This window comes from Ornithodoros turicata, chromosome 1 (genome assembly GCF_037126465.1).
Source record: "Ornithodoros turicata isolate Travis chromosome 1, ASM3712646v1, whole genome shotgun sequence".
Taxonomy (NCBI): domain Eukaryota; kingdom Metazoa; phylum Arthropoda; class Arachnida; order Ixodida; family Argasidae; genus Ornithodoros; species Ornithodoros turicata.
In genome coordinates, this window is record NC_088201.1 from 11,193,749 (window position 1) to 11,312,485 (window position 118,737).

A 118,737-nucleotide genomic window follows, 5' to 3' on the forward strand; every position below is an offset into this window, starting at 1 on the left:
CAGCGTGCCTCTTGCGGAGTACTTGGACCTATACAGGAGGACTAGCTAAACACAATGGCAGGTCCCGGACATAATGCTCGGCATGATAGCACGAAGCGCTCGCCTAGCTTTTCTTGTTTGCTTTTTCTCGTATAATTCAGCCGATTCATTAGCTTAACTGCAATTCTGTTTCGTGAAGCACCTGCAGCCTTAAGGTTGAAGGGCCTTGCGTGTGTCCTTATAGTGTCATTGTTGTTTGCTATGACGGTCGCCTGGGCAATCTCTGCCGTGTTTAATTAGTTGAATTTTCTTCACTATCAGTTCTTCGTTCCGTAGTGTTAAGCTAGCAGCAAGCGCTACGAACTACCCCAATTGAAAGCAGAAGCAACAGCTCTGTGTAATTGCACAGAGACAATGTACAATTTCATGAAGGCTTTTATTAAAAATGAGAACGTTGTTAATGTGTATCCTTGCCCAGTGTTCCTTGAGCCAAATAAGTATCACTGACGTCCTTTACGAGACATAACGCATCCTGTTACACGTTACCTAAGTTCAAGACCCAACGAACGTACAGTGGTAATCTTTCACAGTGGAGATCTTCAAAGATAGCAGCCTGACCCGTGAGTTGATACTGAAGTCATGAGTCACAGAGAAAACGTGGGAGAAAGTCGTGGCGTAACGTGCATCGGAGCTATGACATGTAGCCGGCAGTGGCGTCACTATAAGGCTACGCGTCACCCGGTGCGGGAGCTCTTTGCGACATTCCCCTCATTTCCGTACCAGACGGTATACGCGATGCATAACAACCATCATACCACAGGGAGAAAAAAAAATCTTCTGGTGCGACTAAAAAGACCTACTGGTCCGGCGCGTCATCCGATGCTGACCGAAGCCCCCTAGTGACGCCACTCATGTAACGGAATACCACAGGTCGCTCTTCCATTCACAGTAGAAGAGTTCAGAAAATCCCAGAGTGCTTAGCGTCGCTTTGAACTGTGGGAGTTTACTAATACGAAAGGAACGGACGGCCTCCAAACTGTTCCGATTTATTTCCTAACGATCCATTGTCCACGACGTGTCAAGGTCAGCGAAAGCGAAATGTGAAGCATTATTCTTAGTTCCCCGGCTCAGCAAGTGCCCATAGGGTGCAATGCGTGCGCAAACAGCACTGGGATTTTCTGAACTCATCTATTCACTACGTTCAGAACGACGATCTGCAGCAAACATCTCAATACCTAATGCTGAATGACAGTTCCGTTGCTTTTGCTTCATTTCTTCCTGTAATATAGTAAACACTTTTGCGTTGCATTGCTATTGCATTGACACTGCATTGATTCTACGTTGTAGCCATGACTACTCCCGAACGGGCCATATGCCTGGTCCAGATGAGCCACACCTTTCCCGGTCGACCTTTCTAAGGAAAAAATTTAATACTTTTTATTTGCTTTTTTTTTTTCACAGAAATGGAGATTCATGATGTCCCTCAATTGTTGAGAGGTCCCCGTAAGTAAATACAGGAAACAAAAAGACTACTTGAAGAGGGCAATTGATGGTATCACGTTTTTACTATAGTAACCGAAGACCAACCTTCAGACTATAGCATGAGAAGACCGGCGTTGTGACTATACTCCTCCGGCAGGTATTCAGAAGCCTCGTTGTAAATACTTCGCGAACCGCGTGCCAGACAGGAGCAAGCTTTTATTTTTACGCAGACACTTCCATCAGTTACTTTTATCAACTTTTCAACGTTTTAGTCCAGTTAAAGAGCAACATGTCGACATGTCGACCGTCACCTTCTGCTCCAAAGATCGGGGACCATGCCCGCTTGTACTCGTACGCGATGTTCCATGTGGGCGAATCAACCTGTTCAGCTTTAAAAAAAACAAAACCTATAGTCGCTTTTATCACTGCGCGATCGGATGTATGCCAAAAGCGGCAGACCACTCCTACGAAGTGCTCACACCCACATCCAGGTCATAACTCATCCCAATCGAACGTAGCTCGCGCTGTATACCTTGCACGACCGTTATCGTAGCCTTAAAATCTCTCGTTTACAACGCTTAAGCGTCCGATGTACCAACTGCGAAACATGTTATTGCTGATGCTCCTTCGATAATCGACGTTGGAAGTGACGGTGCGCAATATCATATACTCTTTGAATGCCATTCCAAGGTAGACATGAGAAGCGGGTCGCCTATTGGGTCACAGAGTCGCACGATGCACCAGATACGGCGCGACAAGGCTGCGGACGGGAGTGTCGCCCTCCTTGCGAGGGAAAAGGGCGTCGAAACGCGTCACTAATTAATTCTGTAAACACACCCAAATAATCGAGCTAGTACATCGGGGAGCAACTTCATTAGAAATGGGGCTTCCGAGAAACCTGCGTAGACTTTACTGAACGTTTAGCAGACAGAGAACATCCCGAGGATGAATCGTCGAGGATCTGTAACCTGAATTCCTGAAAATTACGAGAAGCTGAAGAGCGTGCTAGTTGAAATTTCACATGGTAAAAGAACACAGAGAGACAAGACACGCTGTCCATGTGTTTGTGCTCCTTGGTCCCTGTGCTTTCTTTTACGATGTGGAATTACGAGATGGTCTTGAACCGCCCCTGCCAGTGGGACGGTCTTACGTTCATCTTGAGGCATGCAGTGAAGCCTCAGCGAATTTGTTAAGGCGCCTTTGAACATCATCTCGGTGCCACGCACTGCCAAGTAGAGTTCACATATGTGATTATGAGAGAGACACATCTCGGAACGCATCGTGGGAACTGTTTCAACATGGGAGCTCCCTTTGAAACTCGTGGGACGAGTCGTTTCTTTTGTAAAACTTTCTAAATATCCCGCGAAGTACGCATGAACAAATAGCTCAGTCTTCGACATTTTCCTGCTCCTTTCCTTGAAGCTCCAAGTACATAGAGGCACGTACAGTCATGTACAATCCCATATTCCTTACGATGCCGCCATGGATGGACAAACAGTGTGGTACGACTTGGACGCACCCTCGCCTTACATATGTCGACATCAATGAACGAGGCCTGGTCGAACGTTACAGTCACGATAATTCACGAAGCTCACGAGGTTACTGCATCCTTATTTACAACACATGTTACAAGCCCATAGAGCCACAGCTCAAGGGAAGAAAACTTTTACGACGAACTCTTTGCGATGCTGTGAACGCACAGACAGTGTCTGGCTCGCGCCTTTGGCATCAAGGCGGAGCTGGTGGACGTCAATTAAAGCAAATTCCACCGCTTCCATTATGAGCTCCATCATCCACGACATCCATCTCGGATGGTGCTTGTCATACTACGCAAGCAAAGTCCGCCGCGCGTCACATCCCACCCGATCAGATTTTAATGCCCTCGCCTTTGATTTTTCTCTTCGATTGCTTTTTTGAAGGCGTATGTGGCCAGTAACTCAGAGCAGGCAGTTCATTTAAGGGTAGCCCGCGGTAGCGGCATTTTTTTTTTCCTTAATTTTTTTGCTTATCTTTGTCAATCTCCTTTCCCCCCCAACACCTATGTCCTTTCCCCAATCTCATTCCACAGGCTGAGTAATTAGTTTTGTGGGGCCTGCGGGGGATGGCCGGTCGGTAGGTGGCACTTTCAGGGCTTGGAAAGCGAAATAGAGGTAGCCATGCCCGCGCAAGTCCTTTCGATGATATATTGGACAAGCTTGGCTGTAAAGTAGCGTTCAGTGGGAGGCGAACGTGGCGGCTACCTGCGTTGCCGAAGGGGTTGGGCCAGCCCGGTCGTGGGTTAATGAAGCCGTGGCCAAGATGGCTACCGTTTGCAGAAGGACAGAGCTACCAGTATGGCGTAGGCAGACTGTAATTCACCTATAGGTTGCTCGAAGGGTTACATTGTGTATAAGCGGCGATGCACCGATGCGGCGATGTGACCTGAGCCATCCTACGAGGTTCAATCTTATCAACACTGATAAGAAAGCACAGACATGCAGTTGAAGCTATAACATTCCGTTCGTCCCGGCCTCGGTAGCTCAGTCGGTAACGTGTTGCCTTACTGAGCTCAAGATCGCGGGTTCAAACCCGGCCGAGGATGGTAGCAATGTGGAGGAGGTAAACATTGCTTCCAGCATCCTGAGATCTGAGATTTGAGATTTCCGGCGCACGTCAAAAGATCCCCAGGTAGTCGAAATTATCCGCAGTCCTACCCTGCGGCACGTGCAACATGTGGTCATACTATAGGCAGACAAACATCACGGGACCATCATTTTTCCCTGCGTCAAGGTTGGCCTGGCTTCGTTGCTATAGAGTGTGTTCGTCAATTCATTGCAAGCAAATATAAGTCATACGTCATAAAGCGCGCCCGTAGCACGGTTCTTGAATGACTGAGCACGATTACCGGAAAAATAGCTACTGAGGAATTTAGGCCCGCAATGCTCTTACCACGTGAAATGCCCAACCTTCCGATGGATCAAAATTATCCCGCGACATAAAGCATCGAATCGTCAACAGCATGTAAGCGCTCGGAGGCTAATAACGGGTTGTAAGCTTTCGTCCAATTGATGCCCCGTGATGTCCGTTTCAGTGTTGATCCGGTTAAAGGACGCGTTGGCTCAAGTAGTTCAATACGTTGACTGTCGTCGGTGATTGTCAAGGAATACTCCCCAATCGTAATCACCCAATAAGGTTGTTGTCATGGGACGACAATGAGAAGCGGGCTAGTGCCATCATCAAAAGCAGGACAGCTTCTATCAAAAACAGTAGATATGCCAGGACGCAATGCCTGACCAGATTCGCACTCACTCGCAGCCAGCAAAACTTTCATTCAAAGCAGTAGTAGGCACACATTTCAGCAGGACAGCTGGCTTCCCGAGACAATAAGCAGCAGCCAGAGTGCACGAAAACATGGAAATCGAATCCTCTATCACCTCATTACCATCACCGTTAAGATAATGCGTGTAGTCTTCCTACGTTAATCTATTAATTGTTTGCTGCTTTCTTCTAGCTATACACGTAATGTGGTTGCAGAAGCAAAAGCAATTGTCCCCGTGCTTTAATCTCTGCTCCCGATGCCCGTTTCCACACAGAATAGAACAACTAAATCTTAAATTCAGCTAGCGATAAAGGTAACTGAAGCCATAGTTGACTTCTGCGTAACTTGTCTGGCACTGTAAATGTTATTTCCAGCACAATTTGAGTCAGACTCATCAACCAGACGCAGAGAAACGAACTGCTTGCAAAACATACCTAGGCCAGGAATGGAGTTGCCTCAGGACAGAAACCGCCGATATTTCGAACAGAGACCGTTCTTCTTCTGGGCCCAGAAGAAGAACAGTCTCTGTTCGAAATATCGGCGGCTTCTGTCCTGAGGCAACTCCCTTCCTACATTCTACCGGTTCGCTGGATTTCTACCCATCTACATACCTAGGCCAGGGCGGTCACGTTGATCGACGTTGTCTTCGTCGTGGTCTTGTGATGTCTAGATCCCAGCGCAGACGTGACCACTGTCATAACACGCCGTCAACGACGCTTCGACTCTTTTTAGGGGAACACGCGCCCTGTAAGTCCACCCGGCAAGCTCAGTGCTCTATACCACAAAACCACAAAATATGAGACGCATGTAGTGCTATTTGCTCGCACTAACCGCAGTCAGTATAACCATGTAGTTCGAGAACAAGACGGGGACACGAAGCGGGGCGAGAATGTTTTTTTTTTACGAAATTTCCAAACTGTTATCTCACAAACAGCGCCTCGTGCGAGAGGAAGGGAACGCATCTATTGATAACACTTTGCAGCGTCACAGAACTCGAGCTCCAGGTTATGTTATCAGCAGAGCACATCTCACGCACGTATTCATACTTCGCGACCGGCGTCGGTAGCACAGTAGTTGGTGCACCAGGGCGTACAAAGCACGTTAGCAATTTAGCGGCACACATTGAACACGTGTGCTTCAGTGCACCATAAGCTAGTTTCGCCAACTCATGACCTTCATGTTAGCTTCCCTGATTGTAAGTTACAGGAGGACTGCATTTTCATAGTGTGTGTCACAAAGATATTAGAGACTTTTAGTAGATCGTACGCTATCGCCTTATAGCGTACGTAAGGGATAGTGGTGGTGGTTCTGCGCACGCGCAAGACATAAACAGAGCTCTGCGCAATGCGCAAAGCCCTGTTTACGTATTGCGCATGCGGAGAAGCACCCACGCTATCTCTTACGTACGCTATCGCCTTTGCGTACGTAAGGAATAGCGTTGGTGGTTATGCGCACGCGCAAAACATAAAGAGAGCTTTGCGCACTGCGCAGAACCACTACGCTATCCCCTGCTACGCAAAGGCGATAGCGTACGATACACTAAAACTCTCTATTCTTGTATCAGCTCCTCTTCCTGATCAATTACCCGATATTTATTATCTTAACTTCGCTTCGCTTCATCAGTACGTTTATTTGCTGACGACTGCGTCGTTTATCGTGAAATTAGAGATAGTTCTGACATGACTAATCTCCAGCTTGACCTATCGCAAGTCTTCTTCTGGAGTGGGCTATGGAGCTGAAACTTAACAAATGTAGGCGCATGCGAGTATCTCGGCGTCGGCACTGAGTGCTCCAATTTTATAGTTTATAAATAAAAATGAATATAAATAAATATAAAATGATAGTTTGTAAATTTGTATAAACAACATTCAACTTGGGACTGTAACCACGTACAAGTATATAGGCCTACTACTAACTTCAGATATTTTCTGGGATAGCCTACGTTTATTACGTCACTAACAATGTCAATCGTTCACTTGCAAACTTTTAATGAAACTAAAATCGCCTGTCAGTACTTCGCCGTTCCGTATTACCGCTGTTGCGCTTGGAAGTGTTGCGCCAGTATTGTATCTGAAGATGGACCATGTGCTGCACGTGTATATTACTCGAAAGGAATAGTTTTGCAACACCTGGGGATTGGAGATGAGATCAACCACGGAGTGCTGATTTTAGACAACCGCGTCCCCTACAGTACGTGTACCGGGCACATGAATACCGGGCCTGCTGCAAACACGCTAATATTACATCTACACTTCATTCGATATTCTCAAGCGGGCACAGAACGGCAGGTAGCTATGATTTCTAAATGAAAACTTACAAACAAAATTGCTATTATTAGACGGGTACTTTAATGTACGAGGGTGGCTCAATAAATAACCTTAAAACTTTAATGAAAATTCCGAACTTTGCCTCATATTTAATATTCCTGCTGCAGGTGGTGATGCAGATCTTCTACCATACTTCTACACTGTATGTTGTGTTTCGCGACTCCGCGTGGCGCGTGCAAGCACGCGACAACTGATTAAAAATGGCTGCCCCGCTTCAGGTTTGCACCAGGGCGGAGCAACGGCCAGTTATCCGCTTCCTTATGAGCGAAAAAGTGTGAAACCCATTGACATCCACCGTCGCACGAAGGCACAGTACATGGTAATGGCTGCATATACACGGGAAACAACGAAACGTACTATGATCTCCTGGCGGCATTATTTGAAGCCCGCCATCAGAACAAAGCGTCGTGAACTGGTCGCAAAGAGCGTGCTACTCCAACATGGCGACGCCCGGTCACATACGTCACGTACGACTACTTCAACCATCCGTGATCTTCGATTTGGTGTCTTCCACGTCAGCCATATTCGCCTGAACTCGCGTCGTCGGTCTATCACGTATTCGGTGGTCTCAAGAAGGATCTTCGCTGCTGGAAGATTGGTTTCGACGAAGGCGACAAGCAAGCGGTGCATGAATGCCTACACGACCGACCCAAAGACCTGTCTGCGGGCAATACAACGAGAACGGCGAGCTCTTTCTGCAATACCATCATCACCACCACCCACCGCCTCCCGAACGACGGCGCACCTGCATTGAAAAGCAGGGATACTACGTAGAAAAATGATACGTACATTGTTTCCCAGAATATTCAATTTCATTATTGTTCGCCAATAAAATATTTAAGGTGAATTCAACCACCCTCTAGTTGTTCGGCTGTCGTGTGCCTGCAGAATTATGTAATTCGTAATACACAGGTATCGAAGGACGTTACGTAAAGTCGTACTATATGGGGTGCTTTGCACTCTTAGGTCGACACGATCATGTATCCTTAAGGGTTGCATCCCTGCTTACACGCGTGTTCTGCGGAGAAACACCCTTACGAAAGCATCCGGGGGCTAGGCATACTGCCAACTAACAGCGCGTCCTAACCCAAGCAGCACAATATCTTGGCCCAATACTGGAACGCTATTGGCAATATTGGCCCAATATTGGGCCAAGATGTTGTGCTGCTTGGGAAGGCGGTTTATAGCTGAACTTGCAGAATGGACATGCCGTTGTAACCTGGTATCCCGGAGAGAAGTCAGATCATGGTTCAGTTTATTTAAAGGCCCGCACATTGCATTGGTGATCAATAAATGTGTGCGCGCGTGTGTGTAGTGAGTGATTTGAAGTATGTGTTTGGCGAGGACCAGTCGCAGGAAGTAACTTTGTTACTGTAACTACGTACTTGTTCTCATAAAGCGGCACGTTCAGTGTATGGCTCGGTATACGTGTCATCATCGGAACAGGTGATGCTGCAGAAATACCAATTGGAAGCAGGCTACTTCTACCATCAAGAAAACGAGGCGAGGGATGCGGGATCGCCCGTAAAACCTGGTAGTTTTCGACAACGTAATGCACGAGCGTCGTAATCTTTATTGGTATAGGGTACCATCTTGATATTGACCGTTATTACTCGAATCACAGACGTGCGCGAGGAGCATCTTATCAGGACACTTCGAACACGTCTCTCATTGGTGCTCCCCTAGTAGTGGTCCGACGCTGACGACGTTTGGTAACATCGGAACGGGAAAACAAAACAAAACGGCACACAAATTTACCTTCATTTTGAAGCACTGTTCTCTCAAGTAACGAACGAGTGTCGTAAAACTACATGTATTTAAAATATTACTCATTAAAAATATACAACCGTATGTACAAGGTAATGCAAAACATTTGGTCTCTCAGAAGCACTGTTCGAAAATTTTTGCGTCAGAGCATATCGACGATGCCATGGCGTAAGTACTGCGGGTTCTTGGACCGCCGAGAACCACTCACTCTGTCTTCGCACTTGACTAATTGTACTTGCTCAGCTTACACGTGTGGCTCGCTGGACATAAATAGGTGAACACCACCGTTTCACATTTTGGTGTCTTTTTCGTAGGCGTTGTTCTCGTAGCCTTGCGCAGGTTTATCCGGTTGCTTATCCGGTTGCTTCTCCGGGGCTTCTTCAGGAGCTCGACTTCTGGGTGTGATGTACTTGTAGAAATACGCCATGACGGCGAAGAGAGCCATGTCGATTGTCATGAGGCCGGCGTACATGAAAGACTCAGATGACTGAAAGCAAAGGTAGACACAGATGAGGAAGAGTCTTTCTGAGTCGCGTTCATTAGATATTGTTGAATTCACGCTAGTATTCGTATAAATGGCGACAATTCATTTTCGATTCTGCTTTGAGGAGGGAGCAACACACGCACAGAGGAATGAACAAGGCGAGACTCAGGGTCTATCCCATCTATCTGTCTGGGTCTCGTCCACTTCTCTGTGTCCCTGTTTTACTCCTTCCTCAAATACAAGGAAATGTCGCCGTTCATTCGGTTACACCAGCTTACTTCCGTTTTACTGCGGACGGGACAAGCGCAATACTCGCCCACTGCTATGGACTGTCCGTATGTTGAAAAGTCTACTTTCGACGAGCAATGATCATCATCTGTACATGAGGCACGGTAGATCACGTTCGAACTATATGCACGCGAGTATATGCGTTGTCGCTTTCTATTACCTGCCCTCAAACTTGTCTTATGGACGAAACCCACGCTGTACAGCGTCTTCCTGGCCTACTCTTTTAGTTAACAATCCGCACACATCTCGTTCTAGTCGAAACTGGCACCAACTGAAGATGTTTTCTAGCAAATTCACCCGACGTCTAGCCTATAGCCTTCACCGCCTAACATCTTCTGCATCAGGAAAAGCTAACTTTCACGCGACGTTTAATTTACTCCGTATTTAAGTTCTAAAAGAAATTAGTTCATTAAGAGCGGAACCCACAAAAAGTGTCCTACCTGGTATTCGAATATCCGAGATTCAGCAACAATCACGACGATGATGTTACCAAACGCTACGGTCAGTAACCATGCCGCTTGAAGCACCGACTTCATCGATGGTGGTGCCTAGCATAAAAAAATACCAACGTAAAGGACACATTAGTGTCCTACTGCTCACATCACAACAAGTACATACAAAGACAGCACACTTTAATCGTTTCCTGCCCCAAAGATGCATACATCATTCTCATAACGATTCTGACTGTATATTTTAAACTATAGAGATGTCTATACACACGTTTCAAACAACATTTCTTACAAAGCCATAGGGGCAAGTGCAGAACACATTTAGAAACTTTTCAACACGCTCTTCCAACACCGTTAGCAATACGGGCATAGCCTGAGAACAAGCCTCAGAACTCTGTGAACGCTACGAGTGACGCGTCGTTGTGGAGGTCAAACGGATGGCTTGGCTTTCCCTTCTAGTTGCTTCTTGTTTTCAGAGCAAACCAATTGTTCATTTCACAAGCAAAGTATTGTACAAGAGTGTATGTATTCCAGAGTGCTAACAAAAAACGTGACACTGTAGCTCACCTGCGAGTATGAGAATTCGAGTCCAGTCACGGAGAACATCACTTCTCCGGCAGTAATGACAAAGTATTGGGGTATTTGATAGAAGAGTGACAAGCTGTTTGGAGCAACGACTGACAAAACAGAACAGTTGATCTGCAAACAGAGAAGAGCAATAATTTGTATCAGAAGTACTTTTTCCCCCTGGATCTGCTTGTTGAGCTATTTAGGACAAACTCATCCGTATCATTTGTGCCATTTGTTGTGTTATTTCGTCTGGTTGATTGTATTCTCTGGTCTTGGTGGTTATTGGCATTCCTATTCCATACCATTTGTAGCTTTTACTTGGTTGTTAACCTTGTCTACTATACAAGTGATGAGCTTTTTCCAATTTATTTTAATTTTCTCTGTGTGTTCTCTAATGGCTCTGTGCATAGCAGATCTGCTTGTACGTACTGTGGGAGCCTAGGGCCTTTGCCAATCTAGAATTTAGCTGTTTGCCCTATAGGCTCAAACCGCTTGTGTAGAAATAAATACAAATACAAAAGATACAAACTACCTAATGCTATTTTGAGCATGTTCTTTTTTTTTATATATTCCGTGTTAGCGCTGCGAAGCAACTGTGGCTATAGGTGGGGTGCGATGGGGTGCGCCGGTTCTCCAGATAGAGGGGAAAACACGGGTAAAGCTATGGTGTTGATTGATTGATTGATTGATTATGTGTTTAATGGCACAAAGGCAACAAAGGCCATACAGCGCCAAAACTATGGTGAGTGTGTCGGAGATGATTATGGGAAAGATGATGGGACGTGTGAAAGCTATGGTGTGACGTCACATACACGCCACCTATAAGCAGCGTACAGATGTGTACAGGTGGAGAGAGAACAGCAGGTATAAGGAGTGGGGGCCATTACTATTCTCGTCCTACACGTACCAAGCCGTGAACCAGCTAAAATGTGTTTGTAATGTTCTACACGAAGGACCCCAGTGCGCCACATCAAACATATTTGTTTGATTTCTTTCCTGGATCCATATACTAGGGCTTCCTTACTGAAGAGCAAAAACATGGAGCTACTCACTGATCCAGTGGGTGTTTCCATAAGTGTGATGAAGTAATGCCCTCCGTTTCTCAGTGTCGCACTGCAGGGACTCGTTTCTTTGCCATCACTAACAAGCTGGACATCATACCTATTCAAAGACAAGGAAAGACATGGGAGCGTTCTGCACAAAAGGAATTATGCCGAGCACAGTTTTTAATTAAATGAACTCTGTAAAGACATGTCGCAGCCACTAGGAGCTGCACCAAATGAAGGCAATGTTTCTCAATATACCAAGTGTGAAAATGCCATTCCTATATTTTTACGGTTGGCACCACAGCGGAAGTTAGAAGAACAAAGAAAAGATGAAGCTCGAAAGCGCTACCAGCGCCATCTCTATAGCTACGATTCCGGGTTTTGTTAGTTATTTTTGGACACATTCGAAGAACAGTGACAGAGCCCCTGATCGTTACCTCTGACCAAAAAGTTTTGTTCTTTTACATTATAGACGTCCCCTAGTTCCAATAAATCCCTTCGCTTTTCGACATTACTGCCTTGTACGCTCAAAAAACCGCAATAGTTTACCTAGTCACACTTTCTACCGCGCCCAACCAACATGGAAACAGATGAGAATTATACCGACCGCAGGGGTGACACAAACCCGCCATTGTTGTAACTGCCCTCAAGCGGGTGCTTTTTGCAAAACTGCCATCTTGTCCTGGTCGCACGTCATAGAAAACGTCATTTTGAGGTCATGTGACTTTGTTTACAAGTCGTTTTGCCGGTTACCGACACATTTCCGTCGTCATAAAGCCAAGAGATGAGTGTATCTTGCCAGCGTAAACTATGCGGTGCTTCTTCCACAATATGGTAGCCCATTTTTCCTTAGTTCAAGTACACCGCATCGGCTCAGTGGGTCCTAACGCGCGGTCGTCATCACATCTTTGGAAGTCGCCAACAGCATGAGACCTTATGTGCGAAACTGCGCGTTCTACTGCGAGATTATCGGATAAAAATAATTACTGTGATCGAAAGACATCCAAAACGTGGCGCAGAAACAACAACCGCATTGTTTACAAACGGTTTGGCCGCCGATCAGGGGTGCCGTCATCTTTAAGGTCACGTGTACCTTGATGTTTCCTGTGACGTGCGTCCAGGACCTGTCCAGGATGCATTGCGTTCGCCCAGCACGCTGTCGTCTACGGAGCTATACATTGGATGCCACCCCTGTGATACGTGATACCGAACATACGGCAAGCTAGAGGCAATGTTTGCACATATTTCCCGCAAGCGGGCGCTGAATTCCAGGAGCGGAAGCGCCGCCTATATAGCGCGTCGTCCCCATCGTCCCATCTTACTGTCTGCGTTGCAACAACTAGCTGCGCTGTCAAAAAACCATATGTAAATTCATCTGTGCTCCCTTGTCCACTTTGAGGAAGAAGGGGAACGTGGTTCACAGAAAAAAAGGAAACGAATACCCTAAACTCTGGACGTTTTCCCAAGTATCCTGCAAATGCCCTCAAATCATGTAGACTCATTAAATAAGGTACCGAACTCGGTGACTCCAATGCCGAGGTGCCTTTATAGGCAAGGGTGGAGTCCAGCGGCATTAGACAGATGCCTCGCGCATTGTTCATACTGCTGCACAGTGCATTTGGGTCAAGAGAGCTTGCATCCCTTGTACCCTTCCCCTATGCTTCCTTGACGCCAGGCAATCTCGACACAAAAGGAAACAAGCCTTGTCAACAGGTCGTCGGGGCATGGCTATTCTTGCTGAGCTCTCGATTACTGGAACATCCCAAAGCGGAGTTTTTCGGATAAATTCGAAAAACCGGTGCCCCACGTATAGCAAAGACCCCCTCGTGACCGCTCGGCATGAGGACGTGTGTTAGAAACGTAGACACTGGAGGAAGCGATTGGATAAGTTTATGACGTCCCGAGCAACTCCACCATCATATAGGCACACCGGGCAGACACCTTTAATACCCTCACGCAATGGCCCACTTGGGCCTTTGAAGTAATGCCATACATAAATATACTTACGTCCCAGGAACGACACTCGCGTAATTCGTGTGTCCCGATGTCGACGTATTATCATTCGGAATGAATTCCACGGGTGCTTCCTTTGCACTTGAGAGTACGACCCGCGTAACTGGACTTTTTAAGGCGTAAGCAATTCCAACACCAGATGTCAAGTTTGCAAACTTTTCGTGAAGGACTGGCACCTGTTAAGGGAGAAAGTATCAATTAGAAGACAAACAATGGCGTAGAGAGATGTACAGCATTGTGCAGTGTTTTAGTATACCTCATGATTTTTTACTATGGAGTTCATCCACCAGTATGCCTACGTCTATGCCATTTCATCTGTACTATTGTGTACTTCCTTCGTTACGTATTCGCAAAATGGACGTACAGAGCAAGCTATAAGTGAAGTTAGGGTATCCACCTAAAGTCAAACCAGAGTTCGCGGAGGGAAGGTACTAGTTCATGTGAATTATAATGACGGTCGTTTCTACCTACTGTCGTTTTTCTACCAACGTTGTGTGACTTACGGTTGGGTTCCTCATCAATTAGCTTATGTCCATGCTATCAACTACTTCATTGAAACTTTATAACTTCCTTGACGACTCTTTTCCTATTATATGTACAGAGTAACTACTTTGGTATTTGGCAAAATGACACCTCGCGTGCAAAGAGTTCGCTAAAATGTTGCGGAGAACCTTGTTCCTTGTAATCCGGATCCGCGTTCCTTGCAAGGTATGACACTCAGGAAACGGTTCGGTGGAACCTCATAGGGCGTGTGTGAGATCGATACATATGTTGCATGTCATATACCATGTCAGAGGGCATCATCTGGCCGTCATCTAGGAGTCATCAAGGCATTACCCCAGCGCGCAAGCAAGAGATACGCCCGCCATCTCAACAAGACGTACTCTGTATTCGTTTCCTCCGTTTTGTTCCCCAGGTTAGGCCCTGGCGTCTCAATGGCTAGTGTACAGGCATGCTGATTAGCAAGGATACGAGCTATTCATTGCATTGTCTAAAATAGTGTGCATAATGCAGCATGCATACTAGGATCTTGAATTGGGCCGTGTAGCTGGTATTGGTACACATCCTAGAAAACAGCTAGAAGACACAGACGTGAGAGAGAAATCGCGCAAAGAGATGCCGAGATGATGTCGAGAGAGAAAGATGCGGCGCAAGAGAAGGGTTCGTACAAAGCTGACGAGGTGCGGTCTATGCCATGCTCTTCCTCTGTGACAGAAGCCAGACAGGTATGTGCCTTAAAAGGAGACTCCGCACGAAAAACGTGTTGAAGTAACAGTGCGACATCAATCCATACCGTATCATGTTTCAGTGGACCCAATTTCTCATCCCCAGGTGGCACAGATAATTAGAAAACGAATATTTTCCTTTGGGTGATTCGGCGCTCCTCATCGAAAGAGCGGTCCAGCAACATTGGGCTTCACCTCAAAGGTAGTCTTCGCGTGTGCATTTCTCTAGGTTCTGTTCCACACGGTGGTGAGTACTTTTACAACGAAATCGAGGAAGCAGATGACTCGTCATCCATGTCGCCCAAGACTATCTGTGACGTCACGCAGGCCCCAGGTGGCTGGAGAGAGGGGCCTTCAGGAGTTTCGGTTTCGATATAAGCTTCCCAGAAACTCACGCGTCCCCGACCGCCAAAGCAACCTTATTTCTCATTTCTGAAGGATGTACCGAACTTACTCGCACAGTCACCATAAGAATTTCGAATTGTCCCGTAGTCTCACTTTAATGTGACGATTAGGGAGCGTGTACTTTCCATAAAAGGCGTTACCCCTTCAGGAGTTCTTCTATTACACATCAGAAGTTGTGTTTGCTTCTCTGGCAAGCGTGTTGATCTGGGCACGTTTGTATAATGCATCCATGGGTATACAACGTGCAAAAAAAAGTTTCTCCCTAGCTCTTTGGGCCAGCGCTTGTGTCCTGTGCTTCTCTCCTTGTGCAGTGTTTTTTTTTTTTTTTTTTTTGTGCGCTGTATACCCATGAATGCTTATTTGGGTTCGAAAAAAAAAAACTTACATTAAGGGCTGCCTAGATAAGCTTACTAGGTAAATACATGAGGCCTTCCTCATGACAGAATATGGGCCGGAAACATGCACAAGAAGGCCATCACTGGATATGTTATCTTCTGTGATACAATAAACCCGACAGGGTAAGGCAGCTATGTCGGAACTTCTGCAGGACGGGCGCACAAAGTGTTCAACTATTCCACATTCCGTCTATATAGGGTATGAGCAATGTATTCATCCAATAAATTGTGTTAGTTGCGAGTTAGCAGTATGTCTGTCCGTGCCTCTCACGTCCTAGTATGTTGAATTCACCTCGCTGTAAAACAACAGACGCTCCATTCACTAACGAACTTGGGGGCTTAATCGCTTCATCGTCGTTACGGTCGTTACAAGCTAACGAGTGGCGGGAAATTCAAAAAGGTGGGCACGTGACACATTGCGCGTGACGTGTACCACGGGCTTTGCGTATCGCGTGAAGAGCGCCGTGCACGTGTTTTATCACGTGCCCAACTTTTTAAATTACCCGCCCGCCTTTTTGAATTTCCCGCCACTCGTTAGCTTGTAACGACCGTAACGACGATGAAGCGATTAAGCCCCCTGGGCTCACGCGCTTACGCACGACAGGTTCCGCAAAATAAGCATTTTTGATAGTGGAGCGCCTATGGTATTTGGGTGTCACTCGCTTGTATCGAGCAACTTCAGAAATTATTGGCTGCAGTTGAAGTTATTGCTGCAGTTGACGTTCGTTAACATACCAAGAGCTCGTTCGTGCTTATAGGCGCTGATGAATCCTATATAAATGTTGTCTTAGTCCGAATTGTCATTTCAGCCTATGCAATTTACGTATTCACGTTACTAAACTATCTGCGGCGTGGATCGTAGTGCTTCCTTACGCGATATTCCGTTGTTACCGTTATACGTTGAGCAAGCTTTACCTCGTGAAGAGATCGTAGCCGCAGTTACCGAACCCTCAGGAGTGGGGAACTTAAGTGAATCACGGACAGTGCTCACCTATCCAAGAACAGTATACGGGAAATTCATGACTAATTCCAAATTGGCGGTTAGGAACTTCTAGACTGTTCCCTTTGACAGCATCATCACTTCCGTATTAAGTCAGAAGCGCTTATGTAAGTACAGCAGCAGCACGCACCGGAGACAAAAAATGGGAGAAAATAAACGGAAAAACACGTGAAAGGGAAAACAAAAATCGCGTGCTGACTGAAGTCATAAAGCGCTCGAGCCTCTCGTAACCCCGACAACGTATGGACATGTTGTTCATCACCTACAACAAATTGCCACGATGAAGCGCAACAAAATACCAAGACAGAAGGACAACACGCACTAGCGCTACTCACAACTCAGATTTACTCTGGAAATGACTATTCTATCGGAATTCCATAGGGAATATAACATAATATACTATAATGTAAGGGCTATAACCATTTTATAACGAATTTCTTTTTTGACTCTAGCTATTTTCTCTCTCTCTGTTTCATATCGGAAACAGAAACACTAACATACAATTTTCTTACCGTTTTCGCAGATATACTCGGCTGAGAACCGTTGCCCACCGTGAAAATAACTGCGTAAGCATTTGTGGCATTAAAATCAAACTCGAAATCGGCATCAGGTAGGGAGAGGCCACAAGACGACGTCTTGCTCACTTTGTACTTTAATCCACTTCCAGCGGGAGCATTGTTGATGTGAACCTGCCACATTTGGAAAGATAACGTTACAAATAGATCTGCAACGTGGCGGTTCGTACCATTCCGGATGCTATATCCTGATTAAGATCGTCGGGACCTTGTAGCATGAGATCACAAGGAACAGTATTCAAAAAGTTGACCCTGGCCTGTCCGGTTGGAATAATCGTATCAGCACCTTGCTGAAAAGAGACCAAAGCAGCTATACTTGACATAAACAAACAAAATCATAACACACTGTATCCCAGGGCACAAGCATTGCTGTATTGAATCATCTTTGGGGACTTCACATACAGCAATACAATAAGGTGCAGTGCGCATCAAGCGACGCACCCACTTACTAATGTACCCGTTTTATAGCCGCATTAGCTCCAGTGATAAACGTTACATTGTGTGCACATGTAACAATCGCAAGGCGGTTTGATTCGTCGGTTTGACATCATACCTGGGTAAACTACTTCTAAAATGTAATTAAATTACATTACTCATTATTGCAATTGAAACGTAATGAAATTAGATGACAATTACTACGAAAAAGTAGTGACATTACTGCGAGTTTAATCGTTCCGACATTGAGGATGTGGAAATTCACTGTCAGGCAACACTACGTTGTAAAAACAAGACATATTTTATTCTGTGCCGATTTCGTTCGTCACCGTTCATAGTGGGTGTTGGAATTCTTTTAACTCGCCAGTCGGCAACTCTCTTTCTGCCAAGCGCCAACACAGAACACACACTCGAGGCTTATGCAAAAAGTAATGAGTAATGTCATTAAAATTACTGCCCAAATGTAATTAAATTACATTACAAATTACATAACCTAAAGAGTAATGCACTTCATTACAAATTACCAGAAAAAGTAATTCAGTACTGTAATTTCATTACAGTATATAATGACATTACTACCCAGGTATGTTTGACATGCTCGCGGTGGGGGGGGGGGGTCATTAAGTGCGCCTTAAAGCAGGCTTCACTTTGTACTTCACGGTCGTGTGGAGAAGCCAACTTTATGAGAAAGCCACCGGCCTTTCTGTGATATGCTTGATCAACAAATCTTCTCTATTGTTTTAACTAGTACAGACATTACGTGCCACATTAAATCGCTGCATTCACAAGCACGTTTGTTCAACATTTTAGACGCGCGTATCATAAACACAGTTGCCTTACCTCCAGCGCCAGTTGCAGAAACCCAGCAATCACAAAGGCTCCAGCAGCTGCTAGCCCACCGATTGTGATTCTCTGTAGAGGCCTGCGACAGGAAAGGTGGAAATTAATACTTAGACTCCGGTATATGAAAAATCTTCGGTATATTGAGAATTTCCTTTAGGAAGAGCGCATTCACTTGTATGTGTCGAACAAAAATACGTGCAGTGCTATGAAAGCCACCTACTTCTTCAACAAGCTGCATTTTGCGAGGAGTGGATAAATGCCGTAACTGAAGACAGGCACAAGAATAAGAATTAGAAGAGGATTCGCCAGTTGCATTTGATCTGGAAGTACCCTGTAGCCCATCTGCACGGAGGAAAAAAAAACGGGAGAAGTCATACGGACAGATCTATCCCAGTTAACAGCGTAACAATATATCTGCTTAAGCCACACATTCTGTCTGTAAACACGCCAGTTAAAGCTAGGGCGAAGTGTGGAAAAACGCTTATGTAGTGACGTATATTTTAATTGGTATAATTAAATGAGTTCAACGTTATTGTGAGCATCTTAGTTTCACAGAGTTGTCTCCCGGTTAGTCATCTTGAGACTATCGCGAAATTTTGTTCATGAGGGGACAGTGATTTGGACAGCGTAATCAGCAGAAGGCTGGATGTGCACTTTCATCCAGTCATTGGTGAAGCACGAGGATAACCTCCAGGCGGCTGGTACATAGCACGCCAAAAAAGAACGATGTAACACACACCGTGTCACCGGTTGTTTATTTCTCTCTCTCTCTCTCCCTCTCTCTCCCTTGCCTGTGCGACTAGTGTAGCACTTCTATTGTGCACTAAACCTACAAAATAGCCTATATGCCCATGCAAGTTTCGCCCACGACCTTTGCAGACGTGCATTGACGCAGTACTGACGCATATAGAAATTTTATTGGTATTTCTCATCAGACTCACTCGTGCGCTAGCGACTTTATGAGCCGTACGGTGTTGCAAACACTGCACTCTCAAGTATACTCACAATTTCTCCATCCATCTGCCTCGCTTGAAGTGTCCATTGAGAACCCTGGAAGATTTTGAAAAAAGACCACTTTTTTCTTTTTCTTTTTATTTTGTTATGGCTAGCAGGACGTCTACTGAACAAATAAGGAGTGATATGACGTTGCAGCAAATAAGTAATATAAAACCACGAGATGATACGTGAAAGGAAGGTACCCACCTGTTGATCGAACAATGCCCAAAATACTGGAAGAGGCACGTAGAGGACTAACACGTGGAGTACATCCTTGATATCTGTGATAAAATCTTTCTGGAAGAGCGAATGAAAAAAAGGGGGACTTTTTCTTAGAAGCATATTATGAAAATTTAACTTTCATTTTCTCTCTTTTTTACTTTTTTTGCGTGGCAGGAGGTAGAACACGAGTTGGTCACACACTGAGTGTTTAGAGCGTATTTTTATGCTGCTGGTCGATATTTTCGTAGAGTGTCGCCACAGGCAGTCAGAAACATGGCACAAAGAGGCAGATACAGTGCTACATTCAAGCGACAGCAGCGATATTTACTCGTTAGAAACATCTCACATCGGAAGGACAGTGTGTGCATATTTGGATCACAAGTAATCGAAGCATATGAGTCATAGGCCAGCAGGTATGTCGACTGACTTATACCCCTGTCACACGGCACTCTTCAATGATCGTTGAAACCAACGGCCATTGAACATGCGTGTGGCGCCATCAAACGAGTTACGTGTCAATCTGTCAGGGAGCATTCGATTCAATGCTCTTTGAGAAGTTGACGCGTCATACGCCTGGTGGCACTACGCGACTGTCAGTATGACCGAGGTATTACTCACTCTTTGTCTTGCCTATATTCGGTACGCCTCATGCAAAACCGTTAAACACTATTCGGAGAAGTTAAGCAACTTTTATCTGACCTCACTTTATGGCTAGCAGAGTAGACACCAATAAGAAACCACTCAACCGATGTATTTGGGGAGAAGGTGACATTGCTCAACAGATCTCCTCACAGACTGAAACTTCCAAACTGGTGAAATGGAATTTACCGCTTACCCCGTAATGCGGCTCTGCATGGTCAAGCCAATGGTCCTTCTTTTCCTTGGATGTCAGCTTCTTTTTCAGGGCGTGCTACAGGAAATAAGTGTTGCATAGCCCATAGAGCCCACAGCTCAGATGCGTTCAGGAAGGCAAAAAATGCTCAAGACGAAATACATTTCATGTGCATTTCATTACGGAGAAGTTGTTGTGTCACATAACAGATACATTCCCGCTACCGAATGGGGTGAAACGAAAATTATTTTTTTTACATAAATTGTTTTCGGGGATCCTATATTCAACATTTTCTGGATGATCCAGACACAACAGCAATGGACAACACACTATATTTGCAAGAAGAGGTCGGACGGGGATAAAAGCGTGAAGGCTGAACTTTATCACCCACTTGAGGTGTCTGCCTCGTTCACTCTTATATCTTTTATTAGAACGCTGTTGTTTGGGGTAGCTCGTGTATGGCACCGCAACAACTATCGCTAAGATACACACGTAAACGACGTCGACAATAGCACATATATCTCAAATGGCACAGACGCCAAAGCTGAATTCCTATCTCGCACATTCCACCACATATTCTTCCAAATAATATTTTACTTTCAACCCTTTCCGCGTCATTAGCACGTCTTGGGCATCAGCTCCTCATTTTTACAAGCTGCCAATCGCGGAACAAATCCTGCCTTTCAAGGATGCCTTTCCTGACTCCTATAGTCCTCCTTCGTCGCCCGTACGGACCGCACGCACGCGGCCTACAATTATTTTTTTGCGTACGCTGACGTTGCCTGACAGAGCCACTATTAGGGTGCCTTTGATTAGATTAATAATGCGAAGGTGAAGTACAAGGCCATTTGCGCACCCATGGTTAAAGCTTTACGCAATTCCGTCAAAACCTACAGAATCGAAATGTGCCGTGGAATCATCGCATTTCAGGCGAAAATTTCTGACGGAAAGTTAACGGAGCATAAGTGTGATCTGTGATGTCTCTGATCTGGTTGGACTCTGTGGTTGCAGTGCGCTCAATTCACGCGTGTGCCTGGCACGCTTTATTGCATGGTGGCATTGCAATACAGTATACGTCAGATAGTCCATATTTATGCATAAAGCTTCTGCGCGCACAGATCAGATTCTTTCACAGATCATGTGTTTCGACTCAACGGGCACGTACCTGCTGTAGCACGATATCAGCGAAGTCGAGTTGCACGCGCTCGCAGAAGCAGATTGCAGCAACTATTCGAGCAGATCAAAATCTCACGTAAACGCCTAACAAAAGTTTCCCCTCACTGTATTTTTAAAGCCGCGTTCCCGTAGGAGGTGCTCTGTGAAATTTTCCTAACAGTAGCAAATGCTCGTGGACTTCGTACACTAGACTGAGTTCCTGTACCAGATGTCACTAGCTACATGCTTCACTCGTGTGCCAATTAGCGTCGATCTAACTGTAACGTGACCTGCGATAAACGCGTTACTCTGATCAAGTGCCCGTGCTGCTTGTGTCAGTAGTATTGTTTTATAAATGCGGAAACAAAGCAGGAGTAACAAGAACGAGGAAGATATGGGAAGTGGAGAGTGCGGCAAAAAACTTGGTGATGCCCGCTTTCCTTTATTTATTTCTTTTTTTTTTTAGCATTGCGGATAAGAATTTGGTCTACGCAGTCAGACAGTTCATGCAGACTTCTACTGTCATGTTTCAGCGTGACTGAAAGAGGACGGACGTCGCCAAGTACAGCAACTGTGACACAACCACCTCAACCCTGCTCACAATGAGCAAAACAGATTCTGGCAGCCAACAACATGCCGGGTGTCAAGTAGCCCCTTTATTCGAACAAACGGCTAGTGAAGGGACTAGCAAATTCCTTAATTAGACGTAGTTCTCTGTTCCAGGTGCTGCTGCGATAGTGATGAAGTCCAGGACATGTCTTATGTGTTGTCTGACATGTTCTAGACTTCATTACTTTCGAAGCAGCACCTGTAACTGCGATCTGCCTCTTATTCGTCAGGTTTACATCCTTGTAACTTAATTTGCTTTTTCCAAGGATGAAGTTGAAGTTCAATAGGCGACGTTTTACCGTGGTTGAGGTGACCGATATCGGATCTCAGGGGTGACCAGAAACGCTGCGACTAAAACATTAACTGGAGGACGTTTCAACCATGGCACAAGCTGCGGCAACTGCGCTTAGCCATCACATAAACAAAGAACCGCATCACAAAACTCACTTCCCTAATAAACTTTCTTTATTTTCTTAACAGGCTTCTTTAATATTCGGTATATGCTGCTGCTTACAACGTGGGCCTTTTCCAGGCTCTCTGATATAGAAGGAGGGAACTGTAGTACGCGGGGAGGCACCAAGTATTTTAGGAGAATCACTAAACCAGATATTCAGACTTTGGCAACATAGCCATGAGCTGAGCGAAAAGCTCAGGGATATACATATACCAGCTCGCTTGCGTATTGCCTTTATGATCAGATATTCAGACTTCTGTGCATAGAGAAAAGGTTAACTCCGAAGATACAGATCATCCCAATACGATACCTACAACCTATACCACAAAACCAAACTACTTCTCATGAAAGACAGACAAAATACTACTCACGAAAATACACTGAAGGACACGTAGCACGACATTTCCTGATGGCGGAATAATCCTGTACAGCGGCTTTCCAATGAGAAACAGAACTGGAAGAGAGGAAAAACGGTATAGCACAGTGTTGGCTGTTAAACTAAACAGAATGTAAAGTCGTACAGCTTACTTAATGCTACAACCATGAGAGCTGCTGGTACGCCGAAAGCCAGTGGGAAGCAAAACATCATACCCATACATTTTTGAACTGGTGAGACAAGGTAGAATAATTAGACATTCTGTCCGTGTGCAGTATATAGCTACCACATGTTACACACATACATCCCACGCAGTAATTCGAAGAAATACAAACCTCTTAATATAGGAGTGATAAATGTAGAGAGAAGACTGCCAGCGTTGATTGAAAGGTAAAAGAGTGAAAAGAACTGCTCCAGTTGAGTTTCCTGAAATGAGCCAAGCGTTCAAATAAAATTTAGGTACTTCCACTACACAGTTAATACCCCTGCTACACGCGCACTCTCAACTACCGCTGAAGTCAATGACAGTTGGAACCGTCCAAGGGCCCTCTAACTAAAGGGCAGCTCGCTGTGCTTACACGCCTCTTATACCGTGCGTCGTTGGGTTAAACTTGCGTAGTCCTGGCACGTGATAGATGTAGTGGTGATAAAATTCAGCGGTAAGTGGCACACTTTTCGGGCTGCCGTGTAACTCCACCCAGGTGTAGTTGGGGTCCAATGTCATTGGCTCAACGGCAGCTGATAGCGGCCGCGTAACACGGGTATTACTCCAGCGACAACCCCCCCCATATGTATCAATGCCGCTCTAACGAACACTTTGAACCCGGGTGCCCTATACAGAGTTCCGAGATGAAGATTTACGCCTAATTTTCTCGCAGTGTGGACCACAGTGTAGTTACCTGCCCTTCGACAAACTGATCGCCACCAAAAGCAGAGACACACGGTTTAATCCCGCCAGTCCCGATGGCAATAAGTGCCAGGCCAACCATCGGAATCCACCTGTTAGAGAAAGCATTGGAAGAGGTCAATTGCCTGCGCGCAACGGCACGGTTGTTCCACTTACACATAGTTGACAAACGAGGGAGTCGCAGCCACCGCAAGAGTTACATTACCAATGGCGTAGATGATGGAGATGTAGAAGATAGTTCTGAAATACAAAAAGTGCACGATAGTGCACGCGAGCAATATACTGAGCCGTGACGGTTAACGCAGTCTATTACCTATTATGAAGGCACAACAAGTCTACCGCTCCACATGAACCTTAATCTCTGCACAGATGCTAATAGAAGCTCGTAGTAGCAGTTAAAGGCAAAACATTAAGTCTCACAAAAATGTACACGAAAAAAATATTTTAATATAAATATATTGCAGCTACCTCACCTAGCGGTGCAGAGACATATTTGTCTGCTGCCGTACTAAAAAAAATGACTCTCACAGGCGGCGCTGTGGATATGACAATGATCGCACTATATGTAGCACAGGTTGTGCAATCTTTCAGAGGCGCCACAGCACTTTTCTAAAACAGCACTACACGAAAGAGTTTGTGCAGGGCCAGATGGAAGCACTCGCCATGTTCACAATTAAGTAAAACAATATACACCACATACACTGCTGACTTTTGTTTACAAGTGTGCAGAGTACCACACACATGCCAGGAGCGCAGAATTCTCATGCCTTCAGAATGTCTACACTACTACTAGAAGGGTCACACCATGAAGGTGTCGCTACAATGTACGAGGGACGTCCCCCAAGTTCTCAGCCGGACACAGAAGGAGTGCGTGCCCAAGCACGTTTTGTTATTTATCATAGGACGGTTTATCGTATCACGTCATATCACGGTTTACCATAGGACATAGGCACCATTCAAGATTTGCGCCGCCAGAAACGGCACAAACGCGCTACATGGCTTTCCTGTGATGCATGCCGGCAGGTGGCGATCCGCGCAGTTGAGCTGAAATGGAGAAAGCGAAGGCACGCGTGGTAACCAAATATTCTTCTGGAAAGGGCCTGACTATGACAGGCATCCACCATGGTGGACGTGGTGACGATGTTGGGGAAGGATGCCCTTCCGACAGCGCGGTGAAGAAATTGGTCGCGGAACTCAAGCGACGACTGGACAGCCTCGAATACGCCTGAGCCCCTGAGCACCCCTGATTCCCCGTCCTAGCAATCCTGCGGAAGTGACCGCACAAGGAAACATCCACAGTGTCCACGATGAGGTCACGGCAGACATGCACGCTATCGTTCAGATCACAGGCATATCCAAAAGCACTCTTTAGCGCATCTTGACCTGATGTATCTTGACATGCACAAGGTCTCTGTCAGATGGACCCCGAAAATTGCTTCCGTTTGGTCTGAAACATACGCGCTACAACACATCCAGGAACAATCTCCAGCTGTTCAGGGCAGATGCAGCGGACTTCAGATCCGTTTGTGACTGTGGACAAAAACTAGGTCCACCACTTCCATGAAGAAAACAGCCTGAGCCAGTTTGCCTGCCACCCAGTGTGCCTTCGTCTATGCCAACTTATCTGTCCACCACTTCCTACCCAAGAACAAAGACCGGTCCAAAGAGTCGAAACACCCCTCCTTCCCATCGCCGAAGAAGGCTCGGTCTGCCCCATCAGCGGGCAAAGGCGTTGACCACGGTCTCCTGCGATTCGGAGGGTGCGCGCTACTTATCGATTACCTAAGAGAGGGGGTAGACCATCACAAGGGACTACTACGCAACCCTGATTCATCGCTAGCTGGACGCTATCAAGACCAAACGGCGTAGTATTGTAGTCGTTTTTAGTTTCTTCCCAACCGCGAAAGGGATCAGCGCCTAGATGGCATCGGATACGCTAGAGCGCCAGCGAAGTTGTTTGGGTTTGAAGGGTTGTTAAACGTTGGACATTGAACGGAAGAGGTGTGGAGTTGCCGTGTGCATCGGCGGGACGCGATATTGCGAGGTGTCCGCGTTTTAGGACCTGAACGTTGAAGTGGAACGTCAAACGCAAGTATTAAAGAGTGTTTAACTAAGTAAGTGCGTGTGTGTGTAAGAATTTTACAGTATACTCCAGAAAGGGGCACTGTTCCATCAGGACCATATATACTTCCACACACCATGTTGCTTTGGCAATGTCTGCCATCCACTCCTACGGCTTTTCAAACATCCCCAATGCTGGCCACATCGTACTTCCATCTGCTCCCCAAGATGTAAAAGGAACTCACTGGTGTCCGCACTAACGTGGAAAGTTGAGGTATTCGGTATATTATTCTGACATGGTGGTGTAACAGCAGCAGGGGCAAGCATTATCGAAAAGTACGGTTCGCACCTTTGTGTTAGCAGTGCACCCAGTCCCTCTGTTCACTTGATAGAGAAATAAAGTATCTTCGGTATGCGCAGTGAAGTATTGTGTTATCTATTGTCGTGGTTTTATCCGTAACAGCTAGGTTATTATCCTCTTCTTCTTGTCTGTTTGTGTTTAAGCTTCTGTGTCGTAAAAAAACAGCAGTCGTGCTGTGTGCTATTCTTCCTGTCCTTGTTTTGTGTTGCTGCTGTTATACACCGCCATGTCAATGGTGGCCCCTTTCCCGGTGACGACGATGACGTCATTGATCGTCACGGCGACTATGGTGCGGCGGCCAAGCACTGGAGCATCGTTGTGCGAAGACGTTGACGGGGACAACGTTGAAGGAGTAACATTAGTTCACTCATTTGGGCCACCTCCTTGTGGGTCAGGGCGAGAACTCATACCCCCTCCCCCTCGTACAGTAAAGAACTCAACTTACCGAAACTTCCCGAGATAAGAGTCTGCAAGCATCGCTCCAAAGACGGGTGTGAAATAGCAAGCCATAGAAAATATGTGATACGTGGATTTTGCAGTGTGTTCCTCGAACATTAATACGTTGATCAGGTACAGGGTTAAAATGGCTGCAAAAAAAAAATGAACATGCGTCAGTTCTTCTAGTCTCTGGGTCAAAAGGGAAAGGCACACCTAGCCCAAGTGTCTAAGCAAAGAAGGAAAAAAAGAGAACATTCTTCACCCGCGTGTTTTCATGGTGCGAGCCGGTGCTAGCAGTCACCAAATGAGCTTTGCTTCAGACGAGCGCGAAACACAACACAGTTGTCGAAAAACTACGACAAAACGCTTTTGTGGGGTTTGTGCGACAAAACTATGTGTGTCTCACAAACGTCAGGTGACCATATGGATTCCCGTTACACAAGTACTGTAAGAGGAGTATTTCCTTACGTATACTTCACTAAATCGCGTATGGAAACGCAGGAAACACACGTACGTGTTTCTTTGAACGCACATGGTTTAGACGCACTAGGACAGAAGCTCTGGAAATTATCCTGTGCTCTTCCCAATGTGCAATATGAGTTCATCTGGTGTCCAAGTAACATGCCAGCGCGAAAGCGGTAAAGCACTCCTTTGCGTGCATTGTTGCAGCTCTTCACTTCATTTCGCTGAACATACCTCTCATACACGCGTGGAAAGCTGCGCGAAGTGTGTGGCGAAATTATACTTCGGATGACGTTGGTTCTTGACAAACCATGAAACTGTCCTGCTGGGCAAAAACAGTCGCTGTCCCAAATGCTGAAGCCGGACATTTGCTCACCTTATTATAAAATACCCTCAAGCTCACTCCGAGATTTCTTTTCCTCGCAAGGGCTCCCTTGCGGTTTCTGCTTCTTTGGAACTTACACTGCCATCGAATCCAGCCAATTTTAGCGACCTGTTGGAATAGTGCGTTATGGCCATAGGCTTCCGAATTCACGAAGAAACCTTTAATGACCTTTGGATGCAAACGGCCTCAACCTGTGGCAAAAGTGTGTATTCCAAGTACTTTCATAATTTTCTGAAGTAAAACCTATTTTTAGGAATTTGATGACATCCTCTCGTGGAACACCCTTATGCCACGAAAGATGACCAATAAAGTGCCAGATGGGCGATACGGTTCGTGAGCATTTATCTTCCTTGAGCCTTTGGGGGAGGATGAGCAAATGCCTGGTGAGCAATTGTCCGGGATCCGTTCCAAATATCGGCGGTTACAGACCCGAGGCTTGTACTTCAGTTTCACCGGGACGCTGCACTTTCCACCTTGCACGCAAATTGTAAGGAACACCAAATCTTGAAAAAGCTCTCAGTCACTTTAATTTCTCGTCGGGTAAATGAAATCACCTGTCCTGTGGTGCCGTAATCTGCTACATGTATGTAGAAACGTAGAAAATCCAGCGAACCAGTAAGAGTTCTGTCGATATTTCAAACAGGGAGTGTTCTTCTTCTGGGCACCATCCTCATCATTTGCATGGCATGTAAAGGGGTCATGAATATTATAGGTCAACAGCGTGCGTGGATGGAAAAAATCCAACTGGACTTTTACGCCAGTTGGATTTCTCCCAGAAGAAGAACAAACAGTCCCATTCCAAAACAGTCCAAAGCAGTGGTGATGACCCAGTACCTTTCATCCCATAGTAGGAGAACCTCTCGCAGAACTCGTTCCCGATTATGAAGAAGACCGCCCTGGGGTAGGGCTTGGGCGCCTGCTCCACCGCTTTTTCCGCTTCATTTTCCTGCAACACATCATCATTCATCAAACGTATGAAATACGGCAATGTAACGTAAGGTAATGTCTGTAGATGATAAAGTAAGAAAAATCGAGCACCAGTGTTCAAACTTCGGCGCTTGAGAACACCTATACCTCGAAAGATACTTCTCTATCTCTCTCTGTGGAAGATACAACGTCTTTCTTACGATTTTTTGTGTAAGAAACGCTCGCACATGTTTACGCTGCGCTTGCGGCTTCAACGCACAACTTTCGTTTGCCAAGTGGAACGGCATCTCTTTTTTTATTATTTCTTTTTTTTTTTTTTTTCACCGGAGAAGTAAATAATGAAGATAGGCCAAACGCGACGAGACATGTCCTTATATTAATAAAATACACCAGCTTCACATGACATAACGTGACGAAAAAAATTGACGTTCCGATGCCTATACGGGCATAATCATCAGCACGTGAACAAAACGCCGTCCAGACCCTGCCTCCTCCGGGAGGTCATTGACTTCCCTCTACACAGGAGCAGGGACATTCCCAGCAATAGTAGAGAAGATAAAATAATAATTTGGAGTATATTTACATGCAATATGAAAAAGATTAAATTGGAAGACTAGGAATACGCGGCACATGAAGTACCGTTCAATGATGAGGTGATGTCCCTCCTGACCCCCACTCCTTCCTGCTGTCCTCTCTCCATCTGTCCACGTCTGTATGCCGCTCATAGCCACAGTTGCTTCGCGGCGCTGACACGCAATTTTTTTTTTTTATGTGAAGTGCTGTAACCAGGCGAGCGCGCGAACACCTGAGAGTAGGCGATGTATACATCACCTACTCTCAGGTGTTCGCGCGCTCGTACGTCGGTTTCGCAGATTAGTGACGTAAGCGCTCCGTCGTTCGCTACTTCCGGGGCAAATTGACGCTGGCTGTCGCAATAGCGTGTGGGTAGGGAGGGTGTTATCATGTTCCTGTTCCTAGGAAACAAAACAGATGCTAGGAAACAAAATGATGATGAAAAAGATGATCGTTGTATATTTACGCGCACAAACACCATGGCAAATGGTCATCGCTTGTCCCTAGGGTTGCCACCAGGCCGGTATTATACTGGCAGGGCCGGTTATTTGTTCGCTCTGCCGGTTGCCGGTAGGAAGGTGATACCGGCAGCCTTTTGCCGGTATTTGTGGCTCAAGACCTCTCATAGGGGCTTTTGCGGGATTTTCCCTTCAACATTCCACTACAGGTTGAATAAATCTGGAGCACAGACCCAACTCCGCGCAGTCACCAGTTGTTTCCTTAGTTATTCATTATTATTATTACACACAGGAACACGTTTCCTCGTATTGGCTTGAGCTCTCTCTCTCGTTTTCTGTGTGTGCTCTTCCACCCCTCACCCACTTCCCTTTCCCGCGAGCCTTTCCCCTTTCCCTCTATTCCACCTCCTCTCCCTCAGCCGGTATTTTTCACTACGAAAGGTGGCAACCCTACTTGTCCCACGTTCGGTAGAGCCCAGAAAAAAAATACGAAACGAACTTGGCGCTGACGACGGACTCTGAACGTGATTCGTGTACGGCAATTTTTGCGAGGAAAATTTCGTGAGCGGTGATTTAGAAATCTCTGAAACTACATAAAATGATGAACAATGTGACTACTTGGACATATGATGTGTAATATTTGTAAAAGTGAGCATGTTGCGTCAATTTTACACGACCAAGCAATGACGACTCAACAGAACCATACATGTGCCGAGGATTTTCCGCTATAACTGGAGTCTCCACAGCCGATTTCAAATTTTCCGTGTATATAGGTCCGGTTTCACGAACGCTGGTTAACTTCGAACCGACATCGAGGGTCGCTAAAACTTGACGTTAACACTAAATTATTTGTTAGCAGCGTTACTTAGTGACATGAAGAATGTTCCAGTGACAATAACTACCCTTGGTGAAGCAGAATTAAGGGTGAAATTCAAGTTGAGGGACCGCTGATCTCGGTTCAAATGTTAATAGGGGTTGGTGAAACCGGGCCCAAGACAACATTCATTAGATTATTCGTGAAGCATGGTACCGGTTATTGCTCCCTTACAATTTTTGCTAGGAGCCGGTGCAGATTTTCAGCGGAAATTATTCTCTAAGTTATGCGCATTTAATTGCCTTATTCTGTCACTTCCGTCATTGCAGTTTTTCCTTTAATAAACCTTCAGAGCCCCCTTATCATCAATTGAAAATATTTTCGCGTGAGAAGATGAATGAATTAGTCAGCATCCCGCTTATGTTATCATTCTGTTGCAGAGCTGAAAGATTTTACCGCAAATTAACATGATTGTTGCCGAGGTATTTTCCTGCAACTCACACATTTACCTCAATAAACTCTTTCTGTTTTGCGTGCAAGTAATCCTATTCTTCTACCGCAAGACAAGCAGGAATCAAAAACGCCTGTGATCCAGCTTTTCGTGTGAATGTATGTGTAAATTGATACTAACACTACTTATGATAATGTCGGTTTTGAAATGTGGTATTTTATTTCTTCTGATACCAGTCCTATAGAGACCATCTTTCACTTGTAGTTCAGTAGAATATTGAGTTTTCCCCCATTTTGACATGTAAATCCTGTGGTAACATCATGTTCATCAGCTGTCCACGACACTTTGCAGTGACAGTAATTACATTACCTGAAGTTTTTAACAACAACAGCTTAACATCCACATGCGTAATTCTTCTAAGATATGTGAAAATACGCGACATTCGAGGTACTTTGTTAATAGCTGTGAAATATCACAGTAGACCATTATCTGCCTTTGTTAGACATCACAAAGTTGTTCCGTCCGAATATCATGCGCTCTATGGCCGCCCTGCACAAGTTTGCCCGGGAAGCGCCTCCTCCTCTCACCTTTCCTCCTCGCCCGCGAAACCGAAATCACCTAACACGGCGACAGTACAATGTACATGCGAGCCATTTGCTCTATGCAAACGCTCGTGCAGGGAGTACGCTTTAGGAATTCGAAAAAAGAAAAACGGGCAGCCATCTTGCACTACTTTCTAGTGTGTCACTCGTAGGCGGGCATACGGCAAGTCTGGCAAGGCAACGTTGGTTTTCCTTCGCTTTTGTTCAATTTGTAATCCCGGGGAAATCCAACAAAAACTGCTATGTATTAAGGAAAGACTGTATCGCAATGCTTGGCCTGAGCGTCAGGTCACACTCTGAATGTTCCAAAGAAATAGGCAGTCCAATGCTCCGTTCTGACGTGCACCTGTTCTCTTCTAAGATCCCACGTAACGGCTACAAAACGCACTTCATGACAGCTTCAGTTTCAAGTTTATGAAGTTGTAAGCGGACAGAACAGGTATTCACCTTTCAAGAAAGCGCGACCTGCATGTGTGGTCTACTCGGGAGAAACTGTGCATATATAAGGTCCTTGCCGTTTAACCCTCTGATACCTGCACGCTGAAATAACAGCCAGTGCCGTCTTCAATGACACGTTACACAAAACAGCCCTCCATTTATCCCGACGCGAATTTTGAGAAGAGCATCGAACCCGCCAAATGTCCGATCATAGACGTACGTCATGCCCTCCCACGTAGCAGGACCTTCACTAAGCCACACACACGCGCGCAGCTCGAATTCCATGCGGGGTAAAATATAACCTCGCCAGGTCTTCTCCCGGCACCGAAACGGGGACGTTCCACGTCGTTATACGTGGTTGCAGCAGTGACCTTCGAGAAGGCGGTTGCCGAATGCAGAGAGACACTGCAAAACGGGTCATACGCAAGGGAAAGCACAAAGTGGCGCCCAAGCACCGCGACACGCACTTCCAAGCACGAAAGGAATAACCATTTATCGCGGCCCCTCAAAAAATCTGTTTGAAACGCGCAGCAGTCAACGGTTTCATTGGTACTTCTGCACACGTGTTTTTTTTTCCCCGGAAGGTTATCCGTGAAGGGTTCTCATTTGCATTTGCAACAGCATATGAGTGAAAAGGTTAAGAAATAGGACATTGCTTTTAAAGTTGTCGAGCGGTTTCTTGTAGCGTTTTCATTAACGGCTGGGAGGCTTCAAGATCTGACACCATATTGCAAACATTTTGACGGCAACAACAATGCTCAGTAGCGCTTGAGCAACGAACCTACGCAAGTGTTGATGTTCGAATTACTACTGAGGATCCCGCCAAATCTCATGTACATCGTCCCAACCATAGCATTTATAATTGCCCGTACCAATTCAAGTCTAAATTCATGCAGACATAATTAGTTCTGCGTTGATCTTGTCAGTGACGTTTATGGTCGAATTGAAGTGATACAGCACTGCGTCGCAAACGAAACTACTCTCATGTTCATACTCTTTGCAGTTTGCCCGGAGTTCCCGAAGTGTCCTGTTCTCGCAAGAGAATGCTTGCTGAGCTCAAGGTCGCGGGTTCGATCCCGGCCGCCGAAGGTAGCAATGTGGTGGAGGTAAACATAAAGCCCCTCTCTCTTAGTCTTGTATCTTTATACAGGAGCCGTAGGGAAACACTGCTTCCAGCAGCGTGTATCGGAGATTTCCGGCACAAGTCAAAGGAACCTCAGGTGGTCGAAACTATCCGCAGTCCTACACTGCGGCACATGCAGCATATAGCCACACAAATGTGTATTTCACCTCCTCTCCCTCCGCCTGTATTTTTCACTACGAAAGGTGGCAACCCTAGCAGTAATACTGATATTTTGTATAATACTAATACGTAACACTTTCGTTCTTAGATATTATAATACATGATACTTGCCTGTATTACATTGATTCATAATTTGGTTCGTTGATTTCGTAACTGATTTCGTTCAGTCTGGACGATAAAATATGGGCAGTTCAAAAGTATGTTACTGTCCATAGTGCAACCGCGTACAAGGGTGACTGGACTGGACGCACTCTTTCAGGCGACTTGCAAATGGGATGATTCATCCTTACGGATGTCGAACTAGAAGGAGTGCAGGGAAGCCTCCAGTAACCTCTGGCCCCGAGGTCACTCTCTTCGGGATAATTTGGGGCAGGGGAATAATAGGGGCTTTGTTCGTGTCCAAAGGTTTGTGGGGCGCAGAAAATTACCGATAAAGTGCACCAGTGACACTCTGCGGGTCGGTCGAACTGACGACTTCTGGAAAAGTACTACCCCTTCAGGGGTGATATAATACATGTAATACATAGGTATTGTGTATTATAATACAGACCGGAACACATTCCGAGAATGTGTTCTGGTAGGGTGTGTCGGGAGGGTCCGAGAATGTGTTCGTTGAGTATTATAATACTCAAAATTATTGCAGTAATAGTATTATAATTTATAATACAAAGTACCTATTACTGCCCACTCCTGCTCTCTCTCCTTCAGGAAGAGAGAGAACTCCCAATTGATTTGCGACTCTGCCGGGAGTCCCGCTTACATACTGCGTCCTAGCAGCACTTCTCGTTTATCAGATGAGCTGTATATGATAGCCACGTGATGAGATGGGCTACATAGGTAACGGTTTATCAGACACGCCTCCGTGGCTTTGTGAATATGTGGGAGAAAGATGTAGCGTGTAGCCGAGAACGTAAAGGGCTCACGTACGTATATCGTCTGTCTTTTCGCATTCACGTGTTGTGACTGAGGGGACAAGCAAGATGGCCCTCGTGCTGGTAGCGCGTAGCTCCAACTGAGGTGAGAGAGAATTGGCAATGCGACTGCCACACACGCCTACTCTGCAGCTCACTAGAACTCCTTGCCTCCCAAGACCCGAACTAGGGTACCACAGCGGTAATGCAAGAGATCCAGATTCGACCCCCTAGGGCGGGCGCAAGAGGACCCTCTGGAAGTGGAGGAGCTGCCTCAATACCTGGTAGAAGTGTCACTATGATTTTTCGCGACTTCGTACATCCCTGACGGAGGTTGCGCAACCTTCTTAATTTTTGTGGTGCATTCCGCAGTATCGTACATTAGAAACACACGCACGTGTTGGCATTACCGCATAAAGAAATACGATCCGCAGTTGCCCCACGCAAATAGCAGCTGCTCAAATAATTATTAGCCGCTCATCTTGTTCACGTAATGCAGACAGGCGGTTTTCGACTTGTAGCACTGCCGGCAGACAAAACTCAATATAGTGGCAACAGCGAGCGATGGGAATGAGGACGAGCAGCTGGCGCAGTCATGAGTACGGTCACGCAACTGGTGAAGTCTCCGGTCACACGTGCACTGGCATGTAATCTCGGCAACAGAGACCCCAGTTTGCAAACACGTTATTTGGTCACGAGCACAGCCCCCTTTTTTAATAGTGGGGGACACGCCGCGGGCGGGCCGCAGCTAATTGACATCAAATGAGAGCATGCAGCACCTGAGGTTCGGTGAACGGGTGAACGATGGCGGACTGCCGCACCAGTCCTCCCTAAAGGTCGCGAACGGACCGAGGACTATAGGTCTTACTATGGTCACGATATAAGCTGCTGACGGTAGGTCTTATATTGCACCGGCGTAAACAAAAATCTGAATAGGCTGAAAATAGTTTTTTTTTAAGCTTTCCTGAAACTGCGTTGTTACGTTACTCTCTGTGCAAGTTAAGAGAGGACCAGAAACGCACTGCATTGAGTTTGAACCAGTGGCAGCCGATCCTGAATGAAGGATAAATGTTTCGACAAAACGAAAGGTATAGGTTGTCCAACCCGATCTTTAGACTTGGATCTGCTACTCATGCGTTTATGAATTTAGTAACGTATATGCGTACCTAACAAACAAAAAAAAAAGAAGAAGAAGAAGGCAGACAAGACAAAGCACTGACTTTATCTGTCAGTGCTTTGTCTCGTCCAGTCCTTTTTTCTCTCCTCGGCACGGGGTTTTATCGCTTTTGATAATGAAGAACCACCTCCGACCTTCTTTATGTATCACTGGTCTTCAGTGGCATCTAAGAGTGATTCCAGACGTAAAAGTAGTAACATAAAAGCCCCCGGGATAAAGGAATCGCACCTTCAGTGTCAATGTCAGCTGCAATGCCAAGCTATAAAGACTGGGATTTCATCGGAACACATCCCACCACCAGCTGTGCTGCCTGTGGTTTGAGGCAGTACCCTCCGAAATCGGCCCGGGGCGCGTACTAACCTCATCGTGTGGCCTGCACCCTTGCCCTTCTGCCATTGCTCATCGTGTCTCTCGCTCCTTCTGCTGTAACTCCTGCAGCATCCAAGCCTGTTTTTTTTGTTTTTGTTTTTTCATATCACTGGTTTTTTCGTGAATTACTTTCGTGACATTTATTTTTTACTTCCTTACACCATTCATACGTCAGCCCTCAGTTCGAGCTACCTCAGTGAGCCTTCATGTTGTGCCCTCCGTCAACCACTTCAGTAAAACTCGAAATTTCGAGAGACAAATCATGTTGAGGGGTTAAGATGCATTCCGACTAACATCGAAGACTGCACGAAGCGTAACAGAACAGAGCGAACACGAAAGGCAGCTGGGTGAGTTTCCTTTGCCCCACACCAGGATGCGGGACTCTGGAAAGCTTCCTCGCACCGGGAACATCCCGCGTACCTTTGTAAGTCATTGGCATAGCTGCTACCATCACGGCAACCTTTCTTTCAATGATGTGGTTCTTCCCTATTTCAAAATGCAGCGTACATAGAATTCTCATCGCCCGAGTGATTACGTAAATCCAGAGGCGTTTCGTTATCAACATCATGAAGCAATACTAGCCAAGTAAGGCAAATATAATGTTAGTATCAACACAGTCAGAGTATCATTACTCCTCATCTGCGTACGATGCGTGATAAGTATGTCTCGACGGATCTTCGTGAAGATTAATAAATTAAGGGGCAACGCGATAAAAAGTATTTTTCTTCGTCAACATCAAAAAAAAAAAAAAAGTACCGGAGGAAGTGCTGAAGTACTTCTGTACTGATACGAGCCCGCATTGGCCGGATACTAAGCAGCCACAGAGGAAAATGATATGGAAAGCGTACGAGACATTAAATTGTTCTGTCAGGATTACATGCATGACACTAAATCAATGAATTATTCTCATAGGGACGCCGGATTGCCAAACTGACGAAAGGATAAATGTGAAACGTGTACAGCGAAACCTAAATAAGGAACAATAAAAGTGAAGCGAATTAAATACGCTCCGAATTAATCGTTCAATCAATATAAACATTTCTAATTCATTTACACAGTCATCACGATGCGTTCCCAAATCTTGTGAAATTCATAGCTGTACATGACGATACAGTGAGAGGACGGCAGCCGATGCCCTAGGTCTTAGCCCTGTGTATAACACATACATCCCACTAAGACGTTCCTCCTCTACAGAGAAAGAAATTGACAGTCCTAAGTGTTGTCCCTTTCGAACAGCGGCACATACGTCAATATGTCGAAAAGTCAAGTTCGACAACCCTGCGGCAGCACTGTTCGACGACTAAAAACAAGAGCATCGTTTTAGAAAACTTCAACGTCAGTAATTTTCGACAATGCGATTTCTGAGTGTCACGGGCGACAACATCCGCGAACGGTTCCACATCAAGACACCAACGGGCGACCAGTCCTCCCCACGTCCGGGAAGAGAGACAAAGGTGGGGGAAAAAAACGCGAGCGCGAATATTTAAAACTTCACGAACCTTCCTGCCCATGTCGTCGCCGCAGCCGTATGTGCCAAGCTCACCTGCCAAACAGGAAATAAAGTGGCAGCGTGCGGGATACCCCAACTGGCGCGGCGGAGGTCTCGCCCTCTCCCCCGAAGTGCATGAGGACCTCTTCCCCACTGCGTACAGACTTGTTCCTTTCCCTCCGTTTACATCGGAACCCAAAGCGGGTGCCGATGACACGACTCCGACAGAAAGCCCGATAAAGAAAGTGTGTCGAGCATCTTAACAAACTCTATCAACTCGAACAAGGTCAGCGAGAAAGCCTTTGTTGGATTCGGTCGGAAGAGACAGAGATGGGTTCGAGAACTGACGCATGGGAACAGTAAGCACCAACCCGCTGCTCAAGCGACAAGCGAATGCGCAGAACGTGCGTACTTCGTGAGAATCAGTGGAGTAAGAACATTTCTTGGAAGCTGGACCATGCCCAGGTGTGCACATGGCCAAATATTGCATCCTCGGAAGCAATGACGTAGCAGAAACAAACCTGTTAATTTACATAAATCGAACAGCGCAGTTGCCATCGAAGTGGGGTAAGCTGTGAAGGCGGGAGACATCAGATATGTAGCGAGGTGCGGATTATCTGTAAATATGGCTATATATATCCGTCGTCTCGCCATAGACAGAGGGGAGCCCAAGAGGCGAAAACAACATTCACTTGTGCGCAGTGTTGAACGTTTTACGCCGTTACCGTAATCGATACTTTTCTCGGTATCGAAGTGCGGATCGCGATACCTTTTTAAATCGGTATCGGAAAAGTATTTCCGTTACAAATTTATGGTAACGCGATCTCCGTATCGGTACCGATACCGATACTATTTTAGTGCCCCACCCTTTCTTCACCGGCCATATTTCATACTCTTATTCATTGTCACTGGTCCGCCTATAGCGCTCGACAAGAAGCCTGTGGACACGCATACGTGCTTCATAACGGGAATTATACCAAACGCATGTTCATTTTTTTTTTCGAACCTGGAAGAAAGAAGGACGCTAGGCTCAAGAAAAGAGCTGAGGTCAACGAACACAGGTCGCGTCCTTGACAGTGCGCTCTGGATTTCACCGCTAGAGTCACGCTTACATATACTGTGCTATTGTAAACTTCGGATAGGTTTCCTCGGTCATTGGACTCCACTGGATCCCTCGGTCATTGGACTCATTGGATTGGTGTATATATGACACTTATGTACACTGACACTAACATAATTGTCGTATCAGCCTCTGTCAGCTGCAGAAGAGACCAGGGCCTGCTAGTATGACAGAATAAAGTTTTGAGAACCAGCTACTGATAAAAGTCAAGCCAAGTGTCCGAGCTACATCATAAATATGCTGTCTTTTTGCTGCAAAACTGTCTCCTTCTAATTTGCTATTGTAGAAATACGTAGGCGACATTTGGATGTTGCACCTCCGTATTTCCAACAAAGGTATAGGGCGAAGTATCGCTTTACTTTTTTTTAGTAACGGTAGCGTACGCACGGGAGGGGAATGGACCGCGGACAGACACTTTTTTCTTTCCTGATAAATGACCATTTCATTTCATTCCGTAAACGTTCCATGCGTACTACATACAAAAAAAGGAAAAAAAAAAGAAAAAAAAAGAAATAATGTCAAACCCAATGACCGCTCTGCATCCGTGAACCTGTGAAAACGACTGACGAAAATGTACCATTCGAGTAAGGTTAGGTTGTGAACAGTTTTTTTTTTCTTTAACGAATCTTTTAATGTTTCACGCTTCCCTCGTTGAAATCTGCGCAAAGCCTCGAATCCCTTACGTTTCTCACGTCCCGTCTGTGGATAAGAATGCCACTGTGAGACACAGTGCAAGGATTGCAATGGCACATACGTGAATCGTAGTCATTATCAACCGAAGAACGACCTATCTGGTGTATATTTTTCTCTGTATATTTAACTACAGCAAGACAGCACAGTTGTTGAAACGTTCCACATGTAATTTCCATAGTTATTTATAAATGTATATATTTCATAAAGTTCTCTTACAGCACCTGAGATGCCGTTCTATCTCATCTATATACATGTCGGCACAGTTCCCCCTAGAGTCGGCTCAGGACGCGTACTAAACCCCCTTATCCCCCATTCCTTCCTGCTGTCCTCTCTCCATCTGTCCACATCTGTACGCCGCTCATAGCCACAGTTGCTTCGTGGCGGCGCTAACACGAAAAAACAAAAACAAAAAAATTCATCTATCACCAAAACTGTGCAGCGAGAGTGGGCAGGAGAAAGGAAGGCAGGCTACCGGGATGGGGATAGACAAAGTGCGTGCATGCTCTCCGTGCAGCTTCAGATCACTCAGGCAGCTGAATACCGCAGTGACTTCTGTATATACACTCTTTGCATGTGCATTCCTATCTTTTTTTTCCTTCTTGGTAATCATGACATTTAGACTCGCCTCTTGCTTTCGCTCCTTCCCGTTTCATAAGCTCTCCATAAGCCCTGCTCACGACATTGATTGTATGTAATCAATTTGTTCGAAAAGAGATGTTTGAAAAGTGTACTTTTTTTGTCAGCACACGTGGACTGAAAAAGGAGTTTCAACGTATCAGAAAGACTGTACAGATCACGACCATCTCTATAATACATTATAATTAATACATATACATAATATGATGATATATATATGATATATAACACATTATAAAAGATGTATTATAGAGATGGTTGTGGTACAGATAGGATCAAAAGAGTTGTTTCTTGGAGCCACGTAATATGTATAGTGACGTTGGCTTAACGTTCTTTTTTGTGACCTAATAAATCTACCGCCCACGCTAATCTGAGGAATCTGGTAAACATACGTCTGTTTCGACCACCTGAACAAACGTGGCAGCAGCCAGTTGTAGAGCTGCTGTGGAAGAAAAAAAAAACGCAATGACCGCGAGGGCAATGCCCTGACACGAATGTCTGAGTCCCTTTCATTCTGCTTTATATATTAATTTCTATCCGCGAGACGTCAGGGTCCATGAGAGCAGGCTGGGGACTTATGAGCGGGAAGCTGGTGAAATGAATTCGGCTCCTGAAGGTATAGTAGTGTTAATAGAGTGTTGTGTGCGAGAGATTTTCACTTGAGTGTGCTATTCCATTTCAGTGTTTGTGTGCAGGTGGGTGACACCCCCTGCTCTGTGGATGTCCCTGCTCACGCCTCTCTGTGGGTCTCCCTGCTATTGCAGCGTATATTCGTATAAGAAAATATTGCGGGTGCTGTTAGGGCACTGGGAATTCCCATACTATGATCATGCAGCCTGTCCTCTTTTTTTTTTTTTTTTTTTTTTTTTTGTCGATTGTACAAGAACGAATACTTCAGTACGGATAAAGAAAATTTCTGCAGACGGTATAGTACGGCGTGATACAAGAAAAAACGACAATTCATGAAAAAAAATGTCTAGCGATTTCCAGCGGGATTACTATATACAGCTTCGAGGGGATCTACCAAGCGAGCCCTAAGCGAATCCGACCAACAATGAATGAATGAATGCGATTATGTGGCAAGTAACCGAACATCCGCGTTAACGTTCCTGCACCCCCGGCGTCCTTTATAGCGCGTTACTTTTTATACGATTCATTGCAAGAGCCACTAGTTAGGTCACAAGGACTCTACCGGAAAACGTAGGGAAGAATCAGGAACCAGCCTCAGAGACAGTGGCTCCGCAGGTGGGTGGGCCGCAGGACTGGGACGCTCTGCGCTCTTGGGCAATCCTTTGTTGGGCATGTTGGAAGACAGTCTTCACGACGCTGCCATGTCAATTTGCAATGGGCCTAATCAGCGGCCCGCATTTCACAGCGTGCTCACGTCCACGTGCGTCACAACGTAGCGCGCAGGCCATGGTCATAAGCCAGTAAACGATAAAGTTTATCGTTGACACATATATTTAGCTCGCCACTGCTTACTGTGACCCACAAAGCTCTACTGGTTTCTCAAGGAGCGGATTTATCTGCGCTAAATGCTTTCACCGTGGTCCTCTACGATAGCACACTCCGGGGCGAAAACGCAGCGAACAATGTCCCTGCGATTGGTTATCCGATAGACAGTCTGAAATATGGGCAACTTTTGCGTGGTTCTGTTCCTCCTGAACTGTCACTCGACATACACAAGATATTTATTTCCTAATGGTATTGGGATGAGTTGACTAAATATACAGCCTCTATAAGGGCAACTAAAACAGAACATGGAAGACGCATTAGGTGGTCAGAAACAAGTGGTCGTAATCGTATGGGTTAAGGAGTGTATGCCAACTGATGCTTGAGCTGATGATGACCGCGCCGCAATAACTATTATGCATTTTGATATGCAACCGTACGTTTCTTCAACGCATATTTGCTCTTCAAGACAAAGTTTTTACGCAGACAACATTGTTGAGATCCGGTTTCGGGGACATAGACTTGTTACCTTCCAGCTAAACCAACTGTACTCCCAGCTAAAGTCAGTCTCCAGCACTGAATAGCGTGCATTAAAGAAAGTGTTCAATGGAGAGAGGAAATAGGGAACATAAAAGGTACATCAGATGTAGCCAGTGATTTATCTAGACCCCCCCCCCCCCAAAAAAAAAAAAGAAAAAAAAGTCTAGAGGAGATAGTACAGCGACGTAGCCTATACTGAGTACGGTATTTGAGATAGATACACGTCTGGAACCGATTCAACGATGTCCTACACGGGCCGACCAGTGTACCGCGGTGGGTAACGCAATCACCATTTTATGACACTTTCCTGAATTTTTGTCCTTAGATCTGGTAAACACTGCTAGCCATACCATGGTGCAATACCCCGGCACGAGGCCTTGAGCGACGTAAACAGAAAACGTCGGCAACAACGCGTCATGTCTTCACGTTGCATAACCAGTGCTGCAACAAATAATGTACGCACCCTGTCTTAGCTACCGCTTACAGGCTATTGGCAGGTCGCCCGGACATAAATTGAGCAAAGGGCACAAGAATGCACATAATATTGCCAACGCTTATCGGGTTTAACGCTGGCGAGGAAAAGACGTGGCTACGTATGCAAAAAATGAAATCTTCCTCTGTAGTTGGCAGGTGCCGCTACGGAAGTTAAAAAGGGGCACGGCAGACCGGTAGCTGGGTCAACGACCACATTTCCCATTGGGCTTCACAACGTCTGTGCCATGGCAGTACATGATCGCTTCATCAACTTCATTAGGCTTCAACTAGGGGGCATAAATTTAAAATGTTTTGGCTGATAAGCAATGGCACACTGATTATAGATTCAGACGAGTATGTAACATTTTTGCGGGCCTAGATAAATCACGTACCAAGCATAGTAGAACTATGTATAAGACTACGTAAATGTGGTACAAAAAAGTATAAATATTCGTTCTTCCCTTACATGTGCCAACAATGGAATTTACTAGATGATAATATTGTATGTTCTGAAAATTTTGAGGTATTTCTAGACTAGGTCTCATCCTGGTTTAAGTAGTTCTGCGCTTAAAGATTTTTTTCTTGGGTTTACATGCGTGATATGTTCGTGTGGTGTTGTGCGCTGGAATTACATATCTCGTAGTGCCCATTTTGGCCATATGTTTCTGTATATTTTGTATGTATGTATGCTTATTCTGTAAAATCATGTTTTCATTTTGGTCTCTCCTTAACTCTGGTAACTCCTTAACGGCCCCTTGGGTCAATAAATAAATATAAACCTTGATCTGTCTCTTCTTGCTTGTTTATTTCTTTTTGCTGCTCCCTCCCGCTTCCAGTTTTTGCGCAAATGGACACTTTACAGAGGCACCAGCAGTGAAGGTCTCCCTTCAACTCAGTGTATTAGTTCCGCAAAAGGTGGTACAATTTTTCTGCGTGACCTTTACGACGTATTCCAGTTCTTGTCTTACTGAAATTCCACAAATACTAGAGTTTCACGTTAACATTATACTGTATTCAGTTTCGTAAGGTAACGTTTGTTGGCAACGTGTTACAACACCCTAGCTATAGTCTCTTCCGCATAATATGAAGAGCGTTCAGTTTAGATCACAATACGACGCGTAACTTTCAATTTGGAGATATAGGCAGCTATAAACTTGAGCAGTGGGACACAAACACGACCCGGTATAGACAAACGTTCGCCCCGCAAGAGAGGGACACCTCTGGACGCTACCTGTGCTGTAGGACGGTACGCGTTTAGTACACGATGCAACAATCGCCTACAAGTGCAGAGTAGTGGAAACACTGTACTGTGTACGAGGACCTAATCTTACTTAGGTGAAAAAAGAAACGCTGTTCCGTAAGCATCGAGTAACAAAGGAGGGAACAATATCTCGTTCCTGTAAACGGTGTCGTCCCGCCCGCAAATTAACCCTCTTAGTTGGAGGAAACACGCAAACGTCCCAGTCCTCGACCCATATATCGTATGCGACCACTCTCTAAAAGGCAATGCACTCAGTAATGAACCTTGTGCAAGGGGAACTTCCATCCAGTTATACGCGTAATGACGACAATAACAGTGGCGCCTGCACAAGACTTCCCTAGTCTGCGAAAACTTCAACGTTACTTGAAGGTCACATTCCAAAAGAAATTCGACATCCATCCCCACCCGCTCTATAGTTCATAAAAAGGCTACGACCAGTTCAGCTGAACCACGTCACTCTATAGCACATGTCCGATAAGGATGCTGCAGTTAGTTTGCTGCCACTTGCGGTTACCCTTTCGGACCTTCGCAGTTATCTCGAGTACATAAGAACAATTGTACCGTCTTCCTGTCTCCCTAATAAACAAGTACCCTCCTTGACCTCAGCACAAAACTTGATCGTTGACCGTGACATCGACCTCGTTACACTGTCGCTTTCGGCAAGAATTGTTATATCGCCGGCCTGCTTGCAGAGGACTGATATGGACGATGATGAGAGTCATCCCCTCCGTTTAGAGCCAGCCACACTCGGTCTTGGCTCACTATTACACAACTGATTTCTCACGGTCTATCAAAATGTCTTCCAGCAAACTTGACTTCTTTCCCTCTCGTCCGCCCTTCTCAGCGAGAGCCCCAACTCCGAGCGGAGTATCCGCGAGAAAAAGACAGCACCAGCACATCGCTCATGGATGCCTGCTGAATGCGTCATATCATAATACGCTACGACAGTTTGTCTCAGCGCAAGGGAGAGGGTAAAGTTTGGTGAAACCACGTGACGAAGTGTCTGTCCAATCACAAGGCAGCAATATGAGGGTATTCGTAGACCGTCATGGGTTTTTTGCAGAAGAAACTACGTGTGTATGAACCTTGAAATGTTCCCCTTTCTCCCTTATTTGGGAGAGGGACCAATGAGGTCGCTCCACGGCCAATAGGGGAGAGAGGGAAATCGTGGGGCTGCGCAAACAGCTGATCCGCTTGCATAGCGTTCTGTCAAACCCCGAGACTGGCCACGAAAACAGCCCTCAGAGAAAGTCTGAGGGAAAGTCTCAAACAAGGCTGAACGTTTACCAGACAGACGGACAAATTTAGGGAAAATACCAAGGTCAAGGCGGAAAGACCTTGGTGATTTCTGTAATTCGTCCATCTCTCTGATAATCGTTCAACTGAGTCTCCGATGTTGTCTGTGTGTGTGTGTTTTCGTAATCCCTAATCTCGGGTTTCACTGCTATGAATTCTACTCAACAGCTCGCTTGCATTTTAGCAATTCTTTCGCTGAATAAATCATGTCTCGAATATGGCTGAGTTCAGTTGAGGAGAAGATAGGAAATGATCATGTATCGTCTACGGTTGAAAATGAGTTTCCGCGCTTCACTTACTTGGTGCAGTGCTACAAGGCTATAGACTAAGTCAGCTTGCTATTGTTAAAAACAAAGAGGGGGAAACGAGAAATGTAAATGAAAGAAGAGGAGCACGGTCAAGCTATTAGCGTATGCATAAACAGGTGGAGCCATTGGTCACCGTTCTGTTCACTGCGCATATGACGGTGCAGCTTGCAGAACGTGTCACGTATCACTGAGAAAGTTCAACAGCGCTGCTGTCACGCCACCGTGTTGTGCAGGGCCTAAGAAAGTCAATATAGGGAAAATGTCAGCTTGTCCCAAAGACGCTAGGCGATGCCAGAGTGCGTCAGGGGAGGTTTTGTATCGCTGGCAGTCGCTAATGACGTGTCGGCTTCAACGTTGCAAGTGACACAGTTCGTTTACTGTTATAGGCAAGAATCATTATTCGCAGTGCGAGAATCACTTTTAATTATTGCCAGCTTTCCACTGATCTATCGGCTGCTTTGCCCTCGAACTCCCGTACCTCAGAGCCGTAAGCGATTGCAAAGGAAGTCACTTCACACAGTTGTTTCGGGAACCTCTTCGAGCATATCTGTCCCACATGCCGGGTGAATCGGGATCAAATGCTCGGCAACGTCGATACACCATGTGTACATCAAATCTACTGTCTTCTTTAGCGATTCCTGTCCGCGCCATAATTCGAACCAGGAAAGAAAACGAAGTAAGGAAAGAGAGATCAACACTCGTGTTTGGGAGCAAACAATAACGACAATGGACCTTGCCAACACCAAACAACACCAAAACAACACCCGTCCATTACCGCTCACGCACTGACCTGGCCGAGGCCGCTTTGGAAGGTCAGGCACCGTGCACATCTGCCTTTTGTAGCAACCGATCCAAGAGAATCGTAGAGACTGTTATTTTGAACGTACGTATACTACACCGTTTTCCAGCCAGTTTCACACCCAGTATACAAGCCAGTGAGGAAACACAGGGCCCGTGTGCTTTCCTACCACCTCGCTTGTGCGGTAAACTGTTTTCAACGTTCTCTCCCGGCATCTTTTAAAATAAAACATTAAAAACCCACGCTTAAAATTCCACCCCTCATAACCCATTTGCTTAAATGAACCGCTTAAAAGTACATGCCCTCAAAATAAACGCTGTTAAAATAAACCATGGTTAAGCTTAGCAAGGTGATGTTACGTATTATAGTTTATGAGCGACACGATGTTCTTTTCGGCGGAACACGCTATTATGATGTTTCTTACTCATGTTTGTACTAACTATTTCTGTACTCGTGTCTGTCCCCCACACTGGCCACAGGTCACATACAGAGAGAAAACCTATACTTTCCGGTATAGCGAAATCCTCGTTCACAGTTCTAGCCCTGGCTAGCCCCAAGCGCGATGAGCGCACTATTTTCCGCGGCGCCGCGGCGGAGCCGTCGGTTTTCCACCAATTAGTGACGGTGGATTTTAAAAGATTTATTTCGCAGCGTTTATTCTTCAAACGGTTTATTTTTCGGAGTTTATTTCGACAGCGTGCATTTTCTCATGATTTATATTGAAGAGTTTATTTTGAAAGTTTGATCTTTAAGAGATTTATTTTTGAACTTTTATTTTTACATGATTTATTCCGACGTCATCCCCAGCCGAGTTGCGGTTTGTCCCGGCCCCTCCCTCTTGGCACGTAGATCCTTCGAATGTCCGGAGCTCAAGATGCGGAATTAGAGGAACGCAAGCACAGTATCTGCTTAAAAAATTTAGAAAATATTAGAATATATTGTAGAGTTCGCAATTGCGTTAAGGAAATTGTTTCTGAATTGTTTAACGTCTGAAATGACAGCGAAGCTATAGATAGCCTGTGGAGAACTCCTTCATGAGCGGGCGTGCATTAGCGCAGCGACCTAGTATGGAATAGAGGAATTCAGAGAAAAGCTGTAGGGAAATCTTCGCTTCCTTCTTGATATGACATGTTTGTGCCGGTATATTTCACGCGCTTTCCGGAGACGGTGCGCTTCACTACGCCGAGTCTCTAAGAAGTTTTACGCTCGGTGTATATACGTCATCTACTGCCTGTACTTGCTGAGTTTTCCGTACTCGTAATGCTTTATAGCACGTAATGTTGGCATGGCCTTTGCTGAATATGGCTATCCGCTGTTGCTGTCGTTATGAGAGGCAGATGATACGAAGATGACCGTTGTGTTTTAGTACTCCAGGAACAGTCAAACTGTACAACGCACTATAAGTATACTGAATGTGTGTACGATGCCCGCCGCAGATTTCTTTTTCTTTGAGCTGAGTCTTTGGTGGCGTAGAAGTTGTCATCGACGTGTACATCTGCACATTCCTGCCGTAAAAGCCATGGAAAATGTTCTTAATAGCAGGAATTATGTCTTCCAGGTCATTCACTGTTCTACACTTTTTTAGACTGATATCTGCCCTTCTGATATTCCTGTAAGAAGCTTGTGTTCCAGTGGAGTCTTGAGTCTCCAGTGTTCTCACTGGAGTCTTGAAAAAGGAAACACAGCCTGTGGAAATACGTATACATAACGCGTGAAGCTGGTGCAGCTGCTTCTTTTTTTTTCTTTTTCCTTTCTTTTTTTATGGTCTCCGAATTTCGAATATACAGGGTGTTTTTTTTTTATATTCGATGTTTTTATTTTAAAAAAAACTAGCAGAGCAAAATAGATGCCGTTTTTGCAGTTGAGTTATATAGCCGGGCGAACATTCTCTCGAAGAAAGTATGTAACTACAAGATCAACAATTAATCACCTCTTTAATTAGGGAATTTCACGCAAAAGCGAGATAGCAGAACGGGAGATATTTCTCGCTGAAAGCAATTCCATGTTTAAAAAACCCTTAAACGCGTACATGTGTTGAAATGTCCATCACTGAATTTCGCTATGCAAATGAGCGGAAACAAGGACTACGCACTTTTCGAGCGCAGAAAGAGCGACTCTAAGAGCGACAGGTAATCCACGTGAGAGGACCACTTGCTTTGGAGCGATGGAGCTGATCGGTTTAGGCGCTAATTTGTTGGGCCTGATAGACCGCTCTCCGACCCAGATACGGTGAAGGTCGCGTCATTTCTGCGCTCGAAAAGTGTGTACCGTACTCCTTGTTTCGGCTCATTTGCATATAGTGAAATTCAGCGATGAATATTTCAACAAAAACGTGGAATGGCTTTCAACGAGGAATATCTCCCGTTCTGCTTTTGCGCGAAATCACCTAATTAAAGAATTAATTAATTAATTTTAGGTAATTTGTGTTCTTGTAGTTAGCTACATACTTTCTTCGAGAGAATGTTCGCCTGGCCATATAACTCAACTGCAAAAACGACATCTACTTTGCTCTGCTAGTTTTTTAATAAAAATTCTCTAACAAATATTAAAAAAAACACCTTCTATATGTATACTTGCTTGAACAAGATGAATAAATTCTGTCGTAATAAACTAGCACTGCAACGAGGACTGACAGGGGAGAAGACAAACACTTTGCTCGTGTTATTAAACACCCTAGCTATAACTACTAAACACTCTAGCACAGATCCATACCAACTTGCCCGGTTCACCACCGTCGTGAATACCTTCTGTTTTTCGCTAACGTTATAACATTAGCGTTATTTATGCTGCGTCTCATAGACTTGCCTACGACAGTGTTTTTTTTTTTTTTCGTATCACGTTAAGCTGCATCAAGATAGCGTACAGGTACCACATCGAAGTAGAGCAGCGTCATAGGGATGCTTATTTTTGTACGCTATACTCCCAAAACAAGAACACTGCTTGAAAGTAATAACGAAGCTGCTATTTTTCATACTGAAGGTGCCTGAGCAATGGGCGGAAGACAAGACACAACACGAACACATAAGACACAAGAAGACACAACACTTCGTGGTGCGTTTTCGTGTTGCGTTCTTCTGGCTTCCGCCCATTGCTTACAGGCACCTTCTGTATGGAGTTCATCCACTAGCTCGCTTGCGTCTACGCCATTTTGTCCTGCTATTTCCTGTCCTGGAGATGGCGCTCTTTATTGCCATTGAGCTGATGGATCAAAAACTGTACTGCCATCGCGCCAGTTTCTTTTCTCCACAGACACTTTTCCTTTCCTCTGTACTGAAGCACCGGGAGCCTACAATGGCGATTCTTTTTTTTTCTTTTTTTTTTCGGGAACCGCATTAGACACATATTAAACAATTCATATGGTCTCAAATATAAGTTACACCGATATATTTAAATCCTGCGCAACTGACACATTTGCTATCTCCACTTCTTTCCTTTTTTTTAATTGCGCGTTAGCGCCGCGAAGCAACTGTGGCTATCAGCGATGTACAGACATGGACAGGTGGAGAGAGGACAGCAGGAAGCAGTGGGGGACAGTGGGGTTAGTATGCGTCCTGGGCCGACTTCACCTCCACTATTCCACTAACTAATCCATATGGTATACATACAGCAGACGATTCAAATGGTCTCAACTGCACATTTGTGACACATTTTCTAAGTGGTCCGCCCACGAGGCAGAAACAACACGAATGAACACAGCAGGTATACCATGTACCAATTTGCCAACATTGCACAATACACATGCTGCTATAACGACATAACGGTGTAATTTGGAAAAACAGAAACAGGCTATTGTGCATACCGCATGAATCAAAGGGGAAAAAACACTGCGATTTCTTTAAAATATTTCAAAGGTATATATGCACTCTGTGCAATGCGAATGAAAAACAACTTTTCATATCCAGTCTTTCTCGTTTAAATCTTGGTAATAATATTTTCAGTATGGTAAACGGTATAATATCACTTCACCAGCGTTTCCAAGCACCGGTGAAATACTGTTACAAGAAGTGGTTCACATCGAGTTGTGAATGCAAAAAAAAAGTGCGTTTTTCATTACAGGAAACAGAAATCCGTATAGTCACATTCGTGTCTTTACTTCAATATTTTATAACTATCTCATGAAATATATTTAGGCAGCAATTATTGCATGAGATATATCCGCTGTTCTGACGAAGAAGCTCTTCCCAAAGCGAATTCGTGACTCTATATAACGTCCATTTCAAACCCTGTTACATCCCATTGAAATTACGAAGACTATTTGGCCGCATCCCCGATGGGGCAATCAGCGCCTAGTAAAGCCCACACGCTATTTTTCCCTCATCATCATCATCATCATCATCATATACTGACACCGGCCTGAGAAATTTCGTGTTTGGACGAAGAACTTTATGCACGATCAACAGCAGCAGCAACCAATACATGATGATGATGGCATGAGGTGTTTCACCTAGGGAAAGGTAACAGAAACGGTAACAGAAACGGAAACTGTATTATAACGGTAACGGTAACAGAAAGAGGAACATATATCGCACACTTAGAATACCTGAAACAGAAACGAGAACGACAATAATTTACGGTAACGATTCGGGTACTGCAGGACCTGAATTATTGCAATTCTTTACCGTATCATGCAGATAAATTGATGAAATATACCTCAATGAAGCAAACGAAAATTAACTGAAGAACTAAAACTAAAATGGACTATCAAACTGGAGCATATCAGTAAGTATACAGTAAATAGAAGAAGCATAGTTCTTGTACGCTTATGGTGACGTGTAAGTTGTAAGCGTGAGTAACATTCCTGAAAACCACGTTCATATTAGCTCTTCATAGAAATCACGTATATGTATATTTTGAATAAACGTCGTCTCCTGTGTGCATGTATCCCCGGAGTCCTCAAAATAGACTTCAGAACGTACAGGGATTAAGTTAAGTCACGGTCTCAAACCATCTAAAGAAAGGAAAGAAGAGAAAGAAGAACAAAACGCGGGGGGGGGGGGGGGCGGTACCGAATACCGAAACGGAAACGTAAGCAACAATGGTGGTAACCGAAACTGAAACAGAAACAAATAAGCGCCAGTAACGGAGATGGTAACGGAAACGAAAAAGATTCCGTTACCTTTCCCTGGTTTCACCACAGAAGTCGAGGTACCCCTACCTCATTACATGTGGGTTATTAATATTATGCACGAAAAAAAAAACGGGAACAAAACAAGGTAATCAAAGCTTGTTTTGTCTTCCAGAAGCGTGCTCTACCCTAACTAATGAGCAGCAGGTTATCTGTAAAGCAGCCGCGCATTTTACCTTGCGTTGCTGGTCCATGCTCTTACAGTTGACACTCTTTTGGGACACCATCCGAACAGCGCGACTAACCGGGGAGTTGTGGGCGATGCTTTCGCTGTTCTGGCGGAGAGGCTGCGTGCGAGCCACATGTGTGTAGCGCTATCTGCCAGCGCCCCGCATTACGTGCTTTTGCGGATACGTTCGGAGGACGCACTCTCGCATACATGCGCATCACAAGCTCTTCCGCTCCATATCCCTTACTAGTGTCACGCAGAGCATCACCTCTTAATACCAGACCGTGCAATTTACATGTAACGCGTGTCATGAACGTAAACAGGAAGGAACTGCCGAGATGCAGCATGTTCACCTGTTCCCAGTGCCGGCGTCTACGGGGAGGCAGGGGCGCCAAAAGGACAACTTTTTCGACAGGAAGAAGGCGCTTTAGGACGACAGAAGAGAGAAAACAAATCAAGGATACAGAAGGCAAATTTTCAAAAAAAAAAAAAAAGAAGAAAAAGAAGAGTAGATAACGAGAGGATAGAGAGGTAGCAAGCGAGCTGGTGGTGGTTTTTGAGACCTTGTCTGTGTTTGTCGTTTTTCTGTCCCCTAGTCTCGGTTTTTTAAGTTATGGAAGAGTAGATGTCCGGCCCTGCCTGTTCCTCCTGCTCTTCATACAGATGTTTTTAACACTAAGTTCCACATTCGACATTGAAAATTTGTATCTAATCTGTATTATTTTACGCAACAACTTTCGATGATCACTCTATCTTGGAAAGTCAGCGCAATATCAGTCCCAAAACGCTTCCCTTGTCTACGAATGCTCGGCCGTTCACTTCTTTCAGGAATCCCAGACCAACTCCCGTCACTCTTTTCACCTACACATCGCGAGTTGATTCCTCTCGTAAGATTCACCCTACATATTAATCACCTGCAGCCAATGTATACTATACAGAGTAATTAGCACTTCCACTACACGAGCCCTTCAAAGTATTCCCCGAGCACTATGAGTGCCTGATAATTGCCTGATAATAATAAGTGCCTAATATAAGTCCCTGACAATAATAAGTGCCGTGTAATTTTTCCCCGTGTATAAAATATTGCTCCAACGTAATAATAGAGTTCTTTGTATTGAACCTTTTATTAGCTAAAAAGAGAAGTAAGTATGTAATGATATTAAAAGATGCCCGCAATTGGACCCCACGACGGCAGTGAATCGAGCCAATATTGTTCTCCCATAGAGTTCGGTGTACGGTTACAGCAAATGGGAGGCATTGCAGGCATTCATCCATACAACTTTCTCGGCCTGTGACAGTATTCAAAACGAGACCCCTTTGACAAGTCGAGCTGAAAGCGGATGAAGACTATATGTGTACCGGGGCACGGTTATTATTTAATGCCTCTGGTAACAGCTGGCTCGGCCTTCCGCGGTCGGATTTTTCCGTTACCTTCTTTTCCGTGTCGCACGCGTTCCGTGGTATCATTCAACAGCACTGTTTTAGCTCAGTTGCACAAACCAAACATTATTATGCAGCGGGAGCAAGGATTGCAGGTTTGTGTGCCAATTCACGGGAAGGCGAACTGGGGTCACATATTTTGTACGAATCACGTTTTGTCCTTGCTTAAAAAGGGTGTAAGTGAGCGAGGTTTTAATGGAAACTACGCAGTGATATATGCAACATGGATGTATTAATTTAAACAAAAATTTAAAGCGCATTTCAATGCGTTTCGAAACTGCTAGATTTGTAAATCTTTCTCTGTTGTTCCACACAGTGCGCTCAGTAAACTTTTGAATCTAATGAAAATCGCATGTGTTTGTATTTTTGAATCGTATACAGTCAACCCTCGATTTATAAACCTTCGATTTATGAATTCCCTCGTTTTATGAACACTAGCACGAGGAACCAAACTTTTTACATGCATTTTTCTATCGTTTTATGAACCTCGATATTCGAATAATGAATGGAATTTCTGGGAACCAACTAAGAGTTGCCCAGCGTTTTTGCCCTCAATTTATGAACGGATCATTCCGAGGCCAACAAAAACCTTCAAATGGATTATTCGTGGTCTTATGAATGACGCCTGAACAGACAAAACGTTTTCGAGGTATTGCACCCTCGGTTCTTAACCCCTCGAAATCCGAACAACAAACGGGTTTTTGCAGAAGTGTTCCTGACCTCAATTGACACAGCGGAAGGCATGGTCCAAAGCAAAATTAAACTATTTAGTATTGCGTGAATGCGCTAACATCTGTGTTTTGTGAGACTGATACAGCAGAAGGTATGGTCCAAAGCAAAATTACACAATATATTGCATTATAAACACAATATCAACTCGGAAATACTGTTCCATTTGCTCGATAGTACTCACTTAACGGAATTTTCGATTTATGAATCCCTCGATTTATGAACGATTTTTCGCTGAACCGAGGGTGTTCATAAATCAAGGGTTGACTGTAGTGAAAAATTACGCTGGAGGTCATGCGTTGCTGGGGGTATACATTTCAAGCATACATTAAAGTTATCACTTGGTGTGTCAAAAAATCAACATAATAAAGTATAGCCATTGACAAACGGGGCAACTTATGTTACTTGGCCCATTATTTGGGGTTCTTCACGCAACCGTAACTTCAACACCTCTGATATATGGCTAGGGCATGGCTTGGACATGGCTTGGATATGGCTTGGATATGGCACATTCACGGCTGTTTATGTTGACATTACTATGGTGGGCTAGAAATACGGGTGTGCCAATCGGCAAGTTTTCAGGTACCCAAAAAATGAAGGATGCTCCAGGGACGCTGAAGTCCGCGATAGGGCCGTGCTCTGGCGGATTTTCCTAAGTCACATGATGTTCCACTACAGTTTGCCCAAGAGCGCTGGTGTGCGAATGTCAGTGCTTGGGATGCGATACGGACAAACAAGGACACGAGTCACTCGTTATCAGTTGTTTTGTCGCAGGTATCACCGCGGCTGGCCTTCACTGCTTTTTTATTTGTTTGCTTTTGAACTGAGGGAGCCCGACGAAACAAGAAACTCTATACAGCAATCTATTCTATCAAGCATTAACACAGTACCATATGACGACAGTGGCATGTCTTGCGACTTACGACACGACGGACAGGTTTCATACGAAACGCCGCAAAACTGCGACAAAGATTCTCAGCAGGTGAAGATAGGCGAATCGACGATACTTTCGAGTCGTTCGTATAGTATCACAAGCTGACGAACAAAATCTGTTGTGGCCCTTAGTACATTGCGAAACCACAACAAGAACCATTCTGCTGTCTACTGATCTCACTTTATGTTAGAAATATTTTCACCAGTAGAATATTATTCCACGAGAACCCCTTCATTTTACGTCTGTCGAAGCAAGAAGTAGACGAGATAGCGTTTTTTTTTTCCTTATTTATTTTCTTGTTCACCGAACTTGGGAATCAAAGCATGTACACGCCCACGCGCTTTACTGATAAGGTGACGAACGAACATCCACAGCATGGCATGTGTTATCACATCGAGACGTTCAGGTGTGTGCCGTTAGGCACACCCGTCTGCCATTGTCACGTGACGACTTCGACGTACTGTCCCCTAATTGACAGCCATAAATGCAAGCAGAAGGAACAGTTGCCGCTGAAGAAAGCTTCGACATCAAAAATGTTTTATTGCTAACACGGAGACACAGGCGGAAGGCCCGTTCCGACATACAGCGCTTTGCTCCAGAGCACTGGAAAACAGCGCTGTTTTTCCCTCCTCTCCCGGCTGCGACTCGATGGAAAACAGCGCTTGGCGAAGTTGAGCTTCGGGGTGGTGGTGGTGGTGAAAGGGCTTGCCGTTGTCGGCCTCACGTATGTGGGCAACGTCACGACTAACGCCCTGGGGAAATGTGCGTCCTGGGCCGACTTCTAGGGGAACTGTGCCGACATATGTCTGAAAGCGTCTGAGGAAAACCCAGGAAAAACCCCAGACAGCACAGCCGGCACCGGGATTCGAACCCGGGTACCTCCCAGTCTCGACGTGACATGAGCTTCGGGGAACTTTCCCATCGCTGTCTCCCAGCGATAGGCTCCCTGAACCAATGAGAACGCGGCGCCGCGTTCACGTGACGGTACGATCACGTGAGATCACCAAGTACAGCGCTGGGACAAGCGCTGCAAGTGCGAACTCCACAGTGGAAATACAGCGCTGTTTTGCAGTGCTGTGGTGCAGCGCTGTGGAGCAAAGCGCTGTATGTCGGAACGGGCCTTAAGAGGAATAAAAAGAGTGTTTGGGAGTTATACGACTCGTTGAAGGATGTACCATGTGCTAAAATTTTATATAAATATATTGTCAGATGGTACGTTTTTTTTACCAATCAATAGTGAGAGTTAAAAAAGGCCTTTGCCGCCTTAAACACTTCCAATGGCCAATACCGTGTGCTAAGCCGCGTGTGTGCGCGGATTTGCTTCGTAGCATCAGTAGAAACTTTTGTACGATAATTATACTTCGCTGCTTTTTTCGAACGTTTCGTACGTTTTCGAAACAATTTCGAAGCTTACTGCGCACTTCGGTTGTTTTACTTCTGGGTGTTTTCTACGTAGCGGAAGAAATGACATATTTTGTCTTTAGTATAACGCTGTACACTTAAAAAGAGCACGTCTCTCGTGCTCCGTGCTCCTCCGCGGCAAGGGAATGTCTTATTGACAAAAATCCGAATAAAAATCGCCGAAATTGCACGAGTGCAACGTCACGTTCATGCACTGTAGCAATATAACATCTGATTGTTAACCGCAATTCTAGCATAAAAGCAACGATCTCGAGAGTAATCGGGTCCGTACGATTTGAAATTCGGACCACCACAACGCGTATTACAGAGACTGTAACTGTCGGACTGCAGGGTAACACCTTTGGAGCTGCACGACGAATAATTTTCGGAACATGTACAGAGGCGCCCCTCCCATTTTGCCTCACAGCTGTACAGGCACGTGCAACCGTAACCCACGCATTTAATTGCTCACACATCGTACGGATACTACAAGTATTCTGGTGCTGTATTGCCCCCAAAATGCACCTGCTGAAGTTCATCCTCAGTCACCGTCATTCCGTGTCCACCGCAGTTTTGTACCTCGATTTGAAACGTAAAATTTATTTCGAAGAAAAGTATACTGTATTTTAAACGTAGCACGTGTTCTTGAGCTCGACAACGTAATCTACGTCCATCGAGTAGGACCAAGCGGCTGTGCTATTTTTTAAGTGTCTTCTATATGTTTTTATGCACGAACTAAAAGAGTACCTTCTACGTTGTTAGAGGAAAGTTTTGTCACTCTTAAAAAAAAAGGGTGCACTTTAACTCCTTTTTCTTGCCACATACATCATTCCCTTTTGGAGAGTACAATTACCCTTAAAAAGGAGTCACCTCACTCCCTTACTCCCTGCCGGAGAGTAATATTACTCTCCAGCAGGGAGTCCGTGCGTAACCCCACTCCCTAAAGGGAGTGAGGAGACTCCTTTTTGAGAGTAACTGTACTCTCCAAGAGGGAGTGATATATGTGGCAAGAAAAAGGAGTTAAAGTACACCCTTTTTTTTAGTTCACCTTCAGCTTCATCCGGTTCAACGTTATGCGGATTAGTAAACGAAAATATACACTCTAAAAAAAGAAGAAAAAAAACATTCACGTGCTCACGATACTAGCTTCGGCCAATCAAGAGTGACAGAAAAAGGCAAGTAATTTCTATTTTCGATAAGTGTTAGCGCCGCGATGCAACTGTGGCTATGAGCGGCGTACGTGGAGATATGTGCCAGCAGGAAGAAGGAGTGGGGGACAGGGGAGTTAGTATGCGTCCCTGGATCGAGCCCAGGGGGAACAGTGCCGACATCCGCACGGAATGTCTGCCGGAAAACCCAGGGAAAACCTCAGACGGCAGCCTGTTAGTAGGATTCGAACCCACCACCTCCCAGTCTACAGCTAGGGTTGCCACCTTTCGGAGTGAAAAATACCGGCTGAGGGAGAGGAGGTGGAATAGAGGGAAAGGAGGAAAGACTCGTGGGAAAGGGAAAGTGGGTGAGGAACGTTCTAGCTGGCTCGACACAACCACCAACAGCTTTGCACAACCACTGCTCTTGTACCCTCCGAACACAAGACGTAATGAATAACAATGATAATAATAATAATAACAATGAATAATAATAATAATAATGACTAACTAAGAAAACGACTGCTGACTGCGGAGTTTGGTCCGTGCTCCAGATTTATTCAAGCTGCAGTGGAATGTTGAAGGAAAAACACCGTAAAAGCCCTCATGAAAGGTCTTGAGCCACAAATACCGGCAAAAGGCTGCCGGTACCACCTTCCTACCGGCAACCGGCAGAGGAAGCAAATAACCGGCCTGGTGGCAACCCTATCTACAGCACGTCTTTGGAGTAACCACCAACGAGCGGGTGCTTGTATATCCACTCGGCCATACTACTGCCATACTGCTGGTATGTAAGTATTATGTATACGTCCCTATCTTGGACACCCGCGGTGCAGCCGAAGTGTGTCCTACTTAGGGAGGTGTCCGAGTTATAGAATACGAGGGAAAAAAAAAATGGAAAAGGTCACAGCTGTATTTGCCAGAGATGCCCCCTTTCGATTCATGGCCAATTGGTGGTACCTCTCTACCCACTCTTCACTGATATTTATTGCTGATTTTGGTAGATTCAATTCCGTGCAGATTCCACTCAATGGCATTACCTTTGTTGTTGTTCGAGCTTTTCGAGCAGCGTGCTGCTTGCTTGAGAATTTAAACGCAATTAAGCTCAACGACTTGCTTCTGATGGGTGAGTCCACCTTTCATTGCCCTGGCGCAGCGCGCGTTCAAAGGCTCTAGCCAAACCGAAGACTAGTGCTCACACAAAGAATGTAGTTGTTACAACGTAGACTGACAGCTCATAGGCAGGGGGTGAAAGTCATAGGCACTGGCTCATTTGGGGATGGCGCCGAAATAAATCACGCAAAAATATAACGTTCAAAAATAAAGCTCCTAAAGACCAAACTTGCAAAATAAACTCTTCAATATAAATAAGGAGTGACTTTTTCGGGTTAAATGCCTTTCTCAGATTCGGGGGGTAAAAATCAGGCGCTCCCTGTATCTATGTAATAATAAATAAATTCTGACGAAAATAGCTGACCTGTATTAAAAAAGGCGCTGCTTTTCTAGAACTCGTACCGCCTTTTCGACGCGTGAAACTTCAAATTTTCTAAAATTTCTAATTTACACCTTCTACACACCTCTTCCGGAAAAGAGCATAGCTCTTTTACGGTATATTTCCGGACACAAACACTTCAGACAAAGTAGCATTGCTCTGTTGTTGATAGTATGAGAAAGACTTGAAGGCTCCGTGATAAGAAACTGACTTAGTACGAGCTGGCACCTCTTCGCTAAGCTGCGCCGCTACGGAGTTTGATAAGACATGGTGTTGTCATATGCAATATAGCGCTCGTGGAATGTACTGCTTGCGACACACTTTTCTGATATCTCCAGCCCCCGTAAAAGCGGGTTATAGAACCAAGTTGCTGTGCTACCGTCGCCTTCGCATCACTTCCGTTCCCCTGGTGGCGGCGGGGCTGCGCAGCGCCACCAGACGGAAGAGATGGCGATCCGATAACCGCGCGTCGTCTGCTAGCTCCAAATGCGTCGACGGGCAGCGCTTTCCTCAAATTGCGGAGTGGAATGGGAATTGCAACCTGTTTTCTTTTGTTCCTGCTTACTGACTATCCAAAGGCGTCTCAGAAACGAAAGCTTGAGCAGCGGAGTTGCTGTCAAGAAACCCCTGTTCTCGGACCAGCACAGTTCCCTCCGCGTAAGGTTCGCCGAAGAGCACTTACACTGGGGACAGGAGCAATGGGCCAACGTAATCTTTTCCGACGAGGCTACTTTCTGTACCAGATGGAATCAGACCCGTCGTGTCTGGCGACCATTGCGATCCAGGTAATTTTACCGACCGATTTGGGACTGCGTACCTAAGGCATTTGTATATCTTATCCTGCGACCATTAGTTACTTTAGCATAAATGACAAGTGAGCAAGGCTAATTCCCTCATTCAGAGGAGCGGCGACCCCATGAGGGTATTTTAGCGGGAAGTCGAAGAAAACAGGAACGTTCTCATCGCTGACTGGACGTTCGCTTGAGTGTGGTATGTGTTACTGTATACTCATTCCTTTCGTTTTCATTGATCATACCCCTGTACATTCGCCGCGTCCTATGCAGCGGCAGGCAGTCCGTGTCCGTTTGGGGATGCATGTCTGCTCAAGGCCTGGGACCGCTCGTGAGACTGGAGGGCAGGTTCCGCGCGCACCTGTACGCGGACATTATCCGCGACCGCCTTCTTCCCTACGCCTTGGACGGCCCTTTTCCAGACGGGTGCTTCGTGTTCCAGCACGACAGGAGCCCTGTCCATATGGCCGCTGTGGCCCAGCGACAACGGGAGAAGTGTGGAGTTCACCAGCTCAACTGGCCCCCTCACAGTCCCGATCTCAATATAATTGAGTACATCTGGGGCGTCATGAAGTACCGTATGTCTGCAAGACGGAAAATCATGCGAAGCTCGCAGGAGTTGTGGGAAGCTGTGGAGAGAGAGTAGGAGTCCTTGCGAAGTCCCTGGTGTTGAATCAGTACGCCTCCAGGTAAAATATGTCATACCAACGAGCCCACTCTCCTACGTTGTCCATAGTGCAAGAGGCTGATGACTCTGGGCACGAACGGAAGGACGACACCAACACAATATTCAAGAAAGAACTGATGTTCTGAGGCTGGAACAACATAGAAGGGACAAATACATACAAAGCCTCAATTTGCCTAAGAAATTAACGATGAAAGATGAAAGTCACTGAAAAGGTTAGTTTAGCTCAATTGGAAGAGCCCTGGACCGGCAATCCAGAAGATGTGGGTTCGAGTCCAACAGCTGGCTAACCTTTTCAGTGACTTTCATCTTTCAACAATACTCAAGTTTGAATATGTCTGTTTGTGCCCAGATTCAGGCTTTTGCACTATGCTGGAGTTTGTTCATCATCTAGCCTGCATCCACGCCATACTTCCAGTTTCCGTTGTCGCATATCAGGTATGCCGCTCATTTTTTTGGCAGCTCGGGAAAGTGTGCCGTCATCCCGTCCGGGCCTTCCGCTCCGATACAAATACATATAGCTACATCCAGCAGTCCGCAATTGCCCACGGTTTTGGACTGTTGGTTGACCAACACTTACATCTGACGTTGCGAGTTGTTCAGGTGTTGACATTCAGGTCATTGTGGTCTAGTTCGCTTGTTATGATAAAGGAACTCGGCTGCTGGTCTTCTACTCTGTTGCCAATAGATGCAAGTTCAGCCCAAGCCAGTGCCCCGTTCAACTTGTCGAAAAAGAAGCCCCCACCGGCTCAGACTGTCTGCACCGTCCGGTCTTATAGGGCCAATATGGTAAGTGTCACAGGTGCGCCAATCATGTGGATTATTTCTTTTTTTTTAGATGTTTACGTCTTTCCAACTGTATTTTCTTTGGAACGAATTCCTCCCTAATGGAAACCACCTGTTGGAAACAAGTTGTCTGCAACGAACAAAGCCGTAAGGACACCAGATCCGTTGAAAGATGGAAGTCACTGAAAAGGTTAGCCAGCTGTAGGACTCGAGCCCACATCTTCTGGATTACCGGTCCAGGGCTGTACCAATTCAGCTAAGCTAACACACCTCCCCAGCGACTTCCAAGCAGGGATCGGAACCGAAACTGAACCCGAACCGAAAACCGGAAAAAACCGTTATTTTCTGACGAACCCGAACCGAACCGAACCCGAACGATTTTTTTGCTTGTCCTGAGCCGAACCGGAACTGAACCGAAAAAAATTGATACGGTTACCGGTTCGGAAATCGGTTCAGAGGTGAATTAATTGTACTACTGACCGACCTTTTTTTTGCTCACCTGAACGGTTATCTCACACCTTTCTCTTACAATCGTGTACGGTGAGCGTAAGCTTGCTTGCGTAGCAATATTACTGCCCGTGGGCCGGTTAAACCGAGGCCGAAAAAAGTAACTGTTCCAATCCCTGTAAATGCCCCGACCGCTGACAGATTTTTTTTTTTTTTGTCTGTGTATGTGCGGGGGTGGGGGGTTCTCCCTGAGCCGAACCCGAACCGAACCGATATACCTGAACCGGTTCAAGCTGATAATTTCGGTTCAGCGGAGCTAAACCCGAACCGAACCAATATGCCTGAACCCGAACCCGAACCGGACCGAAAAAAATACCGGTTCCGATCCCTGCTTCCAAGGGCGCGTCCATCGTAAGGGACAAATCAACCACTCTCTCTCACCCCCCCCCCCTTTCACTGTTACATTTTTCTCTTCCATCTTTCATTGTTAGATTTCTTAGGCAATTTGAGGCTTTGTATGTATTTGTCCTTTCTTTGTTGTTCGAACCTCAGAACATCAGTTCTCTCATGACCAGATCCGTGTTTTACCTTGGGTTACCGCGTCGGACCACTTCCTCGATTGCTAACCGTCTAGACACCCCCGAAAGACGCCTGTTTGTTTGTAGATGAACAAAATTGGTGAAAGCTGCTTCAGGGACGAAATTCTGGGGAAAGTGTCCTTCAGGCCGCGCCATGCGGAAGCTTACCAAGCAGGAATGTCGGAAGGCCGAATGGCCAGGTGGTTTCAATGAAGAGGTTGTTGTCTTTGTGTCATTTATTTGTGTCTGGCGAAATGTTATTTAAGGAAGCCGCCATCTTGACGGAAGTGAGACAAAATGTCAGGATTCTAAACGGAGAAGTCGCTCGCAAATCGAGCGGGGCTTAGGCGACATTCTGTCGGGGGAAGTATGGACGAGCGGCCGTACATTGCAATGGGGTGTGAAAAATATGTTCAAAGTGTAACGGGCTTCAAGCGTGATTTGGCTTGTGCTGTGAAGAGGAGTGATGTGCGACGGATGATCAAGGAAACAAGGACTCTGAAGGAAGAAGAAGCGAGGACCCGGCGAGCCCAACTCGGAAGTCTTCCTACCCCGTAGACAAGACTTTTACTTGTTGTATTTATGTTTAGAGCCTGAGTGGCATTTCGAGTATAGTTTTTGGAAGCGCCTGTGTGGCAAGGGTTGGTGGATGAGCCTGTGTGGCAACGTGTTTGTAATTGTGCTAATCGGAAGCGCCTGTGTGGCAGAGATTTGCAGGTTTGGTCGTTTTTGTGATTCAAGTAAACGTTTGTTGTGTCTGTTGGCAACATGGCTCCTCACTCGTGTCCCTTACACGCCTAACCGCCAGTAACCACCGTGTAGACAGGTCAACAAAAACCTGGTCCGGGAATCGCTCCCGTGACAGTAAGTAAGTAAGTATTGTCTGGAAAAAAAAAAGGAAAACAGTCTTGGAACAGGGTGGCTGCAGCTCCATGTTGTTTGTTTACACGCGGCGAAGGTGTTAAAACCGGCAGTGTATGCTTTGAGGGTGCCGTGCAATCCCGCTCTGATGAACGAGGTGGCGTGGGACAAACGGTATCCTTTTGCGACGCCGTCTTCTACAATGAATGCGCTGGATGCTCTACCTGTTGTAAAACTGTGTGCCGCCAAAAACGGGTCTGCAACTGGACGGCTGCGACACGGAGTGACAAGTGGCTGTCATGACACACCCAGGTGAAAGTGGGCACGGAACTCCAGATTCCCTAGAAGAAGAGGGGAAACTGTCTCCCTTTTTCCTGCGTCTCAACTGCTTTTCTTGTTTTTTACTTGTTCGAACTTGGAGGTCTCTGGACCCCAGGAAAAGCCATTAGTTTTTAGTCGCAAAATAAACCTCGCTGAGCGAAGACGTCTTTGTGCTACGTGTCTTCTTATCGGTCCTTTGAACCGGGCCAACGACAGCTTCACGGTGTCATCCATATATTGTGTAACGAGTGGGATATCGCAAGATATTCTTCCACTACACTACCATCAGCAGAGGAGCCGTCCGTGTAAACGTGAGTTGTGTCAGGGTGATTTTCTTCGAGGTGGGAGATGACCATGCAGTGTTTTGAGGGCCAGACTTAGTGCTTCTTCTTTTTTTTTTTCCAATCTTTGGGATATCTATGAAGGTCGGTAGGGCTGTGAGAATCCATGGTGCAGTGCCCTTGTGATGACTGTGAACCCTGCGCTTTGGCAGACTTCGTTCGATGCGCCGCAAAGCTTTGTAGAGGAAGCATTTGTGTCGGTTCTTGACCCTTTCAACCAGCGGATGTGCAGTGTGTCAAGTGAGGAGACGTAGCAGGCGTCGTCCTGTCTCCTGTTTTCCTAGTGCTTGAACAGGGGATTCCCGCGCCTCTGCAAAGAGGAGTCCTGTCCTTACGGTCCTGGGCAGTCCGAGACGTATTCGCGGGCTCCGTGTGAGGACACGCTGCAAGTTTGCCTCTTGGGTTTTGAAGAGGTGGTGTAGGTGCGGAATGCTGTAAGCTATGGTTCGTCTGATTAATCCAGAGTGTATAGAGCGATGTGCTTTTCCGTTGCCTTTGTGGTGACCACCGAGCATCTTCATGGCGTTCCATTGGACGTGCTCCATTATATGGTGTTCTATTGGACGTGGAACGTAGAGATGGTGTCTGCTTCGTCGTGCCGTGTTCTCTTCGCGCTGTTTCATTCACGATGATAGCGTAATTTGAATAGGGTTAAAATTTGGGCGGCTTGGTACATACTGGATAAAAGCCCCGTGATAGGGCACACAAAGAGGGATGACGCAAACACAGCGGGAGAAGAAGGCGAGGGGGATGTAGCAGGTATGAATTTCGCAGCCGAAAAATAAAGATTGTTTGCCAGTCCGTTGCCTGTGTCTAAGTCGTCCCTGTTCGTGTGCCCAGCACCATACTTTTATCGCTTTTTAACTACAGTAATTCGCCTCACTATGACCTCCCAGACGTGGATTCGAGCTGTGGCGATGGGATGCACCGACATTGCTGCCATGAACAGAGCTGAAGTGCTTCATTTCCTCTTACGTTGTCATGAACGAACTTCGCTACCCTGTTAGTGGGACAGAATAGTATATCTGTAGACCAGACTGTGCATGTTAGCAGCTGCGTGCGTCGCGCAACCTGTGGTAAAGTAGATACGCTACACAAGCACGTTCTGACAAACACTGCTGACCTACCTAGAGGCAACCTATACGCTACGCTGGAAACGAAAATTGAAACGTGCGTTGTTATTTAGCTGTAAAGCTGCAATTACGAAAATGCCAAGGAGCAAGCGCACGCTGAACCGATTGTCATCATCATTTGCATCGTCACGCTGATTGACGAGAATTTGCCTGGCGACTGGCACACTGTGTATACCTGAAAATACGTGTCCGTCTTACGCGTTTCTTCTAAACATGTAAGTCAACTGTCCCGTGTACGTCACAAGGCGAATGGTCCCGGAAAAGTATCCGAATGTTCTTTGCGTTTGTTTGTGTGTTTTTCTCGTATTTTTCCAATCTAACAAAAATGCGTCATTTTTTAGATAAAAAAAAAGGCGAAATTTCTTATTGGTACTGGGGCTACGTACACAGTTGTCACAAGCCTTATCGGTCTCCCAAATTTTCGCTCCCAACGACTAAGGTTCGAAACTCGGAGTCTTCGGTAGTTCGTACAAGGTACGCCCCCATCTCCATTCCTTCTCAAATTCAACGTAACTGCGTGCGACCTCGTACACGTCCCTCAACGTTGTCAGCTTGTCACTTATTCTGCGATGTGAGTATACATCTAAACCTTGGAGAAACTATCTCGCTCAGTATCGAGAGCCTGTCTACGTCCACACATGTGTGCAAGCGCAGCCGATCTCATATCACCGTAACATGATCGCCAACTCGCGTCGCTAAGGTGCACATTCAGCGCAAAATCGTAAAATATCGTTACCATCGGGAGACGCGCACACTCTTCAGGACGTATTTATACGTAACAGCTACGAGTAAGCGTCACGAACTTTGTTCCTGACACAGCTCATCGGCTTATCTAAAAAAATGCGTAAACGAAGGATGCGGGGACATAAAATAACAGACCAGAAGATCAGGACAAACCACATATTGCTTGGAGAACACTCCGCGATTAGAGCAGTGGCGTACATATTTCGGGAGGGTTCTGTGCGGATTTTGCACGGGGGAGGAAGATTTCCCCCCTTGTTTCGATATCCCAAATGTCGTAACAAAAGTTTGGTTTCAGGAGGTTTGAACCCCCACCCCACCCCGGGCTACGCCACTGGATGTATTTCACATCACGTGCTAGTCTCGTGTTTCTATTTTTCGTCCGCTAAAACAGTCTGTCCAGCACAATGGCCGACAACGTCTGATAAGCGAAGTCCCCTGACACCGCCAAGTATGGTTATCTTCTTTAGGGTGCTCGCTTGCGAGCTCTCCTCCTCCTCCTCCGTCGACGAGGGAGGAGGAGGAGGAGAGCGCGCATGCAGGCACTTCTTCTTGCGCATATACCACAATCTCTATTCTCATACTCAAAAGTAGGGTAGGAGTGGCGAAACAACGGAGATAAGCTCTCATGCCACGTCTCCTAGTGACTGTAACGTCTCCTACCGTTACAATATGGAACAATCCAGATCAACACCATCATCATCAAGATTCACGAAGGGGTAAAGCCATACGGCAAGCTCACCTTCCGGTGGTCCCGAAGCAGTTCAGTATCTGCAAGCAAGAAGCCCGTGCAGGTAAGTTAGCAACGGGGCGTCCACTTCGACTTTTTTTTTTTCTAGTCACGTGACGTAATAAAATCGGTTTGACGTTCGTGTTTGCTTCGTCTTACCTTCGTCCGTCTCGACGTAAGTATCGTCCCCGCAAATCGTCATTTCTTCTGAGATCAGTTGACCGTGGGGCACTATGCTGCGGCGGGAAACACAAAGAGCGGGAGAGCTGAACGCAAGTGGTCAGACAACTGTATCGATGAGCATGGAAACACAAACATACGTCTAGATATCGCGTGATTGGTCCGATGGGAAGGTGTTAGTAACACGCGTATCGATGCAAATCTAGATGCTAAACTGTTTGGAACAAAGCTAGGCAAAGATAAGTTAAATAGTGCAGATGGTGGAGATTGGCTGGCGTAAGTCATGTACCTGTTTGTCGTCATACTTCGCTCGTGTGCTCTGTCTCTGCTTTCCATATTTTTCGACGATTGCGTAAAAATACACTGAAAACAAGAAATGTAGAAAGACAAAATTGTAAGAACAACGTCAAGTACACAAAAGCGTAGGAAATAGAGATGCAGAATTCCCGGCAACTGTGGAACTGCTGAAAAAATAAAAGAAAAACGGTTTCTTTCTTTCTTTCTTTTTTTTTTTTTCTTGGGGGATGGGGGGAGAGTTCGAAGACGACGAAACTTTCACTCGAGCACGACGTAGGTTGATTAGCGAACATTAGAAAACAACTCGTAGTGAAATATAGATTATAAATACAGATATTATTTGTTTCGCACACCAATACGAAACATAACAAGTTTAGGTCAATGTATCCATTAGCGCGAGGCTTGACTAGAACTAGCAAACGCATAAAGTTCTCATGTGGAGCTGCAAATTTATAATTTACTCTACCGGTTTTACTTTACCGGTAATTATAACTTACTCTATGAGCGGCTTTCTTCGATTTTCTTTTGAGGAAGAACTGAAAAAAAAGGAATTGTGCATAATGTAAAACCCCCGAGACTAGGGAACACGAAGGGACAGACGCAAATACAAAGTTCATGTTTGTGTCTGTCCCTTCGTGTTCCCTAGTCTCGGGGTTTTTACATTATGCATCATCTTCACCAGCTCGCTTTCTTCCTAGCCATTTTTTCAAGGGTGTTCGTAAAAAATATGCAGGTAAACTAACTTTTCATTATTCAGGAACAAGATTGATAAGTACGATCGTTCACCATATAAATAAAAAGTCCAATACCTTTTACTTTGGCCCATTAACAAAAATGCAAAAGACAGGGTATAACCATGGTATAACAGACCAACGCACGTTGAAAGACTAAGCGTAATAGACTAATAGTTGACTAGAACGACAAAGCAGGCTGCCTTAGCCTCGTTCATGCGTTACATTTTGCCGGAACTTTATACTTTCTATCTTGGGGATTGGAAATTTTGGGCAATTTTTTTTTCCGACGCAGACTAAAAAAAAAAAAAAAACGGGAAAGAACGAGTTTCTTTGACAAGATTTCAATTTGTCATTTTTTTTCGAAGATTATGCCAATGCGACAGCGAGAGAGATGTCACGTGCGTACCAGTACCAATGAGAATGGCAATAGCTGGCGCTCCTCTGAGCTGATGGAACAAGTGTTATGAAGGGTTTTTATCTCGACAAGTTGCGACACATAGAAAAATATTTTTCTCAGTACTCCGACGTGTCGTAGGTACAGTGCATACATCATGTAATGACCACATATAGTCACACCCACGTAACCTTGACGCCAGAACGTGCCAACCGATTTGTTTAATTCGTGAAAAACGGACGTTCAGAAGTTCATGTGATTTTCACCTGGTTGCCGGTTTCGCTTCGTATTTGCTTCGGTTTTTTAATTACAGTTCGCGTAGCCCTAGTAAAAAAAAAAAGTACCTAACCTCATTCAATGGCAGACTAATGCGTAAAAAGACAAACTGCATCGGCGAACTGTGGAGAACACGGAGCACGTGCTGGTCACCTGCCGACGCTTCGTGAAGAACGCCCTCGCAAAACTTGACAACCGACCTTTTAGGCGGCAACTGCATGGAGCACTTTTGCCAACTGAATGGCAGCAGAACTTGAAAGGAACGGTGACCTACTAAGCGAACAATAGACGACGGACCGATGAGCCGGTTTCTGCCAAGGATAGATATTTAGTCTGAGGAGAGGAAGTGACACCACCCGACGGAACCGTGTGCGCCAATGAAAACACGCTTCCCAGGAAATGCCACAAGCACGTGACAAAGTCACCTGTGACCATGCCTGTGACCGCTTTTTCTTCTTTCGGGCCTTGCCCTCTTCGTCCTGCCTCCTAGAAGGGCACGCAGATGGCCCGTCGCGCGGACTTCGACGTGGATATATTAATATCGGAGGTTTTAAGGAGGCCACCCCTTTGGAACGTCAAACTTGGTCCGTATAAGGACATCTTAACTATATATAACATCTTAACTTAAAATATATCCTTATATATATATATCCTTATATCCTTATATATATATATCCTATATATCCTCCTCCCTATATATCCTTGGTCCGTATAAGGACATCTTAACTATATATAACATCTTAACTTAAAATATATCCTTTGGCAGGAGGTGGCAAGGTGTGTGCAAGGCGAAGGTGACTAAATGAAGCATCAAAAATATTATTTGTGGCACATGGCAAATCGAAAATGTGTGAGGAGATAACGGTAACAAAAATGCAGTCTGATATTTCTTTAGTGAGCATTGCTAGAAACACTCATAAGCCAACATTCTCTTCGTACGTATCTCAAAATTTCTTGTAAACATCTGTTTTCTAGATGTTATTAGCACCGTACTTTTTCAAGAACCGCTAAAATATCATTTATGTTACCAAACAATGCGCACAGCAGATTACTACAATAAGCATTGCCACATCGCGTGCAACAAGCGGTGGTAAACGCGAGGCCGACGCTTCACCATGACAACCTCAACGTGGACATTCTGCTCCATGCGGTTCCGTTCCGTTACCTCAAGGACATACGTGCTGAAATAATCTTTTAAATCATTCAGTGCTTACACGCATGTCATGGAACAGCTGGTGCGACCTACGTTTCCATTTTTTTTTTCTCTCTCTCTCTCTACTTCTATTCGATTCTGCATAAACAATGCTAAGTACACGGAGGTGAGTAATTCAAAACACTGCTCTGACTATTTGAAGGTTGGCATCCCCAATAGAAGAAGAACAAGAACAAGGTGGTGCAAGGCAACTCACACATAGCACCAAGGGCGCTCTGCTTCTTCCTGAGAGCTAAATGCGGAATCTAAATGAACGAATGCGATTCCGTTCATCTAACGTAACTTTCCGTTGTGCATCCTATGGGCGCCATTCATTTTCCTTCCAGTTGCAACAACTGTTAGCGAGCGGCAGCGTACATTCGACTTACTCGACACCCGAGGTTTTCATCCACTCACGACGAGCATTCGAGCGACGCACATGTCTAGCTTTTCTGAGGAAGCTCCCTACAGGTATAGTCAAGTTCGTAAAGTGTTCGGCATGTGGCATGTGTTTCATACGTTCCGTTAGCACCGCAAAGGTTACATGTCGCTCGATGTGAAACCGCGGCCAATACGCGGAGCAGAATTTGCAGCTTTACGGCACGATTGTGCTTCCGACTTTTACCTTGAGCTACTTGTTTGATGAGAACGGAGGTGCAGAGCAATGGGGTGTCGTGCATGTGTACTAAATCTTCACTTTTAATGCTTGTCTAGCGAAGCCTCATTTGCTGTGAAATAATTCTGCAACTTAGTTTATCGCGTAGGCACAGAAAGAATCCCGCCGCAAGCTTTGTATTTAACGATCGTAGCAATGGCTTGAGCCAAAGTTTATCATTGCTTGTGATTCATATTTAGGTGTCCAAGAACACTACATGAGATTGGTGTTGATGGACAACGATAAGTAGTTATAGATGTAGTTAAACTAGATTGCAGTAAGTTAAAGTAGTTTTAACTACTCCCCTGAAAAGTAGTTGAACTACTAGTTAAACTACTCAATCGCAAAGTAGTTAGTAGTTATAGTTAAAGGTACTGTAAAGCAGCAGAGGCAGAATTTCATTTAGCGTGGCTATTCGATAGTCCAAGCCATCAGCACAAAAACGGTGCAAATTTCATTCCAATCGGTGGTGCAGTTAATTAGAAAATTAAAACTAAAGGTTACGGGCAACACTGTATTAGTATTCGGAAGGGATCCGTACTCTCAGCCGCGTACGGCGGCAACCACGTTGCATGCGTATAACACTGGGCCCGACAGCCGAACAGCGCTGCGTTTCTTTTTGATTTTGTTTCTCAAAAAACACACTGAATTCCTATTCTCTGCATTCCTATTGAAATATGATACGAAATAATAGGGCCACCAAAAGAACAAAACGCGACAAAATAGTGCTGCATACATAATACATATTCGACACTGATGCCCACTGCACAGGGGGTCGTTCGACACTAGGCGTCGCGCCGCTGCACAATGCCGGATTTTTAATGATAAATTAAAAATATTTAGAGAGCGTTGTCGGTCGTATGGTTCCGCATATGGGATTTACAAGCAACAAAGTCTCAAGCCACGTCGCCAGCATATCCTGCTTGTCTACTGCTTTACAGTACCTTTAAACTACTGTAGAAGTAGTTAGTGGCCATCACTGATAATTTGTTCCAACATCCCGGGGCAGATCAGCGCTGCGGTGTAATTACATGCGCTTCTCGAGGTCGGACGGTTTTAGTACATTTTTAATTACACCTGACGGACAGAGATTCCAACTACGCTAGCTAGTGACATGTAGTTCGATCATGTAACTGTCATTACTTCTGATGTTGTTGTTTCCAACAGACTAGTCTCAACTAATGTCATTCGAGGGAACCCGTGGTCGTGCCAGCACGACTTTGAAGGAACCTACTGTGCTGGAAGCGACGGCATGGTCACTCGATCAAGATGTCGTACAAGCAGCGAGTGATTTATGTCGTTTAATTATGTCTTAAATTGTGCGATTATAGTTTATTTAGTTATTGTTTCGTCGCAAGATGTCGCTTGAGCGTTCGTTTCATTGAGCTATTTGACAGTACTTCCCCGCAGATAATGCATTGTGGACTGCCGCTGCAGGAACAGAGAGGGGCAAGTAGAGGCAGGAACAGAGAGAACATCACGAAATGCCTTCCTTTACCATGGTTCAGACCAGGGCCGGCGCTAGGGGGTGTGCGGGGCCTGAGGCAAAGGCACATCGCGGGGCCTGTTTCACACCAGCAGTAATGAAAAGATAAGAAATTATAATATTTTAGCAGTGGGAGATTTTAGCAGTACGGAAAATGGCAACAGGAGAGAAGGGTGCGAAATCCTCGGTATAGCTTGCAGGGTTGGCGGATTTTTCTTAAAAGTGGGGCCTTTTCTCATCACATGACGGAATGGCACATAAGACATAACACATTCTTCTCTCATTTCTGTTTTAGTCGAAGATCGCGAGTGCGATTAAGTGCATACTTGATATTTAAAAGAAAGTAATCCCTGGTTGAGGGCTTCGCGCGCGGGACCTAAGGCGGTCGCATTACTCGCCCCCCCCCCCCCCCTTTCGCCGGCCCTGGTTCAGACTTATGTCAATGAAGTAGACATGATAGGGGCCATCACGGCTGGATGGTCGAGTCCAGCACGCTACCAATGACCTTCGATCTTCCAAAATGGATCGCATATAAACGTTTCCAGGTGGTGGAGTCGCAAACATGCTTACAAAAATTGTTATAAATTCAACAGAAAAACAAAAAGGGCTCTGTGCTGAGATATGCGGCTAGGAGTTGTGAACACCTCAACATTTCCTTTTCTCTCTCTCTCTCCCGACGTAGCGGTTCGCGTTTCCGTGATTCGAGACGGTTAAAAAATTAACCGAAAACGCCCGGTTAGGCAAGTTAGGTTGAACGAACGGATAAAAAAGAGAGAGGGAGCGAGAAAACATATGTGCTCGATAAAAAAAAAAAAAGTGAGAAATGTTTAATCCAAGAGAAATTGGAAGTCAAACCCGGAGACAGGGAAAAACGGGGACTCTTCTTGAGAACATTCTCTCTGTCTCAGGGTTTGTTTCGAGTCAGCACGTACAAACTCCCTTGCCTTCCAAGTACGGGACGGAAGCCCACAAGTGATGTTCCGTCCAAGGCAGATGATATTGGTTTTTCATCTCAATATTTTCCCGGATTCCATCTTGCCACGCACAAAGACGCCGCAGACGAGATTGTTGTTGCTGCATCTCAGCCGAAGGGGCACAAACTAGATTTACGATAACGCAAAATGCTTATGTGGCACGGGGTAAACCAAATACAGTACGCTTCAAACTTTCCTGCTAATAACGAGTTTTAGTAAACGTGCCCTCACGCTTAAAGGTACTGTAAAGCAGCAGGCATACCATTTTATACTGCTGGCTCATTTGACAGCCTGGGTGCTTAGTATACAAACGCCAAAAATTTCGTTCAAATCCACCTCTTAGTTTTTTAGAAAATTCAGATTTAATATTACGGGCAACCCTGTGTCTATGATCCCACACGAACTCCGCAGCTCCCGCCATGTAGGGCGGCGAACATAAACCTGCCAATAACAATGGGAGCGTACAGCGACATCTGTGGACCGCTACCATCACTAAAGGGATAGGACATGGCTACTACTACTACTACCACACCGATTTCCCGGACGTCATGCATTTTTGCGTAGGTGACTCTCATTGTGATTCTGCTGACAGTTCTGTTACCAATTTCTACGATGTACCAATGTTCTTGCGTTTTGACAGAGCATATGTCAGGAACTATCTCATTTGAACAAACTTTTCAAAGGAAGTTCGAGAAGTCGGCTACTCAGCCTATGACTTAGCCGATAGAGGGTTGGGGACATGTAACACTGTTGCTCGACGAATGGGCGATTGTTTCCCACCAGGCGTCGCCCTGAGACTTTTCACCGCAAGTTCAGCCGTGATTAAAAAATATTTACAGTTTGTCGTCGCACATAGAATTTTCAGTGTGGGTTTCGGAGTAAGCTTTCAAATGCCGCTGCCAATATTAACAGCTTACCTGCTGCTTTACAGTACCTTTAACCATAACGCGCGTTACGGTTAAGCCGCGATCTAGATCTTGTGCTGATCTTGTCACACGACGTCAGTCTGCTACAGCAGCCGTGTTCCAAAGTTTGATCGTTCCAGCCGTCGTATCTCGCCGACAGTATAATACAATCAAGGCTGCTTCCTGCCGGTTTACAGCACTTAACGCCGTGACACCCGCTTATAAAGGTCACGGATATAGCCATTCCAATGCAATCGCTGTAAACTGGCAACGCTGTACAACGAAACAATGTCGCGCTTCACTGCTCTCGTTCACCGTGACAATAACTTGACCCGAAATTGTCGTCCTTCGTAATAGAAACAATCAAATAAAAATTGGTATCTTAAAACAGAACTGCGTTTTTGTTGTTAATGATTTCGGCCTTTTGCAGACACGCCCATGCGGATTCTCGCGAATGACACAAGCTATTGTTGGGGCCCCGCGCTATTTTCTAAAAATAGCGTGCTCACCCAAAAGCCGCTTGGGTCCCCTATTCTAAAACTCTGCACTCAGTTCTGCACTATCATAAACATACTGCCAATGAGCAAAGGCTAGTGGTTTGCCCATTTAAGACAAGTGGGAGTGCAGACACCTTGCAGGCTTAAAAGGTGTTAATACACCCGACACATCCCTGACTCACTCTTGAAATCCCCAGATAGCCTTTCTTCTACTCGATAACTGAATCACATTACAAAAACAAAGCAGGTTTCCCTTCGCATGCCACACCAAAACAAAGCAATGTACACGCATATACAAGCTCAAATTTTGTTTTAATCTATGATACATTTGAGGTTATGGAACACTGTTATTATACAAACTCCGGTGCTCAACTATGAGACAGGTATTACACAATCAGAATAGAAAAGAATACAAGACAGACACACCTGCACCGGAGATGTCCATAATATATCGCCATGGGGATGAAAAGGCACGAAAGGCAGTTTGTTGTGTTAAAAAGAAATATCCAAGCGCTACCGAACTATACACTTTCTCACAGTCCCATAGCCACAGGTTACCCACAGCATCCTACTTGATAACACACACCATTTCCTTAGCTGCCACAAAAGCAGGAAGGGACCACACACCAGTGTAGTCATCACCAGTCCCCCCACCATGTACTTGTAGAAAGAAAAGCAGTTTCTCATTCGTACATTCAAGTTGGACACAGAGGTGTACCCTTCCTCTCCCCCACCACCACAAGCATCTTGAGATCACCCACCACTGGTCCTTCCCCCCATGTATTTGTTAGTATTTCCGCTACTGCCAGAGTTTTGCAACAGAAGTCACACGCGCCTGTAATGCTACAGGTACATTTTTGGAGCAGTGCTGCACTGCACAACTGTACGACACGGATGCACGAGGCAGACCCAGCGGACACATTCAAAGGCCGCAGTTTTGCAAAACCAGAATGCGTTTCCAGATGACACTATGGGAAGGTCTCTGCCATGCGGACCCTAAGAAGAAAGCTAACTCGTAAATCTGGCACACAGAAGTGCCAGGCGGATCCGTCCTCGTTATTGCTACAGAAATCAAGAGCTGACACAATGCCACTTTGGTTACAATTGTAACGGAAGCTTCGTATATGGCCAGAGTTTTGGTACTTTTTTTGTGACAAAACTAAGATAAATGTGCGATCACAGTCACGTTCTAACGCCACTTCCTTTTTTTATGCGAGAATGGTAACACGTGGTTAGTCTACATACCTATCAGAAAGATAATTGGCAAATGAATCAAAATGAAACTGCTGCTTGCTAACTGCAGTGTTTAACACAGCTGAACTTCGCTCCAAGAGCTGACAGCCACTGAACTCTGTATTTTGCTTATGGAGCAGTGTGGCTATTAAAGCTGACACTTCCAAAGTGTCCCGAGCTGAGGCAGGGAACCACCTCTGAAATGCTAACCAAACGGAAAGGTCACTTCACCACACACTTTTCTTACATCTCAACGCAAGACATTCTTCAACATATAGTTCCAGGTAGTACAGTTGGGCTCAACAGAATTGATGCCAATCACCAACGCAGCTTACAAGTAGTTAAGCTCTCATATCGTAACGTTGAACATGTCTAATTCATGGCCCATATGCAACACAAAAACAACTTGTGGTGGGAACGTACAGCTTTAGAAAAAGAGAAAATGTTGTACACAAGACTACCCCCAACAACTCAAGCATGTGTGGCATTACTATGTTCACAGTGTAATAGCACTTTGTAACATTGCCCTTCCAGAACTGTAACATTAAGACACCATAGAGCCTGCATACAAATAGATAGGCACACAAACTATTTACAGTCGACTGACCTTTTTCCTTGCTTCGAAATATCCTTTGTACAAATACACTATTTTATTCCCGGGCACACAAATATTCGGAACACAACTAAACTTACATAATTATATATACACACACACAGAAAATTGCCATTCCGATTAGCCCATGGAGTTCAGGCTAGTGTGTGTGTAAGGTGCATTAAGCGGTACCTTTCTATTCCTAATCTTCTAGTGACCCCGCCCTTGAGAAATTTATCACGCAGTTCCTCCAAATTTCTACTTTGCTGGAAAACACTGAAAAAAAATTACAACAAAGCTTTTCGCTCAAGATACGGGCCACCATGATTCATTCTTTTGATATGTCTCTCCTAGTGCGGAAACAAAGGAAAAGAACAATCACCAACATCTAGGTACATAATAAACGCTTGGGGGTGACAAAAGTCTCACCAAATCTTGTCAAAAACATGCGTGCAACACAGTCACACCCCCCTCGTGCCACATATAAAAACTGTGCGCGTTACGTCTTTACCACAACCATACCCAGTTTACAACGGGAGCCCCCCTCACTAGAGAGGGTCACTTCACCTACAGTAACAGCTGCATCAATGTTTTCATACATGGGCCAAAAACCTTCTACTGAGTAACACGCATGTCAAAATGATGTCTCACACTGAAAAAGGGGCACACGGAGAACCTGCTATCGGAAGCTTCTTTGGAATACGGGAGGGCGTGTAAAGGTGAACTCCACGTAACGCCACACAAAAGAACATTACAGCCAACACAATCCGTTCCCAAATGCCCTGCAGATTCCTGATGATCTAGTACGTCATTTTTGCTAGACCTGCTACAAAAGTATGAGCAGTGCTCGCATATGAAACAACGGTGACGTGAGTATGCTATGCACAATCCAATTTTTCAGATACACTGCAAAAGAGAGAGAGAGAAAAAAAAAGATAGCCGGGCTCCTGAACATAACTGCATCCACGAAGCCTTGTGTGTTGGCAACAAAGACCGAAACGAGGGTGTAGAACAAGTGAACCGGTCAACAGCGTTAGGGTGCTCTGCGTTTTAGACTAGCATGTGTCACTGCGTGGATAACCCGTAATAAAAGCTTCGTGTCCCGAGCATTTGATGGTCTATTCTGGCAACATGGTTACTCCTAAAGAAAAGCAGATTTGTTACGTCAATTCACAAAAAAACAAAAATCCGTTTGTACTCTATGCACAGCGCTAGACAAATGGACTGATCAAGTATCCCGAGGGGACAGAGAGTTTAACTCAGAATGCATACCCAACACACACGGACAGGAACAAAGACAACTACACCTTTTGATGAAAATAACAATTTCTCGCCTGCTACTAATTTGCAGTACAGAAATGGCTCAAGCAGTCTATTGCACTCTGGTAACAAATAGGGCCCCCTAGGAACCAACTGACATACACACAAACACACACAGACACGCATAGACACACGCAAATTGCCCATACCAGTTGAGCTAATACAAAGAGAACAGCTTCTTGAAATTGGCACATAAGGAATTTTTTTTATACACAGATGTCTGCATGGATCATCTCACACAATCACTTTACACAAAATATCTCTTTGAAGCTTTCCAACTGCGAGAGTACGTTGGGTCAATTTATCATCGTTTGGGAAATTGCTCAGAGCCGTACGTTACAAAGACGAGCACCAATAGAGTAGAGGAGCACAAATGTAATAAAAAAAAAAAGAGGGCAAAAAAAAGCAGAAAAGCGCAGATAGATTTTTCTCCCTTTAAAAACTACAGGATGCTCATGATCATCCGATTCTTTACCTTCCTTTAAACCATCAAACTGTTTTGCACTTTGAAGAACAGGTACAGGCTCGCCCAACACCGAGAATCTTGTGTCACTCTCGCTACTGAAAAAAGAAGCTACCCTAGCGGTAATGACATCACAAAAACACTATTAGAAAAAAAAAAGAGAGAGAGAAGTGTTATTTGCCAGAAATGGTACAAACCCGGGAGAGTGCCAAAAATTTGGTGCTCCTCCCAACACGCAACGACGAGCGCTACAATGCTGCAAATTAAAAAAATTAAAACGTGCAGGATGACCAGTCATCAGTTTGTTGTGTACACTTGCCTTTTTTTCTTCATATGCATATGTGTACTTATATATATATATATATTTGTATATATGTGATAGTATACTTCTCAAGAGAACAAAAATTCTACAGCAAGAGAAAAAAAAATGTAGTGGGGGGAAGCAACCTGCCTAGGGACAAACAACAAACTGCTGAACGGAGCAGTTCCACTACAGTGATGCGCATAGCAGTGTGGTCGTCGCAACAAAGAGCAACAATGTCCGTTTCCTCACAAGTCCCGAGCAGTAGGTGGGGGGTAGACAAAGAGTCTCGTTTTGCCTTGTGTCAGTAGCAAAAATAAAGATCTGCGTCATCCCAAAATTTTTGTCTTCTCTCAACCTCGTGCTCTCGGTGGGGCCACCGCTGCAGTCACCCGATGCAGGGGGCAAACACCACGGCAGCGGAGAGGACGGCCCAAGGGCTTGGAGCAGGCAGAGCAGCGACGGGGGAATGCTAGGAGCTCTGCAGCGAGCCATTCATTTGGGAGCCCGGCGACATGGGAAATGCGGGCGACACGGCAGCCCCCGCAGCAGCATTGTTGGAATTACGCAGCACCGTGTACACGTCGTCCACTTTGCTCAGCTTCTCAAAGAAAGGAACGAGGTCCCGGAGCTCCGTGTCCGACATGTCGTCAAACCATGACCCCACAGGCACCTGAAACGGTACCAGATATCTTTTTTACACGCGGTACAGTGTCCAGGAATACTGATCCAGCCAACACTAAAGTCTAAAATAAAATGTGTTTCCTCGTTTCATGTTCACCCTGAATTAGTAGGCGCAAAACCTGCCTCCTAGAATACCAGCCAGTCAGTCAGGGTACTCATCGTGCATCGTTTAACAGAACTTCCGTCATCCAAATAAGTATGACCATTGGGGACTATCCTTGTGTTTGCTGACCAAGAGCGAGGGAGGCTCCGCCTCCTGGATGCCGGCCAATATGAGGACCGCGGAGGTCAGGCACTTCCCAAGCCTCTGCTATCACCTAAGAGATGGCTCAGCGTTACCGTTGTTTCGCGTGTCGCAAGGCTTCTGCCATGGCGCACCAATCTAACCAACTGCTGAACGAGACTTGAGCAGGAGTGTAGCTACCGTTATTCCGCCTGCCGCAAGGCTTCTGCCATGGCGCACCAATCTAAGAAACGGCTTCACCGTCCGCCAACATGGGAACGAGGCCAAGCGGGAGTCGCGCGTACGCCGGTTAACGGACGGCAAAGCCGTGGGTTAGATTGGTGCGCCATGGCAGAAGCCTTGCGGCAGGCAAAACAGCGGCAGCTGCTGGTTAACGGACAGCGAAGCAGTTGGTTAGATTGGCGCGCGCCATGGCAGAAGCCTTGCGACACGCGAAACAACGATAATGCTGCACCATCTCTTAGGTGATAGCAGAGGCTTGGGAAGTGCCTGGCCTCCGCGTCCTCCTATTGGCCGGCATCCAGGAGGCAGAGCCTCCCTCGCTCTTGGTCAGCAAACGCAAGGATAGTCGTCTGCAAAACTGAAGATCGATATGACTGGCTCATGCAAGGATAACGGACAAAAGCATGCTTTATTAACAATACAGTCAGAAGTATTCTAAACATTGTAAAAGCACACTGCAGGGAGGTTGGGCACATAGTAATCCATTGCTTCATTGTCAAGAAAATTGTGTTTTCTGTTTCTTTCTTGTAAGCTCCATTTATCAAAAGCAGCTTTTTAGCACAAGCCCAAGTTGCCAATTAACCTAGTCCTGCAAAGTATGTAACAGTATATTTTCCAAAGTACGCAGTATTGTAGCATTGATGTAAATATATTCCTCGTGCATTATTACTATGATGTGCAGGACACTGAAATGCAAAGTTTGCAGGACACCAAATATCACAAAGTTGACAAGAGTAGCTTGCATTGATCACCCCATGCAAGTGGCATTCATGTGACAAGTAGAGTTAAAGGATGCAAATGGTACATTTAATTGCTCGTAATAAAGCATTCTATGTTTCATAATCATTTCACTCTAGGAACACTCCAATGAGACATTGCATTGGTAATGAACGTATTTCGAGAAATTTCAATCTTAATGTCATGGACAGCAGTGCCCTAAAACAGCTGCGAACATCATGATGATGATGATGATTTGGAGTTTTATGGTGCATGAGTGACTGTGGCCACGACGCGCCAAACAATCGCGTACATGAGACAAGCTCGTTAAAAGCTAGAGAGTGCTGACCATACCCACGCACTGAGGCGAGTGTCAACTGCAACCAGGTTCGGCAGCTGTGAACGACATCAAAACTCTCGAGTATGTCAACACTGACAGGCATGACGACACCTGGCCCTTGATTAGGGACGAGGCATTGTCGCTTCCCCTGATGATCAGCATGAATCCGACGACTGTGAAAAACCCAGCGTTGAGAGAACGTGCGAAGTGTACAGAGAATGGCCCCTGCTATTTTTTGCACAAAAGAACAATGTTTGTCGAGCTAACGCCACAGGTCTGAGTATACAAGAGCTTTACGCAAGTGGCAATGGACAGTATCATATGTCCTCCAAGGTAAGCATAGGCTTTGCACACAGCTCATGGCTCATCTGCGCTGGAGTTTCCTTGATCCGGATTCTCTCTTATCAGCAAATTTTTGCTGGAAACGTCAGGTGCCGGATAAACGAGGGTAGATGGTATGAGACGTAGCACATCTGAGTCATATGTCCAACATTCAATCCTTGATGATGAAGCACTGAGCATTACTTTCATGCACTAACAAGCTGTACCAAAAGTAGATAGATATTGCATGTCTAACAGAATGCTTGGAAATGACTTGAAGTAGACTTGAAGTAGACTTGAAACACTGTGTGTCGATGATGTTTTACACTGTGTGTCGCAGGAGTCTCCACTAGCATGCGCTATTGACCCTGTACCTCAGTATTCCTTTGGCTGCAATGCCTTGTGTTTTTGAAATAATAAATACATAAAATAAATAGTCACTGCAAATGGATTGCAAAGCATCTATAAAGCACTTGTTTTCATCGTAGAAATGTGAAGCCTCTGATGTCAAACTCTGATCACCTTCATCAGCACGTAGCTTGAGCCAAACCTAACTGTGTAACTGTGATTAAGAACAATTAGGGATCCATCTCCGAAATGTCTCCCCAGTCTGTCTGCATCTGAACAGCATCTGGTACAACGCCATCACACATTATCACAGCCTAGCAGACAGCATACCTGCACGATTGTGCACTTCAAATGGCAAATACGATGTCGGGAGGATATTCATTTATGTGAGGTGTGTGCAAAGCAGTGTTATACTACACAATGCCGCTACGTAACCACTACTTTTTCCAGCAGCAGAGCAGCAATCGCACTACTTTTTGAAATCGGTAGCGGACATGTATTTCCATTACAAATGCATGGTACTGCGATCCTGTAACGTAAGCAGCTTCATTGCACTAAGTCTCACACTGGGTATTCTCAATACCTGGTTGGTCTCCTTGCTCATGTAACATTGGCACACGTACAGTGCAGGACAAAAGTTTACGGAACGAACAAGCAGTATATTTTCTCCTCGGCACGACACCCTAGCGGCGGGCCGAAGTGGGCTCGTACACTCTGGTTCACTCGTTCAGAGGGAGGGAGAGGAGTGCGCCGGTAGCGACACCAGTCCAAACCACTTCTCGAGCACATTCAAGCAATACCGAAACCGTTGCTGTGTATCGCAACCAGCGCACCCACCCACCCCTCTGAACGAGTGAACTCGCCCGCTTCCGTGTCGCACTGAGGAGAAAATACACCGCTCGTGCTTTCCGTAAACTTTTGTCCAGCACTGTACATATCGCCACCTTTGGTTTACATACTACCGCGTATCACAATAGCACACATGTAAATGGAGAGACCGTGGCTGGATATAGCGAGCAATTTTGGCAAAAGTAGCAGATAAAGTATCACGTTACCTTTCATGCGTAACAGCAGCAGTATCGCATTACATTAAAAAATGTGTATCAATAGGGTCATTCCATGCGAAACGTCCCGGGGGGCGTCGCTCGACCCCCTCAGACCTTCATGAAAAAAATTGTGTACTTTTTATTACGTATATAACGTCATCTAGAGATTCTGAAGTCCAATTACTGTAGAAGTGTTTTTTTTTTCGCGTTTTTCGCGCACACCTCCAAAATCGCGAATTTAAGTTCCCGCGAATAACTCTGGCCATACGAGGGCGAAAATCGTTCGGCGTTCGACGCTATACCGCGACTACCTGATACTTTCTACTCCATGTAGCACAGGCAGTTTAAGCAAGCGCAGAAGATTGTTTTATCCCATCAGGCAAGATGAAAAGAAATGAAAATTCATCATGCTTTTGTTACTCCTATAAACGCTTTGCACTATACATGCAATATACCACTATACCACGAAGCCAGAACATGCCTTTCCCCGCATTCTCAAAACCAACTTGAATGATAGTACCACATCTCAACTGAACTGGTCAGTGCCCCGAGTGATAATTAATAAGAACTGCTAAAATAAACTGGCTAACTTGCACACGGCCAGTACTATGGCCTCCTACAGGGTCCCTAAAGGCCATTTGACAGGACCTTTCCTCCTATCTCTGTGAGGAGAAGAAAGGAATAGACCTAGAATGCCGCAATCCACGTGAACAACGGATGTCTTAGTACGTGCCGAAATATGCCCGAGTATTGACGGCGGCACGACATGCAAGAGCAAAGCACTCCCGGAAACCTGTGTCGCGAATTTAAGTTCTCCCGAATCAAGCAGCTCTGCTCGAAAACGCGAAAATATTTTCCACGCGGAAAAAACCACTTCTACAGTATTAACCGTCTCGAGTTTACAGCCCTCTCAAGTTGCGCTAAATGCCGCAAGCCCTATTTTATGATTTTTTGCTGAAGCGTCCACGGAACCCAGAAGCATTCTGTAAACTGTAAACTCTGTGCAAAGAATAGGCTCATACAACCTAGGCACACAAATTTACATTGCTAATAATTACGATAGTTTTTCTGAGACGCGAATATGGCGAAAACACTTGACATTACTTTGGAGTGCTGAGCGTCCTGTCTTTAGCCTGATCGTCGCGAAAAAAAAAAAAAAAATCACGTGGTAGCCAATACATGTACGAAAAAACTGGCGTCTCAGCTGTAACGGTTTCAGAGTAAAAAAAATGAAGAAAACGTCAATTTTGCCGAAAATGCCTACATTCACCCTAAAAATTCGCGCTGTGGAGGCCGAGGTGGAAAATTACCGACAGTGTAGACAGTACAACATTTCTCAAAATCTTGAGGCTTATATTTTCTAAACGCGAGAAATTATTTTTTTTTTTACATTGCGCACAGTGCATGTGCTCGCGGCACCCTAGCGTGTGACCCTAGCGTGTGACCCTAGCGTGTGACCCTAGCGTGTGACCCTAGCGTTCGCTCAAGGGAAGGAACACTGTCACACTGAGTTTTCTTCTATTTATATTGTACTTAAGAGCTCGGAATGTGATCAATTACAACTTTACAACAGTACTACAAGCTGGAGCAGGTGCATTGAGGTGCCGTTCTAAACACTCGCTATCAGTCGCTAAGTGCATGGGTGGAAGGTGGTGGTCCTCTTTGTACAGGGGGCTCTCATTAATTCAAACCCCTATAATACAAACTTCCTGTTAATCCAAACAAATCTGAAATTTTTGTTTGACCCACTATGTTTGCAATGTATTGAAAAGCTGCTTAATTTAAACTGCACCTCTGCTTAATTAAAACGTTTTACTCCCTTTTACAACATTCCTGCCAGCAAAGAGCAGCCAACACGACAACGCTTTCACTAAGCAACGCTGCACTGGCACTACACTCGCGCAAGGAAACCCTAAAATACCGAAAAGGCACTCCTTATTTGGTTACACTGACTATAGACAGTACATATCTTCCTGTAAGTGGGTCAGCCGTGTAAGGGAAGTCAAAACTAGCTTTACGGTTTAGGGTAAAAAGTAGGGGTGTGCGAACCCGAATATTTTAAGTTGAATCGAATGGGGGAAAAAAATTCCGAATACCGAATCGACTATCGAATATTTGTGCAAAATTTTCAATATGTGACTTTCGCACTAAAAGTTTCCATTTTGTAGCCCATGCCTTTAGTGTAATTTTTCGAGCATTAACTGTCACAAGAGAGACACGCAATTCTTCTGTTCAAAGCCCCTACTCTTTAATGTTACATGAGAGTGCTTCCTGATTTTCGGGTGAGCCTACACTTACTGGAGTGGCTACCTTCATTTCAAAATTTTATGCCAGACAGTAGCATATTATACGGATGAGGCTGTAATTGTTTCAGACAACCACAGGCCATTTGTGAAAAAACGAATCGGCATCCTGCCTCAGCTTTGTCATGAACACCTTTTAGTTTCTTTGCACTCGCCCTAGGAAGTTGCACTACTGAAATTTTAGATGCAAAGGACATCTTTAAGACACCCTTCTTGTTTGTGGGCTGTAGTCATTATTCAAGAGTCCTAACTTTTTAAAGGCAACCTCAGAGACATCAAATCAAGGTCTCTCGTCGGCTCCGCTAAACTGCATGTGGGAGGGGCGCCGCTCCTTCCACAGACGATGTCTACAAAACTAACTTTGGATGACGTTATCTTAAACTAAACACCGTCCCGCCTGTGTTGGTCCTGCAGCGAGGGCAATTTTGTAAAGCAGGCTTCTCCTCGTGCACGGAAGCATCAGGTGAAGCTCACTTTCGAGTTGTGTCGTTCATATTCGCGGAATAGTCCAATATTCGAAAAATCCAATACTGGATATTCGATCCGCGAATCGAATAGTTCGAGCGTTTGATATTCGATTCGAATTCGAGAATTCGAATATTCGCACACCCCTAGTAAAAAGTCTTCATGCAGAATGAGTCTGATTATGTGATACGAGGAACTTCATGGTTTACTACTAAAGGTGATCAGCAGTGTCCATAAGCAATGTGACTATCCTTCAGCAAGACCACAACAGTGTGCCCCCATGACATATTCTCTTGTGGCATACATTTAAGACGCATGTCGGATAATTCAAACAAAAACCACGGATCCCCATTAGTTCACATTAATGAGAGTCCACTGTAACTGCCGCTAACCTCTGCCACCTAGCTTACGCAGGAGCAGAACACGTGCAATGAAGACCGCAATGCAGTGGCAATGAGCACGGCTAGCTTTCAAGGGAAAATGCTGGCAGATCTAACTGAGATCATTTTTCCTTGTCTGCGATTTTCCCTGACTTCAGCTGCTTTTTAGCCAAATTCCCTGACAATTCCCTGACTTTTCCAGTCACATCAAAATTCCCCGACTATTCCCGGTTTTCCAGGTTTTCCAGGTTGGTAGACACCCTGCGAAGGGTTCCCCTGCATCCAGATTACTCCATAGCAAAGATAAGCTCGCAGCCAACACAGGGAACGTCGTAACACCGAGGAATGCAATAAATTCGCTCATAAAGCTTTATGCAATGCGCTCACAGCAGAGCACTGCACGGACTTGGGCTTGCCAGAATGCCAGCACCCGGCCCCATGTGCATCGGCAATGCATCGGCCAGGCCGGGCAAAGCCGCCACCTTTGGGGGCTGGGCAGGGCTCGGGTTTGACATTATGGACCCGGGCCCATACATTGTCCTAGATCGGGCTCAAGCCTCTGTGACCCCACCGTTAGCTAGCCCCGGTCAACTTTTACAGTCCACAACACCGGGCTGTGCCGGGTCGCAGAGAAATTTCTCTGGCTTGGGAAAAAAAAAAAAAAGGCTCTTACACTATTGTGACACGCATGCACTTATCTTCTATAAATCGCCAAAATTTTTCTCCTTAGATTAATAGGCGATAATGAAGTGCACTTCTGAAGTGAAGTTTTGTTGCAAATTCCACTTACAAACACATGTGCACACACACAAATGCATAGGTGCAAAATGACATGCAGGACACCATAGCTTGTTGAAGCACAGAATGTATTCTTCGTACTTAATGTGGACTGTTGCAAACTATCTATGTTCTCTGTGCAGTGCTCTTCAGTGCTTTTAAATGAAGGATACACGAGAAGGTATTCACGAACCCTCACGAGGCGCAGTGTCCCTCAGGTTCATATTTGGTGTTGCCATTTCACTTCCGCCTTTCACAAGTTTTCCATCAATAAACTTGTACAGGCAGGCTATTTGGCCAGGGTCCCATAGCTTCAATTTGAGCAGCAGCAGCCGAGCAACAGCAGCGACAGGAGCGGCCACACAGCACTGCGCCGCCGAGCAGTAGAAAACCCCTCCTGCTGTCGTACCCAAATTTTTGGTTGCTGTGCTGCCCGTTGCTCGGCAGTCGGACTTGCGTGCCAATCAGGTATTTAGGGTTAGCAAGGCGGTGAATGATTGCTTGAATGCGCGGTTCTGAAGGTTTGTGGTGTCTATACCAGGATATAATGGACACGCTCGTAATTTGCAGCACATTGTCTACGCTAGGAGTGAGTGCTCGATCATCAATACCGCATGAAGTGCCGGCTCTCTGGACATAATTCAGCTGATTTCTGTTATCAGTTTCAACTAATAAAGCGTGCGACAAAACCTGCGTGATATACATGTTCTACGGCAGTGTTAATTGTGACAGCTAACATGTTCGCTTGCTGTCGACTAAGCACTTGATGACCCATCACTTGATAACATTGAAGCAAACTACTACTACGTCCACACGGCAAAACCAACTAACTGTACCGTGCTTCCTCTGGTATGGCTCGACGGCATAGTCAGACAATGAACTTGTTGCCTTGTCAAAACAAGTAGAAACGAGCGATAACAAGGAGAAGGGCTATCTGTTTTTGTGAGACAGCTTTGTTTCATCAACAGCAACGTATGCACTTGGTTGCAGTAAATCAAAATATCGAATGCGCGTAACGAGGTGACATTTATACGACAAGATTGAGTAGAAGAGTCTGCACACTGCCGCAGTAAAGGCTGCTATGCACAGCACTGCGAAAGGACGAACCTACGTTGAACGTAAATATGTATGTATTTTCTAATAGAGATGACTAATAAATATATATTGAATTGAAACGTCACGAAAGTGACTACACATCAACTATGAATCAGTGAGGTAATACGAGGCTCAGACCATCACTGCAATCATTTCAAGGTTCACTTCCGAGCTTCAAATGCACAGTACCTACACACAAACACTATTCACCATTCCCATGGTATAGGATTGCATTCCTACAATGGGTGTACTAGAAGGATTAGCTACTGCGTACACCTTCGTAATGTCCGGAATGTAAGCAATAACGCAGTTGCCAACATGTTTCGCGCCACCTACTGCAGCCACCAGTTCAAAACGGTTCTATGGGACGTCTCCAGCAGCAGAAAGCTTCCATATTGCTGCGTTCCTGCTGCTGTTCGCACAAAGCTATGGGACTCCGACCTTTCCGCAGCATGAAGAGCAGCTCTCCATGTCACACACCAGTAACACTTTTCACTTTCACTTGACTCTGTACTTTAGACTATGAACCGCCTCCTCCCAATTATGAACCACTCTACATTCTAAAAAAAAAATATTCTGAAAACATTGCTTAAAGGCTTTCTGTAAAAAATTATGGCTTATAGTAAACTACAAAGAGAATTTATGAGATTCTGTTTGACCACTTACTGCATTGTCTGGGTGGAAGATGTAGGATGCTGGTGAATTGTCGATTATCACCACTCTGTGCAGGTCTCGACCTAACCTACCAAGATCCTGTAGAAACCAAGAAAAACGTTTGAAAGGAAAGACTGTGCAAAAACTCAAGACATCTGTAAACTACTGCATGCACAAGAAGTGGGCAACAAAGAAAACATAGTGAGGTCAACGAATTTCACATCACGTGCAATGACAAACACCTTCCCAATGAAAGAAATTAACAATGAAAGATGAAAGTCGCTGAAAAGGTTAGCCAGCTGTAGGACTCGAACCCACACCTTCTGGATTGCCGGTCCAGGGCTCTACCAATTGAGCTAAGCTAACACACCTCCCCAGTGACTTCCAAGGGTGTGTCATCTGAAGGGACAAACCAAGCACACTCTCTCACTCATCCTTCTTTCACTCTTACATTTGTGCTCATTCATACACACATTCATACGACGGGATCGACGCAAGCGGCAACTGCTGAACATGAGAGAACTGATGTTCTGAGGCTGGAACAACATAGAGGGGACAAATACAAACAAAGCCTCAAAGTCCTACAGCTGGCTGACCTTTTCAGCGACTTTCATCTTTCATCGTTAATTTTTTAGGCAATTGGAGGCTTGCTTTGTATTTGTCCCCTCTATGTTGTTCCAGCCTCAGAACATCAGTTCTCTCATGACCTTCCCTATCTTGTACCTGTTGTACGCGTTACAAGCTATTCCAAGCAAATGAATTTCCACTGCACCTTGGGCTTGATTCTGATCACACGATCCCAATAGAGCAGTTCAAGCACACCGAAATATTAAGGGTAGTTTCATCTATAATCGACAGACGGGCGCCGGTCACATTTTTAATTTTCGAGGGAAAAATATATACAGTGTTTCTTTTTATCTGCAACTAAGTTTCATAAAAACGGGAGTTGGCTTAGGGCGCTTTTACTTTTGTCATTGGATTACTCGACAGGGGCTGTTACTACGAAACCGTATCTTTTTCCCTCAGTTAGGGGACTAATTAACAAAGATATTTCAATCAACTTTTTAATTATTGACTTAAGGGAGCACATTGCAATTGCGATATTAAAGCCTGATGTCCACATGACATGCTCGAGGCACTGATGAAGCACAAAGGTAATCACGATGCGCGCTATGGACCTAAGTACGTATTTGACCGCTGTCATCTACTGTAAACCGCAAGTGGTTGGCAAAAGAGCGCCGGCAACGCTGATGTTTCAAAAGAAATACAAAACAAAGATCATGAAACATACCGCGATAAGGGTTCTCTACATCACGTATGACGCTTTTCTGCGACGTTAAGTGAGGCCGGAGATATCGACGTCACTGTCGCTCCTTTGCAGATTACTTGCTGTTCACAGCAGACGACGGAAGTAAAATACTTAGGCATGCAGCATGCGATGTGATTACTTTTGTGCTTCATCAGTGGTTCGAGCGCATCATGTGGAGATCAGGCTTTAGTATCGCAATTGCAATGTGCTCCCTAAGCTCAAGAATTAAAAAGTTGATTAAAATATCTCTGTTATGACTGAGAAAAAACACTGTTCCCTAGTAGCAGCCCCCGTAGACTAATCCAATGACAAAAGTAAAAGCGTCCTAAGGTAACTACCCTTTTTATGAAAATGTATTGCAGCTAAAAAGAAACACCCTGTATATAATTCTGTGCATCATAAGAGGCAAATGGGTGCTACGTCGCCAGTTTATGTTTTGTCTACTTTGCTTCCTTGCGAGCCTGGGCCGAGGGACATTTCTTCTGGGAGGTATTGTCGTGGTGAAGATATGGCACACTTCACTTCTAGTAAAACTAGGCATTCCGAATAGCGTAGAAAATTTAGGGGAAAACATTCTTGAAAGTACTATATCGTGCTTCTACTACAAGTTTGCAGCAATATTACGCAGGTGCTCAGCTCCGAGTTGAACACAATGTTTTGCAAAAAAAAAAAAAAAGAGCTTTTTCTCTCTCGATAATTCCTCATAACTCCTATGCTTCCAAGTCTGCCACGTGAGAGTAGGAGGGGCACATGAAAACCCGAAGAGGAGTTCGAGGAAGAAATTGCATGACAGCCGCAAAGGTGGCGTCAAGTCTAAGAGCTTTCGACGCTTAGAGCTCTGGTGATATTTCCGAGTACGCTCATAAATTATTTTGAGTCACAACTCGTGGTCCCGAAAAATTATTTCATATGATTACTCTCGATAAGACTCGTCGATGAAGCAACCTTGCACTTCCTGGAATTCTAAACGCGGTTTCCTCTCTGCTTTTGGGCCCACTCACCTTCACATAGTTCCCCCTGTAGAAAACGCAAGACTCCCGGAATAACCTTGCTCGAAAGACACCCCATTTGTCCAGCAAGTCTGCAACTGGATCTGCATACTGCAACAAAAAAAAAAAAAAAATTCAAACTGTCACTAAAAGGAATATGCTCTGAGAAACTAGATGTGAGTGGAGAGCGTACCTTTGCAAGGCTGGCTGTGAATAAGACACATTCATAAGCGTCGCCAACTCGCTGTAAGAACTCGTCTACATAAGGCCTCTTTAAAACATAAACCTGAAAGCAGAAACATAGTGAATACACAACAGTGACAACACGCAGCAAATATATATATACAGACATACACGAGACAAGTTCTGCACCAACACCAATATTGAATAGCAAGCGTGAAGTACTGGAATGAAATCACTGACATTCAAAGTTTCGCTTTTTTTATACTCAAGTAAGCCATCGATACGTTACTCCTTTTCTATTGTTCATTCAACTACGCTGCACAATACCTGTGGCTGCTGCTGTTGATAATGACTGAATGATGGAGAAAAGTATTCTATTTGCCTTTGGGACATATGGCTTTTTGTTAGTCTATGTTTGGGACATATAGCATGTGTAACTGACAGACTGCGTGTTACGCAAAGGTCAGACATGAAAAGAATTTTAGAAAACGCGAAACTTCTTTTCACACTTTTGCACAACAGGTCGCAGTAAGGGCAACTAGGTCCATACCTGGTGGACTGTGCCATCTATTTCAACAGGAACAACGAAGTCTGCATTACTGATGGGCTGCAACAAAGAAAATCAAAGCTACAGCACTCTTATGCTACATTCACCTACAACAAAAAGTCATTACAACTTACGCAGATGTAATAAAGCTCGATGCAAAACTAGATATTACTTTGACACAGTGTTGTTCTCAATGATCTAAAAAAAACTGAGCAGGAAGCTTGCTGCTACCAGGTAGGTCATCTAAAAAAACTGCTTAGTAAAAACCACAATCACAGTTTTAATTTTTTTACCAATATTCTAAGACCTTCCTGCACAGCCTAGAGCTTATGCAGCATCACACACATTTTCGAAATGCAAGGACAGATTGTGGCAACCTCGAGTTGCACATGGAGGATGCGACGTTCAATACAATTTAGCGCGCCCAACCAAGGCAGAAGAGCAAAACAGATTTTAGGGACAAATTCCTAAACCCACACACATTTTCCATACCTTGAATGAACTATGAACCAGGGTTTCATCTAAGTCAATGATGAGACAAATTTTGTGCACGTCTTGGTGACGCACGGGAGGCAATAGGAACTTTCCCTGCAACTGAAACAGAAAAACGTCAGCAAACACAAGAGTACAAAACATCCTCGCCACAACGGCGAAAAAGCAAGGTCGCAAAATACCGCGCCAACCTTCTCAGCACTTTGCGACGGCGGTAAGAAGGTCTACGACTATATCGCTGCTGGCACAACTACAAAGCCGTCACGGTAGAAGCAACGGTAGCATAGCGTTACACAACACTGGCACTCTAATGATGTAGTGCTTAGTCTTTACCAGGCTAGTGCTACTGATTCTGTTATACTCCTGCACAGCATACTCTCGAGCGAGAGCAGACGCCGGCGCCGGATGCTGGGCCTGTTGCACTTGAGTGATTGCAGACGACAAGTTAGCGACAGGCTGGGACGTTGCTAGCTGCTGTTGTGGCGCTGCCTGTTGCGGACGCGGAAATTTCGGCACCTGTATGACAGGCACAGGAACCTGGATTTCCCAACTTCAGCAATAACTAACCCCTTCTAGCGTTATTGGCAGTCTCCCATCCAAGAGGCACAGCGCTAAACTAATAAAAACTATTTTTTACTCGCGCTTTATTATCACCTACAACAAAAAGTCATTACAACTTACGCAGATGTAATAAAGCTCGATACAAAACTAGATATCTCCCCAATTGCACCATGTATCTTTTCCAATTTTGCTACCACTGCAGAATACTGGAAATGGCAGTACAAAAAGATCTTACATTTTTTGTTATGGTCAGTAGCCTGTTAATCGACAAAAAACTTAGCAATTTTGGCTTTCTGTTGCAAAAGCAGTGCAAAATAGTTGGCTAATCAGGAAACATCGGTGCATGGTCGGAGATGTTTTTTTCCTCTCTCACCCCCTCTCGACAACGAAAGAAGCTAAAAAGGTGTGGCATCAAATCTTCTCACACACGAGAAATTTATTACATGGTGGCAATATAAATTTTCACCGACAGACAGGAAGTTACCACAAACATGGTGCAAAAGCCCAATTGTAAACTGACCTAAGTTGCGTGAAAACCTGCACGCTGAATTCGGGGGAAGTAATTTTTTATTTCCATCATAGATAATGAAAGACCCGCTCGAAAGAACGCTACTATTACTTGCTCATTTGTACTAGCAAAAATGGAAAGCCAATTTTTTAACAATGGTCAAACATTTTACATTTTCTAGCATTTTTAACATTTCTAACAGCAGGCATAGCCAATATCACTAGAATTAGCACAGATAACCAAGAGTAATGGTTTCATTTGCTTCAAAAAACCAATACAATCTCCAAATACTATGTCGCATCTTCCCGCATGAAAACCTTTTTTTTTTTGTGTACCTCTGAATAAATATCAAAATGCTTCCTACCAATGCCAGTACCATCGAACCCAGCACTTTTTAGCATGCAAATACAATGACGGGGGAGGCCTGAATGGCTGAAAAACGTCGAGTATGCTTTCCATGTATGCAAGCAAAGACGAACTTTTAGGAACCGAGGAAACTGGGCTCACTCTAATCGTACGCACGCTGAAAAATACTGGGGAATACGGTAGTTAGCAGCATACCATATGCTTTAGAATCTTTATAAAATATAGCATAGCATGGCAGAGTAAGCGCCTGTATGAGATCAACTTTTGCTATCGGTACACTACCATACGTGCATTTGCCCAGATAGTATAGCGTGCAGCAAACAATTTGCCATGTGACACAGCAAAAAAAGAGTAATATACTCCAAAAGAGGGCAAACACGGTCAAGTAAGTCGTGTGTGTACAAATATACGAACGGGGTGTTGCCCTGTGAATGTCCACCCGTGCCAGCACGCCAAGCTCGGGAATTACTCAACGAAGGCGGAACACTGTGTTGTCCACATAAAGCTCGGAAGGAGATTCAATCACGGTAGCATTCAAAACGATAGAGCATCATAGTGCAAAGTTAAAATGCAAAACGTACAAAATCCTATATTCAAAACAATCAAAATGGCTGCAATAACAGCCACTTGAGTGTAATGTGTCTGGGGGAGCAGCGTCTCAACCGCCCTTTTGATTGTTCTACGTACTGGATTCATATGTTTTGCCTTATAACTTTGAGCTAGCATGTTCACTCACTTTGAAATTTACCACGACTGAATCTATGTCAGAGCTTTATAAGCAGAAAAACAGAATGTTCCATCTGCCCCGAGTAATTCCCCGAGCATGACATGCAGGCACAGGTAGACTTTTACGGGGCAACACCTTGTATATACAAAATGAAATGTCACATGCACTGAGCCACTTGGAGAACATCCATTAAAAGTAAGTCTCACAAACATTCCAAAACACACGGTCAAGAGGGGTTCCTTGTGTTTACAAACAACACGCTGTACATCCGAGTCCACTCACCTTCGGGGAGTATTGTCCATTTTCCTCCGCGATCACCGGGTTGTTAGCACCAGTGCTGTTGCTACCGAAGCAGCAGAGCAGTGTGTTTAGAAAACCTCTCTGTCTGGGCTTTTTTGTTATCGCGGCTGGAGCTGCACCAAAAACGATTTCGGGGAGCAGAGCAAAGGAACACGTCAGCATCACCATCAAAGCATAAACTGTCTTTGAAGCTTAACAGCAACACGAATCAACTACTTTTTCCCTGTCTGCGACAGCCTTTCTAGAAGCGCGGAAAATCCCGCTCAGCAACCAACGAGCCTGCACATGTTCCATATCCTCACGCACATCTTTGCATTTTTTTTTCTTTTTCATACAAATTTTGCAGAAAGTCTTAAGGTCCGAGGCATCCGTAACACGTCGCCCTTGGGAATACTATTGCCAAAGGACACTCAACTTTTATCCTGTCGATGCTTACCCAAGCAGCGCAACATCTCGGCCCAATATTGGCAATACCGGCCCAATATTGGTCCGACACTGGTCCACGTTGTGCTGCCTGGGTACCGACAGATTTGAGCACTCAGCAAGCTCACCAGCGTCACCTCAGCTTGCCACCTTGCTTTCGAGAGGCAGAGAACACGATATAGCTGCACACCTTGAGCTTGTGCCGGTTGGGGCGACGGGGGTGTAGGAAGTTGAACGGGACTGGGAGAACCGGACGACGTGGAGGGATGAGACGCCGAGCCGGCAGAGCCCGGTGAGCCAGCGGACGCGGTCCCAGATTTTGTAGCATCTTGCGTCCGGGCGCCGCTTCCCGGGGTCCCACGAGGGGAAGAGGCTGCGCTTTCTCTCGCTCTCGCCGAGGCAGGGCCCTTATTGGCTGGAAATGTACGGGCATCACCACTACACTAAGTGTGCCCCCAAAAGATGCCCTGCTCGAGCCAGAAAGCATTGTCAAATTGCTGTTACTATTCAGGCTGTAGTTGCACAATAGCGGCAGTTTGCTACGCCTGGCTGACGGCCAAGTAGCCGGCAGCTATTGCCGAGGAAAAGGCAGCTTTTAGGTTCCTTTTTCCGTCAATACGGACCCAACATTAGGGTGGGCTAAGTATTGTGTAAAGTAGGGGTGACCCTATACAATGATGAACAAGCCACTTTTCCTGTGAGACTTCATAGAATCTGAAATCTGTTGCCCACCCTGCAAACAGAAGCTATTCCAAAGTATAAGAGACTAGGCATTTCTTTAAATTGCAGAATTCACTTGAGGGACTGAAATGGGGGGGGGGGGGGGGGGGGAACTAGTTTTGGTTCATCCTCCTCTGTTTTTATAGAGAAAGGTTTTTCCGAACATCATTACACTTGCATCATACTGCTGAAACACCTTAACCAACCATACACATCTTTATACAGAAAACGTAACGGGACAATTTAAAATTTGGATATGTATCCAAAAATAAGATATAGAATATTGTAACAACTACAGTTTTTATGCAGCAGGCAGAGGCAGCTTTTCATTCTGTGCAGAGTAGCTCCCGACAACACGCAACAATATGGTCACCATGGGGAAAACACTTGTTACATGTTTTGTTGCAATGCCTCCAAAAGCCTTCTCTGCCTGTGCAGAAGGGGTTTTAATGAAACAGCTGTTACACGAGGTAGAAATTTTTGGCCATTTGTCTAGGCTTCTGTTTACACATACTAAAGTGTTCTCCCACATCAAGTCCAAAAAGTTTGCTCTGTGTTTGCAGGACCACAGATTAAACAAAAATGTGAAGACACATTATTCAACAAATATAACAGCCATCTGCAACATCAACATTACACATATTTGCTTCCTCTGCTTGTACCTGGACCTAACATCGTTCCACAGAATTATGGATCAAACTTGCACGGCACAGGGCTATGTCATTCAGTACGGCATTTCTATCATCAATAAGAGCCACTAAAATTGACTTCGGCTGCCATTTGCGTATCTCATAGCAGTAGTTTTCAGCAACTCAATGGTGTCAAGAGAGATGCAAAGGGGCGATCATCCTTGCGTTGCACGTATCCCGCAGGGCTGTTCAAGACTGCTACAATTCTTGCACCTCATAATTATACAAGGGCAACGAGATACACATTTGTGACAGTGACGAATAATGCAAGCATCTTTTACATCCAAAATATGCGCTGGCCACTTAGTTTACAGAACTACCAAGAAATCTGACATACATGAACACGACCAAAACTTGCTTTTTAAAAGAAAATTGACTGTCTAGACATACAATTATTTATAGGTAGCCGACACCGCTGGCCCTTCAACCTCCCAAAATAGTCCATCCTCCACATAAAACCAAGCAGTTCCAATTCCAAAGTTTTAACTTCTACCAGTGTTCGCTGGCAACTGTGCGGCAGCCATAGAAACCTTACAATGTGTTTGTAAGACCTCTATAAACTAAATCAGCAGAAAATATGTCAGACGCTCTTCGTGCCACACAGCTAACCTCGAAACACTGTAAGGTCCACAACAGTCTTGTGAGCTAACACCCAATGAGGCTCAGCCCACTAGCATATTTGGGAGGATCAAAGACCTGGAGATGCACTACTGCTTCCAAGAGAGCAATGAACAGAACAGATAAATAAAACAATGTAATACGTAAAAGAGAACGACCTACTATATCTTATCATACCGAGGGAACAGAGCTGAAAACAAGCTAACATCTGCAGATATTGCACAATATGGTGGTGCGATAGTGCGCGATCTCGGAACATCGCGCCAACTTAACGCTGGGACATCTCTTACCTTCACCTATCTTCATTAGCTTCAGTCCCACATTTAACACGAAACGATGTCCTTTCAAACTACGACACCAACTGTGGACATTTTCTTGTCTTTATGCGCTCACGAATGGCCCACGTCCAGGATGCATCCAAGTTACGTAGTACACAAATATATAAACACTCAAGATATGCACAAAGTGGCGACACACGCAACTAGGCTAGACACATGACATCGGAAGTTCGAATCCTTAGCACCAATTGTTACAATCAACACAAGGCAAAGCACGTGCAATACGGACATGGCGCGCATTGTGTAATTTAAGAAAAATTATGAGACCAAAGCCAGAGAGCAAGAAAACGCACAAAACTAGAAGCGCTGCACGACTACAGCACCTTTACGCAAACGGGATAAGACCTTGGGCCGTCGGGCACTTTACGCCCACGAATACTGGAGCCACGAGCACGCATTCAAACCAAGTGTCGTAGTAATCACAAAAAATATTAACAACAGGACAGACATATACCCATGAATGTGTGACGCGTTGTGAATGCCAGCCAATATTGTAATCGTAAACACCCCAATTGGCGCAACGCTGCGATGTGCACCACCATCACCTGTCGCATGAGACATTTCGACGGCGATATGTGCAATTCACGAAAGGAACACGTGCAAGTCGTCGGCTACTTCTAGCGCTTGCAAACATTTATACAGGAGCCTCAAGCTAAACGCAGTTAATAGGCAGAGGAGCGAATGGGTGGCTAACCCTAAATTGCAAAAGATGTTTAGACTTTGCCGAACTTGTAAGCAGCCCCTGTTGCATACAAGACATAATGCACAGCAATCAGAATCGGTGTCTGGTCATGTGTTTACTGCATCGCGACACTGTAAGTATCGTACAGTCTACAACACACGCCAAATATTCAACGGCGACACTACCTCCCTCTTTACGTTACAAGTGAGGAATGGCGCCATACTGCTGGGTACCCACCTCTATCAGGAGGAAAATTTGTTAGTTGTTCCTCTTCTCGGTTCACTTGGGTTATTATGGACGTACTGTCCATCGATCCCAAGTATGCTCCTCCGTCTACAGGTATTTTGCTATGTTAAGAAACGTATAAAGTTTGCAATAAATTAAAAAGTTTCAAGATCTCTCACGGGTTCCTTCCAACTCCATGTTAAAAATTCTAGGCCTGGCGAGGGAGTGCGAGGATATCGCACTGCGCATGCTCAGAAAAATCACGCTGCTCAAAAGTTATTTAAAGAAACATAGGTTGTAGGGAATTATTTTCTTTTTTTCGGTACACATATAAAGTGCTAACACGACGTTGCGTTAATAAAAGAGCAACATAAATTTTGCATGGCTGCGAACAACGCCCATTTTGGAGCTCGAAAATTCCGCCGGCTCTCTCTAACGTGCTCTCATGCCCTCATACCTAAACTATGAACGGCACTCAGGCGCGATTATTTTTACTGGCAAGATGTGTTTGTCCTAGGAAAGACGTGTACTCTAGCACCTTAAACACGGGTGTATAAATATACAGCGGTCTGATTATCTAAAATAGAGCGCTGACAGATCGTCCGAGGGGGCTAATCACGTAGATCGGTTTCTATTCGCTGTTGTAAAACATGAATTCACTTTTTACTTTTCCGGAGCTTTCAAAATGCAAGGAAGGTACGCAAAGTGAGAACTTTCCTTGCAAGGTGTAAAGTCATATGAAGGTTAGTATAGTAGTTGGTACATGCAGCTCATAATGCTCTTGGGGGGGGAAAGGTTGGGAAAAAAGAACGCTGACTGTAGAAGACGAAAGCGAACAGCCACTGTAATACACACCGTGCATGAGCTGACTCGACGATCACCGTACTAAATTTGGTATGAATAAGGGCAGCCTAAAGGATCCTTTTAGCCGTAATATACTTTTTATGGTTTATGAGAAGCCAAAGCTGCACATAAAGAAGACAGTTGAAGAGAGGAGAAACTGAGAAAACACACAGGAAAGGATGTCCCTGTGTGTTCTGTATTCGTAACAAGTTTCTCGCTGTACTACCTTATGGCGAATTAGACAAGTCATTGCAGTGCAGAAAAGCTTACACTGGCTTGAGTGTGCATATTAATGCTCACTTCAGTGCAACGTGCGTCACATTTAATTGGTTGTTCTGTTCGTGCTCAGTTCGTGGCACACAAAAAACTGGTTGCTAAATGGACTTCTAGCAAATAGCACTATAGTTGTAACAATGAATGTGTAGTATTGCCAGCTTTGAAAAAAAAAAAAAAAAAAATTACATTATTACAGTATTTCTGGTTGCGTGAAATAAACGTTATGTACAATGAACCTTAACTCACCTGTATCCAAGGATGCTTGCTACATAACTGTCTGCACACCTGTTTGCCATATCTCAAGTTCAGATTTGCACTTGTTTTGCAGAGTGATTACACTAAACATCAAGGGCCAAATTTTTCTTGTACACACCCCATGCAGCCTGATTTTGACAACAAGGGACATGTTTGGTCAGAATCCAATCCAATTTCCAAATTACTTATCAAATTATTTTCATGCTGCAAAACTCTTAGTACTTTGAATGAAAGCAGTGCAGATATAAAAGAGAAGACTCAGTCCAGAAGGCAAACGGTGAAATGAAATATAGTACGAAGCACCTCGTCTCTCTCCCATTTTTCTTCCACTTTCACCTTCTAAACACACACACCAATGCCAAAGACCCGCCTATTTGGGTGTATATCATATTTTGTCTTTTTATATTTCTTTTTTTTTCTTTCCCGTTTGCCTGCACTTGCTGACGTGATCATGTGTTGTTCTTCCTTGCCCCTCTTGTCCAATATGTAATTGCTTGCATAGAGACAGACGTGCGAAGAGACAGACGATGCACATGTATTGCATGTACATCGAGGTGCTTCGTACTTTGTACTATATTTCATTACTCTGAAGGAATAAAGCTTCACCAACAGTCCCTACTGCAAAGCCTGTGCTCCTACTAATCCCCAGAGAAACACATTTACCCAAATGTGTAATAGCGCACACGTCATCTGCCTGGTGACCAAAGAACATCCTTGTCCTCTCACCGGAACATACATATATGCAAAGTTTTATCCCAGACCCGAAAAAGGAGGTTCCCGATTTCAGTTATGTCCAATTTCTTCCATGTAACAAAGGAACGAGGCAAGAGAAAAACTAAACTACCCTTCCTCTTGACAAGCACAGATACTGTATAGCATCCTCTGGCAGCACAGGGTCCTATATAATAACGCGATGAGCTGGGAGAAACGTCCATATATATCCAGCAAAATGGTACATATGGTGCAACTGCTCAATTTATTGTACAAATTGTAAAGCTGTATCATGCGCAGCTGTCATGAAAACAAAATAGTATACATCAACTCTGACCAGCATGTTTCTTAGAAACGTGCACTTGGATGAGGAAACTTTTCTGAAATTGTGTATGCCAGAGCACAGTATTAGCCTGTGTCAGGGTGCAGTAGGGGTTGTGGTGGACCTTTCCGTGCTCTCACAAGCAGAAAGGCACCGTTGACCCACACTGTGCAAACTTGCTACCTACTAATATGCTCATCTCACATGATGCCATGCTATGGGTGGTTCAGAGAATGATCGGTGAACTTTATGCGCACCAATCTGACATTGTGAAGGTTTGATGCTTATATTACTTAAAACAGATGGTTACAGTGCTCTAGCATAATAACATTAACATGGAATGAAACAAAGTTCACACTAGAAACAAAATATATCGCTCGTAAAATTGTCACTGCTACTCATAGTTACAATAACATCGTTCACATCCACACCTCAAATGACACATACATTCATACAACTGCACAAGAAAACATAGATACTACACATAAGTACGAGTTCTTCCTTAGTTGTGTTCCTTGGCAAGATAATGGGAACTAATTTTTAAAAAATGACAATTTCTAGCAGGACTAGACCACTTTCTCGACAAATAACCCATAAGTATGCAGTTATCTGTCCCTAAAAAAATGAGATGTCATCACACACAACGACAGCGGTATGCAACAACAGGTGTCTACATATGATACTCTGATCAAGTCTTAGAGAGTGCAAAAACAAATAGAAAGAGTTTGTGAACAATGACGTGCAGACTACATTCAAAATGCCTAAATCATATAGCCAATGCCATGACTACCTAATCAGATACTTTCCCGTCAGCCTCCACAGCTGTGGCAAAATACCAGTACATCACTTTGGCAAGCCACCAATACATACCATTGGCAAGGTGCCAATATGTTATCCACTTTAAACATCTCTTTACAGGATAAGCTCGTACACAACTGCTAATCCCACACAGTGCACATCTCAGGAATTATCACTGCAAGCTCACAGTTGCATTTTGGAAAATTTGGGGAAACAAAATGTGCACCTGGAAAGTAAGCTCTCATCTAAACTCTGCAAAGATGCACCTCTGCGCAACACACAGCCTACAGATTATAGCACTGAAGCCATGCAGTTAATCGTGTCATGCCCTGACCTTAGAAGTAACTTAGACAAATGAGACCCGAAGAAGCAAGCAAAATTACTGCCACTCAACGAGAACGCCCATCACGTGACATGCCCGTGAATGCCACCAGCATTGGTGGCATTCGGCAATTTTTTATGGCAACATAGACATAACATGGAGACCAGTGGTGATTGCAGAGCACAGCTCTCTAAAATGATTGAACGTTTGCTCTCCTAAAGTGCATTACGAGCTAGATACACTGTAGGGGTGTTGGAAAAGTACTTCCCCCACTCTACAACTGCCCCTGAGAACGTCACCGCTCAGTTCTCTGCGGGGGGGGCTATCACATTATGGAGAACACGAATTTAACCGCATTAAGTTTTCAACCATCCTCATCATTTAGTTTCCACGCCTCAGATGAGAGTCTTTGGGGATCTTAAAACATTCCATCGTGGATCCCAATTGGAATGAGTACCAGAAAGAACACTGCCAAGTTGCGCACAAGGTATTTCCAGTCCGCAGGGATGGCGTACACCACCAGCTTGCCCGTCAAGTGATGAATTTCGTGCGAGATGCAGATGAAAATGAATGATGTCACGATGACATTCAGCACAGGGTAGCCTGGTACCAGTACCAAAACGCCGTGTGTGTCGGCTGCCAGCCAGATGTGGTATTGTGCTATGAATAACTGTGGAAGAAAAATTACAGCATTGGTGCCAATTTACTACTGAATATAAACAGAAAAAGTCTTTGGAAATTGTTACACCTGCAGCAAAGGCTCATGGGAAGGCCTTAGGCCTTGAGCACAACGAAAGCTTGCCAAAGCAACTGTGGACGTTGTAACACACTGTGACACTAGGTATGGTGAAGACCAGATAAGGTCATTCAGAATACAGTAAATCTTTTTACGGGAATGGCCATGCCTGTACCAAATTCAATGCATCTCTGTACCACATGTTGCTGCTCTACACACATGTAGATGCTCTACCATACATAGTGCAGTCAATCTCCATGATAAGCATGACCTCTTGCAAATTTTCCTTTAAACATACTTCATCTGCTTTCCACTGCCATTTGTGGATAAAGTATCACTTCTTTCTGTGCAACAGGAGTGCCTGTGTCATGCAACTGTGTTCTTCTTTTTTTTTTGTGTGTGTGTGTGTGTGTGTGTTAGCACTGAAGCAGTATGGCTCATACAGATTACAGTTTTCAATCAATACACAACCAAATCCAATGTTACAACCACTCTAAACACCGTTTACATCATTTTTACGACATTAACTATGTCAGCAGAGATCTGGCTTCCACGGACTGCTTTTTCGGGGGATTTAGTAATTTTCAGAGGTTTTGAGTTAGCAACTGTGGTTGCACACTGTACATGCCGAGAACTACTTGATTTTATATTCCAAGCATTGATCTCAAAGTTTAAGAGTCAAAGTCAAAGTCTCAAAACAAAATTAGTTCACACAACGCTACCATTTAGAAGAAAACGCAATGGAAACAGAGCCGTCTGCGGCAGCAACGAATGCGATCCCCAGGAGGCAAGGATTGGCGGTATCCAATCAGACAGCTGGAGAAGCGCGCACATACCTATCATGCGCGTGTTAATTTAGAATGGGTCCGATCGTAGTGTTCCGTATATGCGCGGCATGATGCGCATTGCTGCATTTTTCAATACCGATTCACTGAATTGTCGTTCACTGCTTAGCGCCGAAGCAAGAAAGAGTCCAATATAATTATGATTGTAGCTTCGTAACAGAATTAAAGTTTTGAATTATGAAAACAAGTACGAAATCGACATAACGTTTAACTTAATTTGAATTAAACTTGTTTTTGCATTTTAGTGCCTCTTTAATAATACCATAGATGGGATTGCATTAGAGGTTTTTGTCTTTGCTATCCCTTTTGAGATATTGTATTTTATGTATTGAGATAATGATAAAAAAATCTTTGAATCCTTGTTAGTACTATCCACAATCCCGTGAAAAATTACTGTACTCTTTTCAGGGTTCAGGTCTCAGTGCATATGTACTGGGTGCAAAATATATACAATGTTCATAACTTGACCTCGCAGAGAAGAAGCTTACCTCCAGAGAAATTTTTCCAAACCAGGCAAAAAATGTGCTGTACCTGGTCCTAAGAAGGCCACTGATATTGCGCAGAATGACGTAGGATATGATCTGTGAAGATCAGCGTGAAATAAGTGAGAATTTTTCTCGAATTTCGTGCGTGAAAGAAAGACCACTTACTGGCACAAAAGAGATGTACGCATGGATTTCATTGCAGTCCGGCTTTGCTCGGCAAGCAAAGGCAAATGTCGTATAGAACTGCAGACATAATAAGAAAACTTTCTTTAAAAAGGAACACTCATGCGTTTTCAACGTATCAATGTCGCTGCTGCCATTTATTCCTTTTCGGTGTGCAGGTTCATATTTTATACACGCGCCTACTCAACTGCTACTAAAGTGAACAGAAAATTGTACAGTACCCCTATTCCTATGAGAGATGCCAGAGTTACGGTTAGTGAGAGGCCCCTTGAAAAAAGGTTCCCATGATTGTTATCGTCAATGACCTTGTACTGCTTCATTACGTAGTGTGCTAGGGCAAACAGCATGCCACTTGCTACACTCTGGAAGAGAGAGAAAAAAACACAAGTTTCGCACAGAACTTACTCACACAAGATACACGCATACAAGAAGAAGCTGTAGTGAATGAGGTCAGTTAAACATACAAGGATAAACACACAACACAAGCCTCACAACACCCATCAACTGCCAACACTCAATACAAGAAACAGCACACAAGATATGCACAACAGCTGTACGACAGCCTTTAGTAATACAGTCAACCCCGATTAGAATGACCAACTTATAATGAATGATCACCTATAATGTGCAAGTTTACGATAAATCAAAACTAATGGTCCAGTGGTCGTTACGGTGCAGAAAAGCTTACTGGCTTGAGTGTGCATGTTACACTGATGAACAAATTAGAATGGTGCAAGCGAGCTGGTGCACTGTAGAAAGAGGTAACATTCCCTTGAGTTTGAGGAACACACAAGATGATGAGGATGATGTGTTCCTCAAACTCAAGGACATGTTACCTCTTTCTATGTTACACTGGTTGCTACGTCACGTTTCATTGGTCGTTCCATTTGTTTCTACACTACACTGTGCTACATGAAAACAACCAGTGGAATTTGCCAGAACACCAGCGCCCTATGAAAACTTGGTCAATGTAATGCGAACAGTTTTCTGCTGTTTAAATGAATTAAACATGTTATATACAGTCGTGCCTCATTAATATGGACAATTTCGTCCCCGACCAAAATCATCCATAAAGCGAACCGTCCATATTATCAAATACCAAGGAAATAACAAAAACAATGGTGGAAGTTTATTGAAAAAAATTCCCGAATTAGTGCCTGCTTGCAAGTACACTTGGTTGCACGTTGATTTAAGCTAAGCAAAATGTTGGCAAGACGTAGAGCCTGCTGCTCATCACCATTGTCCTCAAAGAATTGAAAAGCCGTTTGTAGTTCCGCTTGAGCCGTAGCAGATGTGACAGAGCAGACAGTGTCCTACAGGCCTACAGGCATCATATAGGGACGTGGTTTCCTTCACAATGCATGCTCGAAACAGAAGACACTTGTGGCACCATCAAAATATCGACAGTACTAGCATCTCAGCCGTTATCTCCACATACATTGTACTAAAAAAAGATGAAACAAAACGGTCCTGATACTTATAGCTTTGGTCCTTGTAACATTCAAGGAAAGGCCCCCTGTGATTATTACATACATTATCTTCAGAGTGAATGTGCCAAGATTCCAAGATTTTTCTTACAAAGAAGGTAAGAAAGAAGAAGGTAAGAAAATTTTTTTGGAATCTTGGCACATTCACTCTGAAGATAGTAAAGCATGTAATAGTCAGAGGGGGCCCCTCCCTGAATGCTACAAGGTCATGACCAAGCTATAAGTATCAGCACTCGGATGATGTACCGTTTTGTTTCATCTGATGATGATGCCCGAATAGGCATCGAAACGTCATATTAAATTTTGTTTTCTTCTGTTACGTTAAACCAGAGTGTGTACATGAATAGTCATGACGTCCCCTGGCTTTTGGTCTATCTTTTGTCCTATCTAATATTGTCAAAATGGTTGAATGCTTCATGGTTATATTTGAACTTTTTCAATTTACACTCGTTGTCTTTATTAGCATCCCATATAGTCGCAACTTCTCATATAACGTTTCCATGCGGTGCACTGAACTTCATTATGAATAGGGTCTGAGGTTTTCGGGAAATATATTTAGCCAAATTCGGGGGGGGGGGGGGGGAATCGGGTGAATTCGGGTGTAAAATTTCTGTTATTATATGATACAGATAAAAATCGGGTTCATCAGGCTTGTTATACATATCACTAATGTAAAAAGAAAACAGTTTTTTAAACTAAGTAATAACATTGTCTGTGACAAAATGAGGACTGTGTTAAAAGGTCTATGGCGATTCAAATCTGCATGGTGATACAAACCTGCACATGGATTAAAGTACTACCTTGCGTAACGCGACGCTGTTACAAGCATTTACGTGAGAAGCGTTTTCGTTTCGGCGTCAGAATTCCGTTACGTCCGACGATTCATCGGCAATTCTGCGTACTTTGGCTCCTTTCAGAACCATCTACTAAGTTGTTTTGCGCTGGGCGTTGTTTCGGCCGCGGGGCGGTACAGCCATAGAACGTGCGCAACACACGCGGAACTGCGGGAAGCCACGCGCGCCGACGCGAGACTTCTCGGCGCGCGCGCGGAGACCTTACGCCGGAATCTGTCGACTACTGATATTCGCGCGCGAACGCTTGTGGTCGACGAACATGGCGACACTGGCACGCGTCACTCGCTCTGTCCGCGTCCCATGCGTTCTGGGTGGTCGTCCGCGGGCGTTTCTTCGCCGCGCGTACAAGGACCACGCGCCGTTTTGACGCTGGGGAAAGTGCGCCCCATGCGTTTCGTCCTACGGCTGCGGTGTCACCTCCTTCCGTCGGTGATCCCTCCCTGTCTTCCACTGCCGCAGTCGTGCGCCGTGTGAGAAGAAGGACTCCGGCTCGGGTAGAAATCGGGTTTTGCCCGAATCACTAAATGTGTGATTCGGGGTTAAATTCGGGGAAGAACTGGGTAAAACCCGAAGACCTCATGAATGAGGTGGGATGTAGATATCACTATTCTACATAAATAAAAGGAAAGAGCAGCAACACATAAGTATGGAGGATATCCCACACAGAATTTTAAGCTTCTGACTGAAGACGAAAAACTTACATATCTGTCAATCTTCCATCTGAACCACCATTCTTTGATAGAATCATCCGTCGTAACAAACAGAGCTTTCCATGGACGAGTCACAAAAATTTTTTCAAAGAATACCTTTGGGCACAAGAGGAAACAACACTGAGCAGGACTGAAAACTGCACTAGAAACAGGCAAAAATCCTACCACACAATGTTGTCGATGAACCCACCTCTGAGAGATATAACACGGTAACCACAGATAACAAGCCTACAAACTTTAAAACCAGATAAAGGTACTGCAATGGATTTGCTGCAAGAAAACACACATTAAATAAAGTCAAAGTTTTCATGCTATACCGATGTTTGAAGTTTTATAATGAAATGTTCGCACCTTCAGCAGACGTTGCAACCACCTGTGGTATGGTTGTCATAGTAACAAACACCACTACAAACCAAAAAGACACCAGAGGCACAAAGTAGTAGAATTGATAAGGCCTGTTCATACAAAGGCAGAGGACAACGACAAGCAGGTTCATGCGAAACAGCATCTGAAAGAAGTAAAAGAAAACTTCCTAGCTGCTTGCACACCTCTCCAGTGATATATTTGTTTCACAGTGAAGTACTATATTAAAACTCTTATTGCATATAAAGCTGCACACAAAACAAGACTGCAAGTACTCAGAGACATTTTCAATAAATTTCTTTTGCCGATAAAGGATTTTACAATATTTTTCTTCACACTAATATGTACAATTTCATGTTAACATTATCAATCAATAATCAATCTATCGATTTCCAATTAATCTATTATTAAATTGCTCTATCTGAACACAGTGAGACAGCTGGAAATCAGGAAGGTCATCAGCAGAGAGGTTTATTATGTTGATTTAGTGCTGTTCCTTATCTGTTCCTCTTTATCTCTGACCTTGTTTTTGGCAGCACTTTGGAAAACTGGACAAAACCAGTTTGGGTTGCTTCACCCCACGGTACACCATGCCATAGGCTACACTTAACAGAAGACTGACTGTCTGCTGTGTCTTATAGCACACACAACCGAAGACATTTGCTCGTGTAAGAAAATTGAAGTTGGAAAAGCTGTAACTGAATGGGCAAGGGCTTTGATTTGAGACACTGGTAAATATGTTCTACATACTCATTTTTAGTGCACACACACACAAAAAATCAGCTGCATTTACTGTACAAACTTTTATGTACCGGGTGTACATTGTTTTATATAAAAATACACAATATTTACATATATACAAAACTGGGTTCACTACAGTAACATGGCAATGCTGGCATTTCTACTTTTCAATTTTTGCAGAATTTGTACATGTCATGCAATTTGACCTGTTATGCAAGGGTCATAGATGGCATGTATGTAAACTACACTTGGCATGTAAAACATTTACTTTGAAGGCTGACTACAGGGCTTAGCTAGCTGCGAGCTTGGCTCACATATCTTCAAAATGGAATGTATAATTAGAGCTGCACGTTATAGGACTAAAGCTGGTAAATCCAGTTTACATCCCTTGATTTGCAGCATCGTCACTTCAGCTAGAACCCAGTCCCTGAAAACCCAGCCCTGAAAAAACTCTGCAGGAGAACACTAAATGCTTCGCTCCTGGTGCTGTCTCTCGCCATTTCACGTTCATCTGAAATGTCAAAGCTTACTCCACTAAAAAATATTCTCTTTCACAGCCCTTTACATGACGTCAGCTCTCTTTTACCCTCTTTTACAGACACTGACATAAAAGCTGGATTTTACTCCCCCCGATTTTGAAAAGACATAATACCCAAACATACAAGGGTCTAGCTGTAACTGACCTACAAAGAGCACAAGCAGCATTTCAATAGCACTGTTAAGCAGAGTCAACATCATAACGGCAAATGATGTACCTGCCATAATCGATAGAGACCAAAATCTCCTTTGTGCCAGAAGTATGTGAAGTGTCCATACCCTGTCAGAAACAGGTAGGACGTTACCAGAACTCGTATGTGCATGTAAATGGGTAGGACCTAGTGGAAAGAGAATACATGTGAATCAAGGTCAGAGGATAGGAGCATTAGATGCATTGCACACGGCCTTACCTGGCTAGCACCAGTCATATGGTAGATAAGAATGATTAGTTGCATCCAACCTTTCCACTCATTGGTTTGATCTCGGTGAAGAACTTGAGTCTTCAAAGGAAAAAGATAGTGTATCATAGTTACAACACGGAAAGCAACATGTTCTGATGACCCCTCAACTTAGGTGATTGACACTTAGAAAAACTAATTAGGTATTTGCATTCTAGTGTGCTCCACCTGTATACACAGCCTTCAGATGAGAGTTCTCAAGGTAAAAATAAATGAAAATGAAATGTGTAGTGTGAGCTAGTTCAACTTGAAATTAAATCAGCTGTATACATAGGGCTCTGTGCTTTCAAATTTTATGTTTTTTGAAAATCGGGCGGTAAAAATTGGGTTTTATTTCAGGAGCCGTAAAACAGGGTAAGATCGGGTGATATCAGGTGGAAAAATTGATCTTCGGGTGAAAAAAAAAGTGTTTCTCTCATTTTAGATGAGCATGAGATGCAGAACAGCTGTGCTAAGCAGTGATGGTCAGTAGTTAACTACATGTAGTTAAACTACCTGATTGTAGTTAAAAAGTAGTTATCAACTACTTGCAGAAATGTAGTGGCAACTACTAGTTAAACTACTATTTTAAGTAGTTAACTACAGTAGTTAGGTTACTGAAGGCGCCAACTACTTCCGATGGTGCCGCAAGCTTTACGGCACGATTGTGCTTCCGACTTTTACCTTGAGCTACTTGTTTGATGAGAACGGAGGTGCAGAGCAATTGTGTTGTGCATGTGTACTAAATCTTCACTTTTAACGCTTGTCTAGTGAAGCCTCATTTGCTGTGAAATAATTCTGCAACTTAGTTTATCGCGTAGGCAGAGAAAGAATCCCGCCGCAAGCTTTGTATTTGACGATCGTAGCAATGGCTTGAGCCAAAATTTATTATTGCTTGTGATTCATATTTAGGTGTCCAAGAACACTACAAGGGATTGGTGTTGGTGAACAACGATAAGTAGTTATAGATGTAGTTAAACTACATTGCAGTAGTTAAAAAAGTAGTTTTAACTACTCCCCTGAAAAGTAGTTGAACTACTAGTTAAACTACTCAATCACAAAGTAGTTAGTAGTTATAGTTAAAGTACTGTAGAAGTAGTTAGTGGCCATCACTGGTAAGCGCAACCTCGCAGACCACTTCTGATCTACATTCAAAATTTCTGCTGAGATGCTTCTTTCGCACACTTTCCTTGGTTTATTCACCGTGGTCAGTATCACTAACAGTGTTTTGGCAAGTGAAGTTTGCCAGTATGTGATGGAACACAGCTGTTTTCACACAAGGTTTTCTGCACTCGGTCAAGTCCTTAACTTTCAAAAGCACTCTATGACTGAGTAGAACCATGCATTTCCTTACGACCTCCGCCAGCCCCTTTTGTCACATTATCTGCTCTGACAACTACGGAACCAATAGGATCGCCTTGCTCAATTTGATCAACTCGCCCAGCTTTCCTTGTTCCTTCAGGAACACCTTCTTTGTGCATTTCTGCCAAGAGAAAGAACCTCCAACAGAGTAGCTTCTTTGGCAGTTATTTTACTCTCCTCAGATTGTAGCACTATGTTTCCAAGGATCTCTTTTATATCGGATGGGACATTCCCTGCTGAACTTCCATTCAAACGTCTCGAAGCTCTTCTCTACTGCGTCCTTTTTCCTACCTTTATGCATCCTTTTTTCCTCATGATCATGAACCTGACATTCCTCTCAGGTTCTTGCAAACGCTTCTCACCAGTGCAGAGAGCTAATCAGCTTGCTTGCCTTAATGTGCTTGTACAGGCTACAGCCCGAAAGGGTAAAATTTGTTTAAAACCGCATCGAAGCCAAAGGTTCCGACGGATATCGTATGCCATTAACAAGAAGAAAAAAAAAAGTGGTACCATGTATCTCCTCATTTCTTAAAAGACAAGCAATGATCAGGCACAACAAAACAAAATCTGTTCCCACAGGTTCACTGGCCTCACTTTTTTTTTTTTTTTCTTTTCTATGTACATGTATAGTACTCATGTTTTATATTTCAGGTTGGTTTCAGGTCACTGTTGTCTCGAGAGAGCTTGTGGTTAAAATCTGGGCTAGTTGGTAGATCATTTTTCTTAAGATCAGTAAAACAAATCCCAGTGCTGGGATAAAAGAAATATGAAAGGACGACACACACAGACATTTGTGCTGAAAGCATCAGTGCCAGTGTCTGTGTGTGTCACACTTTCTCATTTCTTTTATCCCAGCACTGGTCTTTTCTTTTTTTTACCGATCATGAGAGAGGCACTCGACAATGTGAGACCAAGAGTGTAGTAGCTGCTTACATGTCAAATTCCCCCATGTTATTACGTATCAGCATATGTATGGTGCAAGTAGAAATTAAAAAAAAAAATACATGTTGGCCCTCTTCACCTAAGAGCCTGCAAATATCTTAAACGTCTCTGGCTCAGTATGGTGATATGACAGTGTGAGTTAGTAATCTGTGTAACACCAGTTAGGAATCTTGGTAAAGCTACATATACCACTTGATTAGCAGAGAAGGGATGTCAGATCAATCCCGAAAACGTCTACCGACTGAGTACCCTTAATTCTTACACATTGTCCCAAGCCCATTCGTCTCAAAAAGAGACACTCCTGCTTTGCAGATAACAGACTAGCATGAAGAAAACAAAATAAATTACCTTCATGGTTGGCAAAATACTACCCACAAGAAATTAAATTACACATTTATCATAGAGTGTAAATAGTTTTGTCCTTACATGTTGAGTTTCCTCTGTAAAGAACAAGCCAAGTGCAAACACATACGCCACAGGCAAGAAGAAGTTGAAATGAGTGTAGTACTTGTTCTCCTTCATGAAAAAATTGGTCCTAAACAAAAAAAAACAAAGGTTAATGAAACTTCTCACATAGTACTATGCCATTACATGCACTATACTAATCACATTAGACCTGTTCAGCAATCAGAATGAGCACAAGAAAAGCTTTTACAAATGGAAGCATACCACAAAAAAGCAGTGATATGGCTCGGCTTCTTCTTAAAAACACTTTGTCACAATTATACTGCTAAATATATTCAGGATACTGATTTCCTAGAGACACTCCGTACACATAGGAAAAACTGTGCTACAAGTCTACTCTAAGTTTACCACTGCCTCTGGTTACATACATAGCTGTAAGCAACTAGCACATTTTGTTGGTAAGATGCACAAAAACCAGAAAAGCAAAATTCACAGGGACTGAGGAATCCACATTAAGCAGGCAATAATCACCTAGATTGTGGATCAGCATATTTACAAAAATTACACTACATATTTGTACAATGTATTCTACAAGGTCTGTCTAGTGCACCAGGAGACAAGGCTTCCCAGGTATTATCCGTGGTTCAACGACAGCCACAGAGAGGTCAGCGGGAAGAATGTCCTATTCCCATCCATGTCAACAAGAAGTTCCAACTGACGGTTCGTAACCAGTTTTGGGAGCTTGATAGCCAGGGAATCTGCAGCATTCCGCAATTTGGCAGGACGGAAGCAGGTACAAGTGCTGCTCGCGGGCACATGCGAAGCTACACTTTAGCCTTTAAATTGGAAGTGCTTGAAAAGCTCCCATAGAAACATCAGTGCAGCAGCACGGACGACCAGATTTAAAAGAGTGTAGTGGCTGTCCATATTTGTAGCACTGTGTCCAATAATAAATGTTTGGTGTGCTCACAATGCCGGTAACCATGCTTAATCCGGCATGCCGGGATAGACCAGAAGGGCAGATCACAAAAGCTGGTCTACACCGCAAAAGCCGCCATGCCGTAAAATGCGAAAATGAAAATGTAATAGGGTTTGCAAACTTAGATGCAACAGTGATTGAGGAAAAAGAACTACTACGGGTTGACCTGTCGTTCAAATACTGCCACAACTAAATCCACATTTCACGAACTCATGAGAAGTACAAAGATAATTCAACACGAGAAATCTGCCAAGAACAGTAAACGGGTGAAAGTGAAAAGCAAGAGCAGCACATGATTTTAGTAATTTTACACATTTTTTCGAGTCAGTAGGACTGCAAGGAGATAACTATAATTTGATACATGCTATCCAACATCACCTGGTTCTACACTGTTTTTCAACTGCATAAACAGAACCTTAATTCTTACACTCCGAACATCTCAGGAAAAAAATTGAGAATGTAAAGAACACGAAAGAGTCTGTTCTTGCCCAGTCTAGCAAGTAAGTAATGATGACGGCAATAGGAACATAAACTGACTGCAATGCACACCCTTACCTATCACATAGGAAGAAATAGCTCATGATCAATCCAAGCTTTGCAAGGTTCACAACGAGGGAGTACCATGAATTCTCTGTTTTGTCATGTTTTATGGAGCCTACAGAAGCAACAACGTATCATACTGCATCACCTTAGATACACCTTATCAACATGTTGTATCGGCACTCAATTCCTAAATTCTACTTGCCAATGACAAGTGGCCGCGTGTCACCGTGAAAAAGCAGGAGCCTCCGTGCCATGAGCTTTCTGTGGACAAACATGGCAATCGCAAGGATAGATCTGGAAGGGAACCATGTTTTAAGTGCGCCTGTGGGAAAAATTTCACAACAAATACCATGGCACGGAAGTTAGGTTTAAGAACTGCATTTAAATAGCGCGTGAATCCCTGAACTGCGCAGGCATAGATGGTTAACTAATATCAGAAACTGCACGTGCAACCATATCCACATCATTTTCCCGACTCATTCATATTCACTTGTTGATAACCTGCATATGCACACAACATTTGCTGTTCGCTTTCATAACAATCTCCCCTTCAATACCATAAAAGTGTCGTAGCAGAGAAACAAATTGGGGGGGGGGGCACAGTTTTGCCCACGGAAGCCACATGCCCTCTAAACGCATTTTTAATGTGAGCATTAATTTTTAAAAAAAGTGATTCGTCCGCCAATGTGGTTTATGCCTCTTGACTGTCTGCTATTTGCTGCTGAATGCTGTCGTCTGCTCCTACTTCAATCAGGACTTCAACTTAATTCCAACTTAAATCATTGCAATTTCTACACTCCTCCTGGATATTCAGGAGCTTTTCCAGGAACTTTTGTCAAATTTCCAGTGTGGCCCAAAAAAAAAAAAAACAGCAAGACACACATCCTCGTTCAAAGCATGCTCCTTGCATGCATATGTTTGCCTTGAAAGCACTTACAAGACACCGAATGCTGAAAAAGTAACAATTTGAAGCATGGTGACAGGCTCCGAGCTGCTACAGCAAGTTCCATCATTGTAGTTCATGTGATCATTGCAGTACATGTTTGTTAGAATCTGTATTGCCTGGAAGAGAGCACGTAACAGGATATACGCTGCAAGTTCCCCACGAGTGCCAATGCAATTTGTCACAACGTACAAGAGTGACTCACATAATTTACGGCAAACATTCCTGTGTGTAGTCCATCTTCTTGGTCATTGTTGTATCCAAGTGATATAAGTCGTACTGAACTCCACAGATCCACATTACTGTAGCGCCTGTTTGAAATACAATTTTGCAAAACAACTAGAGTAAGATTGCAATTAGTACAAGTTAAGGAGTTTTGCGACGGTTCCATGTGATGGAGCGGGATTTCTTACCGCTCTCTATGAAAAACAAAAACAGTTTCATTTAAGTTGGAACCTACCTTTAAAAAAAAAGAAAAAAGAACGACTGTGCATCGCACTGGAACGAGACAGTCTGCATAGTGTTACTAGTCCTGCAAAGATATTCAGCGTATTTTTTGTTTCCTAATGCAGTAATTAATTAATTGAAATTAATTGTGTAACTTTTTAATCATTAGGATTAGAGTAAAAGCGTCCAATAGTGAAGTTGTGGTGACATGAGGTGACGAATTCCGATGGGCACAATTCTCTACATGTCATGCACCGTTTTTTTTTTTTTTAAAGGTGTGGGTCCAACTTAAATGAAACACCCTGTATACTGATCTCACTGCAATTTTTAAAACTAAAATGTGTATACCCATGTTTGAATAAATGGTGTACGTTAATAAGTACAGCCTGAAGTTTTCGGGAAATTTTTTTCTAAATTCGGGGGGTAAAAATCGGGTAAATGAACATGTGCACTAAATTCATGCGAATTCGGGTGAAAAAATTTCCATTACGCTACAATCGGGGAGAAATCGGGCTCAGTTATTCAAACTAACTGTAGTGGTTTGGTACAAACGGTGATGAAACTGCATTTTTCTGCCAAACAAGTAAGTTGGTACATTCCTACAGACATCCCAGAGAGGGCAATTTGCCTGGTAAAAATCGGGTTTCACCCTAAAGAGGCAACCTTCAATTCTGGGTGCAAATTCGGGGAAGAATCGGGTAAAACCCTAAAACTTCGGGCTCTATTAATAAGTAATCAAATATGGACTGGTACTAGTCAAACATCTGGAAACAAATGTAAGTCATTGCCTATACTTACAAAGCATTTGCAGCTGCTTCATTGTAAAGGTCTATCTGCTCATTAGTAATCATCTTGCGAGAGGGGTCTAGCTTTCCTGGTGTCACCGGACCTTGCATGACCCACAAAACACGCGTGGTGTTTGCCAGATGGTCGAGGTAGGGAACAAGGTGCACCATATTGGTCCGGTATTGTTCTAATGCGGCTTCACTGGCATTAAATTTCTTAATGAACCATGTTGCACTGCCCGTCACCACCACAGTGGGGCGCTCCCGGGCTGGAAGTAAGAGCCACCTCTCGTATGCGTTGTACATTGAAGTATTTACCACTGGTTGCCATATAAATTCCTGAAAGCAATATAACACATAACTTTAGTCAAAATGGTTACTTGTAGGCACTCATTGCAGTGGAGAGCAGTGGACTACTACTGTAGAGAGAGGGTCTGCAAAAAAGTGGTACCAAATTTCACAAAAACGGATACCGGGTTACAAGCTCAAGCAAGGTAAGAAATTTTATATTTTTCTAATACAATGGAAACATATGTGGCTTGAGAGAGTCTCCCTGTACTATGTGACAGAGAGTTCTTAAATGTCATGTTGCAGTTTGGAATGTATCCCATAATCAGTGACGTTACTAAGAAGAAGTATTATAGTGGAAATGTTACTGTAACACGTACTGACCATTTTAGTGTATGTTAATGGCTTTCAGTTGGTGAGGCCCTCACTCTGACGGGAGGACATCACATTCTACGTGAAGTCTGATGTCAGCCGGTAAAGGCCGAAACAGCTGTCCAGTGAAGGTATGGCGACGTTTGAGTCATATACTGATACACTACGTGTAGCCAAAGAGCTTAGACTTCTTTTTTCTTCGCATTCCATAAATATGCAATGTACATCGGGAACCGCCATCATGCACTTTGTCCACTGCCACCTCAATTTCTTCCCCAAACTATGTCTTTCAGCTCATTTTATAAAATAAAATCACCCTGAAGTAATACCCTCAGCTTGGCTCCTCCCCCTTGATGTTGATCAGGGCTCGCTTCCCAAATGCAGAGGAGACTCCTCAGTGGCATCCTCAGCACCTTCAGTTGTGCCTCAGGCAGGCACTAAGTATTCAACGCTGCTTGTGTGCAGAGCACTGCCAAAACTCCCGAGGATGACACTGAGGAATTTCCTTAACGTTTGTGCAAGGAGGCCCAGGTTAAATATGGACAAAGGCCCTGCACCACTAGCTTCTCTACCGTTTAAAACACAAAATTATAAATAAAGCCTGAAGTTTTCGGGAAATATTTTTTTCCAAATTCGGGAGGTAAAAATCGTGGAAATAAACATGCGCTTTAAATTCATGCGAAATTCAGGAGGAAAACTGGGCTCTATTACTCAAACGAATAGTACTGGTTTGCTACAAACGGGGTTGTACTAATCGTGTTTGCTGCCAAACAAGCTATTGTGCGTTCCTACAGATGTTTCAGTGAGGGCAATTTGCCAGGTAGAAATCGGGTTTTGCCCTAAAGTGGCAACCTTCGATTCGAGGTGCAAATTCGGGGAAGAATCGGGTTAAACCCTAAAACTTCAGGCTCTAATCATAAACGTGACAACAACCCTCGTATTATGACTTACAACAGTCAGCTTCAGGTCCTTATCAATAAATTTCAGGTCATGCTGAGGTTTCGTATCCCCTTCCGAGGCACTCGCCGAAGCCTGAACTTGACGCAGGAACGCGAGGTAGAGCTGGCGGATTCGGGAGTCGCCAAGGAACACGATATGGTTCTTGCCACCCCAGTATGCAATGTATCGCATACACATTCGACTCTCTCTGCACAAAGGACCAACATGTTAAGCACCGCGCAGGTGCAGGCACTACATTTTTCGGTTTCTTTGCGAATACAGTGAACCCTCGATAATATGACCACCACCGTTCCTGCAGATTTCGGTCATAAAGCGAATTGTCATACTAACGAGAAACGCCTCAGAGAACGCTTCGTTCCGGCCATTCTTAGGTGCACAGCAGCAGCAGCACGGTGTGACCTGGTCTCGTGGTCAATGCTGTTTTAAGCACTACAGTGCTTTGGCAGTCCGAAAAGCGCTACGAGTAATTCCGAGGTCAACAACATCAGCAGTCATCCCAAACCCTTGGCGCCCTACTTCAACACGTGACACCCTCTGCCTGAGGTATGTGTGTAGCCTCTCCCTGGGGCTACTCTGCGGGTCATGTGACGTGGTCACAATAACGAGAAGATATTACCTGCGTTTGACCCTACTTGTGACAAAAATCTGTCATTGTCGGATAAGCGGATTGTCATACTAACGAGATAGATTTACATGGCAGCGTAACGGTTCCCAAGAAAAACTGTCATAAATTGAGTATGCCATATTATCGGGGGTCATATTAACGAGGGTTCACTGTATGCAAAGTGCACAGTGATGATGCTGAATTCTTACGCATTGCTGTAGGTGTGCAACATGCAGCCGTAGGGTTGCCAGACATGGTAACCTTGAAACCTTCCATCGCTAAGAAGCCATTTGCAGGTGTCAATGCCTACAGAGTAACATAAGAAGATAAGATGCGTTAAGTCTCGAGCATTGGTAAGAAACTATGCGACAGAAAAGGTAGCCCTGAAAATAGCAGGAACAGTGAAACCTCCCATTACGGACACCTCTCCTAGATGGACACTCTAGCTGGGTTCGCCCCGACAAGCTTTAATGCTCTTCCTTCGATACCTCTCGTGTATGGACACCTCACTTCAGCGGAAAAGAATCCTGGTCCCAAGGGTGTCCGTACTAGAGAGGTTGCACTGTATTAGTAATAACAACAGAATAAGCACAATAGCAGTAACGAGACATTGTTCAAATATTGTTCTGTGTATGATAAACGATGCATAAGGACATGAAACCGAAAAGGAAAAACATTTCGGAGATGTCCTTGGTTGGGTGGTGTCAAAAAATTCCGGATTATACTTTCCTTTTTCAGTTTTTACTTTCTAGTCACTCGACTATGAGATTCTATAAATGCTGAACCAAAGCTACTATGACAAACAAATGCTGAACTTACAAATACGAACAACTCTCAGGAGCACCTTCTGAAGCTATTTGAGAACTGTGCTGGGTACAACATAGACATGATGTTCTCTACACCAATTATCATGAAAATCAACAGTGCATTTGTTTAGTTTTAGAAATTCTGCATTTGTCAGCATATTCAATGATTCAAAACTTTGGAAGACACTTCTGAAATGCAGCCTCGCTCGTTACTAGTATCAATGTCGAGGCAGGGAGGAAGGCCATTGGCAGGAACGGAGTTTATTCTTGTACCACGTGCATTGTACAAGCAAACTTTATATCTCTGTCATGGCCTTCCCGCAGTGCTGCAGACACAGAGTAGATCAAACTGGTATACTATATAACCAGTGTAGTATAACAGTTTGGTAGCCTATCTGCCTATTGGTTCCAAGGTTGGGAACTCGATCCAGGCTGAGGACGCCAGCAACCTCGTAGCAGGGTACAAGTTGCTCAGACGTGCTGCCTTTCGCGAGGGACATTAAACACAGTGTGCCGCGTGCCGAGGCTTCAGCGCATGTGAAAGATCCCCTCAGGTGGCCAAAATTAATCCACGCACTGACCACAGTGGCGTCACTCATGATTATAGTTATCTCAACTGCTGAAATCATGAGCAATTACATAGCACGTGTAATAGTAACACTGAAGCACAGTGGAATATACCTGCAAACTCTTGTGGTATTATATATGTAACTAAATTGTGCCAGCATAATCGCCTGGAACTGGCATGTCAACCAATGTGATTCACCTTTGCCTTTTTCCGTTCCCAACGTATGGTTTAAATAGTGAAGTTTGTTCTTTGAAGGTCTTGATTCCGTGGCGTAGCCCCCCGAAGTCGTGCCTTTGGTAGTGCATTTGGTAGTGCATTTGGAAAAGGGAAGCGAGGGGGAAATCCTCCTTCCCCATGTAAAGTCCCCATAGAGCCCCTTCCGAAATATTTTTCTGGCAACACCACAATCTTAATGCCTTCCTTATCAGCACGCATTCCTTATCGGTAGGCAGCATCTGCTATACCGTGGCTACCTCAGGTGCATCAATCACATTGCTGTGTCACTCGTTTGTACCCTGGGAAAAACACCACCAGCAATCAGGGTTGTGAAGCCAGGCTTAAGTCTGCATTTTAATCTCGTTAGAAGCTCAAGCTTTTTAACGGTGCGCTGCTTTCCCGTCCATCAAGTGGGTTGCTGATAGCTGTGATAGCCGGACTCATTCAAGTTATGGATGTGTCACGCTAACGTATCATATCAGAAGAGAGAGAACACAAAGCAAAAATTCGTAGTTGAAATGCTTATGAGCCTGGGCAGTTGCAAAGGGGCGAAAGTGGTCAGTGATTATTGTGGTCAGTGTGAAGCAATATAATGTAAACAAGTACGCTGACTCCCACACGGGCAATGCATACATACCGTAAGTCAGGTGAATAATGCTGTGGTATACCACAAAACCGATGACAACAAAAAACGCTACTATTTTGCAGTTTTTGGCGTTTATGTGATGGATGAATTCGGAACCAGCATTCACACGCCGCCCACCTTCCACCATGTTTGGTGTGTACGGCCGGCATTTGTAATCGATGATGCTCGCTCCTAATTATGCACATGTGCATCAGCGTATGAAGACAAGCGCCTGACTGTGGCCTGACTCAAACAATTTCATAATCTTGTGCGCATAAAATCAAATAAACGGTATATTTAATTGATTAATGGATATATTATTTGAAACAGAGTCTTTTGAGTACAGTTTTACGATCATACAAAAAACTTGTATGCTGTATAAACTCGCACGGGTATTTCCTTGAGTATTCCCAAGGTGTGCAATGTGCGACA

The 118,737-nt window shown here is 44.6% G+C and overlaps 3 protein-coding genes across 9 annotated transcripts; all 3 read right to left on the reverse strand.

Annotated features, from left to right (window-relative positions):
* Window positions 1-8,883: 8,883 nt before the first annotated feature.
* LOC135377467 (peptide transporter family 1-like) lies at window positions 8,884-65,882 on the reverse strand. Of its 3 annotated transcripts, none has more exons than XM_064609882.1 (20): window positions 65,796-65,882; window positions 28,675-28,786; window positions 27,001-27,142; window positions 24,290-24,373; window positions 24,126-24,225; window positions 23,562-23,652; window positions 23,379-23,456; window positions 23,222-23,304; window positions 20,636-20,710; window positions 19,786-19,875; window positions 19,588-19,632; window positions 18,803-18,924; window positions 18,580-18,661; window positions 17,475-17,594; window positions 17,242-17,418; window positions 13,698-13,879; window positions 11,697-11,805; window positions 10,642-10,773; window positions 10,066-10,173; window positions 8,884-9,340 (listed from the first exon to the last, which is right to left on the reverse strand). In XM_064609882.1, the coding sequence occupies exons 2-20, from the start codon at window positions 28,679-28,681 to the stop codon at window positions 9,143-9,145; spliced, it is 2,025 nt and encodes a 674-aa protein (XP_064465952.1). In that variant the 5' UTR covers window positions 28,682-28,786; window positions 65,796-65,882; the 3' UTR covers window positions 8,884-9,142. The 3 variants fall into 3 exon arrangements, with proteins under 3 accessions (XP_064465952.1, XP_064465950.1, XP_064465951.1); XM_064609880.1 differs by lacking the exon at window positions 65,796-65,882 and adding an exon at window positions 51,233-51,336; XM_064609881.1 differs by lacking the exon at window positions 65,796-65,882 and adding an exon at window positions 37,363-37,454.
* Window positions 65,883-73,666: 7,784 nt separating this feature from the next.
* Window positions 73,667-96,912, reverse strand: LOC135377468 (carboxy-terminal domain RNA polymerase II polypeptide A small phosphatase 1-like). Of its 5 annotated transcripts, none has more exons than XM_064609883.1 (10): window positions 96,103-96,215; window positions 93,474-93,698; window positions 92,843-92,973; window positions 90,732-90,914; window positions 90,399-90,500; window positions 89,910-89,966; window positions 89,370-89,462; window positions 89,189-89,287; window positions 86,891-86,977; window positions 73,667-77,955 (listed from the first exon to the last, which is right to left on the reverse strand). In XM_064609883.1, exons 1-10 carry the CDS (start codon window positions 96,200-96,202, stop codon window positions 77,755-77,757), a joined length of 1,278 nt encoding a protein of 425 aa, XP_064465953.1. In that variant the 5' UTR covers window positions 96,203-96,215; the 3' UTR covers window positions 73,667-77,754. The 5 variants fall into 5 exon arrangements, with proteins under 5 accessions (XP_064465953.1, XP_064465954.1, XP_064465956.1 ...); XM_064609884.1 differs by lacking the exon at window positions 96,103-96,215 and adding an exon at window positions 95,601-96,000; XM_064609886.1 differs by lacking the exons at window positions 93,474-93,698; window positions 96,103-96,215 and adding an exon at window positions 96,568-96,912.
* Window positions 96,913-98,886: 1,974 nt separating this feature from the next.
* Window positions 98,887-118,495, reverse strand: LOC135377470 (N-acetylneuraminate 9-O-acetyltransferase-like). The gene is made up of 18 exons (XM_064609888.1): window positions 118,318-118,495; window positions 116,300-116,396; window positions 115,478-115,673; window positions 113,880-114,205; window positions 112,840-112,945; window positions 112,629-112,753; window positions 111,894-111,985; window positions 111,704-111,803; window positions 110,191-110,299; window positions 107,434-107,523; window positions 107,242-107,361; window positions 105,734-105,890; window positions 105,573-105,652; window positions 105,374-105,478; window positions 102,553-102,693; window positions 102,314-102,391; window positions 102,152-102,244; window positions 98,887-100,752 (listed from the first exon to the last, which is right to left on the reverse strand). Exons 1-18 carry the CDS (start codon window positions 118,451-118,453, stop codon window positions 100,501-100,503), a joined length of 2,403 nt encoding a protein of 800 aa, XP_064465958.1. The 5' UTR covers window positions 118,454-118,495; the 3' UTR covers window positions 98,887-100,500.
* Between the last annotated feature and the right edge of the window lie 242 nt (window positions 118,496-118,737).

What these genes read in the sequence shown, in the direction of transcription:
- LOC135377468 (XM_064609883.1), bottom strand. Translation starts at nt 96,202, where the DNA reads ATGCGACAGGTGATGGTGGTGCACATCGCAGCGTTGCGCCAATTGGGG. An exon ending in AACGCGTCACACATTCATGG is followed by an intron (nt 93,699 to 96,102) that starts GTATATGTCTGT and finishes GTACATTTCCAG; the next exon opens with CCAATAAGGGCCCTGCCTCG. An exon ending in ACAGGGGGAACTATGTGAAG is followed by an intron (nt 86,978 to 89,188) that starts GTGAGTGGGCCC and finishes TGGTTTCTACAG; the next exon opens with GATCTTGGTAGGTTAGGTCG.
- LOC135377470 (XM_064609888.1), bottom strand. Translation starts at nt 118,453, where the DNA reads ATGGTGGAAGGTGGGCGGCGTGTGAATGCTGGTTCCGAATTCATCCAT. An exon ending in CCGTGTTATATCTCTCAGAG is followed by an intron (nt 105,479 to 105,572) that starts GTGGGTTCATCG and finishes TTGTGCCCAAAG; the next exon opens with GTATTCTTTGAAAAAATTTT. An exon ending in CATCTCTCATAGGAATAGGG is followed by an intron (nt 102,392 to 102,552) that starts GTACTGTACAAT and finishes TTATGTCTGCAG; the next exon opens with TTCTATACGACATTTGCCTT.
- LOC135377467 (XM_064609880.1), bottom strand. Translation starts at nt 51,283, where the DNA reads ATGGTGTCCCAAAAGAGTGTCAACTGTAAGAGCATGGACCAGCAACGC. An exon ending in ATCAGTTTGTCGAAGGGCAG is followed by an intron (nt 23,653 to 24,125) that starts GTAACTACACTG and finishes GGCTCATTTCAG; the next exon opens with GAAACTCAACTGGAGCAGTT. An exon ending in CTCGGATATTCGAATACCAG is followed by an intron (nt 9,341 to 10,065) that starts GTAGGACACTTT and finishes CTTTGCTTTCAG; the next exon opens with TCATCTGAGTCTTTCATGTA.